At 39.8% G+C, this 116,047-nt stretch overlaps 7 protein-coding genes and 1 long non-coding RNA gene across 8 annotated transcripts; 2 read left to right on the forward strand and 6 right to left on the reverse strand.

Moving 5' to 3' along the window:
* Positions 1–19,182: 19,182 nt before the first annotated feature.
* ccdc174 (coiled-coil domain containing 174) lies at positions 19,183–25,314 on the reverse strand. The gene is made up of 11 exons (XM_047346660.1): positions 25,173–25,314; positions 24,869–24,976; positions 24,678–24,778; positions 24,534–24,592; positions 23,985–24,138; positions 23,673–23,768; positions 22,931–23,067; positions 22,460–22,554; positions 21,910–22,057; positions 21,611–21,763; positions 19,183–20,013 (listed from the first exon to the last, which is right to left on the reverse strand). The coding sequence occupies exons 1-11, from the start codon at positions 25,212–25,214 to the stop codon at positions 19,475–19,477; spliced, it is 1,632 nt and encodes a 543-aa protein (XP_047202616.1). The 5' UTR covers positions 25,215–25,314; the 3' UTR covers positions 19,183–19,474.
* Positions 25,315–33,719: 8,405 nt separating this feature from the next.
* tatdn2 (TatD DNase domain containing 2) lies at positions 33,720–44,283 on the reverse strand. The gene is made up of 8 exons (XM_047346775.1): positions 44,177–44,283; positions 43,987–44,087; positions 40,231–40,550; positions 39,674–40,090; positions 37,533–38,474; positions 35,981–36,108; positions 35,076–35,259; positions 33,720–34,292 (listed from the first exon to the last, which is right to left on the reverse strand). The coding sequence occupies exons 3-8, from the start codon at positions 40,528–40,530 to the stop codon at positions 34,152–34,154; spliced, it is 2,112 nt and encodes a 703-aa protein (XP_047202731.1). The 5' UTR covers positions 40,531–40,550; positions 43,987–44,087; positions 44,177–44,283; the 3' UTR covers positions 33,720–34,151.
* Positions 44,284–51,371: 7,088 nt separating this feature from the next.
* vhl (von Hippel-Lindau tumor suppressor) lies at positions 51,372–55,864 on the reverse strand. Its single transcript, XM_047347786.1, has 3 exons — positions 55,454–55,864; positions 52,768–52,887; positions 51,372–52,141 (listed from the first exon to the last, which is right to left on the reverse strand). Exons 1-3 carry the CDS (start codon positions 55,638–55,640, stop codon positions 51,939–51,941), a joined length of 510 nt encoding a protein of 169 aa, XP_047203742.1. The 5' UTR covers positions 55,641–55,864; the 3' UTR covers positions 51,372–51,938.
* A 116-nt stretch (positions 55,865–55,980) lies between these two features.
* On the forward strand, positions 55,981–70,036 carry LOC124856861. Its single transcript, XM_047347785.1, has 7 exons — positions 55,981–56,208; positions 58,867–58,981; positions 59,108–59,274; positions 61,758–61,872; positions 65,014–65,180; positions 67,265–67,379; positions 67,505–70,036. The coding sequence occupies exons 1-7, from the start codon at positions 56,140–56,142 to the stop codon at positions 67,744–67,746; spliced, it is 990 nt and encodes a 329-aa protein (XP_047203741.1). The 5' UTR covers positions 55,981–56,139; the 3' UTR covers positions 67,747–70,036.
* Positions 70,037–70,906: 870 nt separating this feature from the next.
* On the forward strand, positions 70,907–74,287 carry LOC124856142 (oxytocin receptor-like). Its single transcript, XM_047346375.1, has 3 exons — positions 70,907–71,977; positions 73,424–73,555; positions 73,785–74,287. The coding sequence occupies exons 1-3, from the start codon at positions 71,131–71,133 to the stop codon at positions 73,922–73,924; spliced, it is 1,119 nt and encodes a 372-aa protein (XP_047202331.1). The 5' UTR covers positions 70,907–71,130; the 3' UTR covers positions 73,925–74,287.
* Positions 74,288–83,424: 9,137 nt separating this feature from the next.
* Positions 83,425–98,430, reverse strand: crbn (cereblon). Its single transcript, XM_047348349.1, has 11 exons — positions 98,282–98,430; positions 97,888–98,000; positions 96,981–97,183; positions 96,682–96,831; positions 93,448–93,604; positions 92,279–92,341; positions 92,103–92,187; positions 91,859–91,974; positions 90,265–90,329; positions 87,368–87,499; positions 83,425–85,978 (listed from the first exon to the last, which is right to left on the reverse strand). Exons 1-11 carry the CDS (start codon positions 98,352–98,354, stop codon positions 85,795–85,797), a joined length of 1,341 nt encoding a protein of 446 aa, XP_047204305.1. The 5' UTR covers positions 98,355–98,430; the 3' UTR covers positions 83,425–85,794.
* A 4,445-nt stretch (positions 98,431–102,875) lies between these two features.
* LOC124856919 lies at positions 102,876–105,139 on the reverse strand. The gene is made up of 4 exons (XR_007035455.1): positions 105,063–105,139; positions 104,937–104,963; positions 104,509–104,531; positions 102,876–103,205 (listed from the first exon to the last, which is right to left on the reverse strand). It is a non-coding gene; the product is annotated as an uncharacterized LOC124856919 (long non-coding RNA).
* Positions 105,140–107,298: 2,159 nt separating this feature from the next.
* On the reverse strand, positions 107,299–115,512 carry pa2g4a (proliferation-associated 2G4, a). Its single transcript, XM_047348856.1, has 13 exons — positions 115,294–115,512; positions 113,312–113,440; positions 113,006–113,111; positions 110,848–110,917; positions 110,657–110,749; positions 110,342–110,405; positions 110,172–110,250; positions 109,961–110,039; positions 109,722–109,855; positions 109,535–109,629; positions 108,703–108,830; positions 108,572–108,625; positions 107,299–108,430 (listed from the first exon to the last, which is right to left on the reverse strand). Exons 1-13 carry the CDS (start codon positions 115,373–115,375, stop codon positions 108,368–108,370), a joined length of 1,176 nt encoding a protein of 391 aa, XP_047204812.1. The 5' UTR covers positions 115,376–115,512; the 3' UTR covers positions 107,299–108,367.
* Positions 115,513–116,047: the final 535 nt, after the last annotated feature.

Here is a 116,047-nt window from a genome sequence, read left to right on the forward strand (position 1 = left end):
CAGGAATCTTTTGCAGGTGTTTAGAGTTAACTCGTTGATTCAGATGATTAGGTTCATAGCTCGTTTAGAGACCCTTTTAATGATATGCTAATTTTGTGAGATAGGAATTTTGGGTTTTCATGAGCTGTATGCCACAATCATCCATATTAAGACAATAATAGATCTGAAATATTTCAGTTAGTGTACAATGAATCTAAAATATATGAATGTTAAATTTTCATCATGACATTATGGAAAATAATGAACTTTATCACAATATGCTAATATTTTGAGAAGGACCTGTACATCAGCGACTTGGTGTCACGTGATCTCAGGCTGGTTAGTAGAGCACAGAGTTAGTCGATTCCCGTCCTCACCGCCAGTAAGCGTAGTGCCAGAATGGGAGATAATTCAGTCTAAAAGGAATATTAGGAACAGAGGGGAGATAGGGGGGAGGGGGGCACAACTGTAAACTTGAACTTTGTGTTTGTAATTTCTTGAAGCTGTAACATTTTATTTTGTATTCTTATAGAGAAAATTGTCAATACCTCTTTTGGATTTTACTTATGCACAACTATTGACTAATAAGCACACATTTCCGTCTTTACATAGACATTGTTTTTGACAGCGTTTTTACCCCATAGTCTTATGGGTCTAAGAATGGTTGCACAAAATCGAATAAATGTTTTGATACCCATTTGAAACCCAGCTAAGATCTAAAACCCGTTATACAAATGATTGAGCCACTGTGTGTGTAGCTGGAATTAATGTTAATGTCAAGCTTTAACTAAATGCAACAGTGCTAAATTGCTATTAAGCTGTACTTCTTAACCCTGAGGCAATTGATGCTACTAAGCAGCACCTCCTAGCTGTGGTTTTCAGGAATAAAGTTTCCAAGCAAACGTTTTTAGAATAGCTTTCTCAATTTTTTATCCAGTGATGACTAGTTTAGAAAAGATGATAATGCTAAAGTCAAACTTAGCAGAGCTACTTAACCCTGAGGCAGCCTTATCCAATGAGCACATATCTGTTATTGTCATGGAAAAGTTTAACAAGCCTCTTTATTCAGATAGATTTATAAAGTTTGTATCCAGCTTTAACTAGTTCAGCGACAGAGCTAATGCTAAAATCCATCTTTCTAGCAAGCTGAGCTTCTAAAACTTAAGAGTATTTGTTGCTGGTAAGCGGCACAGTTGTGCTTTCAAAGGAGACGTTAACATATCAGAATAAATTTTAAAAATGTATTAGTATTCCAGTACATTTCATTTTCTTAATCACAACCATATATTTTCATTTGTTTTAACATGAGGGCAAATCAGATGAACAAAAAATATAAACCAGTCTTCTTCAGTAACTACAATGTAAAATTTGGTTTGAATATGACTAAATTATTTGTGCTTTACTTGTTAAATTAACATAATCCCTACTCCGTTGGTTAAGATCTACCCAATTATAATTGTTACATCAGTTTTATTAATTGAATTCTTACAATTTGTTTAAGCAGTGTGGATGTGATAGAATAAGTCCTCCTACATTGATAAACCAGCCTTGTTCCCACTGCACACCCATCTGTCTGTTTGATTGCTGCACAACAGGCTCTTTTTTTATTACAAAACAGGAAGCTGCTCTCCCTGTTTCCTGCTCAGCCCAGCTCTACATCCTTAGCAGCCCATGGACACTGTTTAACCATACATTCACAGTAACTCACCAGCAATTTAGTAAAGGAGGCTTTCTGGTAAAAAAAAAATTGAATTGTGGTCAGCTGGTGAAGATTTTTTACACTAAAAAACATGTGTGCAGTGGAGCACCACAAACAAACAATTGCATTATTAAGGGCGGTGGCTCTGAGGCTTATCTATGCAGCTGCAGAGGGGAAAAAACAGCAGGAGTGTATTACAGGTTGTTTTAAATCACCCATGCATTGCATGCAGCTATTTCATATTTGGGTCCATTTGTCTTCGAAGAAACCTTGACCTCATTTGTAAAAGTGCTCAATTTTTACATTATGATGCATGAGCATGATTACAAGTCTTAGGCACAAATTTCTCAAAGGGAGGCTTAAAAACCCACAAGTCTGATCAGAAACATGCTACAATGCATTCCTTTAATCCCTATTTGATAATATGATTTCACACTTACTGATCAACATCCTTATGCATCTTCACTTCCAGCAGCCGAGTCATGCACCAATAATTTTCACATGGTGTGAAAGGTTGTAGTTCTTAAGGAAAGGGCTGTAAATACCACTGTAGTTGCTCCAGTTTTTGAGTATGAGCCCACTGTGCAGCAGACACCTTTATACATAAAATCAGACACTTGGACAACTGCTGTAAGTGCAATCCATCTGAAGCTTTACTGCCCATTGGGGGCTGAGGCTTTCCCTTTCAAAAGCACACAATGATTAATGTATCACACTCAAAGGGCAAAGGTCAATCCCCCTCTACATCAAGCAATCAGTCTGTGGCTACTGGGATATGATTGTCATTCTTTGATAGGCTGGTACCATAGTCCTGTATAATTTTAAAAAAATGTCCTCTTAAACAAAAAACTTTATTGCTTATTTTAGCCAAAGCAACCACAGATGTGCTGTGACTAAGTGGGTGTTCAGCTCGTTAAAAAACATTATGTGGCTGCACTTTGGGCCCCAACTTTGCCAGTGCAATTATTGTGTTTTCATCTTGAGTCAATAAAGGGGAGGATGATAAATTGTGCTCTGTGGCACCAACCAGCACTGACATATTAACTGGGAACATCTAAAAGCATGAATCTTTTAGTTTTGGATGAGTAGCATCCGCCACACACAAACTTATAACCAAGCTTGGTGGATAAGGTTTGTATGGTGTTATTGTCATCACAAATCATGTAACTGTAAGGATTAGAAAAATCAATAGCATTTCATTATGTTCTTCTATATGGTGCAGGAGAGGTTACCAAATTTTCTGTCTTGTCTTCAATCATAGAAAGTAAGAATCGAACATTGCGTGTAAGAAGATTATTAAAACAGATTATTGTGGGCTTGTAGGTTAAAGATTTAGGTAGCCAAAACAGTAAAAATAGCACACATAAATCCAGTTTATTGTTTTACAGCAAAGTTTAATGTTAGGCTTTTTCTGCATTTATAACACTGCATGTTGTACAAATCCATGTGGGAATTAGGCAAAAAAAGAATCATATCCTCTACATAGATGGTAACTAAAGACTTTTGCTGTTAATATCTATTTAATAGCTTTTATGGTTGAAATAACTCATATTCGGTATTTGTTGATATATATTTATGAGTTGTGTCTTTTGAAATCTGTGATAAAATAGCCTTGGTAAAGCATCACTTTCTCCGAAAGGTGCATCAGTTTGGATGAGCATCAATTTTTAATGTCTTGCCACAGATTATTGGTTAGAGTTAGGTCTGAACTCTGACTGGACCATTCTAATGCACAAATAGGCTTAGATCTAAGCAATTCCATTGGAGCCCAGTTTGTATGTTTAAGGTACCTTTCCTGGTCTTCTGCTGCTTCTAACTGGTTTACTTCCAGCTTTGTTCTGCATCTGGCTCAATTTATCTTCCCATCAACTTGATTAACTTTCCAATTCAAGCTGAAGAAAAGCATCCTCACAGCATGATGCTGCCACCACCATGTTTCCATATGGGGAGGGTGTCTCCATGGTGATGTACAATTTCAGTTTTCCACCACATATCACATTTTCGACGTGGGCAAAAAGGTTAAATTTTGGTCTCATTTGACCAGACCACCTTCTTTCACATATGTGCTGTAGTTTGTGGCAAACTGCAAGTGGTACTTCGTATGGTTTTCTTCTTGTGACATTTCCAGAAAGATCAAATTTGTGAAGTGCATGACAAACTGTTAACAGATTCTTCCACTTGAGCTGTGGCTCTCTGCAGCTCCTCCAGAGTTACCATGGGTCTCTTGACTGCTTCTCTGAATCATGCATCCTTTGCCCTGCCTGTGATTTAAGGAGGACAGGCGTGTGTTTGCAGGTTTATAGCTGTGCAATAGTGTTTCTATTTCCAGAAGATGGGTTGAACAGACCTCTGTTCTCAAAACTTGAAATAATGTTTTATGATCTAACCCTGCTTTAAACTTCTATACGAAGTTCTTTATAGGAGTCATTTGTATATGCACAAATGTGGTGGTTGTAAATTGTAAAAACAGGTTGATTATAAGCAATAATAAGGAAACTTCAGTTTGCACTGGATTTTATTTAGTGATATCAGCGTACAAAAGGAGATTTAATTTTTTTTATTTGTAAAACTTTTAAAAAGTATACATTTTTCTTCCACTTCACAATTATGCCCTGCTTGAGTTATTTTTTCCATAAAATCATAACAAAACATAATGTACCTTAGAGTATCAACATGACAAACTGTAAAAAAAAGTTTAAGGTTTATGGAAAATGATTTGTTCCCTAAAAAAGATCAACCCATTAAACAACTGCTCTTCCTGTTGCTAAGCAGACAAAGGTCGTGTACGTTGTGTACGTAGACCCATATTTATTGTGTTTACCCAGTAACAGGTAAAGGACAAGGCAAACATTTTGAAAAGTCTGACCCCGAGGTCGCTCTCTGTGGGTCTCCTGATTGAGTGAGGCGAGGAAAGAGTGTGTCTGCTCCTCTCTCCCTCTCCGAGGTGAAACAATAAGCCTGGGACTTAAAAAAGGAACTCCATCTTGATATAGTCCTTCCTGTGACTGTTTTCTAGTCTTTCAGCAAAGAGCGCACAGGGTGTGGTCACAGGATTTAAAAAGATAATCCCAGATATTTTCAACTTGGACCTCATTGTCCTGCTTTTTTACATCACTGGAGGTTTAGGAGAGGAAAACGTTTACTCTGACTGGCTGTTCGCAACATTCTTTGATTCTAGTTTTTATTTTGTATTTATTCAATTCACGATTGATTTCTCATGAATCATTCAACTCATTGGTAAAGAACCAGAGTAGTATTTGGCTATTTGACATTTGATTTTGATTAGGAAGAACTCAGTTTACAGGAATAAAACACACTGACATTTTATTTTACAGCCAGCAGATACGTAGACAACATGCTACTCGTTGAGTTTTGGGGATTTTTTTGACTGTTTAGTCTTTAGGATGTGAACTGTCCACTTGTTGAACCAAGTGGCTGCAGGAACAACCCCTTGTGTCATGGTGGTGTAAATTTAGCTTCCCTTCACATCGTGCTGAGGAAGAAAACACAGCTGGAAAGTTGTTTTTGTTCTTCTGTGAGAATGTTGGTGCTGAGGTGTGTTGGACATGTATAATTGAAATAGTAGTTTCATAGTGAAGCTGCTATTGTTTTCGAAAACGTAGAGATCACCAAGGATTTCAGCAAGAAGCTTATCCAGAGGAACAAAGAATGTGTTTGCAGTACAATAAATTAAGAGGCTCACGTAAAGTGTCATGCAAAAGTATTCATAACTTGTCACATTTTTCAACATTTTGTTACATTGCAACAAAATGACTGCCAAGAGAATGGAATAAACAGACATGGTTTTAATTTGTTTGGCAAATAAAAATTGGAAAAGGGTGGTTTTGATATTCCTAAATAAAATCCACTAAAACCAACCAACCTAAAAAGCAAATAGAGTCCACTTCTGTGTAATCTAACCTCAGTATGAATGCAGCTGTTCTATAAGGGATTTGAGGTTGAGAACACCAGTGAAGACACACCAAGGAACTCACACCATGGTTGGAGGTGAAAACAAGTGCATGCTGTACTTTGAAGATGTTTATTAGTAAATCTTTTTGCATGTGTCCTTTTCCTTTCGCTTCAGTTGTTTTGGACTGTCAAATAAAATCGAAAGCAAATAAACTTATTTTTTTGGATCTAACATAACAAATTTTTTTGAAGTTCAAGGGCTATTAATAGGTTTGCAAAGCATTGTAAGTTGCCCTCATGTATGAAAATGTTTGGAAAGTTGTCTGGTCCGCAGTAATAGGCACAACCCCCCTTTGCAAGCCCTCCTAACCTGGATTAAGGTGTGTTATACTTTAGTCCTGATTCTCTGTACTTTGGTTAGTAAGGCCTGTATATAACTGTGTACACTGTGTGTTTAAAGTAGCTACAGCTGTTTGCATATATTAAATTTATTGTCACTCATTGCTACAAGCTGCCTTTAAAGCGACATATTTAAATATTGGTTGAAACCATAGATGTAAAGACATCCATCGTGTTCTTGTCATGTGAAAGCATGTGGAGCCACCTCCATCATCTGAGCAGGGGACCACATCTTACTAAAACCACAGAGGATTAACCTGAATTGACCTCATCTGATGAGTGTTGCGTGTTTGCCTTCAGTACCATTTCAAAATATGCGTTTGTTTGCATGCACTGGACAAAAACTTCTCCTAAAATACATTTTCAGATTTAAAGAGTGGGAATGTAAGTTCAATGATGAACAGTACTGAGTCAGTCAGTCAGTCATTTTCTACCGCTTATTCCATTATGGGTTGCAGGGGAGCTGGTGCCTATCTCCAGCAGTCTATGGGCGAGAGGTGGGGTACACCCTGGACAGGTCGCCAGTCCATTGCAGGGCAACACACAGTACTGAGTGATATTTGTTATTGTTGCAGAAAAGCATTTTAGAGTTTCAAATAATAACCTGATACATGAAACAGGCTAACTGTTTAGGATCAGTTTCTAGGAAAAAAGAACTAAGCTGGTGCTGCCAGTCTTTAGTTAAGGAAGAAAATGGGCAGTTTCCTCATGTTTGTATTTCTTGTGTTAGCATAAAACAGCAGAAAAGTGTAGCAGGGGCCCTGAGTCTCACATTATCTCTCCTCAATGGTGCAAGGGGTCATGGTTTTTCTACCAACATAGACAACTTGCTGTTCGAAGTCAGTTAAATCCTGTTTTGTCTGTATTCTAGTGCTCTGTTTGAACTTCATTAAGTTGTCTTTGCTACATCCAGATGCCTAAGCACTGTGTTGGTGCTTTCTAATTGGCTGATATGTTATTTGTCTTAAAAAGCAACTGACCAAGTGTACAGGTCCTTCTCAAAATATTAGCATATTGTGATAAAGTTCATTATTTTCCATAATGTAATGATGAAAATTTAACATTCATATATTTTAGATTCATTGCACACTAACTGAAATATTTCAGGTCTTTTATTGTCTTAATATGGATGATTTTGGCATACAGCTCATGAAAACCCAAAATTTCTATCTCACAAAATTAGCATATTTCATCCGACCGATAAAAGAAAAGTGTTTTTAATACAAAAAACGTCAACCTTCAAATAATCATGTACAGTTATGCACTCAATACTTGGTCGGGAATCCTTTGGCAGAAATGACTGCTTCAATGCGGCGTGGCATGGAGGCAATCAGCCTGTGGCACTGCTGAGGTCTTATGGAGGCCCAGGATGCTTCGATAGCGGCCTTTAGCTCATCCAGAGTGTTGGGTCTTGAGTCTCTCAACGTTCTCTTCACAATATCCCACAGATTCTCTATGGGGTTCAGGTCAGGAGAATTGGCAGGCCAATTGAGCACAGTGATACCATGGTCAGTAAACCATTTACCAGTGGTTTTGGCACTGTGAGCAGGTGCCAGGTCGTGCTGAAAAATGAAATCTTCATCTCCATAAAGCTTTTCAGCAGATGGAAGCATGAAGTGCTCCAAAATCTCCTGATAGCTAGCTGCATTGACCCTGCCCTTGATAAAACACAGTGGACCAACACCAGCAGCTGACACGGCACCCCAGACCATCACTGACTGTGGGTACTTGACACTGGACTTCTGGCATTTTGGCATTTCCTTCTCCCCAGTCTTCCTCCAGACTCTGGCACCTTGATTTCCGAATGACATGCAGAATTTGATTTCATCCACAAAAAGTACTTTGGACCACTGAGCAACAGTCCAGTGCTGCTTCTCTGTAGCCCAGGTCAGGCGCTTCTGCCGCTGTTTCTGGTTCAAAAGTGGCTTGACCTGGGGAATGCGGCACCTGTAGCCCATTTCCTGCACACGCCTGTGCACGGTGGCTCTGGATGTTTCTACTCCAGACTCAGTCCACTGCTTCCGCAGGTCCCCCAAGGTCTGGAATCGGCCCTTCTCCACAATCTTCCTCAGGGTCCGGTCACCTCTTCTCGTTGTGCTGCGCTTTCTGCCACACTTTTTCCTTCCCACAGACTTCCCACTGAGGTGCCTTGATACAGCACTCTGGGAACAGCCTATTCGTTCAGAAATTTCTTTCTGTGTCTTACCCTCTTGCTTGAGGGTGTCAATAGTGGCCTTCTGGACAGCAGTCAGGTCGGCAGTCTTACCCATGATTGGGGTTTTGAGTGATGAACCAGGCTGGGAGTTTTAAAGACCTCAGGAATCTTTTGCAGGTGTTTAGAGTTAACTCGTTGATTCAGATGATTAGGTTCATAGCTCGTTTAGAGACCCTTTTAATGATATGCTAATTTTGTGAGATAGGAATTTTGGGTTTTCATGAGTTGTATGCCAAAATCATCCGTATTAAGACAATAAAAGACCTGAAATATTTCAGTTAGTGTGCAATGAATCTAAAATATATGAATGTTAAATTTTCATCTTGACATTATGGAAAATAATTAACTTTATCACAATATGCTAATATTTTGAGAAGGACCTGTATATAATGAAGTGGCCAGTGAATATTACCCAGTGCTGTGTGCGTTACTGATTTGATGACATATAAACCACCACATTTACAATCAAACAATGTATTACAGCAGACATCAGTGGCAGTTTTTTGATTTTGGTCATATGAGCAGGTGCCCAAGGGGGCATTAGAAAGGAGACTTTGTTATTGCTTTTATGCAGCCAATAGGGATTAGCACTGCTTGCTACTGAAAATGCTTTGCCTGAAACTGCACTGCATTTATCCCATCCCAGAATCCCAGATGTTTTCCTCTTTGTTGTCATGGGGATGGCAGAAGGAGGAGTTTGCCCAGTGTACAATTCATGCAAGAAGCGCCCCTGACAATCGTTCTCTTCTACATGTGTGGCAGCCATAGATTTTGAGGCTGTGGTTGTAGAGGAACGTATGAATTTTGACCTAACAAGTGACATTTCAGTTGATTTACCTAAAGTATAATGTCCCAGCTAATTGATGGTCTGACTCTTTAACTGATGGTTCATATCCTTTTATTTACAACGGTCATTGAAGGCACCATATGAACTCACCGTAAGAGCTATAAGAAAATTAAAATAAAAAATACAATTAACTTTTCTTTTAGTCTCGCCGAGAGCCTTTCAAAATAAAATGTAAATTACTTTGTCTAAATATAAAGAAATACTGAGCTGACTTCAAGTCATTTTTAGAACACCACTTACACAAAAATAAAAACAACAAATTAAATTATATGTTTGATTACTTTAAAGGTAATTTACACAAAGGATCTGCAACCCTCTGCAAGGTAATCGTAAGAGACTTCTTTTAGTGTTGAATGAAAGTGATGAAAACATTGTGGGAATATGCTTTTGTGGTAACTGTTTTTAATTATAGGCACTAAATTATGTTCCTACAATATTTTTGTTAAACCTAAACAATACTGAAGTATCTGTCTTTTAGTTTGTGTGTTTTATATCCAATGTTTACTTTAATTTAGCAAACTCCCATTTAGGTTTCATTAATAATTCAGAGAAAAGCCAGGAGCGATTGAGTCTGTTTTTTAGCGACAACATTAATCTTCTGCTGAAGGACACATTTAGATGCAAGCGTTCCCTTAACAGGCGTCAGATCTAACAGCCAATACTGGCCTTTGCTGCCAAGAAACCTTGTTTCCTCCCTTTACAGCCTCTAATTAGGACAACGTCGCTGGCTGTCACATATCACTATGAATGACTGCACAACTCATGGCACAATTTTAAGTGTTACAGATTCATCTTATCCTTTTTGCTGACTCAAGTCACTAAACATCTAAATAAATTCAGTTTACCTAGGAAAAATGTTGATGAAACTCAATGTACCATAACTTCTGCTTGAGTGTCTTTTAAAGACAGAACAAAGAATACATTGATTAATATATAAAAAAAAATCTGTGTGGGAAGCAAAGACACAAAGACTTTTCTTTTTATGCATGTTCAACTGATAACCTGATTTTTGTGTGAATCAGACCAGATAGCTTTTTTAATACAAAGGTCCTACAATGGTCTCTTAATGGCATGAAAATTTATTTTTAGGCTTGTAGCCAAAGTTTTCAGTACAGTAAGATTAACCTCTCCTTGAACAAGGTTTGCCACTTGTACAACGTGCCAAAGGCACTGGATTTTTTGCTTGTTCTTTTGAAAATTGTTCTTTAAATCTGCAGGAAGTTCTACCTTTAAAACCCCAATCCTATGGTCCTGCTGGAAATGAAAGAACTGAGCCGACTGCCAATGAGCCCAGAACCCCTCTGCTTTATTTTCAGGCTTCTTTTCCCTCTTTCACAAGGGCAAAATTTATGAGGCCATTACGAGTGTGGATGCAGTGTCAACGTTAACCCACTAATATCTTTATCCAGCTTGGTGAGGAGGAGGAGGAGAAGCAGAAGTCGGGTTGGCGGCTGTGAGACGACACACATGCTGCCTAGAAGACAAACTGCCCCGTTTGAACACACACATTCACACACTTAAATCAGCCTCAGCATCCGAAATACATTAGCTCTTCTCATTGAGGCTGCAAGTAAAGTAATTAATGTGACTATTATTTCTCACTTAAAATTAAATAAGAAAATGTTTAAGGCAGCAGGAAAGTGGAAACTGGTGAGATTCCAAGATAATGAAAATCAATACAGAGATGCTTGTGGCAACACAATCCTGAAATAAATTCAGCCATCTGGGGCAGAGCGCTTATCGTGCTGCTAGTGTAATGGCAGCATTAAAAAAATAAGTCTGGTATTATTGTACTTAATCTCTTATTGTCAGCAAATCCCACAAAATATGAGTGAGAGCAGAGGTTTTAATGCTCTCTTTTCTAAAAAGAAATCTCTACCGATGTCACAAAACACATCTTTTAAAGTAGATGCACTTTATTAGTTACCACTCCTTGCAAAAAATAGATTAATTCTCAGATTTGATTTAACATTTATCATGTTTAGATTAAAAATTTGATACTTCTGAGAACATTGCAGATCTTCCAAATCTCTCTGTAAATATTAGATTTACAGTTCTTGGCACTGAATCCAGTCTCTTTTTTTGCAGCCTTTATCACTTTCGCGCATCATTTTGCTAATTATTTGCTCATTTCCTTTATTTTTCTCCTGCTCTCCTCCTCATGGATCCCCTGAGGCACTAAGTCCTCCCCAATGAGCCCAGTTCTGCTCAGAGTTTTTCCTGATAAAAGGAAGTAAAAAGGCTGTTCTTCCTCACAAATGTCAGTGTAAAGTAAAGGGGGGCTCTGGGGCTGGGATTCTTGCTTTGGATGCAAGATGTCCTGGGTTCAAATTCCAGATGAGATCCATTTTATTACAAGCCCTATTTGGCAAAAGGATTGTAAAAGTCACCTTCAGATTTCTATGGATTTTGTAAACACTTTAAAAGTCATCTCTTTCAGCTTTAACAGTATTTGTGGTGCTTTTAAAAGGGGTTTACAAATCTTTGACAGGGGTACCAAAAATGGGACTCTATATAGTTCCACTTTTACTGAGTATAATTTTGATGGTAGTGTATTTTATATGCCCTGCGATGGACTGGCGACCTGTCCAGGATGTACCCCGCCTCTCGCCCATATTCTGCTGGAGATAGGCACCAGCTCCCCCGCGACCCACTATGGAATAAGCGGTAGAAAATGACTGACTGACTGACTGTATTTTATATAAATAAATCAGGATTTCTACCTGGAGAACCCCTGCAATCACATGCTCATTTCTGTACCAACTGAAATCTCTTACTAAGAGCGCCAGGATCAAAAGTTTGGGTATGTAACAAAGCTGTTAAATCTCACCACTACTGGCAGTTTGTGGTCAACAGAGAACAAAGAATCATTCACAACATTAATTCAGCTGCCCCGAGTTGTGATTGGATCCGGAGCCAAACTCTGTCATTACAAACTCCACAGGCTCTTGTCCTTCTTCATCTGATCCATCTGCTGCAGAGCCCAAACTGCAGGAGGACTGTTATCAAGCTCGCTGGCACCAGCCTGTTTTCCACGCGGCTGTTTAACAGCAACACAGCGGGGGAGACATTATGGCCTCGTGGCAAGGGAGGCTCAATGGCCGTGGCAACATTAGCTCTCATTAAGCTCTGCAACTCATTACAGCGCACCGTGGGGTGATGCTGACCGAGGGACCTGTGGCTCCAGCTGAAGCATGTCATCTCACATTGTGGAGGTGATGATGCATGCCAGTGCACGTCTATTCACTAATGAACCATTAAAGGGACCTACAGCAGCAAAACAAGTGCTTGTGTTATGCAGATAAGGGAGATAGAAGCAATAATGTTTGCCCAATGGACACAACTCTTTCTTTGATAAATCCAGTCACAGTGCCTTAAAAAATATTCATAGCTTTGCATTTTGATTCTTTTTAAATTTGGTCACATTACAACCACAAACTTCAGGGTATTTTATTGGGATTCAGCAACACAAAGTAGTACATAATTGTGAAGGTTTTCAACATTTCAGAATCAGAATCAGAATTAGCTTTATTGCTACATTTGTACAGACAAACAAGATCTTTGACTGCGGTACACTTTGCTCTCAATAATAAAGAATATCTTTTTAAATGTACATGTATACATAATTAACTTTACAATGGAATATAATGTGAGATCAGTCCAAGTATACATGGTGTTGTTCTGGAACTCTGACTGTCAAGTGTCCATCAAGGAGAAACAACCTGGAGCAGACAGTGCTCTGTAGCGCCACCTGAAGGTAAAACAGTTTGTGTGCAGGGTGTGTGGGGTCTGCAGAGATTTTAGCTGCCCTTTTCCTGACCCTAGACCTGTATAAGTCCTGGATGGATGGAAGGTCAGCCCTGATTATTCTCTCTGCAGACCTGATTGTTCATTGCAGTCTGGACCTGTCCTGTTTTGTGGATGAGCCAAACCACACTGAGATGGATGAAGACAAGACAGATTGAATGATGGCAGTGGAGAAGATGACCAGCAGCTCCTGTGGAAGGTTGAACTTCTTGAGTTGCCTCAGGAAATACAGTCTCTGCTGGGCCTTCTTCCAAACATTGTCTATGTGTGAAGACCATATCAGGTCCTCAGAGATGGTGGTTCCTAAGAACCTGAAGTGGTCCACAGTGTTGTTGAGGATGGTGAGGGGGTGTATGGGGATGGTGTTCTCCAAAGGTCCACCATCACCGTCCTGGATCAGTCCAATAAAAGTGGTGTCATCTGCAAACTTCAGGAGTTTCACAGATGGGTCCGCTGAGGTGTAGTCATTTGTGTAGAGGGAGAAGAGGAGTGGGGAGAGAACACACCCCTGGGGGGCGCTGGTGCTGATGGTTCCCCAGCCTCACCTGCTGCCGCCAGTCCTTCAGGAAGCTGGTGATCCACTGACAGGTGGAGTTTGGTACTTTGAGCTGGATGAGATTCTGGTGGAGCATGTCTGGGTCGATGGTGTTAAAGTCCGCAAACAGGATCCTGGTGTACATCCCTGGGTGGTCGAGGTGTTGTCCCATATTGACTGCATAATCTGCTGACCCGTTGGCCCGGTAGGCAAACTGCAGGGGGTCCAGCAGGGGGCCGGTGATGTCCTTCAGATACTTCAACACCAGTCACTCAAAGGATTTTAAGATCACAGATGTCAGGGTGATAGGCCTGTAGTCAATTATTCCTGTGATGGTGGGCTTCTGGGGTACTGGGATGATGGTAAAGCGTTTGAAGCAGGTGGTAACCTCACACAAAAAGAAGCTTTTTTTCAGCTTCTCACTGTAGCTTCTCTTCACTGCTTTGATCATTTTGTTTTTACTACTAATAATGAAAGTGTGGTGTACATATGTATTCATCTCCCTTGATTCAACTATTTTTAGAACCACTGTCTGCTGCTGTTACAGCTGAAAGGTTTGTGTGTCTCTACCAGCTAGAAGATTTTTACAAAGTTGCTTAAACACAGTCTGACTGGATGAAAAGCAGCAGTGAAGTCTTTCTGCTAATTCTTAATTGGATTCAGGTCTGGACTAACAAAACCATCCTAACTCTTGAATATGCTTTCATGTGAACCATTCCAGTGTAGCTCTGACCAGATGTTTAGGGTCTGTGCCCTGCTGGAAGGTGAACCTCCATCCAAGCTTTTTTGCAACCTCTAACAGGCTTTCTTCCAGTATTCCCCTGTATTTAGTTCCATCCATTCCCATAAACTCTGACCAGCTTCCCTGTTCCTGTTTAACAATAGTATCCCTGTAGCATGATGCTGCCGCCATCATGTTTCACAGTGGAAACGATGTGCTCAGGATGATGTGCAGTGTTAGTTTTCCTGCACCCAGTGATTTGCATGTAGCTGTAAAGTTAAATTTTGGTTTAATTTGACCAGACCACTTCCTTCCACATGTTTGAGGTGTCCCCTACATGGCTTATGCAAAACTGAAAATTGTTTAAACAAAGGCTTCTTGCCCCTGTTCTCTTCTTCACAGATTCTCTCACTTGAGCTGCAAACATTTGCAGCTCCTCCAGAGCTTCAATGGACCTATTGTCTGCTTCTCTGATTTATCCTCTTGGCCTGTGTCAACTGAAATCCTGCCCAGTCACTTCAGGTGGACAGCGAGGTCTTGGTAGGTTTGCAGTTGTGCCATACTTTTTCCACTTTCAGAAGATGGATTTGACAGAGCCGAGAGTGAACTGGTTTTTACTAACTAGGCGACTTCTGTAGACAGTGAGTTTCACTTTTTAATAATTGGAGTAAAAGGGACTGAAAAGAAATGTATACATTTTAGTTTTTTGTTTGCTAAAAAATAGAAAATGTATAATTTTCCTTCCTGTTTATAGTTATGTGCTACTTTCGGTTGGTCATTAACATAAAATCCATAACATAATACCCTGAAGTTTGAGGGGAAAATGTGGAAAAAAAAGTGGTGTGAATGCATTTGCAAGGTATTGCAAATTAATTTGTAATTATATTTTTGCAACGACTCCATGTACTCCACAGGCAGAGATTTGGCTTTCAGATTCCTAAATCAGTGAATTATTATTATATTAGTAAAATTCAGCATAAAGTGCAGATAAGTTGAATAATTCTGGGAGAATACAGGAGCAAAGCAACCAGTTTTAGAGTCACATGTCGGAGACTGTGACTGAGCTTCATTCTGATATTTAATTCTTTTGTAAAATCTGTTTAATATCTTTCCCTTCGTATTTTGCTGTTGCTGGATTGTAGTCAAAAGCTAATCTAAAAACATTAAACTTTTCTGTCTTTTCTTGAGTCTACAGATGTAGTCTGTAGATGCACCGCTCATTCGTAAATTGTTTAACCCCAGGGTTAAACAATTTACGAGTTTGATTCCTTTACCCAGTTCACACGTTCAGTCCCCAGTTGTATCATTGAAAGCCTGCATCATGAAACTGCCTAAAGGATTAAAAGCCTCTCATAGAGGTGTAGGTCCTCTGAGCTCCAAACGTATCTGGAGGTTTTCCAGTCAAATGTCTCTGATTTAGGGGGAAACCTGTGTCTGCTGCACAAAAAACAATTGTCTGAGTGTCTGCTGAGAGGAGCAGCCGTTTAATCTGTGTGTGCATATAGTTGGTGCTTTATCATGCCACAGAGAGTAAATAAGTGGACTTCACCACAATGGTTTTCCTTTGCACGGGCCAAACAAATGCGGATTAGCAGAAAACCAATTCAGAGCAGATTCAGACAACAAAAAATAAGATTTTTGCACGAAGTGAACCTCTGGGGGATTTATGTGTGCCCCTCCCTTGAATACATCCCCCTGGGAAGAAATACATTTTATGCAACCAAAGCTTAATTTTGTTGGTGGAAAAGATATCATCGCAGCTCTTTGGATCGGCCATTGTCTGTTTAGCTTTTATCTCTGTGTAACTGCATTAACAAGGGGCCAGACCTTGCCTGTCCCACCCAGGAACCCACACAGCTACAAAGAAGAAGACGCAGCATCATCAAGAGTCGGGCAATATGGCTAGAGATCAGAGGGCTTCAATGTACAAGAAATCAAAACTAGCACAAACTCTGAAGTTTTACATAGCTGCTAGTCAGGATACGATTTTGCAAAACAAACAAATACATAAATAAAACTAATGGCTTTAACTCAGGTCTGCACTATTCTCCAAATGAATTTCCTTTCCAGAAAATAGCAGGTTGCCATTTTTCTGACCAAAAGTGCAACATTAAAGTGTAAAAATCATTCCTCAGGTGTAACATATCCATTAGAGGGCGGATTTGTTAATGCAACACAGCTCTGTCTGTAATGGATGATTACACTCTTCAAAGCAGTAAGTCAACAAGTCAAAGTCAGCTAAAAACTTGCTGTGGTAACTATGCACAGAACATCAACCAGGCTGCCTTGTGCTCATCCTGGAGGTTTGAAAGTATGTCACAAACACTTAAGGGCCTAAAACAATAAAGCAGACTGCAGAGGTTAAATATGGCTGCGAGCAGATTGTGCTGATCCAGTTTGCTTGGGATTCTTCTCATAAGATGTTTAGATTAGGTGTTCTGATTTTAACTATGATAAATGAGCTAACAGGGGCAGACCAATCTATTCAAAAATATCCAACTTTTATGAGTTTCAGGTGTATTTCAATAAATTCAAATATCTTCTAAAAGTCTTTTTTAGTAATTGAATTCAAAACGTTTATCTCATATTCTATATTGAATCATCATTACACAAAGAGTGTTTATTTCCGTTCAATTTGGCGATTATAGCTTCCAATACCAAAAATCAGTTTCTCTGAAAATTTGAATAGCACATAAGCCCAATAAAAAATATTTTTGATACAGAAATGTTGTGATCTAGCCTAATCCACTCCATCCTTATTTATAAAACACTTATAACAAACACAAAGGCCAACGTGCTGTAGAGAAAAAAGCAAAATATAGATAACACCAGTAGAACCAATCACATTTTACATTAATGAAATAGAAAAATACATGGACATAAATACGAGATAAAAAATAACATAAGATCAACATAAAACCAACTCTAACATGGGGAAGAGTGTTGACTTGACAGCCTCCATAAGGAGAAAGATCCACAAAAGTTCATTGCAACAAAGACAGCTGTTGGCAGGCCACTGTATCCAAACATAGTAACGGAAAATTGAGTGGTAGGAAAAAGCATGCTAGAAAAATTTAATAGATACCCACAGCCTTAAGGGGATTATGAAGTAAAGCCTATTCAAGAATTTTTCCAAAAGGTGACCTTTGGTAATGATTTTGTGCGGCCCTTGGCTGCAGTTTAAGAATAGCACAGATTCAGCCCTCCACCACAGCCCATTGGTGCAGATTTTCACTGACAAATTAAAATTTGCTTTAAGTGGAAACTTTAGGTGCAATGTAAGAATGAGTCACTGTTTCGTTTAAACATCAAGATTGTTTATGTTAGAGAAAACACAAACAGTATCTACAGGACAGTTCAATAACAATACAGCAACTTGCTTTTCAATTGGTTTATTTTGTTTACTTGGAACGTGTGACTGCAAAGGTCTGACCGCGTCTTCCAGAGTCAGAGGGCCCCATCTGGGCCCCTGTAAAAACTGTGAATAGACAATAACTGTTAACTTTACCTTTTAGCATTTCAATAGGTGATCCGTTTAACTGCAATAACATAAAAGCAAACTGTTTTATGGAGCTGAAATATGAAAGTTCATTGTTTCCTTGTAAATACCTCAACCATTTTCCATGTCCCAGCAGGTGTGCACACATGAAAACATTCCCTGGAGCTTTATTTAGTTGTTCTGGGATGGTACAATAACAGGAAATGGATTTTTTTGGGGGGGGATTGGTGCAAGATGTTGTTTTATATGTTGATTTTCAGATAATAATAGGCATGCAATTTAAATATTTTTATTGTAAATGTATTGTTTGCTCTTTATTTAATGTAACCATTGTTTGATTACTTTCCATCTTCATTTGTAGCAGCTGTTTGGCCCCTAGTAATGGTTTATTCCAGATTAGATCAATTTCTGTCATCCATTGTCCATGTGGTTTTTTTGTTTGGTTGAACACTGCTGGCCTGAAAATAAAGCTTCCACTAATGCCGTTTTGGTCGTGTGTTCATTGCTCCCGTTTGGGTCCCACCTTCATGGCTGCTCGACCAGCATGACAAGCATGTAATATACAACTCAGGTATTACGCTTCCATTAATCATGCTGTTTGCTTTTATTTTAATGTTAACATTTTCAACTTTTACTTAAAACAGACTTGGACAAACCTATTCAATAAACCTTACTACATATAACAAGCATTTTCAAAGGGAGTGACCCATATCACATTCTTGCTGCTGAGATTGGATTTAAAAATGTTCTAGACCGGGGCCTGGCGCTGGTGGTGTAGGGGTTGGGGCGCAACCACATGCAGAGGCTATAGTCCTCGAAGCGGCCATCCCGGGTTCGAATCCCGGACCCGGGGACCTTTGCCGAATGTCTCCCCCTCTCTTTCCTGTCTGCCTACTATCAAAAAAATAAAGGCCTCTAGTGCCGAAAAAATTCTTTAAAGAAAAATGTTCTAGACCAAGAAAATAGAAACCTATTGGCCCCGAATTGTTCTTAAAATTTTTTTTAAAAAAGCTTTCTTTAAATAATTATGCAAGATTTCTTATGTTTCACTTGATTTACAGATATTTCTTTTCTACAAGAATCAGACAGTTGTTCTTTAAAATATTCCGCGTAATTTATCTTAAAGCAGGTAGTGTCAGATGAAGTTTGGACACCACTGTTATAATCTAAGCAGTACTGCAGATGAGGACTACTAGACCCAACAAGATGAGCAGAAGGCTGACATCAGAACAAGAGTTTCCTGAACATGTTAGCAGAACCACAGGCGGATCCCCTCCATGCCATGCTGCATTGAGGCAGTAATTCTGCAAAGGATCCTGGACCAAGTACTGAGAGCATTTACTGTACAGAACGTTTTGAGTACAACAAATCTGTAAAAAAAAAAAGTGTTTTCAGTAATATTTAATTTTCTGAATTGTGGGTTTTCATTAAATACTTTTATATAATAATTTACCGAGACGCACCTATATGTGATGTACCGTGTCGTCCTTTTGTTACCATTCCAAGAAGAAAACAAACATTTATAAAACAAATGTAAAACTAAATATATTAAATCAGTCACTTCAGTCGTTGTAGCCATAGAGATCTGCGCTGCAGTCTTTAGTTTTATTTACAAATTGCAAAGCGCCATCTGGTGGCCACTATTATACTCCAACATTTAAAAGCATAAGTGATGAAGATAACCCATATTTCAGGAACGCAGTTTCATGAAGAATGTTTCTTCAAGCAGCATGAAAGATGATCAATGAAAACTTTTTAAAATACAACAAAACAAACAATTTTTTTAATAAATACTTGAATTCTTAAGTAGACGGAGTTTCTATTTTCTCCTTTGAAGTATTAATATTGACAAAATAAGCCATTAGGAGGAGTTCCTGTAGAAGGACAACATGTCGTCTAAACTCTGTGGAGCACCTCCAGAAGGCCGTGGAGCCTGGCTTTCATCTCCTGGAGGAGGAGGCTCCTGAGGTGCATGCTGGGGCGGGTACTGGTACCGTGGGAGGAATGGAGGAAAGGAATGTGGTGGTCCTGCAAACTGAAAGGGAGGAGGGGGAAATGGGGGATGGAAAGGAGGAGGCATTGAAAACCGGGGAATAAAGGGTGGAGCTGAAAGTGAGGAGCTCCCTGCAGGTGAGGGTTGTGGAGACTGAGAGGATGCTTGGGGGTTATCCTTCTGAGGCTTAGGAGGTGAAAACACAGCTGGAGCTTCTGGTTTGGTCTCATCCTCAGAAACCGCTTCTGGATATTTAGTTGATTTAAAGAACATGTTTGATTTATTCTGCTGATTTTTAGTCTTTCTTGGTTTTGGTCTTCTGTCTTCAGCAAAGTACGCAGAGGGAGGAGCAAACTCAGAATCTCGCTCCTCTCTACATCGAGTTTTCCATTCGCTAAACATGAATTCTGGAAAAACAAAAACAAGCAGACAAGAAGTGTTAACTTCAGAAAATTAACATGTCTTTGAACTTTACAGCATTGCTAATGAAAAAAAAAATACTACTAAAATCAAAGTTTATTTTAAGAGACCAAAACAAAGGAAAGTGATGCATGATTTTTTCAAAATCTTTTTCCAACTAAAAATTAGGTGAGTTTCAAAGGAGACTGCTTGCACTGAATTTCATTTAAGAGTACCAAAGTGAAGGAGGGTGAACACAAATACACTAAGATTTTTCATTTTTAACCAAGTTTGCTTCGTCTTCCATCCACTTCTCACTTATGTAACACGTTGTGCTCGTCTACCACATACAATCCCAGTCAAAAGTTATGTTAAGAAAACCTTTATTCTGTTAAATTATTAGCCATGGGCATCTCAACACAGCGTGTGCTTCCACAAATTAAGCTGTCATTGCAGAACCAGAGTGATAATGACCATCGGTGAGTAACGGGTGTGTGCATACACACTTAGCTCTGCAGCCACCTTTACTTATATCCTCTTCAGCAGTGGATCAACACCCAAACCCTTACATAATAAGTAAGGGTAATAGAAGACATATTAGCCCCAGCTTGCTACTAAAAGGCTAAAAAAACCATAACCCCTTCGTTTTATTTCCCCCCCAATCAGCCATTCAGATCTGCAGGGGGACTTTAAATCACACAATAGTGGGAAAATCCAAACTCTTTGTTCTTGCTTTTTCTTTTCTAACTGCATCCAAATAGTTCACTAAAAATCTGAAAAACTTTCAATGTGTTGTCCAAAGTTTATTTTTTGATACTGTTTAAATCAGTTCTACTTTAAAATCTGGACTGAATTATCCAACATTAAATAGAGATTTTTAAAACCAGAAACAGATCCAGTTTGAAACTCTGATCTAAGATGCCAAAAAAAGTGAAATCAGCCTTTTAAATAATAGTTTCTGGGAGTTAATCTGTGGTTTCTCTTATTCGGTAACTAACCAAACTGATCACCAAGTTGGATCCAAAAAAATCAAGATGGGAAGCAGTACTTTAAAGATAAAAATAAATACTAAATCAATGGAAGATGAACTTTAATCTTTAGAAATTAAGATTTTTAAAATAGATCTTTTAAATAACATAGTAAGGAAACTCAAACAAATTCTATACTTTTTCAGACTCGGTATGAATCTTGTAACATTCTGGTTTTTGAAACTTGGGAGGAAGCCAGAACACCATGAAGAACGGTCTTCCTCCTGCAGGGTGCTAACAACCTCTCTGCATCCTCAAAACAAACCACAACAAGTTGTCAACAGAAAAGATTCCTGCCATAAACACGAGCTATGACTGAAACATTTGACTCGCTGTTGCTTCTCCCTTCATGTGTTTAAGACCAAGTACATCCATCTATTTCAGAAATGGTTTAAAAACAGAGATGTCTTCTAAAGCCTTCAGAAGATTATTGTACCTGCTTTACCCAAAGAAATGTTAGATTCTCATGAAAACTTTGTAAATTGTGTTCATTTACCCGTTGTACAGCTTGCTATTGTCATATTTATGATTTCACAAGGTAAACGTTTTATTACAGAATTGAAATAATGGGGTTTACCTTTGCCTCTGTCCCATTCTCTGACATGAGGGACCCCAGGTTTGGTGTCCCTCCTCTCCTGAATCTCCACTTCCACCTTCTTCAGAGTGCTGACCTCTGGTGGAACGTCTGACTGAGGGAAAGGTCCCACCGTTTCACCCTCCTCTTCTTCCCCTGAAACAGTCAATAACAATCCTTCACTTTCATGTCTATTAGTCAAAAACAGCAGCATCGATGTTATGTCTTGAAGATAAAACTTATCTATTTCTATTTTGTTGTAAAATATGTAAAAGTTCACATTAGTGGATGTAGGTGCTAACCTCGATTTTCTTCATCTTTCTCCTCTTCTTCAGTGCCGTCCAGCTTCGTCTTCTTCATCTTCCTCTGCCTCACCTTGGCCAGTCGAGCCTGCAGGATGGCTTGCCTCTTCTCTTTGAGTCGTTCTCTTTTAGTCCGTTGATCTGTTGTCTGAAGGAGGGAAAGAAGATCCAACATGGAGCAGATTAGTCATCAGGCTGCAAGAAGCTCACATTGTAGAAAAAAATACAAAGAGGTTTTGGTTAAAGGTTGGAGTGCACAATGATCTTAACAAATGCTCAGTATATTGGGTCTGTTTCCATATCATTAACCTTTGTATGTTGTACTTCCAATAATCAGATTAAATAACTTGATATCCCTATATATATATATATATATATATATATATATATATATATATTGTCAAATACAGTGTTGATCCCATCATGAAGTCCCTCATGTGTATTTTTATTACCTCTTTTTGCTTCTTTGCAGTTAGAAGTATCATTTGTGTTTTGTTTTCACCTAAACATGAAATGTAACCTTTCTATACCTCTTACACAATTAACCCACCTGGTCTCTGAGCATGTCCAGAGTTTCTCTTTGCTTTTGGCGCTGCTCTTTATCCTGGGAAAAAGCAAAGTAGCCCACACCAAGTTCTCGTGCCTCTTTGATTGTTGAAAGAAAAAAACGTTAATACCATTTCACATACAAGGAAACCGAACTTCAAACCTTAGTGGTAATTTTATTGTCCCAAATGGGAAACTAATTTGCTATATGTTCAATGCAAAGTGTGATACTGCAATCAACAATGATTATGGTTTTATGTTGCCAAGCATGACTTTAGCAGCAGGTTAAAAGACATTGTGTCTTGTGGTCTTCACTGCCGGCACTTTATACTGAAGGCATCAGGGAAGAAGCTGAGGATGGTCTGAACACAAAATGGCGGAGGTTGTCTTCCTCCTGTTTTAAAAGTCTTCAGGCTGGACCTGAATCCTCCAAGTCTGGTCTTTTGGTTTTGCAGAGTTCTGATAGGCTGCTGACCTTGTGCTCTAATGTCCTCGTAGTGGATCGGTCCAACCGGCTTCTTCATGGCCTCCTCTTCCTCCCTCTCCCATTCCTGCCTCTGCAGCTCTCGACGCATGTCCTCTGATAGTAGAGTCTTATCATTTGATAATAGTCTATGGAGAACATCAGAAGGTATAATGCCATATTAGCAACAATATCTATATCACGGCATCAAGGTATAATAGGCAACATAGATTATATGAAACAATAGATTTAAATAATAAAACACAGAATGACCACGCTATAAAAAATGTATATATAAAATTTTATATTGTGGTACCTTCTTAAAAACACTTTTGACTCAGTTTAATCAAAGGAGCAAACTAAAATATGCTTCACTGATCTTCCCAAATCTTCTGTAAGAAACAAACATCTGCAAACCTAAAATGTCCAACATGTCACCTTCTAAAAACTGTTTGATCATTTTTTGTTCAACAACCAGTCTCTACTTCTTCTTGTCTTTATAGAGTTGCTGATCTGCCTCCTCTGTCACAACCCGACACTCTGCATATTCTTCTTAACTACATCTATAGACCTTCTCTGTGGTCTTCCTCTTCCTCCAACCTGGCAGCTTCTTTGATTACCTATACCCACCATCCCTTCCCCGCATGTCTGAAAAATCTCAGCCAAACTGCTTTAATTTTATCCCCAAACTGCTCAATCTGAGCTGTTCCATTTTTAGGAAAAAAAAATGCCAAAGGCTTATTTAAATAATTACCCTTTTCCATTTAGATCCTGGTCCATTTTCATGAAATTTGGCAGATCTTTCTTCATGCATCTTCGAGATCGTCCCAAAGCATCCACATAATCCACCCTACAAATAGAAAAACTGATTTTTCACTGTTTCTTTTTGCATTACCTATAAGGTTATGGTTCAAGGTTGGCCTTGAAACCGTTAAAGATGTGATGCAAAGGTAAGTCACTAGGACTTTTCTCTACTCATTTTTTGGCAACATATAAAACATGAACCCCATTAATGATGCAGTTTGGAAAGTTAACGCTTCCCCAAAGATAGAAAAACACATATTACCATTCCTCATCTGGATTCTGGGGAGGAGGGACGGGTGACAAACTATCTTTTTCCTCATCCTCCTTGTCCATTTCCTTCTGCGCAAGTGTTTCTCGCTTCTTGTCAATTATCTTTTGGGTAAAGTCAACGAGGTACAGTCCCTCTGTCTCTTCATCTGACAATCAACAGGACACTGCAACTTATTTTACATGTACAGTGCCTTGCAAAATATCCCACAAATATTAATGTATGTTTTGTGGATTTTATGTGACAAATACACACAAACCTGTCTATAAATATGAAGTGGAATAAAAATGAACATGTTTTACAAAATAAAAATCTGAAAAGCAAGGCAGATTGCCTTCAGACATCACTTAATAAGATGTCAGAATACGGTTTAATCCCACATTTGACAAAGGAAAGAGTATGTCATGAGAGAGGCCCATGTTAACTCTGGAGGAGCTGCAGAAATCCACACCTCAAGTGGGAGAATCTATTCACGAAAGAAAGAAAGAAAGAAAGAAAGAAAATGGATAATGAGTATTTTATCAGGACAATGTGAAGCATCACCTGGGAAGTCTCCCTTTGTCATCTGCTCATAGAGTTTGGCCTTCTCCTCCAGTTTGCGCCTGAGATGAATCAGAAATGAGACGTCAGAGTTCATGTCCCCGTGTAAACATTAAAAATGTCTGTGTCATTAAAAGGTGAACCTACCTGGCTGTATTCAGATTGACCTGTTCCTCTGCCAGCTGCTCTGCATCCTTAGCAGCTCTCGACGAAACACCAGCGTTCTGTTTACTCCAGATGTTAGGTTTCTGAACGTGTTAAATCAAGAGCACAGAGGTACACAGTTTTGGATCATCAGAAAACTCGTTCATAATCTTTCCGAGGATAACCTGAAATACCTTAGAGGGGAATTTTGTTTTGAGTCCAGCTTCAGCATTTTCCTGTCCGAGTTTCTCTCGTTTGAACTGTTCCTGCTTTCTGAAAAGTTCAGCTTTAAGGTCCACTAGCTGCAGGAAAAAAACAGGAAATGTAGATTTTTAACTGAACATTATTCATATTTTAAAAAGTGTGCAGCATTGCTATAGTTAGCATTAGCAGGGCTCTAGCCAATGCAAATTGTTTTGATAATTTTTTTTTAAATGGCAAACTTTAACATAAAAACCTAAATGACTAACTTTTAAACGTTGATATAGATTAACCTACCGATGACGCTGCTACTTCCAGAAGTTTCTTCTTTTTCTCCATAATACCTATTTGATGTTTTATCTACGGAGAAGCTACAATTCCCTTAGCCGTCTAACGTCTTCTTCGTGGCCGATGTTTTTCTCACTGGAAACATGCTACATGGGCGCCTTCTAGTGGCCGTTTCTTGTACTTACACCTTCTCTTCTTCAGTGGAGAACCTCTCAAATGTGTTCAAATCTTAATATTAGGAAGCCTTTTGTAGTTTATATGCAATCAGGAGTTAGTAATATATTTCTACGTAAAATCTGACTTCAGGAAATTAAACAAATGGGCGAAATGGTGATAACTTGTTAAGGTTTAGCAACTAAAACCATTTACACCCACCATAAAATGCTGCAAAAATATTTTTTAAATTATTTTTTTAATAAATTGAATAAAAACAGCAAGACTGAAAACATGTTGAAATATCTCCAAACAGAATCGTAATGTAAAGTAAGAGTTACTGAGAAACTGAGGAAATTAGTTAGTGTGACAACAAAGTAACATAAAAGATTATCATAATTTTACAAATTGCTTTTCGCAACATACCGGGAGACATTTTGGACCATCCGAAAAATGCTGACTTAACACATGTAGGCAGTGGCGTGCACAAACATTTTAGGGGGCAGGTGCTCAAGTGGAAAAAAAGGGCACCTTGTGCGGCACATGGAGCTGTCGGTTGCCTTTGTAGTGTGAGATTTATTACAGGCACAGCATGAAAATAATTTATATTTATTACTAAGCACCCCCAAAACAAACAGTCCTGTGGGTTGAAGGGAAATGACCACCCAGGTAAAAAAAACTCAAAACAAGAATGCATTTGACAAAATTCTTAAGATTAATAAGGCAACAAAATTATCATAGACTGATTTAAAGTTAGATTACTGATTCACAACCTGAACTTCCTGATTCAGATTTGAAACTTATGTTATCCTTCATTTTTTTTCTTTTTACACACTGAGCACAACGTGTTTGTCTTGACTATATCATTCTGTACTTTTATCACTAAATGTCTTCTGCACCAAATAACCTTATGTTGTAGCAAAGCAGGTTACACTGCCAAATTTACCAGATAGGTCACACTAAATGAGTTACCTTCAGTAACCAGTGACCATTCTACAGCGTAAATCAACTATACCCAGAAAATGAGTTATAAAATCTTTATACTCAATATGAAACCAACATCAGAGAATATGATCATAAGAAGAATCATCTATACTTTTGCATGTAGCCAGTGTGATATATGACAGAAATTATTCTTAGAGAATAAAAATGAATGAGATTACAAGTCCTGAGAACTGATAAGATGTCTGTTGTTTAGAAATTAAAATACTCTGATCACATCATCATTTTAACACACAGAAGTAGAAAATACAACTTAGCTTACATGCCCCACATTTACTGAACTTCGTTCGTTCGTTCGTTCGTCGTCTTCCGCTTATCCAGGACCGGGTCGCGGGGGCAGCAGACTCAGCAGAGACGCCCAGACATCCCTCTCTCCAGACACCTTGTCCAGCTCCTCCAGGGGGAGCCCAAGGCGTTCCCAGGCCAGCCGAGAGACATAGTCCCTCCAGCGTGTCCTGGGCCGTCCCCTGGGCCTCCTCCCGGTGGGACGTGCCTGGAACACCTCCCGAGGAAGGCGTCCAGGAGGCATCCGGTATAGATGCCCGAGCCACCTCAACTGGCTCCTCTCAATGTGGAGGAGCAGCGGCTCTACTCCGAGCTCCTCCCGGATGGCCGAGCTCCTCACCCTATCTCTAAGGGAGTGCCCGGCCACCCTACGGAGGAAGCTCATTTCAGCTGCTTGTATCCGTGATCTCGTTCTTTCGGTCATGACCCAAAGTTCATGGCCATAGGTTAGGGTAGAAACGTAGACCGACCAGTAAATTGAGAGCTTTGCTTTTCGGCTCAGCTCTCTCTTCACCACAATGGACCGGCACAGCGCCCCCATTACTGTGGCAGCTGCACCGATCCGTCTGTCGATCTCCCGCTCCATTCTTCCCTCACTCGTGAACAAGACCCCGAGATACTTAAACTCCTCCACTTGAGGCAGGAACTCCCCTCCAACCTGAAGAGGACAAGCCACCATTTTCCGGTCGAGTACCATGGCCTCGGACTTGGAGGAGCTGATCCTCATCCCAGCCGCTTCACACTCGGCTGCGAACCGCCACAGCGCATGCTGTAGGTCTTGGCTAGAGGGGGCCAGCAGGACCACGTCATCCGCAAAAAGAAGAGACGAAATCCACTGGTCCCCAAACCAGACCCCCTCCGGCCCTTGGCTGCGTCTAGAAATCCTGTCCATAAAAGTTATGAACAGGACCGGCAACAAAGGGCAGCCCTGCCGGAGTCCAACATGCACTGGGAACAGGTCCGACTTAGTGCCGGCAATGCGGACCAAACTCCTGCTCCGCTCGTACAGGGACCGGATGGCCCCTAATAAAGGACCCCCGATTCCATACTCCTGGAGCACCCCCCACAGGGCATCACGAGGGACACAGTCGAATGCCTTCTCCAGGTCCACAAAACACATGTGAATCGGTTGGGCAAACTCCCATGAACCCTCGAGCACCCTGTAGAGGGTATAGAGCTGGTCCAGTGTTCCACGGCTGGGACGAAAACCACACTATTCCTCCTGAAGCCGAGGTTCGACTATCGGTCGGACTCTCCTCTCCAATACCCTGGCGTAGGCCTTACCAGGGAGGCTGAGGAGTGTGATCCCCCTGTAGTTGGAACACACCCTCCGGTTCCCCTTCTTATAAAGGGGGACCACCACCCCAGTCTGCCAGTCCAGAGGCACTGTCCCCGACCGCCACGCAATGTTGAAGAGGCGTGTCAACCATGACAGCCCTACAACATCCAGACACTTGAGGTACTCAGGGCGGATCTCATCCACCCCCGAAGCTTTGCCACCGCGGAGCTTTTTAACCACCTCGGTGACTTCAGCCTGGGTGATGAAAGAGTCCAACCCCGAGTCCCCAGCCTCTGTTTCCACCACGGAATGCGTGATGGCAGGATTGAGGAGATCCTCGAAGTACTCCTTCCACCGCCCGATAATGTCCTCAGTCGAGGTCAGCAGTCTCCCGCCCCCACTATAAACAGTGTTGGCAAAGCACTGCTTCCCCCTCCTGAGGCGCCGGACGGTTTGCCAGAATTGCTTCGAGGCCAACCGGTAGTCCTTCTCCATGGCCTCACCGAACTCTTCCCAGGCCCGAGTTTTTGCCTCTGCCACAGCCCGGGCCGCAGCACGCTTGGCCTCACGGTACCCGTCAGCCGCCTCAGGAGTCCCACAAGCCAACCACAGCCGATAGGACTCCTTCTTCAGCTTAACTGCATCCCTTACTGCCGGTGTCCACCACCGGGTTCTGGGATTGCCGCCACGACAGGCACCGCAGACCTTACGGCCGCAGCTATGGGCAGCAGCATCGACAATAGATGCAGAGAACATGGTCCACTCAGACTCTATGTCTCCAACATCCCCCGGGATCTGGTCGAAGCTCTCCCGGAGGTGGGAGTTGAATACATCCCTGGCCGAGGGCTCCGCCAGGCGTTCCCAGCAGACCCTCACTATGCGTTTGGGCCTGCCGAGTCTGTCCGGCTTTCTCCTCCTCCAGTGGATCCAACTCACCACCAGGTGATGATCAGTGGACAGCTCAGCCCTTCTCTTCACCCGAGTATCCAAAACATGCGGCCGAAGGTCTGATGATACGACAACAAAGTCGATCATCGACCTCCTGCCTAGGGTGTCCTGGTGCCAAGTGCACTGATGGACACCCTTATGTTTGAACATGGTGTTCGTTATGGACAATCCGTGACTAGCACAGAAGTCCAATAACAAAACACCACTCGGATTCAGATCGGGGAGGCCATTCCTCCCGATCACGCCTCTCCAGGTGTCACTGTCGTTCCCCACGTGGGCGTTGAAGTCCCCTAGCAGAATAATGGAGTTACCGGGAGGGGCACTATCCAGCACCCCCGACAGGGACGCCAAGAAGGCAGGGTACTCTGCACTACCACTCGGCCCGTAGGCTGAAATGATAGTCAGAGACCTCTCCCCAACCCGAAGGCGCAGGGATACAACCCTCTCATCCACTGGGGTAAACCCCAACACGAGACGGCTGAGCTGGGGGGCAACAAGCAAACCCACACCAGCCCGCCGCCTCTCCCCGTGGGCCACTCCAGAGTAGAAGAGAGTCCAAACCCTCTCAAGGAGATGGGTTCCAGAGCCCACGCTGTGCGTGGAGGCGAGCCCGACTATTTTTAGTTGATATCTCTCGACCTCCCGCACAAGCTCAGGCTCCTTCCCCCCCAGCGAGGTGACATTCCATGTCCCTAGAGCCAGCCTAAGCATCCGGGGATCGGGCCGTTGAGGTCTCCACCTTCGTCCGCCACCCAATCCTCTTTGCACCGGTCCCTCACGGTTCCCCCTGCAGGTGGTGGGTCCACTGGGGGATGGCCTCGCGTCTCTCGTTCGGGCTTGGCCCGGCCGGGTCCCGCGAGGAGCAACCCGGCCACCAGGCGCTCTCCGATGAGTCCCGACCCCAGGCCTGGCTCCAGGGTGGGACCCCGGCTCCGCCGTACCGGGCGACGTCACGTGCCTCGATATTGTGTTTTTCATGAGGGGTTCTTGAACCATTCTTTGTCTGACCCATCACCTAGAACCTGTTTGCCATGGGAGACCCTACCAGGGGTTACTGAACTTTATTAAAGTTATTTTAGTAGTGTATAAATTGTAATGTTAACCAGCTCATTTGGCCGTATTTGCAATAAAAAAAAAAAACATGAGTCAAACAGAAGACATCAGGGACCATTATAGCAAATGTACGTACATCTATGAGATAGATTTGAATTTATGCACAAAACGTGAGGCACTGGTATTATAGGCCTTTAAATTCAGAAATTTTACCTTGGGCCCCACACTATACACTGTAAAAAAAATTTTTTAAATAAGATTTCAGGAGGGCACTTTTTTTTCCAAAGGATAAAAGGGCAGGTGCTCTAGCACCACGTAGCGTCTATCTGTGCACGTTCCTGCATGTAGGTCAAGAACTTCAGATTGTACTACTACTGATGTGTAACAGCAACTTTACTATGAAGTACATAGAGTACTTCATAGTAAAGTTGCTGTTCAGAATCAGCATGGAATCAGAATATCCTTTATTGTCATTAGTTGTCATAAGTACAACGTAATTGATAAAGTACAGGGACAAGGTACTCGACCGGAAAAGGGTGGCTTGTCCTCTTCAGGTTGGAGGGGAGTTCCTGCCTCAAGTGGAGGAGTTTAAGTATCTCGGGGTCTTGTTCACAAGGGGGGGAAGAATGGAGCGGGAGATCGACAGACGGATCGGTGTGGCTTCCACAGTAATGGGGGCGCTGTGCCGGTCCGTTGTGGTAAAGAGAGAGCTGAGCCGAAAAGCAAAGCTCTCAATTTACCGGTTGGTCTACGTTCCTACCCTCACCTATGGCCATGAACTTTGGGTCATGACCGAAAGAACGAGATCTTGGATACAAGCAACTGAAATGAGCTTCCTCCGTAAGGTGGCCGGGCACTCCCTTAGAGATAGGGTGAGGAGCTCGGCCATCCGGGAGGAGCTCGGAGTAGAGCCGCTGCTCCTCCACATCGAGAGGAGCCAGTTGAGGTGGCTCGGGCATCTATACCAGATGCCTCCTGGACGCCTTCCTCAGGAGGTGTTCCAGGCACGTCCCACCGGGAGGAGGCCCAGGACATGCTGGAGGGACTATGTCTCTCTGCAGGCCTGGGAACGCCTTGGGCTCCCCCTGGAGGAACTGGAGGAGGTTTCTGGAGAGAGGGACGTCTGGGCGTCTCTGCTGAGTCTGCTGCCCCTGCGACCCGGTCCCGGATAAGCGGAAGACGACGAGTACGAGTACGACAAACAGGCTTGAAACTGTTTAAGATTAGCAAGAGGTTAAACTAAGTAAATGAATTAATAATTAACTAATTTATCAATGAACAAATAGAGTAAACTGATTTGCATTAATACAAAGGAAGTATCGTACAATTGAAGAAATGTAGAGTGCCTTCCAAAAATATCCATGCCCCTAGTATCTTACACATTTTGTAACCCTTACAATCACATTTAATTGATTTTACTGGGGTTTAATGTTTTAGACCAAGACACAGTGGAGCATAATTGTGAAGTGGAAGGACAATGATTTCGTACAAAAAATGTTTTTTTACCACCAGCTTTGCACCTCTAGGAACAAAACCTTTGGCCAGTTCTTTGCAAAACAGCTCAACCTTTCTCAGACTTGATGGGAGCCTCTGTAAACATCAACTTTTAAGTCACAGATTCTCAGTTGGAGTTAGGTCTGTGCTTTGACTAGGCCATTCTAACAGATGAATATAAGTTGTGAAAACCTTTTATTTTTCTTCCTCTTCAGATATGCACTATTATGCATTGATCCCAACCCCAATAAAGCACATTAAAGTTTGTTTGAAACGTCACAAAATGTGGAAATGTATGAAACTGGATTCCAACTCTATCGTGGGTTTATTTTGACATACAGTACAGACATATTTTCAGTTGTTTCACACTTTTTTGTTCAGTATATAATTCCACATGTGTTAATTCATAGTTTTGATGCCTTCAGTGTGAAGCTACAATATTCATAGTCATGAAAATAAAGAAAACTCTTTGAATGAGAAGGTGTGTCCAAACTTTTGGTCTGTACTGTACATGATGGCGGTAAAAAAAATGATGCACAAAGTGTCTCAGAAGTCCACATGTTCCTTTGACAAGAAGCATGGAGAGGAACAAACACCTTATCAGGGGGGCTGCCATCTACACTTGTAGCATTGAGAAAACCACTTAGATCCTTCAGCAACAACCCTGATGAAGGCCAGAAGCCAAAAGGAATCAATCTGTTAGTCGTTTTCTCAATACAAGTGTGGCTGGTGTCCTCAACTGATCATGAATTTAGCAGTAGATACTGAGGATAAATGGGATTTTAAGGAATCCTGTTCAAATCTGGAACATTTGAAAACCTCAAGCCTTGAGCAACACACTGCTGCCATCTTGAAACAAGGTGGTGATGTTGCATTGATCAACAGATCAGATGAACATTTTGTATCCTGAGCAAACAGCTTTATTAGTTGATCATTCCTGTGTGAGGATACAGTGATGTTACTGCAGCCTTGCAGATTTTTGTTTGGCATTTCAGAACCAGTTTTGGAACCACAGGTCCAGTTCAACCTTAATTTCCAGCTGTCTAAAGTTCAATGGTAGTAAAATGGACTATTCGCATTCCACCAGTAAGCAAAATACTAAAATACTGATGGCTCAAATGTTCAAATCAAGGTGTGATGTGGTAACATACAAACATGTCAGCTGCAAATAAATCAACATAAAACCACTGCATTCATTAGGCATTATTAGTCATTTATCCTTCAATGATAGAGGGAAAACAGTCTGGAATAATAACCTCCCTATACTAAGTTTTATTTGTTCCCATATTTATCTTGCTTACATCTAAAAGCCACAGGACACTGGTTATTGAGGACTGATCTGGTATAAATCAAAGCATGTTGGAATGGTCCAAATTCCAAACTTAAATGCAACTGAGAATCTAAAAATTGATGTTCACAGAGGCTCTAAATCTGAGCTTCAGCCATTTTGCAAAAAATAGGCAGAAATTTCATTCTGAGATGCGAAGCTGATAGAAACATCCCCCACCAGAGTTACTGCTGTAATTACAGTAAAAACACGATTCAGCAAAGAACTGACGCAGGAGGGTTGAATTCAAACGCATGCCCACAGGACACCGAAGACCCGCCATTCTCTTCCTTCCACTTCTCAAATATGCACTACTCTGTTCATTTATTGCATAAAAACTTCATTATATTGAAGTTTGGGGTTGCAGCACAAAACAAAAATGTGGAAAATGTTTAAGGGTTGTGAATAAAACTGCAACCCTGTAGCTCAGGCTGAAACCAGCATCTGGGTTCCAAACTATGTAGCTGAAAGACGCAGCATGAATCTTTCGTATGTTTGCCTTCAGTATTCCCATTTTATTCATTCAATTATATTTTCACAGCTTTCTGAGTTTTCTACAGCAGCTTATCTCCAACATTTAGAGCTGCTCTTCACTTTTTGATATTCATTTTAAAAGCAGCAGCAACCATGTTGTTCCTACATGGTGAAGCCCTCAGCAAAGTGGGCTCTGACCCACATTCTCTTTAAAAAGGGTTTTATTAGGAACATGGACAAATGGAGCATGTGTGTTTTTTAACACATCTCTTATCAAGCCTGATGCACAAGAAAAACAACTACTATTACTATACTACTTAAATGGCAAGCCAACCCCGAGAAAACACATGGCTGATCGTGTGAAAATAAAAAGTTCTTAAGATAAATTGCGTGGGATGAAGAAGACGGTGTTGTGAAAGCAGGTTAATGGACAGTCCGTGCGGGCGCTTCCTGCTTCGCTCATGCTTAACTCCATACGTGCTTGTTTCATCACATGCTCTTTCATGACTAATTCAAGTAAACACGCCTGAGGAATAAACGCTCACTGTTAAAGGCTTTTAATACATCTCAACCACAATAACCCAAACGACACAGCACAGCAGGTGGACGACAAAAAACATCCAGACACATTAGAACAAATAATATCTGGCTGCAAAGAAAACCATAAAACTTAAAACTGCTTCTGAATTAATTTGCATAAACAATGATCTAAAATATAACCAGATAAACAGTCATATATGGTGTCTTTTTTATGATGCTGTCTCATGCAAGTCTTTTTTAAATCTTTTATTCTTTGCTAGATCAATAAATGCAACAAATTTTTTAAAATTAAACTGCTTTTCCAAACTCCAACATGTGACCTTGGGGGATTTCTAACTCTAAAACAAAAACCAGTGTAGAGTGTTTCTGTTACAAAACAACGCGGTGTGAATAGATCGTATTGTTTTTTTTAATGTGTTGTCCTGGGGAGGGATCATATGCCGTACAGAAGGTAGGTGTTGTTTCGGATGGTGTTGAGCACCGTGGCCTCGTCCTCCCCCTTCAGCCAGCTCAGCTCATGTAGCGTGTGGATCCCCATTCCTGGGTGGGAAAACCGGCACACGTCTTTGCCGACCTGTTGGAACCAAGATTCAAAATAGAAGAGAACAGTAACTGTGTAAAATACAAGATCAGTGGTGCAGGAGACCATCTGTATTGTGAGCCTTGCTGTGGAAATAGTTTCCATCACAGCATATCTACAAAGGTGGATAAATCTCACTAATTATGGAAGCAAATCGTTACCATATTTCAAATGAAAAAGCATTTTCAGAAATGCTTTTTCATTTTAAGAATTTCATTTATGAGTCAAACAATGCAGCCACATTCTTAAAATGAAAAAGCATTTCTGAAAATGCTTTTTCATTTGAAATATGGTAACGATTTGCTTCCATAACTAATGACTACGTTATTGTTAATATTAATACTACAGGAATGCATCCACCATATCAATGAGTATTAAAAAAGCAGCATAATGGTGAGCAGAGTAAGAATAAGAATCTAAATTAATAGAGTTTTAACAGAATTTGAAGCAGGTGAAGCTAAAACTATGCCACTCGAGTTCTGGATAGAGCATTTTTACAAAAAAGGTTTTTCATCTTAAATGCAAAATGTTCTTTCAGCAAATGGCATGTTTTTCTGGATTTAGCTTTTCCACAAATGAAAAGCTAAATCCAATTAAGGACTTTAAGGTTTTAAGTAAGATAGCCGAACCTTAATACAAATCACTGAAATTAGATACCGAAATGTCAGACAGAAAGCAGTGGCATTAATGATTTTTTTAAAACCAGAAAGCCATCAATGTTCCTAACTTTTCATATAAAACATGTTTTGGATTCCCTGATCCTCAGTTCAAACATACCTGTCTTGGCAGGAAATATGGTGCGTCGGTCTCCAAGACGATGCGGTCCAGAGGGATCTGGCGAACGGCGTTTCTAGCTTCCTTGGCCCTGGTGTACGTGACCAGTGCTGTGAAGCCCACATACAGGTTGGGGAACTCTGTCAGGAAGGGCTCGATCACCGAATAACTGTTTGTGAAACAGTGTCTGGGAAATACAACAGCATTTAAGACATTTCTCGCATTAAATACACATGGAAAGAAATTCAAATACACACAGCACGTAAGATTTTAGTGCTGAAATGTTCAAACTTTTATATTTGAAAGTTTACTAACTGGAAAATAATTTAGTGAACTAGTTACCAGAATTATTTTGCAGAAGGTTTCAAACTTGTTTCACTTTAAAACCTCAGCCAGATCAGTTAATGCTCACTATGACTGGATATTTACTGGAGCTGCACCATAAACTGAATCACAACTCCCAACACTATTTTAGTTTGTGCAGTATGGCAAGCAAAAAGGACAGGCCTGGGTGCAACTTCTGGAAGGCCAGAATATTTCAGGTGCCATGCATTCAAGTCCTGATTGTCAGTAGTACCGGTTCTTAACCAGCTGCATGGATGTTAACTGTGTCTTACGCCCACACCTGATATAAACCTACAAAATAAGATGCTAAAGCTCAGGGAGAGCTGAAATCGCTATCAATATGGTCGCCGCAATATTCAACAATTTCATGGTTTCCAAATATACAGCAGCTCTAGTACTTATCCCAATGAATTAGTGCAAAAGCAGAGAGTTTAGTAACAAGAGAAAGTAATTAAAATTAATTGAACCAACATGTTTGCTAACAGGTGTACACTGTATTAGGTGAGTGAAAATAAAAAAAAAAAGAGAAATTGGTCAGAATGATTTTATGGATGCTCTCTCACCTGTGAATTTTGTAATCTCTGGGCACACACTTCTTCATGATTTCCAGCAGGTCATCATCTGCATCCCTGCAGTGGATCACCAGAGGTTTCTGCATGGCCACGGCCAAACGCAGCTGACGTTCAAACACCTTTGCAGAGAAGCGTTATTGTGAACATTAGAAAACCCAAACTACACATTCACTATGAACCGATTTGTGACTGAAGCCAGTCTAAGTTTGGGTAAAAAGTAGGTGGACATAAAAAAAATATTTCGCTGCAGAGGACAAACAGGGGTTGGACAATGAAACTGAAACACCTGTCATTTTAGTGTGGGAGGTTTCATGGCTAAATTGGACCAGCCTGGTAGCCAGTCTTCATTGATTGCACATTGCAACAGTAAGAGCAGAGTGTGAAGGTTCAATTAGCAGGGTAAGAGCACAGTTTTGCTCAAAATATTGAAATGCACACAACATTATGGGTGACATACCAGAGTTCAAAAGAGGACAAATTGTTGGTGCACGTCTTGCTGGCGCATCTGTGACCAAGACAGCAAGTCTTTGTGATGTATCAAGAGCCACGGTATCCAGGGTAATGTCAGCATACCAGCAAGAAGGATGAACCACATCAAACAGGATTAACTGCGGACGCAAGAGGAAGCTGTCTGAAAGGGATGTTCGGGTGCTAACCCGGATTGTATCCAAAAAACATAAAACCACGGCTGCCCAAATCACGGCAAAATTAAATGTGCACCTCAACTCTCCTGTTTCCACCAGAACTGTCCGTCAGGAGCTCCACAGGGTCAATATACGCGGCCGGGCTGCTATAGCCAAACCTTTGGTCACTCATGCCAATGCCAAACGTCGGTTTCAATGGTGCAAGGAGCGCAAATCTTGGGCTGTGGACAATGTGAAACATGTATTGTTCTCTGATGAGTCCACCTTTACTGTTTTCCCCACTTTCGGAAGAGTTACTGTGTGGAGAAGCCCCAAAGAAGCGTACCACCCAGACTGTTGCAAGCCCAGAGTGAAGCATGGGGGTGGATCAGTGATGGTTTGGGCTGCCATATCATGGCATTCCCTTGGCCCAATACATGTGCTAGATGGGCGCGTCACTGCCAAGGACTACTGAACCATTCTTGAGGACCATGTGCATCCAATGGTTCAAACATTGTATCCTGAAGGCGGTGCCGTGTATCAGGATGACAATGCACCAATACACACAGCAAGACTGGTGAAAGATTGGTTTGATGAACATGAAAGTGAAGTTGAACATCTCCCATGGCCTGCACAGTCACCAGATCTAAATATTATTGAGCCACTTTGGGGTGTTTTGGAGGAGCGAGTCAGGAAACGTTTTCCTCCACCAGTATCACGTAGTGACCTGACCACTATCCTGCAAGAAGAATGGCTTAAAATCCCTCTGAACATTGTGCAGGACTTGTATATGTAATTCCCAAAACGAATTGACGCTGTATTGACCGCAAAAGGAGGCCCTACATCATACTAATAAATGATTGTGGTCTAAAATCAGGTGTTTCAGTTTCATTGTCCAACCCCTGTAACTTAGAGCTTACTTGTTTTTGCCTTGAAGAGTCAGTGGAGTTTTTGTGGGAATAATCCAGCCCCATTTCACCAAACGCCACCGCTTTTGGATGCCTCATTGCCATTAGTATATTGTTTTCCTGAATGTTTGAGTAACCTTTGGCAAAATGTGGGTGGCAGCCAAATGCCCCCCACACCATGTCTTCAGAAAGCAAACCTTCCCACAAGGCCTCCTTCACCATGATATGTGGGTTGCAGAAGTCCGTAATGCAGCCTTGAAACTTGGGACTGAAGCTGCTGCTGTAATGCTGCCGGAAGCTGCCAAATGTTCCTCTGAATCCCAGTTTTCCATAGAGCATGTCCAGATGACAATGTGTGTCGATGAAGCCAGCCGGACTGTTGCAGTCAGGGTAACTGGTCCACAGAGGGTCAGCTCCCAAGGATATCCTTCTGGTGGAGGTGAAACTGTGAGATACGGAGGTAGGAGGATAACGCATAGAAGAGAAACAGTCGCTTTGTCTGCGTGGCACTCCAGAATTCATGGGAAAGTTAGATACTCTTTCAGATGAACACAGTGGCAGAGAAAACGGATCCAATGAATTGGCCTGGACGGATGAGTGAAAATTCTCAGCCCCGAAAGGATTTAAAGGCTTCATTTTTGGTTGGTTGGGCTGCATGAATGAAACATAAGCCGTCCTTTTTTCTGGTAGGAAATATGACTCTGTGTCCTCGGCAGCTGCCTGCGTGGTTCCAGTGTCCTCAACACTGGGTAAAGAACAGGCCGAAGATATTGTTGCCCCCTGAGAAGTTAAACGAGTCCGACTCTGCAGGTTGTTTTGTTGAGTGGGAAATCTAGGCGAAGGGCCTGAAATATACTCCAGCTCAGGGACTGACAGTCCAAAGTATTCAACTTCAGCTTCATTCTCAGAGGGAAGTAATTTTCCATGGGGGCTGGTCTCCAAAAAAACAGGCTCCTGAATCAAATAAAATACAACAAACATCAGTCTCCCTTCACCATGTCTCACAAGTTTCATAACATCTATCACATTTTATGGTGACATTTTCCTGAGTTTTGCACAGAGAAAAGCATTCATACCCCTTTAAACCGTCTACATTAAATCAAGTTACAGCCACAAACTTTAGTGTATTTTATTGTGACTTTATATAATAGACCAACATAATTATATAGACCAAGGAACATAGTGGACAGGATAGAGAGAAAGTTGTAGACCAGGGTTTGGTTACAAACAAAATTGCCCCTTTTCCACTGAAAGCTCCAGGATTTAAAGTTCCAGGATTTGTTTTACCCGGGTAAAAATATCTCAAGCTCCGAGCATTATTCTGAGAAGCAGCCATCAGACCAATGGCAACTGTGCTGTAGTGCTTTTCTTCAGTGACAGGAAGGTGGCTCCGAATGGAGGATGGAGCTCAATAAAGCGAAATCCTGAACAAAAACCTGTTAAGGTCTGCAGAACGCTTGAGACTGGGATAGAGGTTCACCTTCCACCAAGACAATGAGCCTAAACAAATAGGACCGCAGCTACAAACGAATAGCTTTGATCAAACCAAAACCCATGTTTTAGAATGGCCTAGTCAAAGTCCAGGGCTAAGAAAAATTTGGAGTCTGAAGCAAGACCTATAAATTACGGTTCACAGATTCTCTCCATCACCAATCTGGCTGAACTTGAGCTATTGAACGAAAAAGAACAGGCAAAGATCTGTTGTCTTTAGATGTGCAAAGCTGGCAAGCAAACATAACCCAACAGACTTTAACAGGCTGTAAGCTGCAGTTAAAGGGGATTCTACAAAGTATTGACTCAGGCCCACAAACATATGTAAGCCACACCTTCCAGCTTTGTATTAGTAAAAAACGTATTTCATTTTTCTTTTTACTTCACAAACATGCAATATTTCGTGTTAACTTATGATATGAAATCCTAATAAAAATCTAACCTAATAAAATCCAAATTTCTGGTTGTAATGTGACAAAAGGAGGAAAAAGTTCAAAGGATATGAATACCTTTGCAAGGCACTGTTTTTACAAACTCTATGGAGTTAAAGATTGGATTTTTTAAAGATTTTAAGTATTAAAACTGAGAGCTAATAGGCCACTTAATGGTTCTTATTTGTGAATTATTTAAAAAGACAGATTTCTTGGCAACAGCAGACTTACCCTTGCATCTGTTGTTGACTCTGAGCTGTACCTTTGTGACTGTGTATCCTCAAACACCCGAACAGGACAGCTGAGGTCCTCACTGAGAGCTGCAACATCCTCATAGTCGCCAGGACTGTTCAAGTAGCTGTTTCTAGCCACATCACTGTCAAAATGATGTGCACTTTGCTCCTCGGTCTGTACAGGCGCAGGTACAAAGGGAAACGAGCTGCTCTGAGACACAGGGCTTTCAGTGGTGCTAATACTTGCTCTTGTCCTGCCGACAGCTGCAACCAGTGCCATCTGGCAGATAGCCCTTGACCCCTCCTCCGGTGTCCTCTCGTTCTTCTTCAAGATGAAAGTGTGATGTGAAGTTGGGGATACTTGCTGACTTGTTGGAGATTCTTCTTGCTGGAGTATTTTTTCTGTAGAGGAGCTCTGAGGAAAATAAAAACAAATTGGTATTTTCTCATCAGCATAAATTCATCTCAACTTCTTTATTTGAAACGCAAACCTAAACACCCACAAGGAAATGATCATGATTACAAGTCAGGTATAACAGACAAGAGAATAATAACCTTAATGTTTTTTAAAGTCTCTGAATTTTTCCTGGAGAGTTTTCTCAGCTTGGCTTTGCCTGCAGATGGCGCCCTTTCCCAGAGCATCTCTGCTTTTCTTTTAGGAGTGCTCAGACTCAACGCTCCAAAGCGCTCCGATCCTGGAGAGTCGCTGGAGGGGAAAGCACTTGACTCTTCATGTCTTGGCGTACTGTGGTGAGAAGGGGTACTCATGTAAGCATTGCGCTGACAAGCTTCTTTGGATGATGCGGCAGCAGTCTGTAGCCACTTGAAGGACACTTTCTTTCTGGTGTTGTCCATCTCTTACTGCAGATCCTCACCTAACACAGAGAAAAAATAAGCAGTCTTGAACTTCACATTATAAACACTTTAAAATACATTTAGGAACCTTTAGTAATTCCCAAGGACTTGAATGTACATGTATTGTTATAAAAAAATATTTCACTACATATCTAATTTTAAAAGCCTTTTGATTTAGAGACATGTTAAAGTTAACTTGGTGAATGCACCGGAGCGCCTTGTTCACTAGTTTTCTATGCACGTGATGAGTATTACCAAAGAGTACCGAACTGGTATTTTATTTACCATTTTATGTTGTATAAAACAAAGCGTTGCTGTCTAACTTATTAGTCAGACATTTTCCTAAAGACATATGGTTCTATAGATGCATAGCCTTGAAATAAATTCTAATTTGTAAATGTATTGATTTGTGTATTTAATAAATTACTTGTACCCCATGTGTACTATTTAGGTGGGAAGCTTTTCAGTTTGGAGCATTTTTAAAGTCAAGCAAACTGCCTTTAGCATGTTTTATATTCTATATCTGCTATATGAAGGTACATAACCTCTAAATGTTTAGTCTGTTTTTTTCCTTTCATGTGTAATATTTTAAAATATGTTTTATGATTAAATAAATAAAACCTTCACACTGGACTTAAGGCAATTTGTATTTTATACCTCTCTGTTCTTCCTTCAGCCTCTGGAACCTTGTTTCCAATTTAAACTCAACATTTAATCTCATCTTAAAAGAAGACTTTGGATCACTACTTTTTCCCTCGTTGGCCAAGGTAGGATGCTTCAGACTTAAATTTCTGGCTCCAGGGTGGCTTAAAACAATGAACGCACCAGCTGTGGCCTATGTTCTGGATACATCCGTTATTTTGGTTTCCCAGCTGCGTCTGCACTTTTTTATACCACACATTTTTCCTTCCACTCAACTTTCCATTAGTATGCTTGGGTACAGCACTCTGAACAGCAAGCTTCTTTAGCAATGACTTTTATGGCTGTAAAGGACATATATGCTTGACAACTATAAAGTCTGTGTTTAAAAATCTCAGTTTTATTATGTAATATTCAGATTTTCCAAGAAACTGAATTTGGGAAATTTGATAGCTGTAGCCCATAATCAACAACATTAACTCACAACAAATACTCACTTAAAATAAATCACTCTTATCAAACAAACTACTGAATTGATCTTAAGGGATGCACCTGCAAGCATGACAATGTTGAAAATGATCTAATCCAAGATGGTTTCGAATAATCATTCTGAAGATCACAAATTGTAGTTTTAAGTTTCTGGACTTAGGTGTAGAAGTAATGTTCATGTCGGGCAATTTTAGTGTTGTACAGGTCCTTCTCAAAATATTAGCATATTGTGATAAAGTTAATTATTTTCCATAATGTCATGATGAAAATTTAACATTCATATATTTTAGATTCATTGCACACTAACTGAAATATTTCAGGTCTTTTATTGTCTTAATACGGATGATTTTGGCATACAGCTCATGAAAACCCAAAATTCCTATCTCACAAAATTAGCATATTTCATCCGACCAATAAAAGAAAAGTGTTTTTAATACAAAAAACGTCAACCTTCAAATAATCATGTACAGTTATGCACTCAATACTTGGTCGGGAATCCTTTGGCAGAAATGACTGCTTCAATGCGGCGTGGCATGGAGGCAATCAGCCTGTGGCACTGCTGAGGTCTTATGGAGGCCCAGGATGCTTCGATAGCGGCCTTTAGCTCATCCAGAGTGTTGGGTCTTGAGTCTCTCAACGTTCTCTTCACAATATCCCACAGATTCTCTATGGGGTTCAGGTCAGGAGAGTTGGTAGGCCAATTGAGCACAGTGATACCATGGTCAGTAAACCATTTACCAGTGGTTTTGGCACTGTGAGCAGGTGCCAGGTCGTGCTGAAAAATGAAATCTTCATCTCCATAAAGCTTTTCAGCAGATGGAAGAATGAAGTGCTCCAAAATCTCCTGATAGCTAGCTGCATTGACCCTGCCCTTGATAAAACACAGTGGACCAACACCAGCAGCTGACACGGCAACCCAGACCATCACTGACTGTGGGTTCTTGACACTGGACTTCTGGCATTTTGGCATTTCCTTCTCCCCAGTCTTCCTCCAGACTCTGGCACCTTGATTTCCGAATGACATGCAGAATTTGCTTTCATCCGAAAAAAGTACTTTGGACCACTGAGCAACAGTCCAGTGCTGCTTCTCTGTAGCCCAGGTCAGGCGCTTCTGCCGCTGTTTCTGGTTCAAAAGTGGCTTGACCTGGGGAATGCGGCACCTGTAGCCCATTTCCTGCACACGCCTGTGCACGGTGGCTCTGGATGTTTCTACTCCAGACTCAGTCCACTGCTTCCGCAGGTCCCCCAAGGTCTGGAATCGGCCCTTCTCCACAATCTTCCTCAGGGTCCGGTCACCTCTTCTCGTTGTGCAGCGTTTTCTGCCACACTTTTTCCTTCCCACAGACTTCCCACTGAGGTGTCTTGATACAGCACTCTGGGAACAGCCTATTCGTTCAGAAATTTCTTTCTGTGTCTTACCCTCTTGCTTGAGGGTGTCAATAGTGGCCTTCTGGACAGCAGTCAGGTCGGCAGTCTTACCCATGATTGGGGTTTTGAGTGATGAACCAGGCTGGGAGTTTTAAAGACCTCAGGAATCTTTTGCAGGTGTTTAGAGTTAACTCGTTGATTCAGATGATTAGGTTCATAGCTCGTTTAGAGACCCTTTTAATGATATGCTAATTTTGTGAGATAGGAATTTTGGGTTTTCATGAGCTGTATGCCAAAATCATCTGTATTAAGACAATAAAAGACTTGAAATATTTCACTTAGTGTGCAATGAATCTAAAATATATGAATGTTAAATTTTCATCACGACATTATGGAAAATAATGAACTTTATCACAATATGCTAATATTTTGAGAAGGACCTGTATATTTTGCACTAGAAGCTGAGCTAATGCATCCCTGCTACTAAAAAGCAAACAACAGAATACTAGTGAATGAAGCACAATTCAAGAAGAAAATCGTAGGCCAACTTATTGTCTGTCTATAGCGTTAGGATTTCAACAGGACTGGAAAAAATGTTTAAAGCGGGTAATTTAAAATACAAAAGTAATTTCACCCATACTTCAGTTTCATTAAGTAAATACGTCGTGTTAAACGTACTGTGTAGAGCTGTATGATAAGAATTAGCCGCCTCGGAAGTAAAAAAGAACAAGTTTAGATGCTAATTAGCTCTTTCACTTTTCTCCGGCTAACCCCTACCTAGCTAGGAAACTTATTTTACTGCTTCGTACAAACTAAACTAAAATGAATTAAGGGTTTCGAGCTTGAGAAAACACGCGGAATGTCCCCTTTATCAGTGTAGCTTAATGCGTATGTTTATATGAAGAGATACAAATAGAGTTTATGAACTTGGCGCTTTTTATAGATGAGGTGTTTCGTTACCTTTTTCTCTAAAAGCGGCAGGATTGACTCAAGCTGGGCGGGAGGTCAACGGACGTTAGCGGATCAACTACCGGGGTTTGCTAGCATTTAACCGACTTAACCTAAAGAGAGAGCAAAGAGAAAACGCGTTACAGGGAAAAAACAAACATTCAGATGTCTTGTTTACTCAAAAGTTTATTTTAAAACGTACCCCAATACGGAGAAGACTTTTTACCACACAGCCTGCTTTGAACTCTCATTCGCAATCGAGTAATCAAATCTCGCGAGAAAACATCTATCCATGGGATTTTGTTCATTCCTTATTTTCCTCCAGCTGCAACAAGACAGTTTATATTTAAATAACAAGAGAAACTTAAGGTCAGTATCGCGCTTTAAAAGAAACATTTACTATTTATTTGAAATGAAATGTTTTAAAAATCAAAGCAGATTTATGATCATTTTCAAACAACAAAATAGCACTGATCATTGTCAAACTTAAATTAATACATCACCCTTCTGTTGCTTTTTTTTTACTGACCTAAGATTCAATAGTTTTGCTGAACGGTTTGAGGAATAGATTGTTTATAAATTTACAAATGTAAAACCAGAAAATGCTCCATACATTTGATTTCAGCACCCTGAGCCCCTTCAATACTTTTTTGTTTTTGCAATTTCAGTTGTGTCTTGTGAAGTTCAATTTCATAGTTTTGCAACAGATTTTCAATTGGATTTAGTTATGGGCTTTGACTGGGTCATTCTAACACGTTAATGTGCTCTGATCTAAATTATTCCATTGGTACTCTGACGGTATGTTTAGGGTCAGTGTCGTCTTTTAGCCCTGGTCAGGTTTTCTTTCAGGAATGCCCTGTGTTGAACTCCACTCATACACTAAGCTTTGCTGCTTGAGAAAAGCATCCCCACAGCATGATGCTGCCACCACAATGTTTTACTAGGGGGTGGCATGGTACAGTTAGTTTTACACCAGTTTTTGCCTGAAGGACAAAAAATATTTTGGTCTCATTTGACTGTAGCGCCTTCTTTCACATGTTTGCTGTGTTCCATACATAGGTTGAGATGAACTATAAACACGACCTCCTATTACAGTCTCTCAGTAAAGGCTTTTTTTTTCTTTTCACTTCTGTATAAAGGCAGGATTTGTGGAGAGCATGACTTAACAATTGTCCATTTCACAGGTTCTTCCACCTGAGCAGTGGATCCCCGAAGCTCCTCCTGAGTTACCATGGGTGTCTTGCCTTTTTCTCTACTTAGTGTTCTCCTTTTCCATCTACTCAGCTTAGGTTAATGGCCATGTCTTATTAGATTATCATTTTTTCTCCACCCTTTTCATTTTCAGAATACAGACTGAGATACAGTGAGATATTGATTTATAAGGTAAACTTCTCTACAACTTTCCCCTTGACAGCTGTTCGGCCTTCACAGACCAGCTATATTTATATGGAGAGTAATAAGAGCTGGAATCTATTCACTTAGATAACGTAGGCCAGTAAGATGCTATTTATTTAATTTAGCAGTGTCAGCATAACTGGGGCTGGATACAAATGCACACCACATTTGTCAGTGTCAAAACTGCAATAAACTACATCAAAGTTTGAGTTTGTAACATGACTAAATATGTAAAGTTTGAGGAGTATGAATACAGTACAGTCTACTCTTACTTTTTGATCTTTATAGTTTTTCACCTTTGTAAGTACTTATATGCTTCCATTTGCCTTTTACTTTGCTGCTGACGCACCTGAATAACCCCAGTGTGGGACAATGAACGATATTTTTATTCTATTCTATTTTATTCTGTTCTGATACTTTTGCACATCACTGTAATGCACCTTAGTGTAAAATTTAAAGTAATACAAATGGAAAATATAGTTAAAATATATCTTGGGCTGCACCTGAGCCTTACAGCAAGAAGGTCCCGGGTACAAATCCCTGCCTGCACTCTTTCTGCATGGAGTTTGAATGTGTGGGTTTTCTCGAGGTACTCCGGCTTTCTCCCACAGTCCAAACTGTTAATTGGTTACTCTAAATTGCCCTTAGGTAACGAGTGTGTGTATGTGTGTGTTTGCATTGTTGTTTGTCCTGAGTATATCTGTGTTGCCCTGGGACAGATTGATGACCTGTCCAGGGTTTACTCCAGGAACCAGTGATCCTACAAGGAGAAGCGAGTAGAGACAAGGAATGGATATATCTATCAATCACACATACTTAACTTTACTGTTGTTTCCTTATTTTGTTAACCACATTATTAATAAAAAATAAAAATGTTAAAAACAAACATGATTTATGTTTTTAGAGAAATGGGAAAAGGCAAAGCCTACAGAGCTGCTGCAAATGTCCAATGATGAGAACAACAGGCTTAAGACAAAACTATTAAGAAGTTACTTACTTAAAAAATACATTAAACTTTTAACTGGTCATTATACATCTAAACATTGTGAGTAATAAAGTAAATTATGAACAAATAATAATCTGTCTTAATGTAGAGCCAATAGGAATACACACTATCACAGCACATAAGTCAAAAGAAAATTTTATTTATTTTAGAAGATGGTAAGAATTAGGTCAAACGTGACTCTGCAGTCTTTATAAAAGTCACAACTAAAGCTGTCACACATTTTATTCATTTGGCCTTCTTTAAAATGTGAAGCATTAGCCTTAAAATGAAATTACACTGCAGGAATTGTTCCTTAGCATAGTTAAAAATGTGTAAAATAAACAAGCAGAAGAAAGATTAAAATTCACACCAGAGGAAGTTCTCTGTTACATTTTAGGTATTCTCAGAGGTGTTAAATGCAGCCATGCTGCATCTTTCACCTAGAAGAGAGTAAAAGAAACATGTTTATATCCTTTTTTTGTTTGTCACAGCATAATTTGTTCCTTCATAACACAATTTCCAACATAATTTTACAAGGGTTAACATTTCAAAATGTTTTAGAAGTGCAGTCACTCAATCAAAATATTGATCTTTGATTTTGGAGCATAGATTAATGCATCAAAATGATAGAGAACAATGTTTTTGTAGAATATTGATTATCTTGAAGAATTAACCTCAAATTTTGCAAACTGTTAAGTAACAGAGTTTATCTGAGAAACAGGAGCGGTTGTAAAAAAGATTTAGTGCCTAGATCTCACTGTTGCTCTTCACACACACTTGAGAATGTTACACCAAGCTGCTAAATACATGTGTTTCAGTCGGAGCTTGAATCCAGACTAACTTGATGCGCTCTTCCTCTCAACGAGCCAGTAGCAGAAGTTTCTCCTGGCCTGATAGTTGAAAACATTCCTGTACTGAGGCATGTTTTGGGGCAAAATGATGGTATTTGGTGTTCCTATTCAAAAAGATACACATTGTGAAGAGGTGGAAATGACATTTACTATAATTAGAAATGAGCTCCGCTGTAATGCGTACTGTGTACTCAGTTTGTGGAGGAAGAAGGATGGCCAGTTGCAGTTTCAGTAAGTGGATATGACAGGCTGACCGTGTTGTTCACATCGGGCTCAATTTCAAGTTTTGCATTCTCTGAGAAATGAAATACATAATTGTGAAAGCATTCCTTAAACATTTTCTCATGCACAAATCTGAATGTATTTTAATTGGGTTTAATTGTGTGTTATAGACCAAAGTTGTCCAAAATGCAACCTTGGGGTCATTTGTGGTCTTTGGAAGGATTTTGCGTGCCCTCATTTATTCCTCTTTACTACTTTGTGTTGGTCTGCAATAAAAAATCCCAGTTAAAAACACAGAGGTTTGTGGCTATAACACAACAAAATGTACAAATGTTTAGGGGTATGAGTACTTTGGCAAGGCAATGTTAAGCTAAATTTGAGTAACATGTTCCTTTGTTACACATAGAGAACAGAGCTTTGTCCAAGCTAAGTAATAAATTACTTTCCAAAAGTAAAGGCCTAAAAGCTTGTCATTTTTCACAAACCTGAATCTTTCAACAAGGCAGGTGGAATGGAAGACAGATAATCTGGAACCTGAGATGAAACAACTTTGCGTCATATGACAGACCTTATGATTTTGCAAAAATGCCCTTTTTGTGAACTCCAGTGATCCGTCAGGAGGTGTGGGAACATGACCGGGTGACTCCTGGGCCAAAACGTCTTGCTGATGAGGAAAACAGAAAAATTTATGAACGCCAGATGCCTGCAAAACACAAATACCGTATCTCTGTGCGAGACCCAGGGAACACTCTCTTCAGCAATCGAGGACTCACAGCTCCCACCTGAAACGACTTGAGTCCCATGGTTTCTTTCTTTCTCCTCTTTCTGGGTACATGATCCTGACAATGTCTCACACCTGGGTTACACACTCAAAGATGTGTTGTGTTAAAGAGCTGCTTAGCAACGAGACTGGCAGTGTTGCCCCCGCTGAGAAAACTGGAGCCAGCTATAATTTCAGGAGTTAACAAGTCACACCAACTGGGGCATCCTTGGCCAGTCTCACCGAGAGCTTGTAGAGCATGTTTGTGTCACTGTTAATTAGGAGGTCATTCTGATGGATTGCGAGACCTTTTTGGATTTTTTAAGGTTATATAATACAGAAAACAAATGTAATGCCGGATTTCATTATGTAACTACTATAAAAACAGAACAACAGCTTTAAATCCAGTTTCAAACAATTAACTATTAATAAAAAACAGTTTGTTGTAAGAACCTGGAGCACATCCCTTAATATAATAAAACTGTTGGGTTATTATATTAAAACAGTTGCCAAAAACAAAACAAACCTTAATATGTATAATAGGCATCCTGGTTCTATATTTTATATTAGCTTTCAGCTTTAATGATTCATTTGAACCGTTCTGAGAACACAACTTCAGCTACTTTTAAAATAAAAACAAGTTTGAACTGATTGTGAATTCTCTCTTATCCGCACACAATCAGGCTTACTGGGCTCGAATATATACTAGTCCTTCTCAAAATATTAGCATATTGTGATAAAGTTCATTATTTTCCATAATGTCATGATGAAAATTTAACATTCATATATTTTAGATTCATTGCACACTAACTGAAATATTTCAGGTCTTTTATTGTCTTAATACGGATGATTTTGGCATACAGCTCATGAAAACCCAAAATTCCTATCTCACAAAATTAGCATATTTCATCCGACCAATAAAAGAAAAGTGTTTTTAATACAAAAAACGTCAACCTTCAAATAATCATGTACAGTTATGCACTCAATACTTGGTCGGGAATCCTTTGGCAGAAATGACTGCTTCAATGCGGCGTGGCATGGAGGCAATCAGCCTGTGGCACTGCTGAGGTCTTATGGAGGCCCAGGATGCTTCGATAGCGGCCTTTAGCTCATCCAGAGTGTTGGGTCTTGAGTCTCTCAACGTTCTCTTCACAATATCCCACAGATTCTCTATGGGGTTCAGGTCAGGAGAGTTGGCAGGCCAATTGAGCACAGTGATACCATGGTCAGTAAACCATTTACCAGTGGTTTTGGCACTGTGAGCAGGTGCCAGGTCGTGCTGAAAAATGAAATCTTCATCTCCATAAAGCTTTTCAGCAGATGGAAGCATGAAGTGCTCCAAAATCTCCTGATAGCTAGCTGCATTGACCCTGCCCTTGATAAAACACAGTGGACCAACACCAGCAGCTGACACGGCACCCCAGACCATCACTGACTCTGGGTACTTGACACTGGACTTCTGGCATTTTGGCATTTCCTTCTCCCCAGTCTTCCTCCAGACTCTGGCACCTTGATTTCCGAATGACATGCAGAATTTGCTTTCATCCGAAAAAAGTACTTTGGACCACTGAGCAACAGTCCAGTGCTGCTTCTCTGTAGCCCAGGTCAGGCGCTTCTGCCGCTGTTTCTGGTTCAAAAGTGGCTTGACCTGGGGAATGCGGCACCTGTAGCCCATTTCCTGCACACGCCTGTGCACGGTGGCTCTGGATGTTTCTACTCCAGACTCAGTCCACTGCTTCCGCAGGTCCCCCAAGGTCTGGAATCGGCCCTTCTCCACAATCTTCCTCAGGGTCCGGTCACCTCTTCTCGTTGTGCAGCGTTTTCTGCCACACTTTTTCCTTCCCACAGACTTCCCACTGAGGTGCCTTGATACAGCGCTCTGGGAACAGCCTATTTGTTCAGAAATTTCTTTCTGTGTCTTACCCTCTTGCTTGAGGGTGTCAATAGTGGCCTTCTGGACAGCAGTCAGGTCGGCAGTCTTACCCATGATTGGGGTTTTGAGTGATGAACCAGGCTGGGAGTTTTAAAGGCCTCAGGAATCTTTTGCAGGTGTTTAGAGTTAACTGGTTGATTCAGATGATTAGGTTCATAGCTCGTTTAGAGACCCTTTTAATGATATGCTAATTTTGTGAGATAGGAATTTTGGGTTTTCATGAGCTGTATGCCAAAATCATCCGTATTAAGACAATAAAAGACCTGAAATATTTCAGTTAGTGTGCAATGAATCCAAAATATATGAATGTAAAATTTTTATCATTACATTATGGAAAATAATGAACTTTATCACAATATGCTAATATTTTGAGAAGGACCTGTATAGTCAATCGATCATTGTTTCTCAACAAGTTGTTTTCTGAAGCTGACAAGCTTCTTGCATAATTCTGGTAGAATATTTAACCACTATTTTCAGGTATGTTAGAGATGAGTCAAAATGGACTCCGGGTTGTACAACAGTCTATGCATTTTTTAGAGGATTGAGGTCTGGGTGAATCCAGAAGATTCTTGTTAGTCTGCTTTAGTCCAAAGCAAATTCCAATATGTTTGTGAGGATTTTCCAAAATTTGACCCAACTGTCTCATAGCGTTAGCCATCAGTTCAACTCAAAAATACTTTAATCCCAAAGAGAAATTAAGGAAATCTGCCACAAACTGTCACCCTCAGATGTAAGACAATTGGTTAGGATGTTCAAGAACGACCCCTTGGTCGTTCCTGTGTTGTTCTAGAGCAGTTTTTAGTCCATGGCAGGCTTAAAGCGTGGACTGAGAGGGTGCAGACCAAAAATAAAGCTCCTACTCTGAAAGTGACAAAAGCAGGGACTAAACTAATCAGGTTAAATTAACTGTTCAATTTTCTGCACCAAAGGGGAGTTAAACATTCCTAAATAACTAAACTAAAAGCTTTTTAATGGTTACAAGAAGCACATGGTTGCACTGCAGCTTTTAAAACATGTTGAGCAAACGGTAGTGCGGCTGCATCTTCAGATATGCATTGAGAAAATTCAAAATCAATTTAACGTTGTGCACCACTTTTTGCTTTAAAAAAAAAAAAATGTTGCAATGGTCCCAAATTAATGTGACACTCAAGCAAATAAGAAGCTAATCAGAACTGTACAAATTGGTTATTTAAAGGCTGAGCAAAAATGATTTAGTTGCACAACAATCTAAAAATACTTTCACACAGGAACAAATGTTTAGCATTTATTATTCATCAAAAAATAAACATTGAAAGTAGTCCAGGGAAAGCAGCTATTGCAAACTCAAAACCAGGAAAGAGATGGATAAAAAGGAAAATAATGAAGCAGGAAAAAGAAAAGCTCACTTTTCTCACGATGTTCCATCATCAAACCTTTAGAAGCATTTAACTCATTTTCTCAGAAAGTTAACAGCAAGAAAAAAGATTTAACAAAATTCTTAAACTGTGTACTTAATCTGAGAGTGAAGGTAAGAGTTCCCAAAAGTTGCATATAGCTCTTAAAAATGTCTTTATATTTTGCTATTACAAAAAATAAAGTGTTTATATTCCATCCACCTGTTATTGTTTCATTACAGCATTTTTAATTCATAAAAAATGCTCTTGTTGGAAGGCCAAATGGACATTTTTGCCAGAACTGCTGAGTGAATTTGACAAATCAGACAGCAAATTAAAGTAAGACTCATTTACAGCAAATGAACAATGGAGACCCATCCAGGCGGTCTTTAGTGTCTTTGAGAGACCACTACAGCACATATGTAGCAGACACTCATCCAGTTTTCTAGCTTTCTGCTCCCTCACTCCTTTGGATACTCTCCAGCAAATGCTGTTCTACACGCCGATTAATGCTTTGGAGATCTTTCAGATGGTCAGGTGGATTTTCCAGCTCCTCTTTAAGGCATCTTGTGATTTCAAGCCTTCTGTAGTCCTCTGGTTGCACCAGACGTCGTACAACATGAAGAGCTCGATCCTTCAGACTGTCAACTGTTGAAAGCCAGACATGTTTAAGGGAATTTGTCACTTCATTGCATTTATGTATTTTATTCCAAATTGATCATAATCTTTATTATCAGATGCATGTATCAACAGGAGAAAGATCAGAATCAGCAAATTTCCCCGATTGGTGCAACTCTATTATTAGAATAACAAATCATTGATAATTAAACCAATGAGAAGCTTCTAATTACTAAACAAATCCCTGCATATCAAAAGGTACAATTTTCAAATAAACCAATTCAAGAATCAGGACTTCTAGTCATCAACATTTAGTGTATAATTTCAATATTTCATATTGTTGTCACTATGTTGGAGGTGATCTTTTAGGGCTGTATACATTTATTTATGATTTTGTGCATTTTGTTTGAAGCTTAGAACACAATTGGGCTCATTTCTTTCATGAATCTGTGGGGTAATTTATACGCAATTTAAAACAAACCAGGCTGGCCAGAAAGTTTAGCTTTACTGTTTATGCACAACTAATTTAATAAAAAGCAGTTCGAAAGCCCCCGGCAAAAAAAAAAAAATCATATGATTAGTAAAATTATACTACTATGAATTCCATAATTAATGTTTGACGGTATAGATGTGTTGAATAACATGATGAATCCTACCTGGTAAGGTTATATTAACATGCACATCCTCTTCATTTGATGGTTTAGGAACAAAAAGCTCCTTGCAGTTAACTTTTAAAGGTTCATCCGTCTCTGCATCTCTGAAGAGCCAAGGGTGACCTGAACAAATATAAAAACAGTGGAATATATATGAAATAAAAGTTGACCAATTAACTGGTGCCTCACCACCACCAAATGTTATTTTTCCATCTGCCAATTCGTTTGATCCAAGATCAGAATTTTGGAAATTTCTTTGGGTCTGAAACATTTGTGTGTAGGCTGAAACCAGCTGGCTGCAGAAGCAACTCTCTCCCTCTACATCAATAAAGATCTGGTGGTAGAAACCCTTCTACTGACTCACATGCAGCATGTTTACAGATCTGCTCATGTGATCGCAGCCTCTGAAGGTGAGCGATTTCCTGACACAGATGAAAACATCCAAGCCAACTGCTCTGAGACCAGCTGGAACTCATTTTTCACCAAGCTACGGCTGACTATGGGGTTGCAATTCTTCCAGCAGCACATAGAGACTGGAGCCCTGCTGGCGAATCCTCTGGGGTCTGCCTAGTGCGTTTTTAATTGACAGGAGGCTATAGTCACCTGAATTGACACAGCCATGCTCTGCAAAGAAAAACACCAGGTGCAGAGGTGTACAGCACACTGCCTTTGGACTGTAGTCTAAAGCAATGTGAGCATTTTCAGAAATCCCAAATCCCACTTGTCCTTCTTGGCAGACTGCATTGAGTCATGTGAAAATCTTCTGGATGAGGGGATTATGGTTTAGAGTCATTTTCCAGAGTTCCAGTCAAAGACTTTTGTAATTAAGCAGCAGCATATGAGGAAATTCTGGAAAAAAATGTTTATGGTCCCAGCTATGCGGGAAAGGTTTGGGGACATTTCTTTCCATATACCAGTATAACTGTGTAAGGTCCATAAAGACACGGTTGAGTGAGTTTGGTGTGCAGAAACTTAGCTGACCTACACAGCCATTACCATGACCTGACTGAGCACCTGTGGGATGAATTAGATCAAACACTAAGTCGAGCCATCTCGACCAACATCAATTAGTAACCTCAAAAATGTTCTTAAATAATGGTCAAACTTTCCCAACAAATACCCTCTGAAAGCTTCTATTTGACAAAAAATGTCTGATTTCCATAGAAGCAAGTAATTTTTTGAATGAAGCAAACAACACTTCAGTTCATCTTTTCAAGTTACAAAAAACAAATCTACCAATTTGATACATCAGCACATGCTTCCAGTTTCTGGAAGTTGCTTCCACAAACTGGAAGTAATATAATACTGTACTATAATTACATAATTGTGGTATCTTTAATTCTTCTACTGCTCCATCAAATGAAATGGTTATTTTTTTTATTTTACACAGTGCTCTGAAAACATTTGCTTTGTTTTTTTCTGAAAAGGTGTGTTGGCTTAACACCAGATGTAACAGAAGACGCACCTTCTAAAAAGTCCTAAAATATTCTCTCAACTCCGTAGGGTGATCAAGATGTTTCTTTGTTCTTCTTGGTCAGCAGTGATTTTGGCCTCAGAATCGAAGTCTTTGCCCAGTTTCTTTCTTATTGTTAAGTCATGAACCGTGACTTCAGCTGAGGCAAGTGACACCTGCAGTGCTTTAGATGTTGTTGTGATCTCCTGGAAGAATGGCTAATGCACCCTTGGAGTTTTTATGGTAGGCTGGCCATTCCAGGGAAGGCTCACCACAGCTTGACTTTTCTCTCCGTTTGTAAATAACACCTCTCATTGTTGTTTTGTAGGAATCCCAAAGCCTTAGAAGTTGGCCGTAACTTTATCACTTCTCTCCATCCAGGACTAGGGTCAGGGAAAGGGAAAGGGCAGCTAAAATCTCTGCAGACCCCACACATCTTGCACACAAACTGTTTAGGCGTTTACCTTCAGGGCGGCGCTACAGAGCGCCGTTTGCTAAAACCAGCCGCTAGAGACTGTTTCTTCCCCCAGGCTGTCTCTCTGATGAACACTTGATAGTCAGAGGTCCAGAACAACACCATGCATACTTAGACTCTCACGTTATATTCTCTGTAAAGTCACTTGTGTTTTCAAGATATTTCACATTTTTTATTTCCATTTATATTTGAAAAAAATAAAGCTTCACTGAGAGCAAAGTGTACCAGCGTCAAATTCCTTGTTTGTGTGCACAAACATGGCAACAAATCTGATTCTGATTCATGCTGGAACAGTTTAATTTGGATAACTTTTTCCCTTAATAAATAAAGTAATTCGAAATCTTTTTTTTTTTTCATCTACTCTGGTTAGATTTGTCAGAACCTAAACTTTGCTAGAAAAAAAAAAAACATTTATTTGCAACAAAACAAAACCTATATGTACGAGTAGAATAGCTTTACATAGACCTGTAAAAGTCTTGAAAAGTTAGTTTAAGCTAGAAACCTGTGACCCTTGGCTCTCCCATTGGTCCACAGAACCAACTGGGACACAATAGTGGACAAGAGGTGAAATGGGCCTCAGCCTTAGCTCGCTTGAATTCTGTAGATATGTGGAATTTTAAGTGTTTCAATTTAAAATGAGCAACAATACTTTGAGAAAGATTACAGCTTCGTGATAGACGTCCCTTTGTTATAGTTAAAACAATGATGTTAATTAACCGTGAACTCCAGAGCGGATGGAGCTCACTCACTAACTCACTCACCAACGTATGTGATCATTCTCCGTCCAGATCCTGGCAGCATGTCTGCGTAAGGTCGTGGCTCGCCGCGGTAATTTATCCACAGCGGCCGGACAACACGACTGGTGCGGTTACAGAAGACAACATTAACGCGAATCTGGCTGTTCAGAGAGCGAACCAGGGGAAGAGATTGTTCTCCCTCCTGAGGCATTGGTCCTGATCACCGACTCGGAGGTTACTGCAAGATTAGCTCAGCGGCAAACAAGAGAGGAGCTAGCTTAAATTAACCACTTGCCCTTTTTGTCGTCGAGGTAAACCCATCAAATCAACGACAAATGTGTCTATTTCTCTGTCTAGCGTGTTGACATAGCTTAAAACGCAAGCAACTACGTCAACACGAACCGCGTAGGAAAACTGCACCTAGCTCCTTTGGCTCTACTAGGCTGTTTATATTCCTTCTTCCGGTAGAGAAGCAGTACTATTCAGTATTCTGATTGGTCAGAAAGCTATGACACGGCATCATGGCCATGCGTCTCGTGCGTGCTGTGCGTAGCGCAGAGAAAGAACGACAACAGATCGAATCGGTTAATGGCACTCTGCTACTGAAGCTTCGAATCCCAAACAGCGCCTCTGCGCGTTGTCAGAGCCAGAAACAAACCATGAGGATTGTGTAAGCATAATTGGGTGCATTGTTGCCGTTGAGTGACAATATGGAGCCATCCAAAAAGAGGGGTCGTTCTGATATGTGGGGACACTTTAAATTGATCGCCCTTGATAAGGTAGGTGTGCTGACTCGTCGATAGGTAACGTAGCAACAGTGAAGATACATAAACGACAGCATTTGTGAGTACACTACTATACATGTGGTCTAGCTTAAGTATGTGATAAAGAGCATATTTCGTCATATTAAGAGCCATAAAATCTACGCATTTTTGAAGTATGAAACATCAACCAATCTTAATCAGCCTCTTTATCGTTTTGGAAAACATACAAGTAATTTTTAAAGCCGCCTCTGACAACAAAAACGGATTTGTAGCCGCGCCCCCATAAAAACAGGAAGTAAGTACCATAAATGGCTGATGACTGTTTTCTTTCATCTATAAAACAAAAAGAGGATAGAGTGAGCACTTTAGCAACAAAGATCATTAATGCAGAAAACGTAGATAGGCTGGTTGGAAATAAACAGGTGACATTTCATACAGTCGTAAATCCAGTGTGCTTTAAATGAAAATAGGTAAAAGTTAAGCAATTTTAAACAATGTCTATAGATATTTAAAACGGCACACACACACAAGTGGATATCACATACAATCAAGAAAATGGAAATAAAACGAAAACACAACAAGAACAAGAACATTTTCCAAACAAAATACACGAGCATAACTAAAAGTTTGAGAAAAACGGTATGTTTTGAGTTTGCTGTTAAAGCAAAACACTGTAGTTAACGATCTGTCTTAAGGGGCCACAGCAGTTCTTTGTGAGAATACACTTTATCAGGTTAACAGAGGTTTTTACTTTTTATGTGTCCTATGTTACTAAAAAATGTTTGCCAATGTCAGTGAATCACCTTAAGCTGGTGAGTCAGAAACAATCCTCCTAACTGTTCAGCCATAATAATTAGCTTTGGCTGTGACGTTTTATCTGCATCTGACACTTATGAAGGAGAGAGTGTGTGACTGCATCTGCAGTCTGATTACTTATCAGTATTTTGACTTTCTTTCCATAATCACCTGGAAAGCATCAGCTTTAAATGACTATTTAGGGTAGGGCTGCATGATATTAGAAAATCTTGCGATGGCGATAGTAATTGTAAATATTTTTATGACAATATCAGGTATTATATATACTGTTTTCTTCTTTTATTTCTTTTTCATCTGTGCTTCTGTCTCTCTATGACCTTTAGCATTTTGGGAAATTTATTTGTGTGTCCAGTGTGAGCATCTGCTGCCGTGAGACACCATGAGGCTAAATATTACATTAGCAATGCTAGTTCATAATACTTGCGATATATTACCAACAAGTATTGCATTCCAAACAGTTCTTTGCAAAATATATATTGCACATGATATACTGCACTGATATTGCAAAATATTCGCAATATATTGTGCAGCCCTAGATTAGGGCCAACCATCATGTTGTAGGAGAAGTATCTGTAGACAGACCCTATAGGTCCAGTACAAGACAGACTCATGTCATCTACAGAAATAGTTGATTCTGGAGTTTTAGGGTGTAGCAGAGATGGACAAGAAGCTGAGTACAGGGAGCTCGTAGACCGCTTTGTGGCATGGTGTAGAAACAGTCATCTAATCTTGAACGTAAATAAGACAAAGGAGATGACTGTAGATTTCAAGAGAAACAGGAACAGGTCAAACAATTTTACTATCATGGAAGAAGAAGTGGAGGTGGTGGAGGAGTATAAATACCTCGGTGTTCACCTGGACAACAGACTAGAGTGGAGATGCAACTGTGAAGCCATCTACAAGAAGGGACAGAGCAGACTGTACTTCTTGAGGAAGCTTAGGACCTTCAGTGTTTGCAGCAAGATGCTGCATATCTTCTATAAGTCTGTTGTGGAGAGTGTGATCTCTTCTGCCATCATCTGCTGGGGAAGCAGCATCAGAGCCAGGGACTTAAAAAAACTCATCATGCTGGCTCTGTTCTAGGGACTCCCAGAACCTCTGGAGATCACTGATTATGTGGAGAAAACTGAGACTTGCACACCCACTGCAGTGGTTGTGTAGATTAGGGTAGTCTGGTGACAGTTGTTTGACAGTGATGTGTTCCCCTCCAAAACATAGTAACTATGCTGGTGGCAACAGGGGCAGTGATTACCATGCCTATCTGAATGCTGGCAGGCGATGTTTAAAATCACAGTTTTTGTAGTTGATTATTTGTAACTCTGGTGACTTACAGGATGACATGGCTCAACACAAAGCTCATTCAAATACCTTCATAGGGTACTGGCCTCTTAGGTCTCAAAACACCTGATCTCAGACAGCATTTTTCTCAACCTCCTCCTCCTCACTGAGTACATCACGGCATAAGTCATTACTTTACCAACTTAAATTTGAGCTGAAGACTTTGCTATTTCCTCTTTGGTAGTTATTGTGTTATGGGCTTAAGTTCAGCACTTAATACATAATTTCATTGCTCTTTGGAAACTTTCTCTGTCATTCTTGGCTGCCTTGTGCTTTTGGTTTTTGCCTTTCATGCTCTTTTCTATTTTACATATTTCTTGCTTGTGGTCAGTGGAAACTGATTTAACTATCAGGAGCTACAATCCTACCACTGAAACAGATGGAAACGTTGGTAAAAGGATTTTATATGGCCATTAAGGAGCATTATAGTGAAATAAATGTGTACGATTAGTGCAGCCATCAGGGTATAGCTTTTTAGACTCCGACAGCATTTCTATTTTCAAAAGCCTTTCTTTACAGGTCAGATGTTTGGTGTGTTCGGCTGAGCTGAAGTATCATGGGAATACTTCCTCCATGATTAGGCACTTTTCTACCAAGCATGGAGCTGTGGTTAACCAGGGGAAGACAAACAAAGGTAGGATATATTTATTATAGTATTAAGAACTAAAATATTAACACAATATGACCATATTCCATAAACCACCACCTTCTTTCACATTTTCCGTTTATTTATTGTCTTGTCTTTATTTATTTTTCTTAGAGGACAAGAAACAAGATGTGGATGAGGCTCTTATGAATGTGCTGGAGAAAGACTCGCAGCCAATTTCCATAGTGGACGCATTGCTTTTGAGTGACAGTATGGAGCGACCCAGGAAAAGAGGTCGTTCTGACATGTGGGAATACTTTAGTCAGATCACTCCTGATAAGGTAGGTGGGCTGGCTCTTTGATGTGTAATATTAGAACAGTAAAAAATGCATAAACAACAATAAATGTCAGTGCAGTACTATGGTCATAGCCGTCTGAACAATGCAGCCAGTGGAGCAGATGCTCTCCCATTTTTAAAAGTGGAGGAGGAAACGTATTTTTCTCCGCCCCCCATTTTTGAGCCAAAATGATCTTATTGCTCCCTAAATAAAGCCTGACAGATCTTCAAAGTTTCTGTTAGTTCTTGAGAAGCAAAATTATCAAACAAAAAATAATTATTATACTCGGACACTATGGCAATGGGCAGGAAAGGTAAAATGAACAAAATCTCAATCAGCCTTTTAAGTGTTTAAGTGTCTAGCTGTACACTCTTTAAATCAGTATATTTTAAATCAATATATAACCGATGCAACAAAAATCAAAAGCCGAGGTTCAAACTTGAGATCTCTGGCTCGAGAGGAGGGCATCTTAGACGTTATGCACATATACAGGGGTTGGACAATGAAACTGAAACACCTGGTTTTAGACCACAATAATTTATTAGTATGGTGTAGGGCCTCCTTTTGCGGCCAATACAGCGTCAATTCGTGTTGGGAATGACATATACAAGTCCTGCACAGTGGTCAGAGGGATTTTAAGCCATTCTTCTTGCAGGATAGTGGCCAGGTCACTACGTGATACTGGTGGAGGAAAACGTTTCCTGACTCGCTCCTCCAAAACACCCCAAAGTGGCTCAATAATATTTAGATCTGGTGACTGTGCAGGCCATGGGAGATGTTCAACTTCACTTTCATGTTCATCAAACCAATCTTTCACCAGTCTTGCTGTGTGTGTTGGTGCATTGTCATCCTGATACACGGCACCGCCTTCAGGATACAATGTTTGAACCATTGGATGCACATGGTCCTCAAGAATGGTTCAGTAGTCCTTGGCAGTGATGCGCCCATCTAGCACAAGTATTGGGCCAAGGGAATGCCATGATATGGCAGCCCAAACCATCACTGATCCACCCCCATGCTTCACTCTGGGCATGCAACAGTCTGGGTGGTACGCTTCTTTGGGGCTTCTCCACACAGTAACTCTCCTGGATGTGGGGAAAACAGTAAAGGTGGACTCATCAGAGAACAATACATGTTTCAAATTGTCCACAGCCCAAGATTTGCGCTCCTTGCACCATTGAAACCGACGTTTGGCATTGGCATGAGTGACCAAAGGTTTGGCTATAGCAGCCCGGCCGTGTATATTGACCCTGTGGAGCTCCTGACGGACAGTTCTGGTGGAAACAGGAGAGTTGAGGTGCACATTTAATTCTGCCGTGATTTGGGCAGCCGTGGTTTTATGTTTTTTGGATACAATCCGGGTTAGCACCCGAACATCCCTTTCAGACAGCTTCCTCTTGCGTCCACAGTTAATCCTGTTGGATGTGGTTCGTCCTTCTTGGTGGTATGCTGACATTACCCTGGATACCGTGGCTCTTGATACATCACAAAGTCTTGCTGTCTTGGTCACAGATGCGCCAGCAAGACGTGCACCAACAATTTGTCCTCTTTTGAACTCTGGTATGTCACCCATAATGTTTTGTGCATTTCAATATTTTGAGCAAAACTGTGCTCTTACCCTGCTAATTGAACCTTCACACTCTGCTCTTACTGGTGCAATGTGCAATCAGTGATGACTGGCTACCAGGCTGGTCCAATTTAGCCATGAAACCTCCCACACTAAAATGACAGGTGTTTCAGTTTCATTGTCCAACCCCTGTACATGTACATTTAAAAAAATTTGAATATCATGAAAAAGTTCAATATTGTTGGTCACTCATTTCAGAAAGTGAAACTCATATAGATTTTTTGCCCATTTTGTGAAATATTTCAAGCCTTTATTTCTTGTAATTTTTATGATTGCCATATAACTTTTGGTCTGTGAGGGACTGTCCTGTGAATACCAGCCCAATGCGGTGGTATCATAAAACAATCGGTGAAAGGGTGAATTCAAGCACTGGCGTTTTCAAACAGGAACACCTACACACATAAGCCCCTTTTCCACCACAAGCCTCAGGAATTTGGGTGCTACTGTTTCCATTGCTCAGCTACAGACCATTCATTTAAATTAGTCCAGTAGGTTTGTATTAAGAATACAAATGCCAAACAACCAAAGCCTAACTAAGAAGCTTTATCTTTTATCTTTTTTTTTTTTTTTACTTTTAGGAACAAAACAGAAAATAATGGAACAAATCAAATTGAAAAAAACATTAGTAATCACGCTGAGTCTGACAAAATCTATAGACCAAGCAGCAGGTCCTCGTTGTTGTGTTTGTGTCACGTACAAATCACATCACGTCACTAATTGAACTGTGGGGCCGCCTTGCTATTGATGATTCCGTCCACTCTAAATAGGTACTAATGGAAAAGGGGCATATGTGTGTACCTTAAGGTATGACTTTTGAGACTCAAACTGCCTTTTTATTTTCAAAAGCCTTATTTTACAGGTTCGGTGCTCAGTGTGTTCAGCTGAGCTGAAGTATCATGGCAATACTTCGTCCATGATTAGGCACTTTGCTACCAAGCATGGAGTTGCAGTTAACCAAGGAAAGACAAATAAAGGTAGGATATACTGTGTGTACTATACTTTTATTATTAAATGCAGCTTCAAAGGGCGGGACAGTGTTCTGTGTCCTATTTGTGCTGGTCTCCAGCCTGGATAAATGGAGAGGGTTGCATCAGGAAGTGCATCCGGTGTAAACCTTTTGCGACATCTACCATGCAAGTCAAGAACATGTCTCCATACCAGATCAGTCGAGGCCTCGGTTACCAACGACCGCCATTGGTGATGGTGACCAACAAGGTACCAGTGGAAACTGGGCTACTGGTGGTCAGCAAAGAAGAAGAGGAGGAAGACATGTCTATTGGCAGAGAAAGGAAAGGAAAGACAAGAGTCTAGGACTAAGAGTAGGGACTTTGAATGTTGGGACTATAACAGGAAAAGCTAGAGTTGGCTGATGGTGCATGGGAGGAAGGTGGACATACTGTGTGTTCAAGGCTAAAAGCGTAGGGACAGAGCTAAAGTTGATCCACCATGGTGTGGATGGGAAGACAAATGGCACAGGAGTTATCTTTAATGAGGAGTTTGTCAGGAATGTTATGGAGGTGAAAAGAGTGTCAGATAGAGTGATGAGTCTGCATCTAGAAACTGAAGATCTGTTGTTTAATGACGTTAGTGGTTTTGCCCCACATGTGAGTAAGATACAAAGGAGAAGTTCTGGAGTGAGATAAATGAAGTGATGCAGAATATCCCCAGAGATGAGAGTGGAGATTTGTGTAGATCTCAATGGACATGTTGGAGCAGGGAACAGAAGTGATGAGGGAGTGATGGTGGGTTCGGTATCCAGAACTGGAATGCAGAAGGACAGATGGTGGTAGATTTTGCCAAGAGAATGGAAATGGCTGTAGTGAACACCTTTTTCCAGAAGAGGCTGGAAGAGCAGAGGTTGGAGCACACAGGTGGATAACATCTTGTGTAGACGATGTAATCTGAAGGAGCTCAGTGACTCTAAGGTAGTGGTAGGTGAGAGTGTTGCCAGACAGCACGGGATGGTGTTGTGTAGAATGACTTTGATGGTGAGGAAGATGAAGAGGACAAAGGCAGAGCAGAGAACAAAGTGGTAGAAGCTGAAAACGGAAGTAAGTTGTGTGGCTTTCAGGCAGGAGTTGAGACAGGCTCCAGGTGGCCAGGAGGTGCTTCCAGATGACTGGACAACTACAGCTAATGCTATCCGGGAGACAGACAGGAGAGTACTTGGGATGTCTTCTGGAAGGCAAATTGATAAGGACACTTGTTGGTGCAATGAGGAAATACAGCAGTGTGTACGGAGAAAGAGATCAGCTAAGAAGTTGGACAATGCAAGGCAAGGACAGAAGAGAGTATCCAGGAATACAGGGAGATGCAGCATAAAGTAATGGAAGAGGTAGCTCAGGCAAAACAAAGGGCATATACTGAGTTGTCTGACTGGTTGGACAGTGAGGAGGGAGAGAAGGATTTCTAGTGGCTGAGAGACAGGGATCGAAGGATGTTCAGCAGGTTAGAGTGTTTAAGGATCGAGGTGGAAAGTACTAACAGGTGCAGCAAATGTGACAGGAAGATGGAAGGAGTACTATGAAGAGTTGATGAATGAGGAAAATGAAAGAAAACAAAGAGCAGAAGAAGCGAACATTGTGGATCAGGAAATAGCAAAGATCAGTAAGAATGAAGTAAGGATGAAATTGAAAAGGATGAAGAGTGGAAAGGTAGTTGATCATGATGATATACCTGTGGAGGTATGGAAGTGTCTTGACAGAGACAGTTGAGTTTTTGACTAGGCTGTTCAATGAGATCTTAGAGTTAGACAAGGTCTGAGGAATTTAGAAGAAGTGTGCTGGTACCTTTTTTTCAAGAACAAGGGAGATGTTCAGAGTTTTGTCAACTACGGAGGAATAAAGTCGATGAGTCCTACAATGAATTTGTGGGAAAGAGTAGTTGAAGCTAGACTGAGGTCAGAAGTGAGCAGCAGTATGGTTTCATAACAAAAAAGTATTACAGATTAAATATTTGCTTTGAGGAGCTGCATTGTGTTTTTGTAGATCTAGAGAAAGCATATGATAGGGTGCTGAGAGTGGAGCTCTGGTATTGTATGAGGAAGTACTTTAGAGTGCTGCAAGACATATATGAGAGCTGTAAAAAAGCTGCAGGGTTTGCTGTAGGTCTGTAACAGAGAAGTTCAAGATGGAAGTGGGACTACATCAAGGTTCGGCTGTAAACCGCTTCATGTTTAATGTGGTGATGGACAGGTCGACACATAAGGTTAGACAGGAATCTCGATGGTCTATGATGTTTGCAGATTACATCATGATCTGTGGTGAGAGCAGGGAACATGTGGAGGAACATCTAGAGAGATGGAGGTTTGTCCTGGAAAGAAGAGGAATGAAGGTTAGCCATAGCAAGACAATACATGTGTGTGAATGAGGTGGACCCAAGTGGAGCTGTGAGGTTACAAAGAACAGAGATAAAGAAGGTGGGGCATTTTAAGTTCTTGGGGTCAACAGTCCAGAGCTACGCTGAGTGAGAGGTGAAGAAATGTGTCCAAGCAGGTTGGAATGGGTGGAGAAAAGTGTCAGGTGTGTTGTGTGAAAAGAGTCTCAGCGAGAATGAAAGGAAAGCTGTACAAGATGGTGGTGAGACCAGAGATGCTGTATAGTTTAGAGACAGTGTCACTGAAGAAGACACAGGAGGCAGAGCTGGAGATAGCAGAGATGAAGATTTTGAGGCTCTCTTTGAAAGTGAAGGGGATGGATCAGATCAAGAATGAGTACATCAGAGGGACAACTTATGTTAGATGTTTTGAAGATCAAGTTAGAGAGGCCAGACTCAGGTGGTTTGGATATGTCCTGTAATGAGGAGGTAAGTGAGGGCATTGGTAGAAGGATGCTGAGACTGGAACTGCCAGGCAGGAGGCCTAGAGGAAGACCAAAGAGATTTATGGATGGAGTGAAAGACGACATAAAGGTAGTTGGTGTGAGAGAAGAAGATGTAGAAGATAGGGTTAGATGGAGACAGATAACTCACTATGGCGACCCCTGAAATGGAAAAGCTGAAAGAAAAAGAAGGCTATGCTTTTATTATTAATAACAAGAACAGTAACACAACATGCCTCTTCACACTTTAATGCATTTACTTTTTATTTCTGGATGTCTTCATTTTATTTGTCTTAGAGGACCAGAAGCAAGATGGAGATGAGGCTCTTGTGAACATGCTGGTGAAAGACTCGCAGCCTTTTTCCATAGTGGATGCATTGCTCTTAAGTGACAGTATGGAGCGACCCAGGAAGACAGGTCGTTCTGACATGTGGGAATACTTTAGTCAGATCACCCCTGATAAGGTAGGTGTCCTGTCTCTTCAATATGTAACATAAGAACAGGTAAAATACTTAAACAACAATAAATGTCAGATCAGTATTGTAGTCAGAGGTGTCTGAACAATGCAGTTAGTGGAGCAGATGGTCCTGCATAGTGGAGGAGGAAACTTATTTTTCTGCTTTAGTGATCGTGCTGCTACTTAAAGTCTGACAAGACTAAGAAGGATTGTAGTAGATTCAAAAGAAATTGATCATATCTCGATCTGCCTTTTAAGTGTTTTTTTGCATCATTCTCACTCATGACTGACTCACACATTTAAAAAAAAATTGAATGTTGTGAAAAGGTTTAATATTTTTTGTCACTCATTTCAGAAAGCAAAAGTCATATTATATGGATTTATTACACATAGAGTGAGATATTTCAAGCCTGAATTTCTTGTAATTTTGAAGATTATGACTTACAGATGATGAAAACCCAAAGTTTAGTGTTCCAGAAAATTAGAATATTAATTAAGATCAGTAAAAAAGGATGTTTTAAACAGACTTCAAAAAAGTATGTTCACTTTTTTGCACATACTACTTAGTTGGGCCGCCTTTTGCATGAATTTCTGCATCAATGCAGTGTGGCATGGTGGCGATCAGCCTGTGATTCTACTGAGGTGTAATGGAAGCCCAGGTAGCTTTGATAGCAGCCATTGGTACATTGGCATTGTTGGGTCTGGTGTCTCTCATCTTCCTCTTTACAATACTCCATAGATTCTAGATGGGGTTCAGGTCAGACGAGTTAGCTGGCTAGTCAAGCTCAGTAACACCAGGGTCATTGAACTAGCTCTTGGTATCTTTGGCAGTGTGGGCCGGTACCAAGTTCTGTTGGAAAATGATATCGATATCACCATAAACCTTGTCAGCAGAAGGAAGCATGAATTGCCCTAAAATTTCCTGGTAGATGCTGCGTTGACTGTGGCCTTACAGCAGATGACATGGTATAATGAGGACATGGAACACCATATGCTGTCATTCAGAACAGGTTTACTCAAAGCCCCGGAACAGGTACAGCCCAAAACATTCTGCGTACTCTAAGCCTTATGGGAACAGTAGTCTTACTGCTACAGACATGACACCCCAAATCACCACTGACTGTGGCAACTTCACACTGCACTTCAAGCAACTTGGATTCTGTGCCTTTCCACCCTTCCTTCAGATTCTGGGACTGATTTCCAAATGAAATTCAAACTTTACTTTGATCTGAAGAGAGAACTTTGGACTACGGAGCAACAGCCCAGTTATTTTTCTCTTTAGCTCAGGTAAGATGCTTCTGACGTCTCTGGTTAAGCAGTAACTTGACACGAGGAATGCAACACTTCTAGCCCAGGTGTAGGATTTTTCTTTGTTGAACCACTCTTGATGTGCTGACTCCATCTTCAGTCCACTCCTTGTGAAGTTCCCTCAAATTCTTTTATGGATTAAGCCAGACAATCCTGTCATACCTGCAGTTGTCCCTTTGTTGGTGCACCTTTTCCTGCCACACTTTTTACTACCAGTCGTGTTTCTATGAACATGTTTGGATACAGAACTCTGTGAACAACCAGCCTGTTTTGCGATGATCTTTTGTGGTTAACCCTCCTTATGGAGGATATCAGTGACTGTCTTCTGGACATCTGTCATGTCAGCAGTCTTCCTCATAATTGTGTAGGCCATAATATGCCCATTACATAACATTTATACATTAAAAATGTAATATTCAATTTTTCTGAGACGCTGAATTTTAGTTTTTTGGTATCTATAAGCCATAATCTTTAGAATTAGTGAAATGAAGGCTTGAAACATTTTACTCAATGTGTAATGGATCTATATAACATATGAGTTTCAGTTTCTGAAATGAGTGACAAGAATATTGAACCTTTTTGTGATTTTGTAACTCTTTGAGATGACCCCTGAGAAAATGAGGCAGAGTTTTGGAGTATTGTATTCCTTTCATTTGATGTTTTTTTTAGTACTGGGGGGGGGAGGGAGATGCCCAGCTTTAGCATTCAACCTTAACATGTACCCATCAGGGAATGACCTTTGAGCCTCAACTGCCTCTTTATTTTCAAAATCTATCTTAACAGGTCCGATGCTCGGTGTGTTCAGCTGAGCTGAAGTATCATGGCAATACTTCGTCCATGATTAGACACTTTTCTACCAAGCATGGAGTCCCGATTAACCAGGGGAAGACAAATCAAGGTAGGATATGCTGTATGCATTATACTTTCAGTATTAATAACACGAACAGTAACGCAATGTGCTTCTGCTTCACACTGTTATACATTTCCTTTTTATCTCTGCATGTCTTTATTTATTTGTCTTAGAGGGCCGGAAGCGAGAACTAGATGAGGCTCTTGTGAACATGCTAGTGAAAGATTCGCAGCCTTTATCCATTGTGGATGACTGTGGCTTCAAGGAGTTTGTGGCATTGCTTGATCCCACATACACTCTTCCATCCAAACTGGCTCTTAAGGACATGGTAATCCAGAGATACAAGCAGCGGAAGACCATGGTCAAGGCTCATGAACAAGAAGATGGAGACTCTGACCCTGACCCTGACTGCTGATTTTTGGACCTCCGTTCATATGGATGCAAATGTAGCAGTTACCTGAGGTTATTTGGATGATTCTGCCAAGCTGGCTTCGGTGCTTTTGGGAATGCCGCCTTTCCCTGAAGCTCATACAGCTGGTAGCATCTCTGCTGTCAGAAGATCTCTCGTGAAGGAATGGATCATCGAAGGTGTTGTGGAATTTTCTTATCAAAGTGGAGAGAAGTTGACTCACAAGAAGAGAAAATCCGGACTTTGTCTTTATAAGTTTTATTCAAAGGCATTAAGCATTTGAATGACTCTGTCACCGAGCAAGTCAGTTAAGCAGAGCCCCGATCAACAGTTACACACAGTAGTTATACCAAACATGACAGTGTTATCTCAACTTCAAAGAGTCTGTGTTTTATGGCCCAGACCCTCCTTGGGTTCAGACGTGACAAAGTTATCTAGGAACAGACCTAACTGCTCTTTCAAAGGCATCACCCTAAATGATGGGTCTTAACCATTAAACTTCTGATAATGGCTTTTACAGCTTCCTCCTCTAACACAGATGTTCTGAGGAGTGAGGTAACCTAAAGGTCATACACTTTGGAGCACTTAATAAAAGAATTTCCATTACAAAGGCAAGGTGGCCTCGATTATGATCGATGCAGGAGCTAATATGTTTGCCTCTGTTAGAAGTTAAAATCTGAGATATGCACTTTGCTTTGTTCATTCTTTTGTTGTATTGATGAGGAACTCTCTTGATGCATCTCCTGGGCTAGAGGGCCTATGCACAAGAGCACAAAAGGCAGGCACATTCTTCCAAACCACCTCTACAGCAAAAGAGCAACTCAACGAAGTGCAGAAGCCAATAAATCTTGTGGTGATTAAAAGGTTATTTTGGAGGTGGACACATGCTGGAACAGAACTGTCCTTATTCTACAGGGTCTTTCTGATGAGAGACAGTCAGTGGGGACAGCTCATGTGGCGCTGACAACAGACTCTGAGCAGGAGCAGTCCAAGGAGTAGAAGGTCTCGGAATCATAGTTTCCCCAATGACAAAAGCATTAACATATGTGTATTTGTAGAAGTCTTATAAACAAAATAAAGGTACCAAAGTTCACAAATTGTGCTTTGATGAATCTGCATTTAGTCTAGGATACATCATCGTTTCATTGACAAGTACAAGAACTCTAGATATTGAAAATAAAAGTGATCCAAGTTTGTTCAGTTGCTAAAAAAAAGCTGTGACTGTTTTATTATTGTGGAACCTGCAGATGCCGAGACTCCTATTCAAGAAGATTCACACAAAAAATCTGGAAATAATCCAGAAGAGTCTGGAAAAGTATGGCTTTTTGTAATAAAAATGTACAGGAATGCTGCCTTTAACAGGCCTGCTAGTGATGTTAGCTTCAGTAGATATACAATGTTAGTAGATATATTTTCCTCTTTTTTGGGATAATTTCCTATTCTGGTATGATCTGCAGAAATTAATTAGAATTTTTAGTGTTAGTCTCAGTTTGCTGTATTGGCTACAGCTTGAGAACAAAGCCAGTTACAGGTTAACCTGTAATAGACGTTTTCTGGCACATTTAGTTAATTTTTTGAATGTAGCCATTTTAACAAAGGCCCTGTGTTATCTTACAACCTTTTTAAAAAAATAATCTCATAAAAAGCACTTGTCCTCTCAAACTCCGGGATGTTGTATGTGAGAAAATTCTGAACAAATTCAATAAAACAGTAGGTTTTAATATCAGAGTCTACAGACTTGCAGCTGAGGTGACAAAATGTCATTTTTTTAGCATAATGTGCTAAACAGGATAAAGCCGGTGCAGATTGCCTCCATGCCACGCCGCATTGAAGCAGTAATTCATGCAAAAGGAGCCCCATCCAAGTATTGAGTGCAAAAGAGTGAACTTACTTTTCTGAAGTCTGTTTAAAACATCCTTTTTTATTGATCTTAAGTAACATTTTCTATGAAACTGAACTTTTAATTTTTATTATCTGTAAACCATAATGATCAAAATTATAAGAAATAAAGGCTTGAGATAGATATAGGTAATGAATCTATGAGTTTCACTTGCTGAAATGAATGACAAAAAGTATTTATCTTTTTCATGATATTCTAGTATTTTTTGTGTACCTGTATATCTCACCAAACACTATTTAGCATGGTGATGGTAGCATCATGCTGTGGGGATGACATGGGAGAAAACAGAAAGAAAACCTGTCAGAGGCTCTGAAAGACTTGAGACTGGGCATGAGGTTCACCTTCCCTGATAAAGTGCTACATAAATAAAGCTGACAACCTTCCAGGAAAACACAGCCAGAGCTATAATTTATTTCTTTTTTTTTTTAGTTTAGAGCATATTTCTATATTTGACTTTTTAGGCTACACTTTATTTAGCCTTTTCCTGGTTTTGGTACCCACATTTTGCACCTACTCAAGTATTATTTCATCCCCCTCTAGTTCTGTTTTGTAAGCACACTATTTTGTAGCCATGCTATACAAGGTTTATTTTATTGCAGTTAGGTTTTTTCTCGTATAATTGAGTTGAACGGTCGATGAAATGTCTAAATCTCATGTTTAATTTAATTCAGTTTTATATTTTTATCCTATAACTTTCTATTACTCTTTATTCCCATTGTTTTCGACAGATTAGACTCCCTGATGAAACCAAAACATGTCTGAGTGACCTACTGGTAGATATTTCTTGGCGTCACAAAACCATGTTTCCTTACAGTAGACTATAAATACAAAATTTAAAAAAACAATTTTAAATTGTCTATTTTTTTTAAAAACCTACAAAACCTCTTTCTTCTGGTTAAAAAATTGGTGGTCCGTATGTAACGCCCTGAAGTAGACTAAAAAATCTATCTATCTATCTATCTATCTATCTATCTATCTATCTATCTATCTATCTATCTATCTATCTATCTATCTATCTATCTATCTATCTATCTATCTATCTATCTATCTATCTATCTATCTATCTATCTATCTATCTATCTATCTATCTATCTATCTATCTATCTATCTATCTATCTATCTATCTATCTATCTATCTATCTATCTATCTATCTATCTATCTATCTATCTATCTATCTATCTATCTATCTATCTATCTATAACCTTGAGCTCCACCCAGTTTGATTCTTGTATAAAAACTGGGGGGCGCAGCACAGGAGACCAAAACAAGAGTTGAACCTCAGCAGAGCTTCACTTCCAGCAATAGACTGAGAAAGGGACTTTATAGGCAGCAATGCTGCCTGTATTCTGATCAGGGAGAAAATGTTTGTAGAATTGAACTTAAATAGCAAGCCAGTTTTGTAAAGTTTTATGTAGGATTGTTACATTGGTTTTTTATCTTTTCTTTTTTTTTCTATTCCAGACTCTTTGTTTCCGAGTTTAAATGCAAAATGCGTCCGCTAAATGAGAGCGCCTTTGCTGATGCGCACGATGTTCCGCGGGATGAGGGTCTGGCCCGGGTGGAGATCGCGCTGCTCGGTGTGATCTTTGTAGTCGCATCCATCCTCAACACCGCCCTGCTGCTGGTCCTCTGGAAGCAGCGCAAGCAGATGTCCCGCATGCGCGTCTTCGTCTTCCACCTGTGCCTGGCGGACCTGGTGGTCGCCTTTTTCCAGGTGTGCCCCCAACTTATATGGGACATCACGGACCGGTTCGTCGGACCCGACCTGGTGTGCCGCCTTGTGAAGTACTTACAAGTCCTTGGCATGTTTTCCTCCACCTATATGATCGTTGTGATGACTGTGGACAGATACCAAGCCATCTGCAATCCGATGGTGAAGTTTCAGCGGGCGCGCACAAGACTGAACGTCCCCGTGTGCGTGGCATGGGGGGTTTCTGTCGTGGGCAGCTTGCCGCAGGTTTTTATTTTCTCCCAAGTGGAGGTCGCACCCGGCGTGTTTGATTGCTGGGCGGAATTCATCCAGCCGTGGGGGCTGCAGACTTACATCACCTGGACCACTCTGGTCATTTTCATCCTGCCAGTTTCTACAGTTGTTGTTTGCCAGGTGCGCATCTGCAGAGCCATCCAGACTAACCTGGCCAAGAAGACACGCAAGCAGGGAGTAAGCGTCGGTGTCCCGCTGCCATCTAGAGCCAGTGGAGTGGCCGGGATGTCTAAAGCCAGGGTGAAGACGCTGAAGATGACAGTGGTCATTGTACTTGCGTACATTATATGCTGGGCTCCCTTTTTCACCGTCCAGTTGTGGTCCGCCTGGGACGCACATGCGCCTAAAGAGAGTAAGTTTCTTTAAAAAACATTTTTTCTTATGAGCAGAGGCTTTATATGTGTGATAATCAGTTACATATACACATTAATTAACTTAATTTACATTGAATTTATTCACCTTAATGTACTGTAATGACTGTGTTAAATCAATGAATAAAAATTATGTTAAAAAATTTAAATAATCAAATTAATCTAAAACAAATGCTAAAATGCTAAATAAATTATGGCTTAAATATGTTATTTTTTTCAGACATAAATCTAAATAAGTAAATCACTTGATTTGATCATTTATAGTTAATGATTTTATAGTTTGTTAAAATAATAGAAATATATAATTCTTCTGTATTTATTTTAGTATTTAATATTTACTCATACAGCCATACTATATGGGCCTTTAGCAGAATTTGATTTAGAGCTCCAGTTCTATCAATTGCAATAAATACATAATGTGCTAAATTTATATTTATAGATAAGATTATTTAAATAACAGCGTAATAAATGTATTAAATAATGTATTAAATAATTGGTGAACATGCCCAGCAACTCAACTGAAAACCAATCACCTTGTCTTTAACAGTGTTAGCCCCACCCACTCACTTTGACAGAGGCAAAACCGATAAAATTAACTTGCTGCAACAAGACCAGAAAATAATGAAAAAGACAAATACATGTATATAACTTTAAAATATAATAAATACCCAATTTCTATATTTTCACAGTTATTAACTTTGGTTTAACAACTTATTGGTGTATTAAATTGTGGCACTTTTGTAAGTTGAAACACCTTACATTCTCATTATTTAATAAACAGTAGTCCAGAGTCCTGCATTTAAATGCAGACCTCAATAAAGATATTCCATTTATTATTTAGATATTGATTAGTTTACAGCTACATTATTAGTAAGCCAGCCAAAACAAAAACATATAAACAGAGCAGAGCAGGATTATATGTTGAGTTATGGGAAACATATATGTAATCAAATGAACTGGACAAGATTGTTTACATTTTGCAGTAAAGTTTCTGTGTTCCTTTAGCCTTTTCACTTACAATAGATCAATCTTTATTCTTGCTTGGATATAAAAACACATTTTAATCAGATACAATTTATCTCACTTGTATATTTTAAGAAATGTTTCCTATTTTTATTGCATATCTATATTACTTTTTAAGTAATATATGTTGCTTTTGTGTTTACTTTGCTGCTGATACACTGAAAATTACCCGACCTAGAGACAAAGGGCTATTCTATTCTATTCTGTCAGTCATTTTCTACCGCTAATTCCATAATGGGTCACGGGGGAGCTGGTGCCTATCTCCAGCAGTCTATGGGCGAGAGGCAGGGTACACCCTGGACAGGTTGCCAGTCCGTCGTTGTTATAATAAAAGCCTCAACGCTTTTACATATTTATTAGATTTCCCTGCAAGCATGTTACATGTTTCAGTTCTGTCTTTCCAGCTGCTATTTTCACTATCCTGATGCTGCTGTCCAGCCTGAACAGCTGCGCCAATCCCTGCATCTACCTTCTTTTCTGTGGGGAGATCCCAAAGAGGCTGGTGAAGCTCCTGTGTCCACGGCCACTTTCTGCTGGTAAGGATCCAATGCATGATGAAGCAACGCTTGTCAGCACTTTGTATATGAGCTTTAAAAATACCTCAGAGTCAAAGGGATTGTAACACCATGCCATAAAGGGGGGGAAACGTGGAGATCTGCATGCTGAGAAGAACTTACTCTGAGCTCTCTTTGCATTTGGCTGATAGATAAAGACAAGATATGCTTTATCTGTTGATGTTTCTAACATTATTGCTTGTCATCGAAGCAGTCATCAGGGGACCAAATCAGGGATGGATGGCCATAAATGAAATTTGGACAGAGCCAACTTCAGATGTTGGTCTGAAGGTGACTTCACTTAGACGAAATATTTTTGACTACAAAAAGACTATATGGTATGTAACATAATAGATTATTTCTCAAACCTGAAAGAGACTGGACCTGGATTAGCTGAACTCTTATTTTTATTTTCAGCTGTACAGTGATTTATTATTTCTTTTATACAAAGGTTTGTCAAGATTACCACAATTACAACAAATCATACCCTAGTTCCTGGAGCTTAACTCTAAATGGTAATCATATGTTGGGTCTGTTTCATTTTTCAGTGAAAAGCTTTTCTTCAGAGGAAAATACAGAACAAAAGTCTTTCTATGAATGCACAGAAAGGTTAGATGTTTTTGTCCTGAAAAAAATATGAATAGGTTTGTACATGTTTGTTGTGATGAAGGTGGTTGTACTGAACAACTGACGAATAAAGCTTTAAAGCCACAATTTCTGTTTTTTCTTAGGTCACACAAATGAAAAATATGACAATAATATTAAAAGTATTAAATGTAATTTATAGTCTGCTAAACTGTCTTGCTAAAGTATTTCTACTACTTGAACTATTCCATTTTGTCACGTTACAACCACAAACCTCAATGTATTTTATTGGATTGTGTGTCAGACCAACACAAAGTGTTGCATAATGGTTTTCAATGTGTTTTATGAAACCATTAAACAAAAAAACTCTGGTGGCAGCATTATGATGTGGGCTGCTTTTATTCAGCAGGGGATAGGGAAACTGGCCAGAGTTGATGGGAAGATGGATGATGCTAAATACAGGGAAATCAGGAGCGAAGGTTCACAGTCTAGTAGATAACAGCCCTAAACATGCAGCCTGCACTTAGTGGTAATATTCTGTCTTAATTTAAAGGATTGTATTATACAAATCTGGACTGTGTATCTCTCTTGGTTAAACATCTGGCACGTTATACACATTGAATTTATTATCTGCGGATCTGCAGAATGATGATGGATTTTAACACACGCAGTGCAGCATACCAGAGGCAGCATGACATATGTTTGACTTGCACCATATACACATGCAAAGAACATAACCCATTTATTTTACACTACACCAGCTGAGAACAAGACATGAATAAATTCTGAGGTGTGTTTCTCTTGCTATCATAATAAAGGAATCTGAACGATGAGATCTTCTTTAAACGGGGTTGTAATTTTTCAAGGTTAATTTTAAAGTAAGGACACAGAAAATGTATCATTGGACCTGATTAACCTGTCCATTACTGTTTAAAAAATAATTGTGTAAATATTAGCAGTCAGTCTTTACATGGAGATGTTTTCTTAGTTATTCCTTTCATCTTAGCAATACAAATAATACAGAGAAGTCCTTAGTCCTCATTTATTTACCTTTTAAGAGAGCTGAACCAGACTTTTCAGAAGAATGATATGAATGTAACATTTTTCATGGTTATTCTTTTTCCAGGGTAGAATTATCATTGAAGTTAAACTTTTTTTTAAAAACATGAATTAGATGCACATGTTTGATTTATATATATATGTAGATTACCTGCAATCCACACAAGTCTAAATTTATATGTACAAGATCAAATATATATATATATACTCATCTACATTTTTTAATAAGTAGCACTGAAGGTTCCAGGATGTAACTGGACCTGACCAAAGCCCGTTAACATCTGGTAAGAGATTATGGCTGATTGCAGCTGAAACATTTTCTTTACCAACCTAAAAATAATTTTTTGACAGCACTTACAAGGTTGGCCAATGCTAAGAACATTGGGTTAGTCCAGGAATCTAAGAGCTCTAGGGAGAATTGTAGATTTACACTGGTTGGAAAAAGTCTTTTGGAGCCATCTCTAAAGAATTTCAGATTTCGTAATCATAGGTTCAAATATTAGTTGGCATTACAACAACTTCTTCGAATGTTTCGCCACTTTACCAAGGTCCGGAGGACGGCCTGAACTGTCACCACCAGAGGAAGGTCAATTCGTTAGGAACCCATGTGTTAGGATGGCCCAGTCAAAGTCCAGACTTAAATTCAACTGAGAAGTGCTTTTACAGATGCTTTCCATCCAATCTGACTAAGTTGACCTATTTACCAAAGAAGAATGTGGATTAAGTTCAGTTTGTAGTTGTGTAAAGCTGGTAGAGAGCAGACATACCTCTTCACCCTTTCTAAAGACTTATAATATAATTGCAGAGAAAGGTGGTTCTATAAAGTATTGACTCAGGAGGGCCGAATAAATATGCACGCCTCACTTTTCAGATATTTCTTTAAAAAAACTGGAAACCAATAATCGTTTTTCCACTTCCATAGATTGTTTTGGACATTTGCACTCCAGACCACTAGTTGGCGACAATGCCCTGGATTTTCTCATTTAAAGAAGGAGAAAGGAAGTAATTTCTATCAGGAATTCTACATGTTTTTGTTTTCTTCTGGTTTCTAAGTCAATAACTGTCCATGTGTGCTTCACAGCAACCTTCTCTCACACTAGTTCCTTCATAAAAGCGCATTTGTTGTCTCTTTGTCTGCACCTTCTTTTTTGGTCCATTGTGTTTCAAACCCTCTTAAATGGGCAGATTCCGCGGACTGTTTGGACCATGAACTGGGCCTGTTCCTGTTAGAAGAGGTGAGACGTTTAGTTATATGGGTAAAGTGAGCATAGAGACCCGGCTGCAGGTGGTGAGCCTCAGCCAGCAGGGACTCTCTCAGGCTAAGATCGCCCGGCAGACGGGGGTCTCCAAGAGCGCCATCCAGGCTCTGCTGCAGAAGCACAGGAAGACGGGCACCGTGGAGGACCAGAAGCGCAGTGGCCGACCGCGCAAGCTGAGCGGGGCGGACGAGAGGCACATAAAGCTCATCTGCCTGCAGAACAAGAAGATGTCCAGCAGCGACATCACCTCCGAGCTTGCGGTGACGAGCGGGACCCTGGTGGACCCGTCCACCGTCAGGAGGAGCCTGGCCAGGAACGGCCTGAGCAGGAGGCGAGGAGAGAGAAGCAAAACCCGCTTGAGTGATGAGAACAGTAAGGAGGAAAACCACAAAAAAAACAGTGATGAACAAGAGAAGGAGCTATCTGCTGATGATTCAGGAACAGAGATAACAGACTCTGATAAAGTTACTGTAGATGGCATCAAGAAGGAGAGTCTGTACCCTTCAAGTTCAAGTGAAGAAGCATAGCAGCCTCATTGTAGGTTTCGTTAGACAAAATAAATTATCAGCTGATGGGTCAGTCTGGACTTAGAGAGACAGAAAATGGTAAACTGTGTTGAAACAAAAACCAAACATGGTTCAGATATGTAATGTAAGCTCATATTTATAGAGTTCTTATGCCAAAAAGTGTCAATCACTGCTACATGCACTAAACAGCAACAAGAAACTGTGAAGAAAAACTATGAGTGCCTGGAGAAACCTGTTCAATTATTTTCTGTGTTCATCCAAACAGGAGACGTTTGTTTCAGCAGGCTAAAATGACCAAAAATAAAATCAACCAAACATGTTTGGAGAGTTGCTTTTTGAACTGTTTATAAAGGGAAAGGGTCAGGTTTATGTGACATCACTTCCTCTGTGTTCTTGCTTATGGCAGTTTAAACTATATGGATCAGTCCAAAACTATTCATACTGCTAGTAGATTTAGATTTAATGTAATCTTTTAATTTACCAGCATGCTTCTTCTGGCTGGAAGGAATATTAACATTTGGAGTCCTAATGCAGAATCCGATTCAGTATATGTGGAGGTGACTGAAGATTAGACTGACAGCCAGGAGTCACTCCTGAAAAAAACAAAACATGAAATTGTTATATTTATGCTGAAAATTGCAATATTATGATTTACCCACATTTTCCTTACACCTCTCTTACCTCTCTCAAACCACGATGAGCCCACTACTGTTATTTAGCTTTAGCATCTCGGTCACTAAGATCTATATCAGGTGTAGGTAGGGATAAAATATGGTGAAAGCCCATCCAACTGGCCGCATATATTATCGCCAAGCAGAGTTTGCAACATGATCTATTGTAGCCAACTGAACATTGCGTCCAAACAATCCTTTGCGATTTTGCCCACATTCAATATATATGATGAAATTTGCGATTTGATATATTGTACAGCTTTGCCAGAAGCCCTTCCAACTTCAAAGACTCGGAGCTTATCACAAAAGATGAATGGACAAAATACCAGTGGAAAAAAGCACAAAGCTGCTAAGTAATTTTAAGAAGAGTTTGGTTGCTGTGATTCCAATAAAAGCTTTTCCACTGATTTTTGAGAACAGCATAAATAATTCTCAGCAGGTCATATCTTTGTTTAAATCTAAATAAAAACTATTTATTTTTTTCAAAAATGATACCCTTTGTACATGTCTTATTTTTGTCTTTTGGTAGATGCCGGGTTGAAAGAAAACAACTGGACAGCCATGGGAATGTCATGGTATGATAACCTTGAGTAAAAACAAAATGGTTTCACTTTATCATGGTATTTGCACAAAAGTGTAAAATAAAAATAACCTAACTTCTATTAAAACCAGCTTGCCATGACATTGTTACATTAATAACAGTGTTCATGTTGTTTGGGACCAGAAATATTTCCAAGCAGAGAGATTTGTTCTTCTAGTGAGGGAAAGGGGTAGTAGCCTTCTTTCAGCCAGCTCACTGGCGGTGCACAGCAACATGTGGGGGAGGGGTAACACTGTGTTACTCTGTGTTCATTACAGCCCAGAGAAAACTCCGGTCACTTCAGCACTCTCCCTGGCATCTTATCTTTTTAGAAAAAGGACTTCAGGCGACCTTAGGAATGGTACAACAAATTTTTGAGATTTTAAAACCACACATTTTTAAAACTTCGGTGTGTATTGATACTCAGCCAATTAGCAAACCCAAGAACATAACTGACACTTTTTGTTAACAGAGACTTTTTTTCAATAATTTATAATGCAGTGAAACAAATTTTAACCCCCGAGGTCCCAGACTTTGTCATAATATTTAAAAGTGCTTTAGACCAACAGTTCTCTAGGGTTTCTGAATGAACGTTTTTCATTGAACCATGGCTGCTGTTTCATGAGAATTGATGTAAATTCTGTCATCCAGGACAAAGCAATTTCAGGTCCTTAAGTAGAAGGCAAATGAACTTCACTCAAAACCCCATTGCAAATAAACGAGAGATCTTCTGATTTCTTAGTTATGGTGATAGAGTGCCTTGAGCTTCTCACATTTAGTCATGTTACAAACATAAACTTTAGTGCAATTTATTGGATTTGTTTGCAAAGAGACAGATTTTCCTGTCATCTTTTAAACTGATCCTAATCACATACATTTCTTTATTTTCATCCAGTCCTTGATGGATTTACTGGTATGTTTTGGGTCATTGATGCTCCAGGGATCTGTTACAGCTTTAATTTTTACAGATGGTCTCATATTTTCCTCAAGCTCCCTCTGATACACAGTTTAATTCTTTAATGTTGAACAGAAAAGGTCCTGCTTCTGCAAAGTATCCCCATACCATGAGTTTTTTTTTCCTGGAATGCTGTATTTCATTTATTCCAAGTATGCCCTCTGTTCCGTTGTCCAAATAATTAAATTTTAGACTCATCTGTTCAAACAACATTATTTCAGATAGCTCTGCCCTTGTTTCTGTTAGTGAGCAAAGGTTTCCTCCTTGCACAATACGCTTGGTAGCGAAACTTGTGCAGGCTCTTTCTGATTGCACAGTCATGCACTTTCAAGCTAAAAGTAGAAAGAGCCTATTTTAAGTTCAGTGATGATAATTAAGCGTTTTTGGAGGCTTATCTTAGCATTTTGCAGTCTGCTATGTGGCAGCCAGACCTAGGCATGTTGCCAGTTTGGGTGTTAAATTTAAGTTAAATACTTGTTAAATTGGCACATCCCTGTTCTTCCATTGCTTTTTTGCTTTATTTTATTTTATTTCATTTCATTTTAAGTTTGTTTTCTACAGAAATGCCCTGGACACATTTATGTTATTCTTTGTGTTGTAGTTGTGGCAAAGGAATTAGGGTGATACTGCGCTGTATCAAAAGGAGAGATTTATTACCCACACTCAGCATTTCCTACAAGCCTACTAAAGAGATATGCTCTTGAAACCTGCTTATTGTTGAAATAAAACATTCTTGTTTACTTATCTGCTACCAGCTCCTTGTGTAGAGCACATATTTAGCAAGGTCTGGCCTGAAAAACAAGAATTTCAATAGTATTATAATGCTTACTGTGTGAAGGTGTTAAAGTCAGGTAACTACTGTAAGCACAACAGGAATTTAATCACACACTAGAGACAAAGAAAGCACAAACACAAATTGAAAAAGTCAGATTTAAGTTGGTTTGTTGGTCTTAGACATAAATAATTAATGACCTTAAAATGTGTTAAAAACTGAATTTCTAAGAAATCTTAAACAACTTAGATTAGGAGAAAGTCTGGCTAATTAGACACAAAACACAAAGCAGTGGGATGAATCTGGATTTAAGACAGTGTCTATGAATGTGTTGAAGATGACCCTGGAGACCATGGTGGATGTGGGGTGATAGTGCCTGTTCCTGTAATGTGTGAGAAAGCTAATGAGTCCAGGCAGCAGCAGCATCTGTTACTTTAATGTGTGTGATATATGAATCTAGGTAAAAGTAGGACCACTGGAGGATGGTTTTAATTTGATATCTGCCCTTGAACCTCACATGATCTTTATTGTGTTGCCATCTCCAGCTAAAATGGCCATGTCATTGCCTAGGAATAGCATGTGTTTGTATCAGGAAAATTGACTGGATCAAATAAACTTTCTGAACTTTGTTTGACCTCATGTACTGGGTGCCAATCCCTCAAAGGAATGTAAGGAGATGTCTTCAGAGAGATCGGTCTGTATCTTGTATTTTTTCTATTTTCCACAGATACATCGAATAATGTTTTTTGTTTTTTAGAGACTAATTTGTTCCCGAGGTGAATAAAAGCATTTATGTCCCATGACAAAGGCACCGAGTTTGATTGTACTAACTGAGGAAATGGTTACATCAATGTGTGCTTCTGAATTGTGATTTTTAATTATAATTCATGATAAATATTTATAATCAATAATCATAAATCCTTACAGGCCCATGGAGCCGCATGCAGGCCCGTCCGTGAAAGTTATGAACAGGACCGGTAACAAAGGGCAGCCCTGCTGGAGTCCAACATGCACTGGGAACAGGTCTGACTTAATGCCAGCAAAGCTAACTAAACTCCTGCTCCGCTTGTACAGAGACTGGATGGCCCCAAAAAAGGGCCACATACTCCTGGATGGTTCCCCACAGGGCACCATGAGGGATATGGTCAAAAGCCTTCTCCAGGTCCACAAAACACATGTGGACCAAATGTGCAAACTCCCATGAACCCTCAAGCACTTGTAGAGGGTGTAGAGTTGGTTCAGTGTTCCTCAGCCGGGATGAATACCACACTGCTCTTTCTGAAGCTGAGGTACTATAACTATAGGCTCGGGGTGGTTTTAAAAACAAGCTGTACTGGTGAAATGTCACATGACGCATCTCTTAAAACAGTGCAAGAAATGCTTTTCTTCGATAGGTTGTCACGTTCAAATCCTCGCAAAAGCATATGTTTCTCCTCCCACACACAGAAACTCATTAGGCTACTTCAAATAAGCCTCCATCCATGTGTATCCACGTTAGACGTTAAAAAAACAGCCACATCACGTGCAGAGACAAAGCTTGGGAACAAAAAGGAAACACATGCTGACATTTCTGTAGCTGTGTTGGGATTAAAAAGGAGCTTTTACCAGCTTCTTTAAAAGCGTCACCCCACTAATGTGTCCCGGCTTTATAAAAACACAGACAACTGTGGTGAGAACTGACAGGTTTGTTTCTCTGGATGCCAAGTGTGAGTATAAATCGTGGAGAACACTCTAACCAAGGTGAATTGGGAGGGAAAATGATACATGTTTTCCACGTTTTTTACCTACAAAAATCTGAAAATAGTGGTTTGCCTTTATATTCACCCATTTTACTCTGGAAATCCTAAATAAAATCTACCCACCCATTTTTGTTACCCAATTGTTCCTTGCAGGGTTGTTTCCAGTAGCAAGGAGAGACAGGTCCACCACAATGCAACGCAAAGAGCCACAACCAAACCTATGGGCAATTTAGTGGCTTATTAAGCAAGTATGCATGCTTTTGGACTGTGAGGAAACTATAGAGAACTGATTTAAGCTTCATGCAGAAAGACTCTTGGACCGCAAACCTCCCATGAAAGTTAAAGTAGTGCTTCTGTCTCTTTCCACTTCAGTCTGCTGTGGATCCTGCAATGACATCTGAGGTTTTTTTTTAATACTTCTTTTGGCATCTTGTGCTCCAATTTCAGGATAACTTGCTTGGGGATCAAGACCTGGGCACATGTCCTCCTCCTCAAAATACCTGAGACCTCCATTAATGCCATACCAGACTCAAATACTGCTACAATCTTCTTTCTGAAGGCCTAAGAAAGCTTTCTGGATCTCACCATGATGTTCACTCTCACTGAGACAGTCAGGAGCACGTCCACCTAAATGTTAAACAGAACAACCCTTCAAAATACTGAATAATGATGTTCCCATAATGTGCACCAGATGTGACCTGTGTGTAGCTTTAGCCATTTTTTAAAACTTCCATTAGGTGTCCTAATTTTTTCACAACTGTATATATTAACTTATTGAAAAACCTCAGTAAGTTGAACATAACTGTGTTAAATAAGGGGTTTTCCATACCACGTCGCTGCTTTTAAAGCAAGCTTACCAGACTTCAGCACCTTCTTACATTAAGCATTATAAAGATTACTTAAAATTAATTTTAGCCAAACGCTTCAATCACTGTTTTCAAGCCAAATATACACTTTCCTAGGAGATAGTAGTGAATAATGCAACTGGGATGTTTTCAGAGTAACTCCGTGAACAAATATACAAGTTCCATAAAAAAACGTTGATGGGGGAACCATAAAGACATAGTATGAAAAATACGGACATGATTCAACCATTTTTAGGCCTAAAAATTAAGATAATTCAAATAATAACATTTGAAAACACTATAGAAACCCTGTTTAATCATCGTTTGTACCTACATCATTTGCCAAACTCCACGTTGATCCCATGTTTTAAGGAGTTTTGTAATTTATAATTTCTCACCCCTCTTGTTGGGAACATCTCAGCCAGCTCATTAAGGTCTGCAGCACCCCCATTTGTAACTGCAAGCTCATTAGCATAATTAGACCTGTACAGGCGTTTGTTTTACAGGTGCACATTAAATGTCAATTTCATTTTACACTACAATTTGAAAAAATATATATAAATAATTAAAGCCGTTCCATTTAAATTTCCAGGGTATGTTTTACAATTAAGATGTTGATTTGTTTTGTGTCTTACATCTGACCGAAGATCCTAAGTAAATCTGCATATTTTCTTCCAAGCATAGTACCAAGACTGGAGAAGCAGCTCAGTTTACATTGAAGACCGAAAAACAAAAACATAAAAAGCAAACCTGGACCAAAGCAGTACCAAAATACCACCAACTGATCTAAAACTTACCAAAAAGTGAAAAGGCAAAATTTTTCAAAACCTGTATATTCAGCAAATAGCCTCACCCAAACTGTGGACTTCTTGTTTTATTGTACAAGTCAGAGAAATGAGACAAAACATGCAAACTGTTCCTCTAATTTGAGTTGTTTGTAGCTGAATGATTAAGATTAAATGAGCTGTGTAAATAATCATCTTCCTTAGCAAATAAGTGAAGGGAAAAAAAAAAGAAGCCGTTGTCTAAAAGATGTCAACCATAAACAACAACAAAAATTGTTTGCAGAGCAACATTCCCAGTTTTTGTATGATTTCTCGTTGTGCTCAAATGATAATCTACAAATCAGTAGAATAACAGTTACATAATACACAGAAAGACCCAGGATGTTTGCTGCAGAGCGGCAAAAACGGATGAAAAACAAACTTGAGAGAACCCAGATATTATGAAACAATAAGCTGTGAATCTTATCATCGAGTTGCTGTTTATGAGCTTATGTTCAGGACTGGTTCACAGATTTCCCAAAGCAACAAAAGGAACGTCGAGCTGGAGAGTAGGCACCGCATTTTTAACATGCCACATGTCATGAACAAAATAAATGGAGAAGGGCAAGACCTCCGCTTTGCTCTCTGTCTTAATTAGCTTTGACCTTTATAAAACAGTCCGCCCTGAGGCACAGATACATATCCAATGTTCACTTGTGCAACCAGAGATAACGCTTGGCTGCTGAAGCATTTCGTCAGATGAGACAACCAGCCTCTGTTCAATGCAAATCAAGCACATTTTATCAGGTATATTACACATTATTATGATCACTGGTACTACCACCTGGTTTTTGTTTAGATAAAAAAAAAAAAAAAAAAACACACATAGCTGTGATAAATACCTGCAGTTTCTCTACACATCAGCAAGAATGTTAAATGAATCCCCAAAAAAACTCTTGCATACCTAAATAACATCAGATCTAACATTCCAAAAATAGCCCCTTATCATAGATCTACATATACATGAGTGCATCTTAATAAATTAAAATATGATTGACAAGTTACTTTACTCTCATAATTACATTCAGAAAGTGAAACTCATTTCATATAAATTCATTACACATAGAATGATATATTTAAAGTGTTTATTTCTGTTAATTTTGCTGGTTATTGCTAACAGAATATGAAAACACCAAAAAACAGTTTCTCAGAAATAATACATTAAGTTTAAATATTTCCAGAAATGCTACGACCATGATATGATTTTCACAGTAGCAAAGGATAAGCCACAAAAAGGTCATTGTGAAAGAATCTGGCAGCTCATATACTGCTGTATCCAAGCATATTATTGGAAAGTTGGGTGGAAGGAAAAACTGTGGTAGAAAAATGTACACAACCAACAGGGATAACCTCGAGCCCAGTAAAGAGTTTGGGGGAAGATTAACAAGACATAAACCCCAGCGGGAGTCAGAGCCTTAAGAGCTACCACACAGAAGTATCCAGAACTTGAACTACAGCTGTCTTTGTGTTAAACCACTCCAGAACCAGAGACAACATCACAAGTGTCTTACCTGTGCTAAAAAAGACAAATGCCTACCCAAATTATTATTCTTCCTACAGGCAACCTGGGGGCCTTCATGTTACAGTGATGCAGTCATTCATGCAAAAGAAGCCCTGACAGTTCTGCATAAAAATCCCTTTTCACTTTATTTAAACCTTTAATGTTCGGAGAAACTGAATGTAGTGTTTTTATTAGCTGTAAGGCAAAAGCATCAACATTAGCAGAAATAAACATTCTAAATATATCACTCTGTGTGTACTGAATCTATATACACTGAATTACTGAAATAGATGAACATATCAATGATATTCTAAATTACTGAGATGAACCTCAACTCAGTGCTCTTCTCCTCGCTGCTCTATGACAGATAAAATATCTCAGATACAAACAGCTGAAATTACAAGTTCACTAGATTAAGCGGCTGCCATAGAGGTGCCAGCTGCATGCAGTTGAGACTCTGCATTGCAGGAAGAGAACAGTTGAGATCATAAAGCACGATGCAATCAGCCAACCATTTTGCGTCTGTGTGTAGGTGTGTGAACCTTCAGCCATATTGCTTTGTATACAAAAAAAAACAGCTTGATGTGTAGCTGCTGCATGCAGAGATGTTAAACGCACGTTCCCAGTCAGCCTCCTTTTCTTTCTCACTAGCAACATCTCGCTGCCGCAACTTAAGCTCATTAAAGCAATTATTTCATCCGACCTCATAAAATCTACTCTGAAATGTGCCATTCAAAGACCCCATAACCCCATCCATTATGGTGATGGATTTCCTGCCAGAGGTGACAGTTTTTGTGATGCACTGATGACTATTAAGTAAGAAAGTATTTGCAGCTAGACACTGACAGGAGATCGAGGCTTTTTCTTTTTTTTTTTTTTTAAAGGAGGACTGGAAGGTCTGAAGTCACTGGCAGAAGACACGAGAACCCTCTCTGCCGTCCTCGCCCTCCCCCTGCGGGATGCGGGGCATCATAGCCGAACGGGTCAAACCCCAAAAGCGAGGCGGAGACAAGTCCTTCTTGGTGGCCGTGAACTTCCAACCCATATGAGAGCCACAGGTCCGGCACTGAGCGATGGTCCAGGCGTACCTGAGAGCAAAGAGACATTTAATAATAAATAAAGAGATAAAGAAGTTATAAATTTTGCCCAATTATGATTTCCCACAAAAACAACCAGTTTGCTAAAATCCCAATAAAATCATTACCATGGTGTTAAAAACAAGAGGATCAACAACATATTTTCAAGGTTCCTACAAAGGTTTCATGTCAAAGTTCCATACGTTTCCAAAGATGTCTCAAATAATTTTATATTTAAGTATAAATATATATAAATAAGCATAAATATAAGGCTGGATAAAGTGTATAGCTGACAACAGGATGGGGAATAAAGTCTGAAAATAAAAACTGTTTTCCAGGCTCTATTTTCTTTTTCCACCTTAATCCAGACCTGGATCAAAATAAATAAATAATTTAAAAGGTCCTTTAAGGTCCTGAATAAATATCCATCTAAAGTTACAATCATCAAACATTTTCCTTAATCACTGTAAGTGACATTGTTATTTTGACTCTTCAAGGTCCCAGTGAGGAAGGTTTGGTCTTTAGCTAATTGCAAAGGATATATTTAGCTCTGCAGAAATAAATCACAATCCAGAATCTGAATCATTGGCTCTAAGTCATTTAACTTTAAAAATACAAATGAAAATAAATCATGCAAATTCACCAATCAGCATGCAGTAAATGCATGCAGACCAATGTTGTATGAGCTTAAACCCCTCACAGTTCTAGTGGTTCAAAACCAGGACTGCTGTTACAGCTAGAGCAAACTGAGCCAAATTCTCAAAGACCAGTGCTATTAGCGACACACAGATTGAGCGAAATGCCTTTCATCTTCTGACCGTTGGTGTTAACTTTGATGCAGGTAAAGAAAAAGAGAGCAAGTGACCTTCTGCACAGACAAGACAGGGATGTCACAGAAAGTATAATTCATTCTCCTTGACAGAAATAAAATGATAAAAACTGTGTGTAAATAAACCTTTGTATTCATTTATTAAGAAAAATCACCATGATTTTTCATTCTGACAGTATATCATATAATAACACGGTACATATCTGCATAGAGAGCATGCAGGAACTGTACAATATGATATATTTTTAACTTGAATCAATGCTTTTCATCTCCAAAAGCAGTACGTCTGCATCTTTTATTCATTTAGAAATACAACCCTGAGGTTTTTACAGTTTGAGAAGCATCTCGCTCTTTCCAGGACCTGAAGCTCTATCTTTTTGTCACTCCTGTCTTTGTCGCAGAAGATCATTTTTACATCCCCAAGCAAGGACACCTCTGATCGTCCTATTGAGTGCAGATATGAAACAGAGGGCACATGCAAATACTGGTGAATTCAACCCCAGGAGTTCTAAAGGCAATTAACAGGTTGGGTAAAGAGCTCTAGGAGGTCAGCTCAACATAATGAGAGTTACCCTGGAAACCAGCTGTGCAGTGGGGAGGGTCTGCCGACCAGGTTCAGGTTGTTGGCTTTGTAGACAGTCAGAGTTTCATGAACGTAACCGTGAGGGTTGACGTATGCAGCCATGGGGCCGTACAAGGACAAACTGGTGGAGGAGAAAGTGGCAGATGGAACAAATCATTGGCTGGGATTCAGATTGGGAAAGATAAAACAACAGAAGGAAAGAGATAAAAAGATATTTAAGATTTAAAAGATATTAAAAGGCAAATGTTAATTCTGCCATGTCTGAAGACAATTGTTTGTTCAACAACCTCACGTTGCATGGCTATGTATACTGAGACCTAGAGCTGAACTATATATGGAATCGCAAATTGTCAACTTGTGCAATATCTCAGTTGTAGGCTATATTGAAGGCTATAATCTTTCAGCCACATTTCATTCAAACTCAAAGTGTCCTTCCTGTTTCCACACCTGATGTAGATCTCAGCCACCAACATCACTGAGCTCAGGAAGAAAATGTGGGATAATCACCATCAAGAACAACATGACAATAAAATCTCATGGTCATGTTTTCTGAACATCAGGACCAACGCAAATTTTAAATCAGACCTTAAAATCCACTTTTAGTTGAATAAATCTAAAATAAGCAGCTTTGATAACTTATCAAAATGAATAAATCAAGTACTAACGGCATTTCAAACATGCTTTACAATGCGCTGGAAATTTATTTTCCTCTTACAGGTAATTGTTTTGTTACATCCAAGCCTTTACTACTTTTGATTTTGATATTTAGTATCATTTTCTTGGCCAAAAGTCTGCAGATACCCCAAATAGAGTTAAAATATAGTGCATTTTGCACACAGCACTAAATATGCCCAATTATTCAAATATAAGTAAATATTTTACCAACAAAACCCTATTAAATATGTTCTTTTATTTAAATTATATAAGTCCATGTAGAGATTTATAACTTAAAAATGTCAATTAATTGATCAAGTTTTCTGAGTGCTGTTAAAGAACATATTTCATAAACTTTGATGCAACTCTTCAGATTAAATTTAAAAAGTACTGTTTTTCAAAACATCGTTGTTGTCATTTTCTCCAAGAAGTAATTACAGTATTTTTTAATACAACTATGTTTTTCTTGGCCCCCTATATGAAATGCATTAGTAGAATACAGACATTATTTCTGACAGGAAGCGTTTTTAACAGAGCTGTAATTACTGAATGTCACACACATAATCACTGGTTGACAAAACAACAATTTCATCTGGAAAAATATCCAGCAGGGGTCTGGACAATTTCCAATGTCTTCAGGCTTTTGTGTGTTGTGAACAAAGAGGTCACCCAAAACGGATCACAGACAGCTTGAAAATGACATTATATAACAGAGACTGTCAGTGTGGAGGTGTCATCTTTAGTCATGACGTAACCTTTGAATCTGTACAATGTCCAGGCAAACAGGCCTCAACCACAATGTGTTTGTAATAACAGTGATCACAGAGAAGAACAGAGGGTTACTTTATTCAAGAAGTCTTTTTAAAATAAAACAGATTTTCCGTCAGATTCAACTACATCTATTCTGCAGCAGTATTCAAGTGAAGTGTATTTGCTGTATTGCACATGACGAGAGACTTGTAAAATTATTCATACATTAGCTTTTGCACATTTTCGAAGCCACAGACTTGTAGCAAGGTGCTTTATTACTATTTTAATGTGACAGACTAACACAAATTAGTGCATAATTGTGTAATACAATCACAAAAAGTGAAAAGCGTGGTGTGCATTTGTCCAAAGCCCCCGGAGTTAATAAGTTCACTCTAATTGCAGCTGTAAATCTTTTAGGGAATGTCTCCATTAGCTTTGGACTTCTGGTCTAAACCATTTGGTAATTTTTCTTGGTAAAACAAATGAGGCTCAGTCAGGTTCGATTCAGAGTGTCTGAACAAAAGTTTTCAGGCCTTGCCAGATTCTCAACATATTTAGATTTAGACTTTGAGTGAATCTAAACCATTCCTCTGTGGCTTTCGCTGCTTTTGGCTGTTGAAAGGTGAACCTTCACCCCAGTATCAGCCTCTTGCAGACTTCTCCATCCATCGTCCCATCACAGATGATCAGCTTTCCCTTCCATGCTAAACAAAAGCAGCCCCACAGTATAATGCTGCCATCACCGTGTGTTGATGTGGGCATGGTGTGTTTCAGTTTTCTGCACATATGGCGTTCCTTGTGGCCTCTCTTCCATAAAGGCCAGATTTATGGAGTTCATGTCTAATAGATGTCATGTTGAAATATTCTTCCACCCGAGATGTTGGTCTCTGCAGCTCTTTCGAAGTTGATGATGGACTGAACAGAGCTCTGTGTTAAACATCTCCACGGCTTTCTCTCTGACCTGTCTGCTGTGTTCCTTGGTCTTTGTGATGCAGTTTGTTCTCTAATGTTCTCTAACAAACTTCTGAGGCCTTTAAAGAACAAATGGATTTATACTGAGATTAAATTACACACAGGTCGACTCTGTTTACCAATGAGGTGACTTTTGAAGGCAGTTTCTGCCCTAGATTTTATTTAGGGGGTATCAGAGTAAAATTATACACTACTTTCAGTTTGTCTATCACACAAACTCCCAATAAAATACAATAACGTAACGAGACAGAAGGTGAAGAAGTGCAAGTGAATATTATATACATAAATATTTTATTAAAGTGTTTGTTTCATTAAGTATTTTCTTTTACTTTTACTCCCTTATGGACCTGTAGTTGTATTTTGGGACTTATTTTTTATCTATGAGTCAGAAGAAGGAGTGCTATAGTCATTGAAATCCATTCAAAACCATCGAATTAACTAAATTATGATGTTTTAACATCTGAAAGAAGTCCAAGTAACAACTGGAAATTAAGAAAAATAAGTCCTCACCTGAAGATCTCATTCTTTGTTGTGATTTCTGTGTCCTGACACTGTTTACAGCACAATGACGTACACTGAAGAGGAGACATAGCGCCAAAACAGGTTATATTCTCCAGTCACTGTCTATGATAAATGTACACTGATGACTCTGATGAACAACACTGTAAAATTCATTTCAACCTTCAGGCTTCAACAAAAAAAAAAAAACTCAGGTCATAACAGGTTTTAAATGTGCTGCACATATCCAGCTTAGACCTAGGCAGCGACAGCCTCTTCTTAAAGTAGGTTAAAACAATTATCCTGCTATTTTTACCCCACAATATTTGTAATTATCAACTAGATGTCAACTAAAGTGGTGTTTTGTTGAACTATGTTGGTCTCCGATTGTAAGATAGAGGGTGGGAGAGTACGTTTTCGGTAATGCTGCCGCTGCTCCGGGTTGTTGGGGTGAGGAAAGAGCTAAGCCAAAAAGCAAAGCTATACTAGTCCCTCCATCTTCTTGCCCTAATCTATTATTATAATATATATGGATCACAACAAAATAAAAGTAGGGATCCCTGATACAAGTGGCTGAAATTAGCTTTCTTCACAGGGTAGCTTGGCTCTGCCTTAGACATGGTGGGAGAAGCTCATTAATCCAGGCGGAGTCCCAGTCGAAGGATACCCAGGGCAGACCTACAACTTGATGGAGGGACTGGATTTTTGTTCTGACCTGAGAACACCTTGGGATCCCCCAGTATGGGTGGTTTTCTGGTGCCCATGTGCAAAATGTGTCTCTGTGTACAAATATTAAAAGCATATTAGATATAACCACATATGGGCATATTAGTATGAAACAATTAGCTTGGTTTAAAAAAAAAATCTCAACAGCTTCATCATAATTATATATTAAACACAATTTTTTAAAACAGGATATAACCTTATTTGATATCAAGCCTGCATTAAACCTGATTGTTACAGACAAGGGTCATACCTTCAGTTACCACTAGCGGCCCTTTATGTCCTGTACATAGAAGCATCACTTGATCAGGACAGGGATGTGGAGGCGACTGAGTTCATCTGCTGTAACCTTCCCTCTGAGGGAAGCTCAAGCTATTGCCTACAAAACGTTCTACAAAGGACTGACAAATTACTGAAATGAATCATGCAGAACATGTGAATGTTTGTAACAACACGGTGGGACTTATGGACATTCCTGTCCTAGAGGGGACCTGTCTGCAGGACTAAAAACTTGCCCTGACACACATGAGACACAGATAAACCAGGATGACAAAGACCAGACTGCTTTGTTATGTTTAAAGTAAACATGAGAAGTAAGAATGGTGTGACTTAAACACAAAAAGCTGCTTCAACAGTGTGTGCACTTTTCACCCTGGATGCAAACCTTCCTACTGTTGAGATCAACCACTTTCCTCAAATAAAACAATACTTACTTATGTTTTGCAGTAAATCAATTCTGGACTGAATCTTTGCAGCAACAACTCATCTGTTCAAAGAACCCCATAAGGAAGAACAGACACGCTTTGCAAAGTGGATCTCACCACAAAATGAGGGGAACTTTTTCCACTTCTATGAAGACAGAGCAGAGGGACAAAGCACTTACCCGGTCCATGATGTCAAGCTCACAGCGGAGTCTCTGGATTGCGCTGCCAATCTTGAGCAGCTGGAGCCGCAGAGCGTCATCTATGGGCAGACAGGCCGCCACCCTGTAGGAGAAGTCTGACACAAACCAGACAGAAGAAGAGATTGATGAGTTGAACAGGAGACAGAAAAAAAAGAGCACAAACAAGAGCCAGGTGTGCACGGACGTGCACGATCAATGAGCAATAAACTGAAGAGTGGCTGACCTACGGCGTTTGTTGGGAGTGAGTCATCCTTTAGGTTCTCGTCCCATTCGTGGAGCTGCTTTTTCACTCTGTTCATGAGGGACTCCTGTGAGGTTGAGAAAAGTGTCCATTCTGTTAGGTGAGATGATCATTCGTGAAAGATAGTCCATGTTGTGTAAGTGGACTGCAGCACTCACAGAGTCATAGAGAGAGTACACCCAGGGTGGCCATGGAGTCAGGCTGGCACAGTGAAACTTCCTCTGTAAACAGCATCGAATCAACCGCTGGTGAATTTTATTTACTGAGGAACTTTTTTCTTGGACCCCCAACCCAACCCTTTTTTCAGACAGACTCAGTCCATTATGCACTGAGCCTATATATGGGCACTTGGACATAGACCAATACATTACAACGCCTTTGAGCAGAAATCCATATGTTGTTCATACCCCTTTTCAATTTGTTCCTTCAAACAGAAAATAAATCTGAAATATGTGCGGTGCATTTCTATTCAGCCTCCCTTCACTCTGATACTCCTAAATAAAATTAAATTGCCAAGATGTGTGTAGATTAGTCTCAGCATGAATACAGCAGCTATGTGAAGGCCTCATAGGCTTTTAGGATGCCACAAGTCAGGTAGGGGACACAGCAAACATGTGGACAAAGACATCAAAGTGAGAGGGAGTTAAAACAAAAACAAAAAAAACAACTAACATTTAGCCTACATGCAATACACTGTGTGTGGAGGAAACCTATCACTGCACATAACCGGTGGTGGCAGCATCATGCTGTGGGGCTCCAGCTGAGAATCTATGCAAGACTTGAAACTGATGTACACAGTGCTCTCTATCAAATCCAAGTAGAACCTGAGGCAAATATTACAGACTTTAGATGCTCAAAGCAGGTATTGCAGCTGTAATTGCAGTGAAAGATGGTTCTACATAGCATTGACGCAGAGCAGCTGAATATATATATATAATACACATGCAACACTTTCTGATTTTTATTAGTTAAAAAGATTTTTGTATCATTTCCTTTCCGCTTCACTTTATGTTTTTATGTAATGTGACAAATGCAGATAGGAATACTTTTGCAAGCTGATGTACATAAACCTACTGCATTAACAAAGGTTTGTACTGTAGGTGGTGTATTACTGTATTCTGTAGCAATTTAAGTTCAGTTATTTCTTACTAAGGACCCTAATTCAAACTATGACAGAGCCTCACTATTAAAGAAACAAATACAGAGTAGTGTGCACTTAGTTTTGGTCACTCAGTAGAACATTCTGAATGTCTCATAGGTAAAGACTCCTGGTTGTGCTTTGAGGTGAGGCATACATATTAAGACAATTGGTGGAGGAGCATCTGACCTGTTGATTCAACCAGCGCTGTGCCTCTTTACAGCCCTGAGCTCTGGGTTTGGAAGAGGGGGACATGTGGAGCCTGGACAGGGGCGTCAGCTGCACGGCAGAGAGCGGGTCTGGAAGGATTCGTTCAGGGAGGATTTGCACTTTAGCTTGTCTGATCCTGAGAGACACACAAAAAGGACAATGATGAATAGCAGCATAAACATGTGATGTGACGAGTAAATGTTAGGAAGTGTAGGACAGGAGGTTTGCAAATGTGAGAGGTGCTGCAACAAGAAAGCTAGCAATAAGCTATAAAACATCCTTAACTGGCACAAAATACATTTAATACAAATTAAACAAATATTTCTTCCTAGGCTAAAAAAGCACAAACTTTATGTAATTTAAAGCAGATACAAGATAAAAAGGTTAATTTAAGTGAGCAATAATTTAAATGCTCTAATTTCTGGAGTTATAACTATAATAGGAGGTCATAATAAGATTATGAACAACAATTTATGTGCATTATATAATCATAGCTAAAAAAACATGCAGATGTGTCTTTATAAAGGCTCACTTATATGGAAAGAAAACCTCAATGATTTCCTGGGCAGAAGAGGATGGTAGTTAAAATGATCTATAATAGGGGTACAACTGTTACGCAAGCAGCTTTAATCCAGCAACACTTCCTTGGTTCATAAACAAACAACTGCTCATTACAAACTGAGACATTATTAAGCCCATTTCAAAGAGCTGTGCAGCACAGACAGCAGCAAATTAGGCAGACAGATGTATAACTGAATGAAAAGTACAGTATGTTTGTGCTGTATTTTATCTACCATCTACCTGTTTAATTAACAGAGAATACAAAGATTAAAAAGTATTTTATCTGTATGTTCACACCAAGACAAGAAGCGGCTTAAAACAGATTTGGGTTTTTCACGTACAATCAACCTGTTTTTCACCTTTAACAATGATGTTTATCGTGGAGGAGAGACTGAACTGGCAATTGAAACTCCCTGTCTGTCTCTGTCATGTGACCAGCTCAGTTTGCCGTGCTGCTAGATTGTCAGATATCTCGAGACAGTCGATACATGTTATGCTGTTCAAAGCAAAATGATAAATAACTGAAACAGACGAACAACTTTTTTCCTTTCAATTTTGTCTTTACACAGTCAACAGGAACTGCCCGAACTCAAGCTAGAGTCACATCATAAAAGAGAGGAAACAAGCTAAATTTAAGCCAACAGTGTCTTTGTAATGATGCAGCTAGCTTACCAGCAAGATAATAAAACATTAGAGTTCAGTAAAGTTTATATTGTCCAGAAATGTCCCCAAGTTATTTGTTCAGTTGGAGAGATATTTGTGTGGTCCTAGTTGTGAAGTAACAGCTAACATTAGAAAAATTGGTAGGATCCATTAAGAGCCCACAGTCTACTAACAACAGCAATAAATGATCTGGCTCTTTTCACAGTAAAATATCCACATGAGGAGCAGATCGGCTGTCAGAGCAGCTTTAACTTTTCATTACATGAGACAGATATTGTTTGTAAGACTCGAGCGTTGGACCACGAGTCTAACTCAGGTTTAGAGTCTTGGACCATGAGTCAAAGTCAAGTCTCAGGTCTTTATTGTACAAGTCTAAGTTGGGGATTTTTTGCGACTTGAGTGAGACTTGAGTGTGGGTGTGATATTTGAGACACCCACTAATAGATCTTTAAGGGAGAAATGAAACATCTCAGGTGATGCAATGTCAAAACAATGTATATTTTCAATAGTAACATAAAAAATATAATTTTAATGAAACAAAGTGTTTTATTTTACTGCATTTATATTTCAGTTTTCTTCACAAATTCATGAAGTGCAGCTTTAATGAATCCATGCGCATGAATGCATGGAGCATAATTGTCTGGATTTATAGAAGTTTGTGCATATTTCTCAAAACAAAAAAAAACAAAAAAACTCCCTGCCGTCTCTGTGAATGTGACAACAACTGCACTCAAGGTTTTTGTATTTAATACCTGGAGGTTAGACTGCCCTCTAGCTGTGAACTTCTAGAGTCAATTAAATCAAGATTCCAGAAAGTTAAATGATTGGTTCAAACCCATATTCTTATATTATTGAGTTAATAGCTTCAAGGTGCTTAATATTAAGTTTTCATGTTAGATTTAGGGCTTCAGTGTCTGCCCAGGGACATCTTGGTGTGTAGATTGACAAGAATTTAAACTGTCAGCCTTAATAATAATTAGTGGGTAACTCCTACGTGTGGCCAACATGGTTCTCTTCTGTTTCAGGAAACCAAAAACAAAACTGCGCTCTGGTATGTCTCAGTGTTATGGCCTCAGGGCCATTTGATTTGCATCGGATTGTGTGATTGCACGTTGAGGATTTGCTGGCCCAGCTGTGCAGCTCTGGGATTGGCTGAGTTGTCCTAACTCCTCCTTATGGACGTCCTTCTGGAACCTTATTGGACTGTTCATCTCCTGCTCCTCCAATCACAGAAAAGACCCTCCTATTTATACTCAGCTCACCTGTCACTGAGGGTGGCTGTGATTTAGTCTGTGCAGCTTGCCTCTTTGTTGGGTTTGTAGTGAAAATGGTTGACTTTGACTCTTGCTTGTTTGTAAAAATGTTTGCTAGCTCTATTTACTAGGTACTGCCATGTCTAGATTGCAAATGAGAGTTTATATAGAGACCTGTCTTGTGTACCTTAACTGGCATTTATGAGCTTCTGAAAGCAGGCCCAGAAGCCTCACTTTGGGAAGCTGTTTAAGTTTTGATCAGGGACTGAAAGCTTTTTATTTTGGGTCCTTATTGGTTAATCATACTTTTGGAAATATTAGTTTTAGGTTAACTCCATTGTCGACTTTATTTTATTGAAGATTGTTCTTGTTTCATCTGAAGTTTTTTATTTATTAGAGATTATGTATATAAACCTCAGCTGTATGTTTGTACTAGTTCTCCTTTTTTAAAAACCTGAACCTGACAGAACAATAAACTGCTTTTTATTTTAAAACCCACCAACATTTGGTTTAATGTTACTTGCCCTTTTCCCTGGATTAGCTGGGTCGTAACACTCCGTAATCTAATGACTACAGTTTCAACTTCTACAACCTGCTAGGAGAAATCATATTTCGCACTCTGTGAGTACACAGCGTAGATTCTGTCTGTTGCCAATCCCCACTGAACTGAGATGTGAAAACAAGCATTCAGTCCCTGACCTTTGATTTCACACTACATGAGACCAAATCAACTTACCCGTCAGCTTGAGTTCTTATCTCATGGACCTTAAATCTCTGCCTCCCAACGGCTTTCACTTTGACGGTTTCAATGCCGTACTCCTGCTCCTCTCGGTATGCGTATATTTCAGCTGTTGTTCCAAACTCGGCCTCGGGCTCACCTGCATCACTGCAAACACATAGAGAAACTCTGAAATAGTGTTGATCCAGAACAGCTTGAATGATTTCAGCAGAGCATAGCTATTCTGACAAAAAGAAAAAATATGGGATGATAGTAATTTAGTTTTGCATGCTACACCCTACATTTCCACTACACACCTGTGTGCGAGCACTGCAAAGGTTCGGTCCTTCTGGATAACGCTGCGCATCATGCTGACTTCCTGCGGCCTAAAGAGCTGCAGGGGCAGCGTCTGACCCGGTACCAGCATCACGGCTGTGTGAGGCAACACAGGGATGGTCTGGCAGCTGTCGTCATCATGCACGGTGCGCCCGTGGAACTCCTCCATGTCTGAACCCAGGTACTGCAATCAAAGGGGTTGGTTATTGTTAAAAAACAAGACAACTGGTGAAGATAGTGTAAGAGGAAAATTAGGAAGTAGCCAGTAGCAGTTAAAAATATTTCAGTTCTTACGAGGTTAAAACCTGAAAAATGTGTCATTCATTTGTATTCAGCATCCCTTTACTGTAATTCCCCTAAATAAAATCCAATGAAATCAAATGCCTTCAGAAGAATCTCAGTATAAATTCAGCTGTTCCACCTGAAAGCCTCAGAGGCCTGTGGTAACTCTGGAGGAGCTGAGGAAATAGCTCAGGTGGGAGAATCTGTCAATGGCACGGCCATTAGCTGTGCACAAATGAAGTTGTTGTGGAATAATGGTAAGACACTTGTCATAGGTGAAAAAATTCTGTTTGCAGTTTGCCACAAGCCAAGTAGGAAAAATAGCAACAATGTGGGAAAAGGTGTGAATGTTAGAGGAGACCAATGTTGAACTTTTAGGCATAAATGTAATTGCTATGTGTGTCTGAAAACTAACGCTGCACATCCACACTGTTAGGCATAGTGGTGGCAGCATCATGCTGTGGGAATGTTTTCCAAAGGAAAAAGGAGAGATTGAAATTTCAGTTCCGGGACGCAAAGATGGGAGTTTGACAAAACCAAAAAGCAAACAGAAGCTCGATAAGTTCACATATTATATCAGCTGACGTTTTAAGAGTCACTGCTCACCGCATGAGATGTGGGAAGACTGGGGTCAAAGGTGATGATGTTGGGCTTTTCCGCCTCGTCACTGTCTCGGTCCTCAGTCTCCATGTCATCTTCCTCCTCTTCTTCCTCGTTGCCTGCCGCGGCGCAAGTTAGTGAAGACACAGAGATGCAGGTTAACTCAGATTCTGCGTCCTAACACAACCACAGCTGCTAAAAGCCTTCTATAAGAGCCCGAATTACTGCTTTAAAAAGGTAAACAAAGACAGAAAGCGAAAGCTCGGGGATCAAAGATGGACCAGTGAGGCTGTGAAACCTGAGGAGTGGCCTGTGTTGAAGCTGTCTCAGCTGTTATCAGAAGGAGGACATGAAGTGTCTCCTGCGGACACTCTGAGCTGTTTCTGCTGCTCGTTGTTACCTGGTAGAAGATGCAGATGGTTCCCCATGTTGTCGTTGATGTTGTCTTCGCCTCCGCCTTCCTCGTCAGCCATATCCTTGTGTTTACAATGCCAACTCTTATTCTACGGCTTCTTCTATGTGCCGCGCTCACATGAAGGGAAGAGCGCCGCCTGGTGACCCTAAGAATAAAAACAGAACCAGTCCATTTTAGCTCTGGCTGTATGTTTAGGCTCATTCTTGCTGGAAGGCGAACCGCCATTCCAGTTTTAAATCTTTTTCAACTTTAAGGGTTTCTTCCTAAATAGCTCTGTATTTAACTCCATCCATCGCCCTATCAACTCTGACTGCCTTCCCTTTTCTTGCTGAAGAAAAGCATCCCCACAGCATGATGTTGCCACTACCATGTTTTACTATCAGGATGGAGTACAGAGTCTTGTGCAGTGTTGTTCTTTTGTTTTGTCAAACGTGGCGTTTTTCATTCAGGCCAAAATGTGTAAATCTGGTCTCATCTGACCAGGGAAACCCTCATTCACATTTTCTGTCACAGACAAACAGTACCTCTTATGGCTTTGTTGTTGCCGCTCTTACATAAAGAATTATGTAAGCAGATTTGCTTGTTCACTAATGAAACTCAGTCTTTCACAGAATAGCTGTGGTTACACTGAGATGCAATAAAACAAACGTGAACTCCATTTACTATTTAGGTGACTTCTGAAGATGGTTAGTTGCACTGTAATTTATTTGGGGGTATCAGAGTAAGGGGGCTCAATATTATTATACCAGTTGTCAAATTTGTAAACAAATTGAAACTTATCATTTTCTTACCACCTCATGGGTGCACGCTATATTTAGCATGGCATGTTCACTACATACTGTGTCCTTTTGCACAGCAAAAGCCACTCAGCCTCATCTCCTATCTTAAAACGGTTGAACTAAGCATTCTCTGAATGGCACTCCTTTGAAAACCTTTCCGTTCTGCTCATTCAAAATTATAAAATCCTAACACATCCAATGGAACTGAATGGCACTAAGACTGGAATCTGCAGCTTGAATAAATCCATGTCCTTTAGTTTTACTGCCAGTGCGCAGAAATAAACAAATGAAGTTTCATTACCATTGACAATTTTTAAACATCCCAATATTTGGACCCATGTTTTCATTTGTTCAGAAAAAAAGAGGGAAAATGCTTGAAGTAAAGAAAAAAAAAATGCAATTTCTTGCATTTAAATAAAATATACTAAATGTAGTTTCACTGAACGAATGTGTCGCTCTCAAGATGTAGCTGCACATCTTCAACCCCAATAAGTCTGAAATTTCCTAATTACAGGTACATCTCATGATGGCGACGGTGGTAGGGATTTGTCCTGTAACCGGGGGTTGCTGGTTCGAAGCCCTGCTCAGTCCATCTCAGTCGTTGTGTCCTTGGGCAAGACACCACTTCACTTGCCTCGCCTGCTGATGGTGGCCAGTGTGTGGCAGCCTCACTTCTGTAGCTGTGGCTACATTGAAGCTTACCACTGTCATTGTGTGAATGGATGGAAAACTGTAGTGTAAACTGTTTTAGGGTCTCTGGGGACTTGATAGCGCGCTATACAAGTGCAGGTCATTTACGATTTACCATCTCAAAATATGAGTATGTCGTGAAAACGTTCAATAGGTTTTGTCACGTTTTTCAAATAGTGAAACTTATTTATTACACACAGAAAATTAGAAAAATTCAAACAGACATGTAAGTAAAAAGTATGTCTATTTCTATGCACTCAGTACTTTTTTGTACTTTTGCATGAATTACTGCTTCAGTGAGGCGTGGCACGGTGTCGGTCAGCCTATGGTTCTGCTCAGGTGTGATGGAAGCCCAGGTTGCTTTGATAGCAGCCTGCAGGTTATCTGCATTGTTGGGTTTGGTGTCTGACATGTTCCTCTTGACAATACTCCATTGATTCTCTGGGATTTGGGTATGGACAGTTTGCTGACCAATCAAGCTCAGTAACACCATGATCACTGAACCAGCTTTTGGTCCCTTTAGGAGTGTGGGCCGGTACAAAGTCCTGTTGGAAAATAAAATTTAGCATCTCCATAAAGCTTGTCAGCAGAAGGAAGCATGAAGTGCTTAAAATATCCTGGTAGATGGCTGTATTGACTGCAGACTTCAGAAAAACCCAGTGGACCAACAACAGCAGATGACAAGGTACCCCAAACCATCACCGACTGTGAAAACTTCACACTGGACTTTAAACATCTTGGATTCTGTGCCTCTCCATTGTTCTTCCAGACTCTGGGACCTTGATTTCAAAATAATATGCAAACTTTACAGGTCCTTCTCAAAATATTAGCATATTGTGATAAAGTTCATTATTTTCCATAATGTCATGATGAAAATTTAACATTCATATATTTTAGATTCATTGCACACTAACTGAAATATTTCAGGTCTTTTATTGTCTTAATACGGATGATTTTGGCATACAGCTCATGAAAACCCAAAATTCCTATCTCACAAAATTAGCATATTTCATCCGACCAATAAAAGAAAAGTGTTTTTAATACAAAAAACGTCAACCTTCAAATAATCATGTACAGTTATGCACTCAATACTTGGTCGGGAATCCTTTTGCAGAAATGACTGCTTCAATGCGGCGTGGCATGGAGGCAATCAGCCTGTGGCACTGCTGAGGTCTTATGGAGGCCCAGGATGCTTCGATAGCGGCCTTTAGCTCATCCAGAGTGTTGGGTCTTGAGTCTCTCAACGTTCTCTTCACAATATCCCACAGATTCTCTATGGGGTTCAGGTCAGGAGAGTTGGCAGGCCAATTGAGCACAGTGATACCATGGTCAGTAAACCATTTACTAGTGGTTTTGGCACTGTGAGCAGGTGCCAGGTCAGTGCTGAAAAATGAAATCTTCATCTCCATAAAGCTTTTCAGCAGATGGAAGCATGAAGTGCTCCAAAATCTCCTGATAGCTAGCTGCATTGACCCTGCCCTTGATAAAACACAGTGGACCAACACCAGCAGCTGACACGGCACCCAGACCATCACTGACTGTTGGTACTTGACACTGGACTTCTGGCATTTTGGCATTTCCTTCTCCCCAGTCTTCCTCCAGACTCTGGCACCTTGATTTCCGAATGACATGCAGAATTTGCTTTCATCCGAAAAAAGTACTTTGGACCACTGAGCAACAGTCCAGTGCTGCTTCTCTGTAGCCCAGGTCAGGCGCTTCTGCCGCTGTTTCTGGTTCAAAAGTGGCTTGACCTGGGGAATGCGGCACCTGTAGCCCATTTCCTGCACACGCCTGTGCACGGTGGCTCTGGATGTTTCTACTCCAGACTCAGTCCACTGCTTCCGCAGGTCCCCCAAGGTCTGGAATCGGCCCTTCTCCACAATCTTCCTCAGGGTCCGGTCACCTCTTCTTGTTGTGCAGCGTTTTCTGCCACACTTTTTCCTTCCCACAGACTTCCCACTGAGGTGCCTTGATACAGCACTCTGGGAACAGCCTATTCATTCAGAAATTTCTTTCTGTGTCTTACCCTCTTGCTTGAGGGTGTCAATAGTGGCCTTCTGGACAGCAGTCAGGTCGGTAGTCTTACCCATGATTGGGGTTTTGAGTGATGAACCAGGCTGGGAGTTTTAAAGGCCTCAGGAATCTTTTGCAGGTGTTTAGAGTTAACTCGTTGATTCAGATGATTAGGTTCATAGCTCGTTTAGAGACTCTTTTAATGATATGCTAATTTTGTGAGATAGGAATTTGGGGTTTTCATGAGCTGTATGCCAAAATCATCCGTATTAAGACAATAAAAGACCTGAAATATTTCAGTTAGTGTGCAATGAATCTAAAATATATGAATGTTAAATTTTCATCATGACATTATGGAAAATAATGAACTTTATCACAATATGCTAATATTTTGAGAAGGACCTGTATTTAATCTGAAAAGAAGATGGACAACTAAGCATCAACCCGGTTCTCTTTCCCCTTAGCCCAGGTAAGACGCTTGTTGCCCATATGTAGGATTTATCTGTGCATAACGACTCGATATGACCCCAGCCTCACTCCACTTCTTGTGAAGCTCCCCTAAATTCCTGAATGGGTTTTGCTTGACAATCCTCTCAAGGCTACAAATATCCCTGCTGCACTTTTTCTTCTACTCAATTTTCTATTAATACACTTGGATACACCACTCTGATCAACTTCTTTAGCAGTGACCTTTAGTAGTTTACTCAGCTTGTGCTTGTTAAATGTGTCTTGTGGACATCTGGTCAGCCTTCCCCATGATTGTGTAGCCTACTAACCCAGACCAAGAACAGAGGCTTATGAAACCTCTGCAGGTGCTTTGACTAGCAGATTAGAATGCTAAAGCAAATTTTCTTACTGTGTCCATCTTTGAGCAAAAGTCACAGGAAATTAAGGCTTGAAATATTTCACTCTAAATCTATATAATAGCTTATTTCAGGAAAGGAAACTAATTTTTCATTTGAGGTGTTCCTGTACAATTTATGCTTCCATATAAAAACTTCAGAACTCTTCTGGTTTCTTTGAGTTCATACATCTTCTTTTTCCCCAGCACTGAAAACAAATGTTTACATATACACTAAATAAAAGAAGCAGAACAGTTCTGGAAACTTAACAGTGTTCATTTATTGTTCAATACACCACATGACAGTTTGCAAGTAAACAAGTTGTATTATGGTCCATGAACAATGCAGCTGCACTTCTGATGGATTCCAACATCTTAAAACTTCTTCCAGCAACACATCCACAGCTGGGCCAGTGGACGCTGTCCTCAGATACCAAGATCAGGACCTGGTCACAATTTCAGCCGATGCTTCGAGCGATCCACTTCCTGGATGACTGCGTCTGAAGAAGCTCACATGGGATCACAGCTGGCAGGGATGAGGGCTTACTTTGACCTCTGCCTCATCTTTCGCCTTTTACGCTTCAGCCTTTTGGAAATAAAACAAAAAAACAACAGCAGCTTTGAGAAAAACATCCAGCTCATCTTCACTAAAGCAAATCTATGGACTTGATACTTTTTGCTTCCTCTGAATCACCTTGACTAGCTTCAAGCAGACCACTAAGAGATTTAGAAATTAGTTTCTTGGTTTATGCACTCAAGTTAAGTAAAATCTGGAGCATCTTCCTCATACTGAAGTCAAACCCTGACAAAAATGTTTTTAATGGAATCTGGGCAATTGAAATCAGTTTCCCAAATTAACAGTGGCTAAAGTGTAATTTTAACCATTACATCTTTAATTTTAAGCCTTCAGATGCAGGCCATTGCATCCCTTTGCAGTTTTAGCCCTTTCAAACTCAGTAAACGTACAAAATAGCAGAACCACTTCTCACTCAAAAAACAGCATAAAATGTCCCATTAGTCTGCGCTGAATTGGTCATTGTAAAAACAGTCATTGAAAATGTTGTTTCCCTTTGAAATGAGATTACTTCTTTACTACCTGGGCTTTACATTGTAGCTGGATTAATGTTTATAGGCAGCGCAAAAACCACCCATTTGCCATTTCACAAAACAGTGTTTCGTGCATCAACCTTTAATGTTTTTAGGTGTGTATAGACAAAAAAAATATAAAAATGCTAGTAAACATGAGCACATGCTTTACTAATATGAGCAAAAAATGGTATCCATGTTCAAAGGTCTAAAAAAATGAGTTTGGAAGCTACATTAAATCCTAAAAACACCCATTTTATAAAACTGGGGAATAAAAAAAAAAAAAAGATTTTAGTCTTTGTATCAGTTTCTCATGTTACAATGTCATTAGTTGCGGTTTTTAAAATGGCAAAGATTTTCTACAGTATGGGACACGAGCTATAGCCTGAATAAGACTATTAAAATCAATTATGTAATTAAATTTAAGCATTCATAATTCTGCAAAGAACACTTCCTAAAAGCTGTATGGCAATTCTTAACAAAAAGATGTAGAAATGATGCCAAGTCATGCTAAATTCACTGTTTTGGTGATACGTTTTTATAAAATCAGATTTAAAATTTTGCAACTTAGTAAATTTTTCACCTTCATACATGATTTTCCCAGCATTAAAAAAAAATAAAATTCTAATCCCTTTTCAGATTAAATGAATTTAGACAACTCATTTGTTAATGTTACTGACATGGCTATGTCAAACTACACGTGTTCAGCTTTAACTACCACAGCAAGTTAACCCATTGAGAAATAAACCCTCAACTGATAATTAGGAATCAGCAATGTGGGTGGGCTGGCAGTAAATGCTTACCTGCGCATGCGCTTCTTCCTCCACTGGAACATGAAATAAAAACAGTTATTAAAATTGAGTTTTTTTACTTAAACAACGCAGCATAGAAGCAAAACAGCACGCTTTTTATGAAAGCGATTCAACACGTCGAGCCTTGTTGCAACACAGCAAACCAAAATAAATATGGCATTAATGGGTCCACTGGTTCTCTCCTACCAGCAGCACGCAGTGAAGGGGCCTTCTTATAATCAAAACCAATAGGGTGAAATTACCCGACATCAATATTAACTAAGATTAGAAAAAAAATAATTGCGAACACATAAAGCGACGTGCTTATCAATCGGACATGGATAAGAAGCGAATGGGGTCGTGCTGAAATACAAGCTAGCAGAGCAGAAGCACGAGAACAAACAAACGTCAAAAATACAGACACTAACTCTTTATCTTACCTTGGCTCTCATCGTGTGGAGACTTTTCTGTGAAAATGACACAAATAACTGGTTAGCAACTGCAGATGACTGGTTATATTTAAAGATTCATTTGGATTTGGTTTGCAGTGAATCTAGTCAACGTACCTCAACGAGAGAAGAGCAACGGAAAGAGGATGTGACGATGAAGGAGCGCGACTTTTATTGAGTAGTGACGTCATTTCACACTGATGCGGGAAATGTAGTTCAGGACAAGACATTCACCAATAAAACTGAAAAGATCTTTCAAAAGAATCCGGGTTGTTGTTTTGCTGACCAATTAATACTCATAAACTTGTGGAGGTTTTGTTGGTAGTGATATTATGATGAATTAAGATGCGTTCTCTTTGTATTCTAAAGTCAAATATTCCAAGTTACTGTTGGAAAAAAGACGCCTTGTCTGAAGTCGCATTTCTTTGCTCCCTTACTAGCTCAGAGTTCAGGATCCAATATGGCTGCAGAACATATTAGCACTTTTGAAAATTGTGTCTCATTAAACCACAGCACACATAGTTCTGTAAAATATGAATTTGTTATCTTGTTTCTTTTGTGTTTAAACACATAAAATGGAGATATATAATATAAGCGGCTTGTGTTTCAATAGTTGTTAGCAAATCACTCTATTGCTGCGTTCCATTAACCTCGGAAGTCAGAACTGGGAAGTCGGAGTTTAAGTCATCTTGCATGTAGCAGCCATCAGGTATGGTCCTGTTTCTCCGACTTTCCAACTCATAATTCCGACCTTAGTCCCAGTTGAAATTTCGGACTCGGAAGACGGAAATTCTGACTTCAGAGTACAAATCTTCTCGGGTGTGTGGTCATTACAATCCCGGAGCTCTGACGTCAAAGACAAATTCAATGCAGATTTGTTCACAGCAGCAAATGGGCAAGCAGCATGTACAGATGCAAGAGGGAGGCTGCTGGGTTTTTGTTTTTAACTGTTTCCATGTCAACACATCTAAATCCAGCTGGATGCACTGGTGGTGCTAACAACTAATATCCTTCAATCATTGGCGCATCTGCTGCAAAACATACTGTATTTCTTGAGGTGTGGCAAATGTCAAAATAATACAAATAATTAAGTTTGATGTAGTGGAGACTGCCACCACCTCTTGTTGGTTCCCATGGAGACAGACCACAGGCTTGTGGAGAGACATTACTTCTCAGGGAAGTCTTCTGGCTTGCTTGGATGTTGAGAGATAAGAAGTCCTGCTACTTGTTTCGTTTTCCTTTAATGTAGAGATAATGCAATTTTCTTGATATAGAGAATAATGCAAAAGCATTAACACCTCTGAACTGGTCCACATTTTGTACTGTTAAAACCACAAACTTCAATGAATTCTATTGGGATTTTTTTTTGATAAACCAACAAACTGAAGTGGAAATTATACATTACTTTCAAATCTTCTTAAAAGGTATTGTGTGAATACATCTGTATTTTGCCACTTTTACTCAGATATACCTAATACAATCTAGTGCAATCAATTGCATTTCGAAGTCAACAATTTTGTAAAGAGTGCATCTGTGTGTAATTTAATCTCAGTATAAATCCAGCTGCTCTTGGGAGGCCACAAAGGTTTGTTACAGAACATTAGTGAACAAACAGTACCATAAGGAACAGCTGTGCAGAGGTTTAAAGCAGGGTTAGGTTATAAAACAAAATAAAAAGCTTTCAATATCTTTCAGAGCAGTGCTCAGTCCAACATCAGAAAGTTAGAAGAGTATGGCAGAACCGCAAACCTACCAAAACATGGCTATCCACCTAACCCGAGAGGCTGGCAATGAGAGCAATAATCAGAGGTAAGTGCAAAGCTGAGGAGATCCACAGCTCACGAGAGAGAATCTGTTGATAGGGCAGCTTTTAGCTAAGCACCCAACAAGTCAGTTAAAAGATAGTCATAAGTTGTTTGGAGTTTGCTACAAATCATGCAGGGGACACAGCAATATATTTAAGGAAGTAAGATGGCACGTTGAACATTTTCTTGAACATGTAAAAGGCGGTGACAGCAAACTAACCCCGCATATCAGCTTTAAGACATGGTAACGGCAGCATCATGCTATGAACTGTAGATGCTTTTCTTCAGGAGGGACAGTGACGCTGGTCAGTGAATGGAGCCAATTACAGAACAATGCTGGAAGAACATTTGAGAGGGTGGTGGGTTAGGATTAAAAATTATAAATCACCTGTTATTTAAATATTTTGTTAGGTTCTAAACTTATACTGTTTCATGCAGGTTGTGAACTTGTATAAAAATATAAAAAGAACCAGGATGCATTCGTTATAACACCTAAAACTGAATACGCCACTGAAAGCAGGTTGATAAAACACAAAGAAAATCAGATGTGTATGAAAAGATTTTATTTTTTTATTTTCTCAGACATAAAGTTACTTGCCCAGTAGCTGAGTTTGAAAAGCAGAATTGTGCTTTCCCCACCAACATAATTCATTGTGGACAAATACAAACCAACACGTATCTCAGACCTCAAAATGAAAACTGACATGACACAATCTTACAGCTCGGTCTCGACTGAAGACTCGTCAACCCAACAAGTTTTCCAAAACTTAACAGCCTTAGTCTCCATGGTTCATAAGACTAAAGTGTGTAACAGGTGGAAATGCTAGAAAAGTTCTGTTTTTAAATTTTTTCACCAAGAAAGGGGAATGGCAGTAAATGTAGCATTGTTCCCTAAAGTCAGGTTTGTTTCCACTTTTTCTTTCTTGTATACGTAGAATAGTCTCTCTCTGGCTCTTTAAAATCTAAGGATTAAAACACTACAGATTCAAAGTAAAAAAATTGGCCATAATAAAAACATAAATGTTTATTTTAATAATTAACCCTTTACTGCATAATATTAGCAATAAAAATAAGTAGGGATGACTCCAAGTTAAGTTTTTCAAATGTGTTTGTAAACTAGAAACACGTGTAAATACATTAAAATCACTTTAGAGCGAAAAGCAACCAACATGAGCTGATTTTGTAACTAATAAAGCCAAAGAAACTTCCACAGAGATCTCAAAAACTGAATGTCTTAAACGTGTTTGAGCCAATGTCCTCAATTTGGTGATTTTCATCCAAAAAGAAAATGGCAAATACAAAAATGAGGAGCGACTGCATGAAAACAAAAATATACAGAATACGTATCTGATGCTTTTTTCAGGACAAAAAATAAAAACATGCAAATTTGTACTGTTCCTTGACCGAATTAAGAGAAGAAAACATTTCTCCAGTGATCCTATCAATTAATGCGACAATGAGTTAAACCAAATATTGATCAGATGCAAGTATTTTTTTTTTTAAATAAATGTATTAGTTTAATTAGTCAGTTCATTAACTGGCAGAGAGCTCAGGAAAACTTGTCGTATTTAGTCTCCCTTGTCTTTGGGGTCTCGCTTGTGTGGAAAGGCAGTTTTTTTATTCTGGTGCTTCTGTGTCTTCAGTTGGTTGTCCACTTGCGTTTTCTGCTGTCTTTGAGGCCTAGAGGATGTGAAAAGAGAAATATTATATGGGAACTGACAAACTTTTTATCTATTTTGTGCAGATAAAAGCAACACATTGACAACATTTGCAGCGTCGTTTTGTTGTACGTCATTCAGATACATCACTGTTATTATTTACCTTCTTTTTCTTTTTCTTCTGTGTTTTACGGCTCACAGAGCTCTGTAGTAAAGCCTGGAGAAAAGAGGAGATATTTAGGATGCACAATTTTTGATTTCTGAGTAAGAACCTAAAACTTATTTCAGACTCACCTTTAGCTCTGGGTCCTGAACTTCATGCTCTGACTTGTAGAGCTCTGGATCAAAGGGTCCGTTTGTGATTCTATGAGGCCCGTTTGCCATCAGCAGCACTGTGAACTTAAACTGTGCAACAAGTTCTCCTGGGGGGAAAAATTATGGTAAAGGTGCTTAATAAATTATTAGTGATTTATGTCAAGAGGGGAAACTCTTTCTTTTTTATTAATGTTGATTATGGGTTCCAGCTAATGCAAAACCCAAAATTTAATTTCTTCTGAAAAGTCAATTACCACAAGCTCAATAAATAAGAACGTTTATAAAAAAAAAAAGGTTGTTACGGGCTACACAATCATGGAGAATACTTGTTGGCTGCTCAGAGTGCTATATCCAACCATATTAATGGGAAGTTGAGTGGAAGGAAAAAAATGTGATGGAAAAAGGTGCACAAGCAACAGGCATAACTCCTGAAGAAAATTAGAGACACCAGGCCAGCCGAAGCAACCAGGACCCTCTTAAAACCTCAGCAGAACCCAGGCTGATCACCTCCACATCACACTGCATTGGTGGAGTAATTCAAGTGTTGAGAGCATATATCATACAGCACATGGACATACCTTTCATTAGGCCAAGATTTCTGTACTGAAATTTATTTAATTGGTTTATTTAGTAATCTAAATGTTGGGTTTTCATCATCTATAAGCCATAACAATCAAACTTGACAGAAACACTCAAAGTATTTCACTGTCTGCTATGAATCTATTGTATTCAAACTTTACTTCTTTGACTGAATTACTGAAATACCTTTATTGAGATGTACCTGCATTCTTAACAGAAAGTAAATACTCACCCTCCTTCTCATGTAGCACACTGAAAGGCTGCAGCAGCTCATGTTTGGCACACTCGACCACCCCAAGACGAGCTTTGGCCTCATCCTCAAAGGCCCTGATGAAAGAATCGATGACGTTTATTTACCTGCTGTCTGTGCAACATTTCAGACAGGAGGTGGTAGTAAAAGTGAAGTGTTGCAGACTAACCTTAGTGTGAAGGGCATGGCGTCGAAGCGTCGCTCCACTTCGCTGAAGAACGTACGAGAAGTCTTCATTTTTAAGCCGTACTGTTTGCTGGGGTCCCTCTTATAGATTGTGGTCCTCAGACCTGAATCTCTGGCCTGAAGATAAATAAGACATGGAGTTTAACTTTCCATATTCTCTACTTTTGTTTAAATTATTTGAAGTGGAAATCTGTGACAGTGAGGAGCACAGAAGACCCTAACCTTCCCCTCTCCGGTGCTGACCAGGACATCGACAGCATATACTTCGTGTACCTCAAACTCTGCTTTTTCATGGTCCTTTCTAGAGAATAAAACCAAAAATAAATCTCAATTTCCAGCACCTTTCAATATGTACTGATCTTTACCATTCCCTTCCTAATCCCTGAACCTTTCCTAAATAGAAAACAACAAAAAACAAAACCAACAACAGTACCTTTGTTGGTCTGTCGGGTTCTGAATGATTGTTTTCTCTCCGTCTATCACATGCTGCTTTAACTGATGAGACAGCATTCCTTTAAAACACAAATACAGAAGCAGTGAATATTGTTGTACATTATGGAATGAAAAATGGCACCTGACAGTTTATGAATACACAATCCTCACCCTCAATAGGAGAGCATTTAAACGAATGTGCGATCTTGTTACAGGCTTCTGTCACTTGAGTGTTCTGAGAGACAAGAGGACAAATATGTTACAACAAACAGCTAAAAATCTGCTGGTATTCTTAAAATTCCCTGAACATCTTTAAGATTTTAGACATTCAAACCAATTTCTAATCTGTTGCATTAGATAATCCGCTCTGAACCATTTAACATGCAGAGAAAATGCTGGTGGAAAAACCTGGGAATATAATTAAGAGGCATATAAAAAATCAATTTTACAGAGGTCGTTTTCTTCAGTCATATGATGGTGTTTTACCTGGTTGCCGGGTTTAACAAGGCGTAGAGCTGCTTCTGCGCACAGATGGGCTGCTTTGATGACATCAGCTTTTCGGCCTGTGATGGGGTTCTCCTGCAGTAATGAAACAGATCTTCAATGTTGAAAAGGGGATGTAAAACTGTGACCAACCCCCCCCCCAAAAAAAAAAACAAAAAACAGGATTTTCTCACCTTACTGATCCCCACAACAAAGCTGTGAGCAACGTTGGCGATGAAGCCATCAACATGAACCCCAAGATCTCTAAACAACATAAGACAGCAGTGTGAACATTTTGAGCAAGTTTGGCTGCCCCTCTGCTGCAGACGAGCAATTAAAGCATAAACAAGACATACCAGGCTAAAAATAAGAGGCCGGATAAAAAGCAGGAATTAATCTGCTATATACAATTCATTTCATGGTGAATTTAGTTTTTTAGCAGTTGAACAGCTGGAAAATAGTAAAAGATGCAACTCTGGGAATGACAAGAGGTTATATTTAGTAACATACAGCACGAACCACCAAGCTTTTAAAACCCAATTCCTTATGAACACTAAAGACATGATTAGAAATCGAGATGCAGCGATTAATCGGCCAATTTTTCCTCACTGGCTGTGATCTGTAATCCACGGGTAAAATACTGGATTATTTTCATATCTACTAAATGCAATAAAATAAAGGACTGAAACTTTGGTCTTCAGTTGCACCAACACCATTTGCTTTGAGTCTAATAAAGAATTAAATAAGAACATTTGATGCATGAATGGTGATAATCTGAGTAACTACTGCCTCTATCGAAGGACCTGCAGAACACTTTCACGTTGCAAAATCCTGTTAAAATGTCAACATAATTAATGTCAAAATATTTTTAACCTTTAATGTGACATTATCCTGCACAATTCCACCTAAAACAAAGATGTTTGGGGTAAGTACAAGACATCAATGCGGAGACCCGTAAACTAACACTTTGTTGAACCATCATTCAGTTTAGCCTCGGTGTTTTTGCCTCTGCCAACTAGTAAAGCAGCTTAACCAGATATAAAGTTCAGCAGACCTAATAGGCTTTCCTGATAATTTGTTCATTTGCATCCATCAGCTGAAGCAACAAAGCAAGAAGGTCACAAAGGATCAAAACAATCTCACCGTGCAAATGTTCCAGTCAAGAGAGGGGAAGAAAACTGCATTTTATACAAACCATTGCACAGTCAAGAAAATAAAAGAAAATAGGCACCATTACAAAAACTGGGGGTTTCTCCAAAATGGATGAAAAGACGAGACAGAATAACATCAGCGAGGAGCAGCAGGAATTTCTGCCCAGTACTGGTGGTGTTCAAACAATCCTGTATTCTCCATATTCTGGACTAACGGATAGGACTGAAAGACAGTTATGTCATTCTAAAGAAAACATCAAGACCTCCGCCAACCTTGTGGGAGAAACTGTTATGATCGAATCAAACCAGAACTTTTAGTTAGTTGCAAAAAGCACGTTGGCCACAGAAACACCAATGTGCATCACCGAAGGACCATCATATTCACAGTGAAACAAAGTGGTGGCAGTATCATGCTGTGGGCTTGCTTTTCTTTAGATGAAACGACTTTATGTTAGGGTGAACGAAGTCAGAAACAGTTCAAAATACAAGTCAGGTGTGACCCACGACCTTCTGTCTGCAACAAAGTTAAAGAAGAGCATCAGTATCACCCAGCATACGTCCAATTAAAAAAATGGAATAATTTCATGACAGAAGTTAGTTTTTACTTTTTCCCAGCAGAGTCCAGAACTAAATTCTGACATCAGAGTTAACACTGAAATTAAATTAAATTTGTTCAAAAAACTATTAGTTTCACATTGTGCACACTTATGCCACCAAGTTGTTGCCGCTTCTTATTTTTTTTTTTATTTTCAGGACAAATGTCACACTAAAGGTGGGAAACCATAAAAATGCATTCCTCCTGGTCAGATTTTGAATGTCAGAAAACCCTGGCGTTGTAACAGGGGTGTGAACACTTCTGAGATCCACTGTATGTGTTATAGTTCTTAGAGAAAAAAAAAGGAACATAAGAAAAATCTGTGAAAATCTAAATCTCTATTTGACAAGAAAAACTAAATACATCAGAGGATAAAGACACATGAGGCAATACAAACCGTCGCATAATTATTGAAACTGTTTAAGAACCGTTTTAGTGGTTTAACAAGGGGCAGTCAAACCAAATCCACCCTGGAGTAACCAACAGTCAGCTATAAAGATAAATCCCTCATATAAAACTCATAATATAACACTGACATAAAGAAGGACCACACATGGGAAGACTCAGACACAGCACAGTAACATCAATGCATAGTGTAGTGCCTACATTTTCACCAGATCCCCATCTTTAAGTGTGTAGTCAGGGTCACTCTTCAGGGGGGAGAAGTGGCAAACACAGTTATTGACTGAGACGCTGGTAGGAAAGGCAATGCCTAGAAGAAGGAGAGAACAAAAGGGATAAAGAGGAGTCTTCAATTAGAAACAAGCTACGAATTTAACAGTTTTTCATCAAGATGACTATAAAACAGACAATACTCCTCAAAACATCTGATCAAGTTAATCAAGTATGTGAAATCTACTTGAATGAAACTGAGCTAATGTAAAGATGCAAGCAACACCATCGTTTCCACACCTTTCTTCATCTCTTTCTCCCTCTTGAAGACTTTTCCAGTCTCAGCCATGATGTAGGCGTCGCCTACCTCACACAAGCTGAGCACCGAGACCCCGGCTTTAGCTGCCTCCACAACCTTACGAAGAGCCTCTGTGTAGTGACAAAACGTAGGAAATTAACACGTAGGACAGTCTAGTCGCTTATGTTGTGGCATGACGACGGTACCACTAAACAGAGACAGATATCAGGCATTCTGTTTCAACATATTCAATACTGCACTATGAGCTGTTATGGTGTGTCAGCGTACAGACCGAGTGTAATGGTGCTCTGAGATCTATCCACCCAAAGATTTGTGATGCTGCTCAACCCTCTGTTTTGCAATTCCCAAAGGACTGCTTTATCCCTGTAATTACCAGCAGGTATAATACCGGCAGGTAAAACAAGCCCTGGTGTGAAACACACAGAGTGAATTTCTGTTTAACCATTTTCTGTGCATATATAAAGATGGAGAAAAACGTTGCACCTCTGTTTCTGTTTGCATTTACTAATTGGATTAATGGAGATTTTCTTTGGGTGTTGTTCACTTTGCCATTTTGTACGCTTGTGGTTTGGACTGTTTCATACTTTTTGATGAAATGAAGTTGTCTGTCGTGAAAATTTTTGTATGGACCATAGCTTAAGTTACACCTGCCTGCGGAGCATTTTGTACCCGCTCTGATAGTTTTACAAAAAAAATAAAATATATACTAACGAAGGTCGCTCGGATATATTTTAGCTTTTTTCGGCGTGTCATCATCTCTTATATTTCAAAGTAAACTGGTCCAAACAGCAATCAGAACCAGATTAAATAGATATAAGGTGGAATACAACGTTTTTAAGGATAATGTACAATTAACTTAAGATATATTTGAGATCTAAACATTTTAATGACTATTCAGCTCAATAATTCCCAAAATTGCTCAACTAGATAGAAAAACATAGTGATACAGAATAGTTTACGTACACGGGTATGAAATATTTTGTGTAGAAGTACGAAAGGACAAAATGGCAACATGGCAGAGTAAAATGAGGGTACTTTTTTTGTTAATTGGATGACTCACAAGCATGTCTACAAGCGAAAACGTAATGAGCGTAGAAGTGAATTAAAGATGGATATTAACAGCTTCGATACATGCAAAATATACATCCTAATGTTTTTTCAAATAAATTAATTTCCCTTTTTGACCCAGCATGCAACTGAATGTGAAACAGGACACGTCATTTTTAAATTTAGCACATTATTTAAACTTCTCAGGCTCTGTGAGTTACTTTAACCTTCCATATGACTAATACATGTAATTCTGCAAAACAGACATTACATTTAATTAAGAAAAAGTTCTCTCGGCTAATTTGAAAACAAACAACAAACTGAAATGTATCAATTTCTTTGATAACTCCAATCTTTGTTACAGCTGGTGTTCTCCAGTTAGAAGCTATTAAACGATGGTAGATATGTGGTTCAAAAAAAAAAAAAAAGTTATAGTAGAAAGTGAACAGAAATTACTCAACACATTTTTGTAACGTTAGTAAAGAAAAATGCACCAGGAACTCTGTTATACCCCATAATGACTGTAATAACAGGGAGAAAGAACTGAATGATCTCTAGGGTTTCTAAACCCTTCTTGTCTTTCGGCTCGTTGGCGTTTAGATAAACGGACAACCATGTACCAAGCTGAGCTAGCTTGTTAGTTAGCATCTCACAACAGTTTAACGGCTCCCACCATTTAAAACCCTAACATCAACCTTGAACTACACCCGTTAGCTGTGGCTAACTCGGCTGTATGAAACTGCAGGCGCTGCACCTGTTCGCCTGCCAGTTATGACACCATACGTGCTCCCTGAATGTAAAAGCACATGGCTGCTGCTGCTGCTGTGTGGGAAACGTCGTAAGCTGGCAGCGCGACAGGCCGATACAGGCACGTCGTTCCTGCCACTAAGGACTTTTAATTTTTTCATCAACTTACGGTTGGCGATGTCACCCCCCATTTTATACTTGGTGACCACCAGGTCTTCGGCTATGGTCTGCTCTTGCTCCTCGTCAGACATGTTGGCAGTGAAGTTTCCGTCGCTTCTGGGCCCAACGAAGCGACAGCTCCCTACAGATCAGCTCGGCTCTGACCGCTACGCTGCTGCTGCTCACTGTACGCGCGCAAGAACTCCGGATGCCCCACAAGCTCCTCCCAACTGACGGGGTGACGTCACAGCAACCCCAGCCCGCCAAAAAACGCGGGAAATGTATGGCAAGTTCATTTGTCAAACAGTTTTCCAGAGCAGTTCTCAGTTTAAAATGCCAGCAATGTTATTCATCATCAGTACGAGTCCTGCAAATTTTATTCATGCATTTAATTAGTTATAGCTAGTTATTTATTTATATATTTATTCCGATTTTTTTATTTATTAATCTATATTTGTAGTTCAAGGATTTTATTTTTTGCCAGAAAAAAAATATTTTCTTTAGAATAGAATAAAATAGAATAGTCTTTATTGTCATTGTACTGGGGGGTACATTATTATTTTGTTGAATATTAATTTATATCTTAGAGCTGGACAATAGCAGGAAAACACAGCATTGTGATATTATTAATATTGTGATCATGATCTATGTTATGATCAACCCATAAATTCGTCATTAGTCTCCTTCTTTTCCATCATTGCAATTTCCCTATCACTCTCCCTGAGCTTTCTGATCTTTGTTGCTAAAATCTATATCAGTTGTGG

Source organism: Girardinichthys multiradiatus, chromosome 20 (assembly GCF_021462225.1).
Source record: "Girardinichthys multiradiatus isolate DD_20200921_A chromosome 20, DD_fGirMul_XY1, whole genome shotgun sequence".
Classification (NCBI taxonomy): Eukaryota; Metazoa; Chordata; class Actinopteri; order Cyprinodontiformes; family Goodeidae; genus Girardinichthys; species Girardinichthys multiradiatus.

Excerpts from the sequence above, each read along its gene's own strand:
- vhl (XM_047347786.1), bottom strand. The coding sequence starts at position 55,640 with ATGCCTCAGGAGGGAGAACAATCTCTTCCCCTGGTTCGCTCTCTGAAC. Across the intron at positions 52,888-55,453 it reads GAGAATGATCACATACGTTG|GTCACCCTTGGCTCTTCAGA; the intron begins GTGAGTGAGTTA and ends ATATTTGTTCAG. Across the intron at positions 52,142-52,767 it reads TGTTAATATAACCTTACCAG|TTGACAGTCTGAAGGATCGA; the intron begins GTAGGATTCATC and ends GGCTTTCAACAG.
- tatdn2 (XM_047346775.1), bottom strand. The coding sequence starts at position 40,530 with ATGGACAACACCAGAAAGAAAGTGTCCTTCAAGTGGCTACAGACTGCT. Across the intron at positions 40,091-40,230 it reads AGACTTTAAAAAACATTAAG|AGCTCCTCTACAGAAAAAAT; the intron begins GTTATTATTCTC and ends TATTTTCCTCAG. Across the intron at positions 38,475-39,673 it reads AGTCAACAACAGATGCAAGG|GAGCCTGTTTTTTTGGAGAC; the intron begins GTAAGTCTGCTG and ends TATTTGATTCAG.
- pa2g4a (XM_047348856.1), bottom strand. The coding sequence starts at position 115,375 with ATGTCTGACGAGGAGCAAGAGCAGACCATAGCCGAAGACCTGGTGGTC. Across the intron at positions 113,112-113,311 it reads GGAGAAAGAGATGAAGAAAG|GCATTGCCTTTCCTACCAGC; the intron begins GTGTGGAAACGA and ends TCCTTCTTCTAG. Across the intron at positions 109,630-109,721 it reads GCCATGCCCTTCACACTAAG|GGCCTTTGAGGATGAGGCCA; the intron begins GTTAGTCTGCAA and ends TTCTTTCATCAG.
- LOC124856142 (XM_047346375.1), top strand. The coding sequence starts at position 71,131 with ATGCGTCCGCTAAATGAGAGCGCCTTTGCTGATGCGCACGATGTTCCG. Across the intron at positions 71,978-73,423 it reads CGCACATGCGCCTAAAGAGA|CTGCTATTTTCACTATCCTG; the intron begins GTAAGTTTCTTT and ends CTGTCTTTCCAG. Across the intron at positions 73,556-73,784 it reads TCCACGGCCACTTTCTGCTG|CAGTCATCAGGGGACCAAAT; the intron begins GTAAGGATCCAA and ends TTGTCATCGAAG.
- LOC124856861 (XM_047347785.1), top strand. The coding sequence starts at position 56,140 with ATGGAGCCATCCAAAAAGAGGGGTCGTTCTGATATGTGGGGACACTTT. Across the intron at positions 58,982-59,107 it reads CCAGGGGAAGACAAACAAAG|AGGACAAGAAACAAGATGTG; the intron begins GTAGGATATATT and ends TATTTTTCTTAG. Across the intron at positions 67,380-67,504 it reads CCAGGGGAAGACAAATCAAG|AGGGCCGGAAGCGAGAACTA; the intron begins GTAGGATATGCT and ends TATTTGTCTTAG.
- crbn (XM_047348349.1), bottom strand. The coding sequence starts at position 98,354 with ATGGCTGACGAGGAAGGCGGAGGCGAAGACAACATCAACGACAACATG. Across the intron at positions 98,001-98,281 it reads CCATCTGCATCTTCTACCAG|GCAACGAGGAAGAAGAGGAG; the intron begins GTAACAACGAGC and ends GCGCCGCGGCAG. Across the intron at positions 85,979-87,367 it reads CTGCACAGCTGGTTTCCAGG|GTACGCCTGGACCATCGCTC; the intron begins GTAACTCTCATT and ends CTTTGCTCTCAG.
- ccdc174 (XM_047346660.1), bottom strand. The coding sequence starts at position 25,214 with ATGGAGAAAAAGAAGAAACTTCTGGAAGTAGCAGCGTCATCG. Across the intron at positions 24,977-25,172 it reads TGGAAGTAGCAGCGTCATCG|CTAGTGGACCTTAAAGCTGA; the intron begins GTAGGTTAATCT and ends TTTTTCCTGCAG. Across the intron at positions 24,139-24,533 it reads GACAAAGGGAGACTTCCCAG|ATGAAGAGACAGAGGGACTG; the intron begins GTGATGCTTCAC and ends GTTGATTGTCAG.